Source organism: Bubalus bubalis, chromosome 5 (assembly GCF_019923935.1).
Source record: "Bubalus bubalis isolate 160015118507 breed Murrah chromosome 5, NDDB_SH_1, whole genome shotgun sequence".
Lineage (NCBI taxonomy): Eukaryota > Metazoa > Chordata > Mammalia > Artiodactyla > Bovidae > Bubalus > Bubalus bubalis.
In genome coordinates this window covers 117,690,809-117,832,903 of record NC_059161.1, presented here as the reverse complement: position 1 = coordinate 117,832,903, position 142,095 = coordinate 117,690,809, and the positions used below count along the sequence as shown (strand labels likewise).

Below are 142,095 nucleotides of genomic sequence, written 5' to 3'. Positions count from 1 at the left end.
TGCAATCCAGTGCAAGGGGGATCTACAGAGCATAGGTAAAAGGCTTTCATGCAGATTTCGGAGTCAGACTTCATGCAGACTTCAGAGTCAGTGCCTCTACCACTCATTTAGCCTCCCTGAGCCAAGAGGTCCTCACATGTAAAATGAGGATAATCCTAATGCCTGCTGTTTTCAGAGAGCTGATGGGCAGACTAAATGCCAAGATGCATGCTGGTCCCTGTTTGAAAGGCCCGTCCCCTGGACAATAGGTACTAGAATGCTTAGTAGCATCCTTTATGCTGCTGCTGCTGCTGCTAAGTCGCTTCAGTCATGTCTGACTCTGTGCGACCCCATAGACAGCAGCCCACCAGGCTCCGCCGTCCCTGGAATTCTCTAGGCAAGATCACTGGAGTGGGTTGCCATTTCCTTCTCCAATGCATGAAACTGAAAAGTGAAAGTGAAGTCGCTCAGTCGTGTCCGACCCTCAGCGACCCCATGGACTGCAGCCCATCAGGCTCCTCCGTCCATGGGGTTTTCCAGGCAAGAGTACTGGAGTAGGATGCCATCGCCTTCTCCGAGCATCCTTTATACTAGGTGCCTATTAACGCCTTTATTAAAACGGCAAATAACTGTAATGGATGTTGGTCAATGAAGACCTCCCTTGCTGGTTACTTGCTTCTGTCCCATTATTAGAGAAGGCGGAGACAAGGATAAAATTGTGTTGAATGAACACAGACAGGAGAGTGCTATCCAGGGGTCCTTTGAGGGCACCCCTGCCTGAGATCTCAGTGCATTTTACCACATTCGGGTTATAATGACCTGTTTGTGTGACTTCCCACTGATGTGAGCTCTGTTTTACCCATGGCCTATCTCCAGACTGCACCCAGGCCCCAGCACCACACAAAACCCCAATGCTGCCCTGTTGTCCCCCACTTCACCTCTTCTTTGAGCGGTCCTTCCACACCCGCCCAGACTTGGGCTTCCCCTTCGGGATTACAGGAACCTCCTCCTTCGGCTTCTTGGACGCTGGGGCCTGGGCCGAAGAACCTTCTCGCTTCTTTGGCGCGGGGCCTTCTCTCGCCGGGTCCCCAGCTGCAGGTGGCTTGTTCGGTTCATGCTGATCCCGTGGGGAGCCGGGCGACCGCGGTGTCAGCTCCTGCAGTGGTTTCGAGGGCTCGGGACCGGGTGCTTTCTGACCAGGGAAAGGCTCTAGTGAACCTGAGTCCTGCTGCAACTGATGTCGAGGGCATCCCGGGGTCGGCTCCTCCTTACTCTTGAGCAACTCCGAGTCCGCTTCTCCTTGGTTCTGGGAGAACTTTGGTGACTCCTCACTTGGCTTTGGCTGAAGTAGGTGGGATTCAGGACTCGATTCCGGCTGATTTTGGGGAAAATTCAGGCCTGGATCTCGGTGACCTTGGGGGGACCCTGAGTCCAGCTCTGGCTGCTTTCGAGGGGACCCCAAGGCTGGCCCGTTCCGCAGACTGGGTGATCCTGGGCTTGTCTCCGGCTGACGACTAGGAGATCCCAGGCCTGGTGGAGACCTAGGCTCCCCCGTTTCTTTTGGGTTCGACTCGAACTCCACAAGGGCCCGTCTCACCCGCAAAACTGAGGTGGGGTTCTCCGGGGATTCAGGCTTTAGGCCTTCCAGCCGCCGGCTGCGTCTCAGCGGCGTATCCATGGCTCCAGGACCAACTCCGAGCCCACGTGCAGCCTCCGGGACTACCGGCGCCGTCCTATGACGTCAGAAGTCGCCACGTCTGTGCCTGGCAAGAGAGGCTATTGCCGCAAAGGCCATGTTGGTGATGGGCGAAGAGGAGTGGGTGGAGTCCGGGGTTGGGCTGGGGTGGGGCCTGGGCTCACTAGGTGCATGCGCAAAGCGCATTGGCGCATTTACTTGAGATTGACGAGTCCCAGATAAAGACCCGCAGTTGCTTTTCCTAAGAACCCGGTCTCCTGGGTAAGAGAATGTGCAGGCGGAAAAAGGAAGCGAGGGACCCATTTTTGGAAGACAAGAGGATTGGGAAAACATCCAGGGAATCTGAAGGCAAGGCTGGATGGAAACTTTACCGCTAACTCACTCCTGTGCAATTGGACAGGGGTCCTCGATTTTCTCATTTGTACAAAATGTGGATGCTTTTGCACTAGTTTGGTCCTGTCGGGTACTCCTGACAGCCAGAGTGCGTGGTAGCTGGCGGATCCTGGAAGTGGGAAATTTCTTAAGTCCTGAATTGTGTGTTAAATGTAATACTTGACTTCCCTGGGTCCAGTGGTTAAGACTCAGAGTTTCCACTGCAGCGGGCACGAATTCCGTCCCTCATCCCTGAAGGGGAAACTAAGATCCCTCATGCTGAGTGGTGCTGCCCCCCAAAAAGAAAGTGTAATCCTTGCTTTCTCTTCTCCCATTCTGTGCTCAAGCATAAAATCTGCAGCTCTCCCTTTGCAACATTTTCAGCTTTACACATAGTGTTAAGGGACCAGTGAGAGATGTACCACCTTTGTTTGTCCTGTGGCACCCCCGGGTGCTCAGCCATGCTGCGTATCCTCTCCATTCTAGAAACAGAAGTTGGATCATCTCTGAGCTTTCTTTCAGCCAACATGGTTGTCCCTGCCCCACCGTGTGAGGCTGCCTCATTCCCTCCTTTGTGTGAGACCCAGATGGGGACTTTGAGTTACTCATAGCACTTGCCTTTCTTAGGAAGAGCATCTTGGAAATTGCCCAACCACATGCCTTCCAGCTCTTTTCCAGTGTATTTTTGGAATTGCCTGGGGATCCCTTCGGGCATCCAGACGTCTACCCTGCCCTGCTGTCCCAGCGACTTCTTTTAGAAACCATTAGTATTTAACCTAAGGAGTTATGAACAGGCCTGGGAAGTTGTCCAGAGTAGGGCTCTGCCTGCTCAGAGGCCAGGTAGACATCCAAGGGCTTCAGTGCTGGGCACAGCCCGCACCTGCTGAGTCACTGTGGACACGACACTGGAGCAGGAGTGAGAGTGTCAGATCGGGCCCCGGGTGTCTTGACGGCTGATGGAGAGGAGGTAAGGAGGATTAAAACCCAACAAGGTTCCTGGATGATCAAAAAGAGGAGTGAGGATCCCTTAAGACACCTCACCCCTTAGCTGGTGCCACACAGCTTTCAAAGTGCCTCCCAGTGAGGTTAGCTTGTTGAAATTACCTCCCATAAGGGTAGTATGATGGCATGGCTTCACCAGTATTCTTCCAAGTTGTCAGAAATAGTTGCACCCTTGCACTGAAATCCTGTGTCAGTCCCTGCCTTCTTGGCCACTCTCAGAGGCTCCACCCACAGGCTCAGCATCCCCCGTCCCCTTGCTGCTGGACTGAGGAAGGCCGTGCAGCAAGGCTTTTCCCCAGGCCAGCAGTGCAGCTCCCCACTGCAGAAACAGCTCAGTCCCTTCTTTGCCCAGCTCTTCCAACCCCCAATTCTCAGTTCCTTAAATTCCCTGCCCCAGCCTGGAGGCCTTAATGGTCTGCCACTGGGATCCACACCAGGGCTGTGTAGGAGACTGCATACCACCCCACCCTACCCCAGGGGCCCTTCCATTCTCCCTGCTTCCTGAGTTCCCATCCTGCAGAGCCCACTCTCAAATGCCAGTTGGAACCTATCCTGGTTCTGCTTAAACTTACTTCAGAGAGTGATCTCAGATCCCTGCCAGGGGGTTTAAGAGCAGGCAATGCTTTACAGACATCTTTCAGATCAGGTAAGGAGGCCCCTAACCAGTGGAGGCATCAAGTGAACTAAGGGCCCAGAACCCTCTCTTCCACCTGGGCTCAGTTTGTCGTTGTCAGCATAAGTGGTGTGCAGGGGTCCCGGGGACACTCCTGAATTTTTTCAGAAAAGCTTCATATGGCAGTCACTGTTGAGACTCTTCTCTTGTGCTCCCTGTCTTTCTGCTGCAGATAGACCAACCTCTTGATCTTGGGGGAAAGGATGCTGACAAGGGTGGGTCTTCTACAGACTCCCAGAGGCCCAAGCAGGATTGAGCCCCATTTCTTACGAAGAAACCTGGTCATTTATCCACCGTCTTTTGGTTTCTTCTGTGTCCCCACCTCAGTTTCCCACTCCCTTGTAGGTGCTTGCTGGGGTCATTTTCTGAATAGACTATTTGCATTTAAATCCTTGTCCCTGAGTTGGCTATGGAGAAACTCAACCAAAAACTCTGGGGCAAGCAATTATTGAGTCAGGCATTCTTTCAAGCACACTGTATGTACAAACCCATTTAGTCCTTATAACCACCCTGTGAGGCAGGTGCTGTTATTATTACTCCCATTTCACAGATAAAGAAGCTGAGGCACAGAGAGGCTGGAACACTTGTAAAGGTCACACAGCAGAGAAATGTGGAGGTGGGATCTACATGTGGGCTTCTGACTGCAGAGCCACAACTCTTAAGAGTGACTCTCCCTGTTATCCAGGTAAGGGAACCAAGGCACAGAAAAGCTACGGTGTTTGCCTAAAGACACATAACTCTACGTCAAGGAGCAAGGACTACAATTCCAGAACTGGCAAGCTTAGTTGCCTTGCAACTGCCCTTCCCGTGGGCCTCCCTCACTGGTTCCTCACACTGATCCTGGTTGGCTTACTGGGAGATGCTGGGTGTCAGGTAGCCCCACCACAGCTGAGGCCCTGTGCATACATGGGCAGGGCGGAGTGTGCTGAATTGGCAATACCCTGGCTTTTTATGTAACCTAAGATCTGCTGACTGAAGGAAACTGTGTACCCACAGATGATGGAAGATACGGGTCAAGTGTTCGTCTGGGAGCCATCAATCCTCCACCCAGCCATGGGCACTGTTGTTGGGAGGGTTTGAAATGGCAGGGACCTCTACCCACTGCTCAGCACCAAGATCGGAGATGGTGGGGGAATGGATCCTGGCAGTCACATCACCTAATGCACTCCCAGAGAACTTAGTGTCCGTCTCCCCTGGGTGCTCATTTAATCCCCTGGGGCCCTGGTGCAGGAGAGGGGTTGCAGCACTGGCTGGATGAGGGAAGGGGCAGGGAGGAACCTCCCCAGCTTACCCACAAGGAAATCCAAGGCTGGGAGAGGCTGTGATTTGGTACAAGGTGACCCAAAGATTCACTGCAAGGTGTGGGGTCAGGGCTCTAACTTGGGGTTTCCTGATTCTAAATCCAAGCCCCCACTCTCACATCCACTGTGCTCAGGATCAGGAAACCGGCTGAGGACTTGTAAGGAATTTCTTGGTCTCGGAGGGTGCATCTGGCGACTGGGACATGGCTGAGCATTGCGGGAGTGAGGACAGGACCTGGATGAGGAGGAGGCATCTCCAGACTTGGGCTGCCCCTGCTTGACCTTCACTGGGTCACATGGGTCCAGGATGCTTTCTCTTCTACTCAAGAGTTCTCAAGTATTCGAAGACATTTATCCTGTAGCTTCCTTAGACTTGCCTTTTGTCCTGACCAGACATCTGCTCTTCTAGTTGACTCTCCCACAACACAGTCAGTCCTTGGAGAAGACACTGGTTGTCTACAACCTTCCAGAATGTGATGTCCAGGGCTCCCGCAGGTACCCAGGGTTGACCGCCCCACAGAGAGCTGAGTGAACTTGTCCCCTCCCTGCTCCATGGTTCCTGTCACTACAGCCAGGCAGCCATCCCCTTTCTCAACAGGCATCTGCCAATTGAACCCCTCCATCTGGTTCCAGCTGCCGATCCCAGGATGCTGGACGTGAGCTGCTGGCCTTTCTGGACAAGTGCAGGACTTGTCGTTTGGCCTTGTTGTATTTTGCTTTGACCTTTTGGGAGACCCATCTCTCCTTCAGTGTTTGCCACCCCTCCTCCTTTGCGTGTGTGAACAGCTGCTCTGGGCACTGTGAATCGGGCTCTACTGAGAACCTGCAACGAGAGTGGGGTTATCACATCAGTTCTTATCACAGGCTCTTATCTTGGAGGTTTATCTTTTTTGTGTGTTCCCAGCAGCTTGTAGGGAGTTTCCAGTCCTCAACAGGAGGGGGCAGAGATTTCAGCAGAGGGACCAGGGGGAAAGAAGGGCAGGAGTGGCACCTGGGACCCTTGGGTATTGCTGGGGTACAGAGAAGCTGGCTGGATTGGTAAAGGACTCCTTTGCAAAGCTCTCGTGTACCGGCAAAGCTTATCTCCTGATCCCCTCTCAGCATCTGCAGGTTTTGCTGAAACAGGAAGGTGTGGACATGCTACCACGTGTGTGGTAGCAAGACCTCCTCCTGCTGGCCCCCCTCCACCCCCCAGGACAGCTTCCACAGCCTATTCCCCTGCTCTGGGCAGACCAAGCAAGGGTGGGGGTGGGCTGGGGAATGAATACCTGTGCCTGGTGGGAAGAAGGCACTCCAAGAAGAGGGGCATGGAAGCTCATGCCCCATCTCACCCTCACTCCACGGTGTCCAATAGCAATGCTTCTCAAACTCCGGTGAGCTTCAGAATCACACAGAGGACTTGCTGAAACCCAGGTTTCTGGGCCCTGACTCCAGACATGATGATTCAGTAGGTCTGGAGTAGGCCTGGGATTCTGCATTTCTACAAATCCCAGGCGATTCAGCTGTTGGTTTGTGGGCCACACTTGGAGGAGCTGTGTCCTGCAGGAGGAGTGAAAGCTTTCCTGCTTTACCTGGTTGGATGGCTCACAGCCTGAGTTCCCATCATCCTCCTATTTACTCACTCACCAAATATTGATTGAATGTTTACTCTGAGAGGAACTAAGAGTACAGCAGGGAGCAGGGCAGTCATGGTCCCTGCTTCAGTGGCACTTAGAGTGTCTTGGCGGCACAGATATTAAACACTTGAGTCTCAGAACTGCCCTTTGAAAAAGGCTGAGCAGGAATTGTCATTCCTGTTTCACACCCATGCCAGCTGGGAGGAAGATACCCCAAGAAGCGAGACACAGAAGCTCATGCCCCATCACAGGTGAGGAAATAGCATCACAGAGAGGTTATATGTCTTGCTGAAAGTCATGTGGATGTTAAGTGGCAGGACCTAAGCTCAGAACTTCTCAACTCAAAATCTGACTGCCATCCCCTGGCTGTGAGCCATCTCAGCTTCATGGGGCTGAGTTTAGATGGCTGAGCTACAGACCCTGGACACATAACAGCTGGGGGCTTCATCCTTATGAATGGAAGGCAAGCTTGACAGACAGGCAGGCACCCCTCCCCCACGCTCACACCCAACTCAGTTCCTGAGACCAGGATAACTACAGAGTTTCACAGTGAGTCACTTCCCCTCCCTTCCTCACTGTTAACTTATCCCTCTCCTCTCATTTCCTCTAATATTTGGTTTCTCTACAGCTCTGGTCCCTCCTCGATGCCATATCTTCTCCGGAGAGAGTTATCTCCCCCATCCAATATGGCAGTCTCGTCTCCAAGGCAACCCCTAGAGAACTTGCCTTGGTGACCAAGGAACAAATCATGAGGCCCCTTTTCTGAAGCACTGGCCAATGAGGTCCCAACTTGAGGATGGGCATCTGCTGGCCCTTTGGTGGGAGAATCTTCACTCTCTCTCCACCTCTGCACACTCTAGCGGTGAACAAAAATCAGCCCTGTATCAGACTGAGCAGCATTGAGGTTTTCCCTTAGTCACTAATCTTGCTTCTCTGTTCCTCTCACTCTGCATCCAGAAGTTCATGCTCCCAGAGCTCAGTGGACCAGCCAGGCTCATCCTTTCAGACCTCACACCCCCAAGGCTTGCTCTACTGAAGGATTGTTGTAGAAACATGTAGATCATTTCACCCTAAAGGCCCATTCCTATGCTTACAGATTTAAAAGCACAGTGTTTATGATAAATTTTTTTCTTTCAAAATTTTATTTATTTACTTAGCTGTGTGGTCCTTAGTTCCTACACTCGGGATCTTTAGTTGCGGCATGTGAACTCTTAGTTGTGGCATGTGGAATCTAGTTCCCTGATCAGGGATTGAATCTGGAGCCCCCTGCACTGGGAGCTCTGAGTCTTAGCCTCTGGACCACTAGGGAAGTCCCTATGCCAGATTTTAAGGATGTAAAAATTATAGCAACGTTGATCAGAAGACATTTTATTGCTATAGATTAAAAAATACAAAAATACACCTGTTCCATTAGCAGTTTAAAAGATAAAGATTCTGTCCAGAGTGGCTGCCCAGCATGGAGGGCGTTTGCAGGTATTATCTCATTTAATCTCAGGAAACCTCATGAGGAAATTAACCCCACCACCCTGGTTTTTAGAGGTGAAGGACCGTGTCCAGGGACAGGCAGTTGGGAAAAGGCAGAGAATGGATTGGAATCCATGACTCTGCCTCCCAAGGTGCCTTTGCCCACACCTCTTTGCCTCTTATGTTTTGAGCACTTGACCTAAATTTAAAAATTAACTCTTTCTTTAGCCTGGGCCTAATTTTTCATTCTTTAAAAATAAGTCCCAAGACAGAAATTTCAGGTCATTAAGAAATTGTAAGCCTTCCACACAGAGCAGGGCTGGACGACTAAAGGGTTATTTCACCGCTCTTTTGTTTTCTGTTCAAAATAAAATATTATATAACCCTCAGATGTTATCACTTTCTGCTTGAGTAGTTTCAGTTCTCTGCCTGTGGGATGACTCTGGGTAGATCTACATACCCCCCAGTTTTTTGGTTGTTGAAATTAGTCACAGAAGGTGTTTTAGAAGGCTGCAGTTTTAGAAGTTGGCTGCAATGGTATCTCCCATCCATGGGCTCTTCTTCCGATGTGACCTTGACACCTTTTCCCTTGAGTGGTAGGGTCTGTGCCCTGCCCCCTCTCCCCCAATCCCTGAACCTGGATAGACCTTTGTGATTGCCTTGGCAAAAAGATTATGGCAGAACTGTTGCTTTGTGACTTCTGAGCTTCGATCATAAGAATCCCATGTGCTTCTGCCTGACTTTTATGGGGTGCTTGCTCTTGGAACTTAGTCACCACACAGTGATGAAGCCAAAATCACCCCACATGAAGAGGCCACATGGAGAGTCCGGTGAAGGTGACCCAGCTGACAGCCCAGCTGAGGTCCCAGCTGACAACCCACATTGTCTGACAGGCATGAGCAAAAGTGCTTCCAGAGGATTCTAGCCACCACCTGTCAGGTCACTGCCCACTTTGAGTCTTCCCAGCAGAAGTCCCAGGAATCGTGGAGCAGAGACAACCTCTCCCCACTATGCCATGTCCAAGTTCTGTGCCACAGAATCTGTGAGCATGATAAAATGGTTGCTTTTGTTACACAGCAGTACTAACTGGAACAGGAGGTATTTTCTCATAAACAGGAGTCTGTCTCAAGAGAGAATGTCTTGTGGCCTTTTTTGCACCTTCTCCCAGGGTATGTATGATTGGCAAGGATGACACCCAGTTGAAGCCTCATGACTTCATTAGAGGCAGATTGAAGAGCAAGCCTTTCCTTGTTCTCTAGTCACAATATATTAATATATTTGACTTGCCTACTTGTTTATTTTTTATTTCCCACTGACTAGAATGTCAGTTTCCCTTGGACAGGATTTTTTTTTCTATCTTGTATGTTACTGTATTCTTAGAGCCCAGACTAGTAAATGCTTAGCAGTTAGCAGTTGCTCAATAAATAGTCGTTGAACAAATGAGTGAATGCATATGAAACATCAAGTGGACACATTGATGGACACAATCATTCTGAAAATGATTTCTCAAGGCAATTTCATTAACATTACCAGGTTCTAGTTATTATAACTAGGAAATTATTTTTTAGCTAATGGCAAGCTCATACTGAAGTGGAAATTTCCTGAGAATCATAGTAGAGAACAGACTAGATAAGAAGTAAGAATAATAGGGAAATTTGCCTGCTAGCTCAGATGGTAAAGAATCTGCCTGCAATGTGGGAGGCCCAGATTTGATACCTGGGTCTGGAAAATCCCCTGGAGAAGGGAATGGCAACCCATTCCAGTATTCTTGCCTGGAGAATCCCATGGACAGAGGAACTTGGTGGGTTTATATAGCCCATCCAGTTGCAAAGAGTCAGACACAACTGAGTGACTAACACACTCAAAAGAGTTAAGGGCTAATAGTTCATAGTTGAGAGTCCCAAGCTTTTCTTAGGAAAAGAGAATCATTAATTGTATGATGAGCAGTTGAGGGATTTCAGGTCTATGCTAAGAAGTTTGTGTGATTAATTTTTTCCTGGACACTCTCTAAAGGATCAATCTAGAATCAATTTAGAATCAATCTTAATAAGAATTGATTCAGGGGGTTCCCTGGAGGTCCAGTTAGGACTCTGTATTTTCACTGCCAAGGGGACAGGTTCAATCCCTGATTGAAGAACTAAGATCCTGAAAGTCGCATGGTATAGCCAAAGAAAAGAAAAAGAATCAATTTAGGCAATCTCTTTGTGCCTTCTGTGTGCTGGGCATCATGGAAACCACAGATAAATGTGAGATGGGGATGCTGTTGTCAAGCTATGTTGAGTCCAGCTGGAGAGGTAAGACAAACAGCCCAGAGAGGCATGCGAGGCCCAGTCACAAACCTGTAGGGTTTCACCCACTGAGGCTCCTGAGGGTGAGGGGATATCTAGGAGGACTTCCTGAGGCAGGCAGGTCCAGGGGGATTGAGAGACTGTCCAGGTGGGCAGCTTCCCCAGCTGACTCTGAGGAACACTGAAACATTACAGGGATTCATCAGAGATCTGCTTCTAGTTAACTCGGATTTCCACCTGTAAATCCTTACACAGTTGGTGGAAAGGAAATTACTGTCCCTTTTGCCCTAATATCCTTAGGTAGATAATTAAATACTTAAGTAGGTAATACCTTAAATAAGAAGAAAAACTTCTCCTCCCTAGCACCAGCCCACCTTCGTGGGGGTATTTTTATGATGCGCATAGCAAGATGCTGTATCCATTGGCCTGTTAGAGCCTGAGACCCGTCAGCTGACAGCCCCTGGAGTGGGCATTACTGGGAAGCCCAGATTCTGAAACTAAATAGTGCACAGCAATAGGCTTTTTACCAAGAACATATCTACAAGCCTTTAAAACGACTCCTAAAAAGCTGTTTGGTTGCAAAAGAAAACTCCAGGGAGAATAACAGTTTCAGAACAGTAAACCATGGACACCTGAAAACACCTGGCTGCTATATTTGGAAAAAGATTTGTTACTATCCCCCAGCAAGTCACCTCTGCAGTCTGGAATTGAGTGAGGAATGCTCTCCAGTTAGAGTGGTGGAAGAACCAAAAGAAAGACAACTCCAAATAACTAGAGTTCTATTTGGTGCACATAATACAACTGTATTTTGAACATAAAGAAAGAAGGGTTACAGTTGGGTTAGTTACTAATGGAAAAATGATTTCTTCATCGTAAACAAATATTGGAAGCTTATTAGTTCAAAGGGTACCAACCTTTTAACCTACCCTGGGTCTGTTCTTCCTAACCCAGGGATTAACCCATGTCTCCTGCATTTCAAGCAGATTCTTTACTGCTGAGCCATCTGGGAAGCCCATTTACCAGTGAGAGATCTTGGGTTTTCCAGAAGCTGTTACTATGCTAAGGTACTGCTACAAACATATATATTAGGGCTTCCCAGGTGGTGCAGTGGTAAAGAACTCTCCTGCTAAGCATGAGACATAGGTTCGATCCCTGGGTCAGAAGATCCCCTGGAGAAGGAAATGGCAAACCACTCCAGTATTATTGCTTGGGAAATCCCATAGACAGAGGAGCCTGGTGGTCTACAGTGCACAGGGTCGCTAGAGTCAAACACAACTTAGTGACTCAGTTCAGTTCAGTCACTCAGTCATGTCTGACTCTTTGTGACCCCATGAATCGCAGCACTCCAGGCCTCCCTGTCCATCACCAAATCCCAGAGTTCACTCAAACTCATGTCCATCGAGTTGGTGATGCCATCCAGCCATCTCATCCTCTGTCATCCCCTTCTCCTCCTGCCCCCAATCCCTCCCAGCATCAGGGTCTTTTCCAATGAGTCAACTCTTCGCAGGAGGTGGCCAAAGTATTGGAGTTTCAGCCTTACCATCAGTCCTTCCAAAGAGCACCCAGGACTGATCTCCTTTAGGATGGACTGGTTGGATCTCCTTGCAGTCCAACAGTCTCTCAAGAGTCTTCTCAAACACTACATTTCAAAAGCATCAATTCTCTGGCGCTGAGCTTTCTTCACAGTCCAACTCTCACATCCATACATGACCACAGGAAAAACCATAGCCTTGACTAGACGGACCTTTGTTGGCAAAGCAATGTCTCTGCTTTTGAATATGCTATCTAGGTTGGTCATAACTTTCCTTCCAAGGAGTAAGTGTCTTTTAATTCCATGGCTGAAATCACCATCTGCAGTGATTTTGGAGCCCCCCAAAATAAAGTCTGACACTGTTTCCACTGTTTCGCCATCTATTTCCCATGAAGTGGTGGGACCAGATGCCATGACCTTAGTTTTCTGAATGTTGAACTTTAAGCCAACTTTTTCACTCTCCTCTTTCACTTTCAACAAGAGGCTCTTTAGTTTCTCTTCACTTTCTGCTGTAAGGGTGGTGTCATCTGCATATCTGAGGTGATTGATATTTCTCCCAGCAATCTTGATTCCAGCTTGTGGTTCACCCAGCCCAGTGTTTCTCATGATGTACTCTGCATATAAGTTAAATAAGCAGGGTGACAATATACAGCCTTGACGTACTCCTTTTCCTATTTGGAACCAGTCTGTTGTTCCATGTCCAGTTCTAACTGTTGCTTCCTGGCCTGCATATAGGTTTGTCAAGAGGCAGGTCAGTTGGTCTGGTATTCCCATCTCTTTCAGAATTTTCTACAGTTTATTGTGATCCACACAGTCAAAGGCTTTGGCATAGTCAAAGGCTTTAGCATAGTCAATAAAGCAGAAATAGATGTTTTTCTGGAACTCTCTTACTTTTTCCATGATCCAGCAGATGTTGGCAATTTGATCTCTGGTTCCTCTGCCTTTTCTAAAACCAGCTTGAACATCTGGAAGTTCACAGTTCACGTATTGCTGAAGCCTGGCTTGAAGAATTTTGAGCATTACTTTACTAGCGTGTGAGATGAGTGCAATTGTGCGGTAGCTTGAGCATTCTTTGGCATTGCCTTTCTTTGGGATTGGAATGAAAACTGACCTTTTCCAGTCCTGTGGCCACTGCTGTTTTCCAAATTTGCTGGCATATTGAGTGCAGCACTTTCACAGCATCGTCTTCCAGGATTTGAAATAGCTCAACTGGAATTCCATCACCTCCACTAGCTTTGTTCGTAGTGATGCTTTCTAAGGCCCACTTGACTTCACATTCCAAGATGTCTGTCTCTAGGTGAGTGATCACACCATCGTGATTATCTGGGTCGTGAAGATCTTTTTTGTACAGTTCTTCTGTGTATTCTTGCCACCTCTTCTTAATATATTCTGCTTCTGTTAGGTCCATATCATTTTTGTCCTTTATCGAGCCCATCTTTGCATGAAATGTTCCCTTGGTATCTCTAATTTTCTTGAAGAGATTGCTAGTCTTTCCCATTCTGTTGTTTTCCTCTATTTCTTTGCATTGATCACTGAGGAAGGCTTTCTTATCTTTGCTTGCTATTATTTGCAACTCTGCATTCAGATGCTTATATCTTTCTTTTTCTCCTTTGCTTTTCATTTCTCTTCTTTTCACAGTTATTTATTTAGCTGTGACTATTTGCTTAACTTAGTGACTAAACAACAGCATTGTTGTTTAGAACTATCATTATCATATATCATTATATATATGTATATATATATATACACATATATGACTTATTTATTCCTTAACACACCCTATAAGTTGGGAACTATCATTATCCCAGTTAGTAGATGACGAAATGGGGGGCCAGAGAGGTTAAGTGACTTAAATAACTTGCCGAAGGTCACACAGCTAGAGGAAGGAAGAGCTGGAGTCAAACCTGAAAAGTTTGGTCCCTGGGTATGTGCTCTGAACCACCATATTATCAGTACATTATCTCCTGGGTGTCAATTTCTTTATCTGTGCTGTTGATGTAATAATAAAGGAACTTGTGGGGACGTGGTAAAGATTTGAGGTAATGTTCATCCTGGGCCTTGCAGGGTGCCTGGCACACCAGAATGGCTTGGTAAATGGAGGTTATGATGATCGCCATCACTATCGCTGCAACCGATACCTGAGTGCCCTGGGCCATCGTATGTTCACACAGATAAATCAGAAAGGAAACAGTCACCCAGGAGGAAGCAAGGCTGGGGAAGGGCTCTGGAAGCCTCTGGAACAGCCAGGTGTAAATTCAAACCTCCCTGTTTACTAATTGGGAGTCCTTGGGCAAATCACTTAACCTTAGTTAAGTTTCCAAAAGGGTCAAATGGGAGAAACAATATTTACATCCTAGGGTTACTGAGAAGGTTAAATGTTGAAATGTACTTAGCACTGTGCCAGGCACAGCAAAAGCTCGGGGAGGCAGGGCTGTTGATGTTATTATCCTTCCCAGGAAGATGATGTTTGTCTTTGCAGGGAAAAGAGGTGAGCCTCACCCCAGGGGACTACTGGGACTCAGCGGTGACATGAGGATGACCTCCTGAGGAATTAAGGCCCTGAAACCCCCACTCTCCACCATCACCAAACCACTTCCTCCACCCTCTCTCCAAGTTTCCACCCTCCCACTCCATCCCACTCATGCTTTCCAGAGTTTCCTGCAGCAGTCACCAGTGGTTCATATTTGTTTGTAGGACTCTCAGGAGTTGGGGTGGAATGGTGATTCCAAGGGGTGCTGTTTACATTATTTGTCTATGGGCATGATGACATCTGAGTTGTACAGTGTACAACCTGTGCATTCACACCTGGCAGTCATGGTGGGATGGAGGGCTCCCATGGAGTGCTTTCTCTTGTGGATTTCATTCTGCAGGATCAGGTATAAAAAGATCCCAAGAGTGGCAGGAGAATGTTCACCAGGAGGCTTGCATTCCTGGCCATTCTGGGAGTTGTAGGGAGGTTCAGTATCAATCCTCCATTAGCTAGTTTGCACAGATACAATTGTACAGAGCCACTGTATCAAAGGATATAACATACATAAAGCCCAGTTCTTAAACACTAGTAGACACACTAATAGACACTCAGTTAATATTTGCTGATTTAAAGCAATATTTCTCCAAGTGTGGTCCCTGGAGACCACAGCAGCATCACCTGGGAATTTGTTAGAATTGTAAATTATGAGGTCCCACCCCCACCCTGCTAAATTAGACATTTTGGAAATGGAGCCAGACAATCTGTGTTTTAACAACCCCTCTAGGTGATTCTGATGCCCATTCAAGCTTGAAAACCACTGACTTAAAGACATATCTGTTTCTCTTCTCAGTTTATCATAGTATTGGGCACAGAGGAGATTATCAATGGGTCATCAGTGAACTAGTGAAGGGCTAGATGGATGCTTACTGAGTGTGTGGAGTGAATGATGTCTGCCAAGTTCATCACACCAGGCACCACTGTATGTACCCAGCAATATGTCCAGCTGTCTGCTCATAGCTAACATTCACATAGCTCCTTGTAGACTATGAAATAATTATAGCTTATATTTTCCCCCAGTTTATTCTTTCAATCATGGATGCATTCACTCTTTCTGCAGTTTTTATGTAGTCTTCTTGACAATCCTGTGAAATGAACTACTTCTCAAGTTTAGAGAAACAGAGAGGAGAAGTGAATCACTGAAGGCCACACAGCTTGCAAGTACCAGAGCTGGTATACACCTGAGCGTTAGATGAGCTGGCTCTGGAGTCTGGTGGTCCATCACTCAGCTGTGTGTGCCGGGTAGGGGGTGCGGGCTGTCATTTACCTCTCCAAGCCTTAGTTCCTTCTCGTGTGAAGTGGGGAAAAGACCAGCACCTATGTCAGCAACCTCTGTATTTACAGGATGGCCTAAGATAGGGGGGAAAGACCTGTGATGGGGCCAGGCACACAGTCGGCGCTGGCACATGGTATCCTTGACTTTATCAATGACGTCATCAAATCCTTGGACCCATCAGAAGTTCCTGACATCAAACACACTCATTCACACATGCAGGTGTGCTTTTTAGACACAAAACAGGAGAACTGGAGGAACTTTCATTGTTGTTGTTGTTCAGCCACCAAGTCGTGTCTGACTCTGTGACCCTATGGACTGCAGCATACCAGGCCTCCCTGTCCCTCACCATCTCCCGGAGACAGTGAAATAATTTTGGGTCTGTTTTGTTGGATGATTTGTGGTGTGAATATTTAAAACAAGAACTAGCCTCCACCTCTTTGGCATAAATAGGGCTTCAGGGGAGCCTGCAGCTTCCCTTGGGAGGTCTGCTAAGAGGTAGGGCTACCCTGTGTCCTGGATGCCTCCTACATCATCCCTGGATGTGCAAGGGCCTCCCAATGTGTCTTCTCTAAGTGGCCAGGAGCCTTGCCTTTGGAATTAGGCAGACTTGGCTTCACAATTAGGCAGCCCAAGAAGAGGAAATCTATCACTACTTCCACGTTTCCCTCCTCTATTTGCCATGAGGTAATGGGACCGAAGAATTGATGCTTTTGAACTGTGGTGTTGGAGAAGACTTTTGAGAGTCCCTTGGACTGCAAGGAGATCCAACCAGTCCATTCTAAAGGAGATCAGTCCTGGGTGTTCTTTGGAAGGAATGATGCTAAAGCTGAAACTCCAGTACTTTGGCCACCTCATGTGAAAAGTTGACTCATTGGAAAAGACTCTGATGCTGGGAGGGATTGGGGGCAGGAGGAAAAGGGGACAACGGAAGATGAGATGGCTGGATGGCATCACCGACTCGATGGACGTGAGTTTGAGTGAACTCTGGGAGTTGGTGATGGACAGGGAGGCCTGGAGTGCTGCAATTCATGGGGTTGCAAAGAGTCAGACACGACTGAGCGACTGAACTGAACTGAACTGAACTGAATGGGACTGGATGCCCTGATCTTAGTTTGTTTGTTTGTTTTTTTCAATATTTAGTTTTAAGCCGGCTCTTTTCACCCTGTTAGTCACTCGGTTGTGTCTGACTCTTTGTGATCCTGTGGACTGTAGCCTGCTGGGCTCCTCTGTCCATGAAATTCTCCAGGCCAGAATACTGGAGTGGGTAGCCATTCCCTTCTCCAGGAGATCTTCCCAACCCAGGGGTCAAACCCAGGTCTCCTGCATTCAGGCAGACTCTACCCTCTAAGCCACCACAGAAGCCCCTGTGAAAGAACTGGGACTAGCCCTCAGGCTGCACACACGTCACCAGAGACATCTGTGGGTGCGCAGTAACTGAAAAGCACAGTAGCCACGTCAGTGCCTGGGGAGGCAGGAATACATAGGCAAGAATCTTCAGTGTTTTAGCAGCAGAACTTTTTAAAAGCAAAGTCTTCTGTAGATAAGACACATAAAGGACAAAACAGATAAAGATGACATTTTATTACCATAAGCTAAGGTGAAGTAAGGCGAAGTCACTCCTTTCGACCCCACGGACTGTAGCCTACCAGGCTCTTCCATCCAGGGGATTTTCCAGGCAAGAGTACTGGAGTGGGTTGCCATTTCCTTCTCCAGAGGATCTTCCCAGGGATCAAACCCAGATCTCTCGCATTGTAGGCAGATGCTTTACCATCTGAGCCACCAGAGAAGTCTTAAGTTTATTACCATAAACGTACCTTTATTTGTTTTGTCCTTTATCTTTCTCATCTACAGAAGACTTTCAGAAAGTTCCGTGGCTGACACATTTAAGATTCTTACCTATGTTTTCCTGCCTCCCCAGGCACTGACGTGGCTGCAGAAGCACTGACATGCTTCTCATTCAGTGTGCACACACAGAGGTCTGTAGTGGCGTGTGTGCAGCCTGAAGGCTAGGCCCTGTTCTTCCTCTATTTGCCTTCTAATCCTCGGACCGGTCATTTCCTTCAGCCTCAGTTTCCTCTTCTGCTTAAAGGGGAGGGGGGAAGTAGACCAGTTGATGTCTGAGGCCCTTTCTAGTGTGGACATTGAGATTCGTTGAGCAGGAGCTGGAGGATTAAGGCGGGGGCTGATGTTAGATCTGTTCAGGCACCTGATGACAAGAGAGAACCAAACAGAGCAGGAGTTGGGAGGCTGTCTTCGTAGAGGCAAAGGGAAGAATTTGCAGATGATTTGGGGCAACCAGTGTGCTAACATCCCAGTGCTGTCTTAGAGTCTCCACGTGTGCCGCTCTGGGATCACTTTCCCATCGTCTCCCTCCTGTTCTACACCCAGGATCCCAGGAGGATGACTCTAACAGCAGGCCCCCTATGGGCCAGCTTCCTGTTGGTTTCAGCCAACGAGAGATGCTGGAAGAAAATCTCAGGGAGAAGGGAGAGTGAAGCTGGGGTATTTATTCCCTCCTTCCCACCTTCCCTCCCAGGTCACCAAGGATTGGCTACATCCTCTGTTAAGGACAACAGCCCCCTAGCATTAATGGCCTAGGATATCACCTTTATCCCTTTTCCTAAACCCTGCCCTTGTCTTTGTAACACTCTTTTCTTTAAACCCTATTCCCATTTCCCATGTTGAGTGTGTCTTCTGTTGCTGTTGGGACCCATTGATGCAGGCTGTCCAGCAGCCTCACTTTTGGGATTTCCTCTCTCCCAGCCTCATTCATTGCTCTCCAAAGCTTACTTTTATTGAATTTATGTATCTATTTTACTGTGTCCCCTGCTCTCTTAATTTCTGTAAATTCTGTACACATTGCTATAGAGTGGGGCACCCCTCTGGCTCACGCTACAGTGGAACAGAGAAGAATGAAAATTCTACTCCATGTCCAATTTGAGTGCCTCATGCACATTCAGATGGAGTTTCCCAGCAAACAGAGATGCCAGCAAGATGACTGGAATGTTCTGAAGGGACTAGTACAGAAGATGACCAGGGAAGACAATTTCCAGGAGAGTGAAGACATCAATCTACAAATTCAGTAATGCTCCCAACTATACCTTGCACCCTCTAAGACACACTTTTTTTTATTTTTTAATACAGAATTTTAAAAGTTGTTGTTCAGTCACTAAGTCATGTACGACAACTCCTTGAGACCCCATGGACTGCAGCACTCCAGGCTTCCCTGTCCCTGACCATCTCCCGGAGTTGGCTCAGATTCATGTCTATTGAGTTGTGATACTATCTATCTCATCCTCTGCCACCCTCTTCTCCTTTTGCCTTCGATCTTTCCCAAACATTAGGGTCTTTTCCAATGAGTTGACTCTTCGCATCATGTGTACTTACTTATTTACTGGGATCATTGATCTTCCTTGAGGCATGTGAACGGTTAGTTGTGGCATATGGAATCTAGTTCCCTGACTAGGGATCACACCTGGGCCCCCTGCATTGGGAACATGGAGTCTTAGCCACTGGACAGCCAGGAAATTTCCCCTCTGGGGTGCCCGATTTATATCCAAACTAAGGCAGAGATTTGGTGAGACTTGTGTTGCCATTGCTGGTTGAACCCTATTGTCCTTACTGTCTGGTTTATTTTACAAACAGAGCAATTAAAGATGTCTCCATGCTGAAGGAGCATGTGGTCTGGTGGGGAAGATGCACATAGATGAGAGGACGGGCATCTGTGACCCTCAGAAGCACCTTCCTGTTTCACAGGCTTTGTCTGACCAGCAGGGTACTCATTTCAACTTTTTGGAAGTTACATGACTTTGGAAGGCGGAAGCCCTCTCCAGTTGCAGCCATTTATGTTGACTTATACCCACTTTCTTCACTCATTTATACAGTGTACCTGACCCCTGAAAGGCTCTGAGTTTTAGACCCTTAAAATGAACAGCAGGAATTTCCCTGGTGCTCCAGAGGTTAAGAATCCATGCTTCAGCTGCAGAGGGCACAGGTTTGATCCCTGGTTGGGGAAATAAGATCCTGCAAAGTGAGGGAAAAAATAAATAAAAATAAAATAACAGAAAAAAAAAAAACATGTATTCATATCAGTTAATTTAAAAAAGAGGGGTCACACTCTGAGAGCCAGTGTGTTATGAGGGAGAGGAGTGTGGGTAAGGGGGTTCCACAGAGGTGTATGAAGCGGGTGCACTCTGGGGCTGGGGGCTTTCCAGGCAGAAGAACCAGACAGACAGTGGAGTGGAGACACAGGACTCTGTGTGTCAGGGGAGGGGGACACAGATGTCCTGTGGTTGCAGTGTGGCAATTCTGGAAAGGAGAGGAGAAGAATGGTGGGGTCCTCTAGCAGCTGCAAAGACCACTCTGGAGGTATGTGTGTGTAACAGACTAATTTCCCAGGCTTCCTTCTGGGCCCCAGAAACCAGCTGCTCCCCTAAGGCCAGGGGCGTGCTCTCTGGAATCACAGGTGAGTGGGCCCCCAATGAGTCAGGCTGCCAGGGGACCCCCTGCTCCCATCTTCCTTCCTTCCTTCCCCTTCCTCAGAGCCTCCTAAGCCAAGTTCTCCCAGACAAGAGGGAAGGTCCAGCTCCTGGGAACTCCTCCAGAGGGATTTCTCAGGGATTTGGGGTAGAGGTACAGTTAATCTTCACTTCCAGGGTCTGTTTGTTCCCATTTCCTTGAACCCAGCTCTTGGAATTGTGGCAGCTTATGTCATGGCTACAGCCTGGTTATCATGTAGTTAACGTCTTCCACCTGGTGCGGGTTTCAGTATTTACAAGACAGCTCACAGGATATTGCTCAGAGTATTATCTATAGCCCTTAAGAAGGAACTAAATGTCCTTGACTATGCTTAATGACTCAACTATTATTATTTAGTCTTGTTGGACTGTTTTCCTTTGTTTCTGCATATTCTTGCCTCTCAGATTAAACTTATTCTTTGGCTAAAGGTTTTCCTCTTCATACTGTTCATGGGGGCTCTCAAGGCAAGGACACTGGAGTGGTTTGCCATTCCCACCTCCAGTGGACCATGTTTTGTCAGAATGCTTCACTATGACCAGTTCATCCTGGGTGGCCCTGCACAGCATGGCTTGTAGCTTCATTGACTTACACAAGCCCCTTCGCAATGACAAGGTAGTGATCCATAATGGACATGAATTTGAGCAAACTCCAGGAGACAGTGAAGGACAGGGAAGGCTGGCATGCTGCAGTCTGTGGGGTCGCCAAGAGTCGGACATGACGTAGCAACTGAACACCAACAACAAAGGCTGTCTGCAGACAAAAAGCAGCCTGAGAACACGTGAGACAAGGACCACAGGGTCCTGCTCTGTTTCCCCATCACCTTGTCCACAAGCTGATGCCCCAGAGTGAGCCCTGATGGAAGTGGATGTGCTGCTCCCTGGTTGGTCTGGTTTGACTTACCTGGACTTCAGGTAATTGATGGCATTTGAGGACAAGTCCCTACTCGACTTGGACCCTGCATGATTGTCTTAGCCTGCTCAGGCTGCTGTAATAGAGGACCATAGACTGGGTAACTCAACCAGCATATATTTATTTCTCCAGCTACTGCAGCCTGGAAATCTGACTTCAGGGTGTTAACATGTTAGGTTCTGGTGAGGGCCCCCTTACTGGTCTGCAGCCGGCTGCCTTCTCAATGTATCTTCACATAGTCAAGAACAGATAAAGAATGGGACTTCCCTGATGGTTAAGAATCTGCCTTCCAATGCAGGGGATGCAAGTTCAGTCTCTAGTCTGGAAATTAAGATTCAACGTGCCTCAGGGAAAATAAGCCTGCTTGCCACAACTAAAGAACCTGCGTGTGCCAACAAAAACTCAGTGCAGACTGCCCAAAAAAGAACAGAGGGAGTTGCAAGGTCTTTCCTGTCTCTTCTAAGGGCACTAATCCCATCATGAGGACACCACCCTCATGACCTAAGGACCCCCCAGAAACCCCATCTCCAATACCATCACATGGGGGATTAGAGTTTCAAATGTGAATTTGGGTGGAGACACAAACATTCAGTCCCTGTGCGTATTAGTCGCTCAATCATGTCTGACTCTTTTTGACCCCATGGACTGTAGCCCACCAGGCTTCCTTTGTCCATGGAATTCTTCAGGCAAGAATACTGGAGTGGGTTGCCATGCCCTTCTCCAGGGGATCTTCCTGACCCAGGGATCGAACCCAGGTCTCCTGCATTGCAGGCATATTCTTTACCATTTGAACCACCCAGGAAGATTTTATCTGACCTTCACTGACTTTGGGCATTAACATCTTTGTAAAGGGGACTTCCTACATGTGGAGGCCGTAATTCCCTCTGCCCTCCCTCCAGTGCCTTTGCCCACACCATTTCCCTCTGTCAGGACACAATTGCCCCGTGTGAGGCTCAGCAAGTTCTCCAGTCCTCCTGCAGCATGGCCCTGACTGCCCTGTCCCCTCTGTGTTTCCACCACACCCTGCCCTGTGTGTCCTAATTTCATATGTTGTCCTGTGTTTATTTCTCACTCCCCACAGCCATTCAAGAAGGGCTTTTCCGTCTGTTTCAAGGAGGTGAAGGGGCTGGACTTGGCAGTCAATCAAACAAAGGCTTGAGTCCCACTTCTGCCACCTAGGAGTTGCATTACACAACCTCTTGAGGCTGCAGTGATCTGTAAAATTGGGGCAACCCCAGACCTTTCCTTATAAGATCCTGGAAGGCTAAGAGATGGTGCTAACTAATTGGTCAGTCACCTCTGACATAAATAAACCGACAAACAGAGGGAGCACTGCAGAGTGGTCATCAGTTCAGGGTCTGGCATCTGACTGAGGATAATTTCTGGTTCTACCACCCCCTTGCTGTGTGACTTCAGTAAATTAAGTAACCTCTCTGTGTTTGAGTTTCCTCAACTGTAAACTCGTTTTTGTGAGGATTTCTTATAAAAGAACTAGGATGGTGGCTGGTGCAGTGAAAACACTCAATCAAGGTTAGTTGCTGGAGCAGAATAAAATTCCTTAACGTGTGGTTGTTTGCAGGTGATTCCTCTTCGCACCAGCCAAAGATAATTCTATGTCTACCCCTCTCTGCAACTTCTTTGTGTCTGTGTGTCTGGGATAACTTAGAAGGTGTCAGTTTGGTGAGGCTACTGTTGCTGGTTATTCAATCAAACACTAATCTGGGTGTGGCTGTGAAGGTATTGTGTGGCTGTGATTGAATCCACAGTCAGTTGACTGTTAGGTAAGGGAGATTTTCCTGGATAACCTGGGTGGGATCTGATCCAATCAGTTGAAAGGATTCCCTGGTGAAGAAGAAACTCCCCCGTGCATGGCAGATCCAAGCCTGGAAGATCCAGCATGTCCTTCCTGACTGTCCGCCCAGCCCCACAATCCTAGGAGCCAATTCTCTGCAACAAATCTCAATGTGTATCTCCCACCAGCTCTGTTTCTCCTGGCATGGGCCTGGCACTGAGCAGGCAGTTTGCTACTGGATGAATTCAGGGCAGCAGGATGCTAGGAAGGGAGCGGGGAGGCTCCCTTCCTAGGAAGTGATGGCAGCCCTCTGGAGGTGGTGGGGAGGCGAAGGCAAGGGATGAAGGCTGAGGCAGCACAAACCCTATGCCCGGGAAAGCCCTTCCTCTGTTCAGCACTGGGCAGTCTTCAGTCCTCCATTAACACAACCTCCAGAGAAAAGGCTGAGCCGCACCCCGTCCCTGTCTCTGCCCACCCCGTGTTTCACATCAGGTCCCTGTTACATTCTTCCTAACCCCTCTTGGTTTCCCTTCCAGCAGTTAGGTGTCTATTGGTGTGATTGTTTGATTACTACCTGTCTCCCCCACCAGAATCTAATCTCAAAGAGCTTGAGGACTGTGTAAAGGTTTGCTGGGGGTGGTCCTCTCCCCTCTCTAGAGGTAGAGCAGGTGAACTGTAGTCTTTACCTGTGGAAAGAGGGAGTGAATGAATGCGAGGCTGCCCTGCCTCCATCACCTGCCTTGAGGACAGGGGTGCAAAGTGGGAGTGTGGGGAAGGAGGAGGGGCATGACTTGGTGGTTTCTCCAGTTCTCCAGTAGGGGTGGGGTTAGCATTCGCAATTACCCTACAGACAGGAGACCATAGATTTGGGGAAAGATTAGGGTGGGGTGTCTGCAGTTAGTGATCAGCCTTGTTCCTGCCCTTAGGCTCCCAGGAAAGAGGATGAACAAGGCTGTGGAGCACCACGTGGTGAGCGGGGCTGGAATTTGCTCCCACATCTCGACAGCCACGCTGCCCGTCACACCTTTTCTTTCATCTTTTCATTGTTAGTTGCTCAGTCATGTCCAACTCTTTGCAACCCTGTGGACTATAGCCTGCCAGGCTCCTCTGTCCGTGGAATTCTTCAGGCAAGAATACTGCAGTGGGTAGCCAGCCATTCTTTTCTCCAGGGGATCTTCCCGATCCAGGGATCAAACCCCAAGTCTCCCTCATTGTAGAAAGATTCTTTACTGTCTGAGCCACCAGGGCCTTTTTGGCTTCTCAAAGACCATGTTTGTCTCAAACATTTGCATGGCTCTTGGCTGTCTGTGGTACTTCCATGGAGTCCAGTGACTTTTATCAATACTTCACTTTCTGTCCTAAAGCGAACTGCAACCTGCAGAAACTGCAGGTCAGAAGAGGAGGAAAAAGGTAAGTCGGTGACTGAAACCAGAGGTGACAACCAGAAGCAGCAACAGGGGAGGTGACAAAGCAGATAGGAGAATTTGAAGAACTTCAAATCCTGGGAATATTTGGTGCAAGGGCAAGTATTCTTTAGGGCATCCATGTACTTAGGAGTTTAATAAGACTGCACAGAGGATCCTATTCCAGGCAACTGAAAACCTGGGCTACAACCACTTGGGAAATGGTCTGTGTGGGAGGACAGAGCTCCCATGAGCTGCAAAGACTGACTTTGTTACGTAGCCAGGAATTGTAGCTGCCCACACCTGCAGGTCTCATCTGACCAGTGAAAGTGCAGGTCCCCGGGAGCAGGGGCCGTGCTAGAGCTGTGTTAGGGTAATGTCAGGAGGCAGCCCTTCAGTCTGGAGCCAGATTGTCTGTGTCCAAATCCCATCTCTGCCACTTGGTTTATTTTTTAAAAATTTAATTGAAGTATAGATGATTTACAATGCAGTGCTAATTTCTGCTGTACGGCAAAGTGACTCAGTTATACACATATGTATTCTATTAACTGTGGAAAATTCTGAAAGAGATGGGAATACCAGACCACCTGACCTGCCTCTTGAGAAATCTGTATGCAGGTCAGGAAGCAACAGTTAGAACTGGACATGGAACAACAGACTGGTTCCAAATAGGAAAAGGAGTACGTCAAGGCTGTATATTGTCACCCTACTTATTTAACTTATATGCAAAGTACATCGTGAGAAACGCTGGACTGGAAGAAACACACACTGGAATCAAGATTGCCGGGAGAAATATCAATAACCTCAGATATGCAGATGACACCACCCTTATGGCAGAAAGTGAAGAGGAACTAAAAAGCCTCTTGATGAAAGTGAAAGTGGAGAGTGAAAAAGTTGGCTTAAAGCTCAACATGCAGAAAATGAAGATCATGGCATTGGGTCCCATCACTTCATTGGAAATAGATGGGGAAACAGTGGAAACAGTGTCAGACTTTATTTTTTGGGGCTCCAAAATCACTGCAGATGGTGACTGCAGCCATGAAATTAAAAGACGCTTACTCCTTGGAAGGAAAGTTATGACCAACCTAGATAGCATATTCAAAAGCAGAGACCTTACTTTGCCAACAAAGGTGCATCTAGTCAAGGCTATGGTTTTTCCTGTGGTCATGTATGGATGTGAGAGTTGGACTGTGAAGAAAGCTGAGCACCACAGAATTCATGCTTTTGAACTGTGGTGTTGGAGAAGACTCTTGAGAGTCCCTTGGACTGCAAGGAGATCCAACCAGTCCATTCTGAAGGAGATCAGCCCTGGGATTTCTTTGGAGGGAATGATGCTGAAGCTGAAACTCCAGTACTTTGGCCACCTCATGTGAAGAGTTGACTCATTGGAAAAGACTCTGATGCTGGGAGGGATTGGGGGCAGGAGGAGAAGGGGACGACAGAGGACGAGATGGCTGGATCGCATCACTGACTCGATAGACATGAGTCTGAGTGAACTCCGGGAGTTGGTGATGGACAGGGAGGCCTGGTGTGCTGCGATTCATGGGGTCGCAAAGAGTCGGACACAACTGAGCAACTGAACTGAACTGAACTGATATGCTTTTCCATTGTGGTTTTTCACAGGATATTGAATACAGTCCCTATGCTATAGAGTATTGTTGTTTATCTATCCTCTGTGTAATAGTTTATGTCTCTAATCCCAAACTCTCACTCCATCCTTCCCCCACTCACCTCTCCCTTAGAAACCACAGTCCAACCACAGACTCTATGTCTTTGAGTCTGTTTCTGGTTCGTAGATAGGTTCACTTGTGTAGTATTTTAGATTTCACATATAAGCGATAGCATATGGTATTCGTCTTTCTCTTTTTGACTTACTTCACTTAATAGGATAATCTCTAGGTCCATCCGTGTTGCTGCAAATGTATAGCTGGTTGCCTTTGGACAACCTGCTTAACTTCTCCGATCCTGCATGAAATGGAGATGGCAACAGAACCTACATCGTAGATTGATGGGAGGATTAGATGACATCATCAATGGCCCAGAGTCATAGCCCAGTAAGGATTCAAAGAGTGAGCTCTGCATATCCATGTGGAGAGCGTCCAGGTGGAGGAAGAGCAAGGGGATGGCTCAGAGGCAGGGGTGTACAGGGATGTGTGTGAGACCACCAGGAAGCCAGGTGGCGGTACAGAGTAGGCAAGAGGCAGAGGGAAGCAGGTGAGGTCACAGAGGTGGAGCAGCAAGTGGCTGTTGTTGCGTTTTTGTTTTTTTTTTTCTCACCCTGTTTGTGTGATTTTTGTGGTTGGCTTCTTTTTATGGAAAGATACTGACTTCCTGTTTGTTGCAGATACAAATTACCTGGCCAACTTTATTGTATGTGAGAAAAAGGGCAATTTAAGGAAACAAACAGAATACAGTACAATAAAGCAAACTCATGAAGACTGTTCCTGGATGACTGAAATTTGGGAAATGAGAAAGGTCAGTCTCTTCCCACCCCCTACCTCATTCACTCAGCCCAAGTAGGTGCAGAATTTTGAGGCTGAAACTTCACGACAACCTCAGATGTCACAACTGGGATTCTGAACTTGTCTCTGATCTCAGAGCTTTCCAGCTGATCATCTCACCCGCCCGCCACCTTACTGTACAGATGGAGACACTGAAGCTGGGATGGGGAGAGGGAGGGGCAGGGAGACACATTGACTGTTTGGTGGGAAGAACTGGTCAGTTTCTGTCTGACTCAATGCCTCTGCTGCCGCCCACCCCTCCCCCACCCCCCCGGAATCCAGGGATTCAGATGCCCAAGTTCTTGCAGAGACCTCTCGGTAGGATGAGTTGAGGGAAGATGGTGCCTCCCTGGGTTCTCAGGGACCTTCTCTGGCTCCACCCTCAGCCCCATGTGGACAGGTTCCTGGTGCACCCATCACTGACTGGGTGAAGAGACTGATGAAGAGCGTGCCGGGGGCTGCTGGCCCAGAAGTCCACTCTTGGGGCTTACCAGGTGGGTGGGCAGTTGCCTACTGTGCTCTGGTCCAGCAGAAATGTTACAGCAGATGGGGGCCTGGAGATTCCTTCTGGGCTGAGGGGCTGGACTGGGTCCTTGACTTGGCTACCAGCATGGGGCAGACATTTCTAGCAATGACAGTGTTTGCCCCTTCCTGGTAACTGCCCCTTGGAACCAGTTCATATTAGTCAGGAAGATGGGGTGAATTTGGACAGTGCAGGGATCCCAGGGCCTCTTCACCTCCTCTCCTGCTCGTCCTGCAGGTCACCTTGAGTGACGTCCTCATAGGACGGTGGAGGCATCATCGACTGCTCCTTGAGCTCCAATGGTGAGTCAGGGACAAGAGGCGAGTCATCCTCCTGCCAAAGAGAGAAGCCGCTGTCCCTGATGCTCCAATATGAGGAGCATGTGGTGATCAACAAAGCCCTTCCTGATGGCTCACTTGTTGGAGCCTCAAGTTCCCATGAAGGTGGGGAAACTGACACAAACAAGGCCCTTCTAGCTCTCTGATGACTTAACAAGAAGACTTTCTGCCAGACAGCCAGGCGATGACTGAGACAACTTATTTACTTGGTGTGAGTAAAACTCAAATGTAAAGTCATGTCAGTGCTATGTAAAAACTCAGAACATCATGACCCTAACATGAAAACAATTGAAGTGTTGACCTTGCAGAATTACAGGGAATTTAGACCATATATTTCCTTTTTTTTTTTTTTTTTTACAGTGTTCCACAGTTAAGATTATAATGTGAACTTCTTTTTCCCTTCAAAGAAATGAGTCTAGGATATCACTTCTGGGGTGGGGAGAGACTAGTTTTTTATTTCTAGATCTTTTTGGTCCCAGCCTGCCATTCTGCCAGCTTCACAAGTACTCGAGGTCTTGGATCTGGGTGAAACATGCCTCGGACTGAGTCCTGGATTTCCTTACAGGTGTTTGACCTTGGAAAGTGACATGGCCTCTCTAAGTTTCGGTTTACTTATCTGTAGAATGGGGGGAAGGTTAGTGCCCACTTCAAAGGGCAGTTGACAAGATTATGTTAAACAAGTCGTGTTTCTCTCACATGCTTAACAGAGAGGGTACTTGGTATCTCCGAAGTGCTCAGTCCCTGTGATCCCCCCTTTGCTGGCTCCCACTACAGCCACACCCCACAACATACTATGGCTCCACCAGCCTTCCCTGGCAGGTCTCTGAGCCATTGCCCCTGCTGTTCCCTCTACTATGGGTCCCTCTCCCATCCCACCTGCAGGGCCAGATCCTGCCTGTCTCCACGGATCTCCCTCATAAGCTCTCCAAGGGCTTGAGAGCTGGGAGCACTGTGGCCTGCTGGTCTGAGCATCCGTGGCCTTTCCTCCCCGGTGGCCCCCATTTTTCACCTTGAATTGGTGCCCTCCCCCGTCCCGTGCCTTATCTCCCCTACTAGACTGTGGGTTGCCTCTGTGTGTGGCCCAGCTTACTGATGGTAAGCTCCCCTTACTGCCTGATGCTCCCCTCTCTTTGCCCTCTGTAGCCTCGTTCCCCATCTCCTGGAGGCCCTCACCTCTGCAGACAGGCGGGCATCCCTGTATGCCACGATAGCCATGAGCCCCGGCAGGAAGACCTCCACACAGGTGACACAGAGCAGGGCCAGCACTAGCCTCTGGATGTGGACCTGTGAGGGAGAGCGGGGAGGGAGAGGCAGGTGAGCCTCCGCTGGGTGTCTGCACCCATCACCTGGGCACGGGCAGCGGTCAGACCTGCCAGCAAGGACAGTGGGATTTCAGCTCCCAGGTGTGCCCAGTAGGCAGGACGTGGCTCTGCTCTATGCCCAGTACCAGGCACCCATGGGTCCTTGGTGCACAGTGTTTGAGGACTGAGGTTTTCTCGTGGGCCCCTGGTAGAATGGCAAGTGGACTTCAGCATCATCTCATCCAATCCCACTTAGATGGGGATATCTAAGCTCAGGGAGAAGCAGCATCGCTTATAGCAGGGGAGGGGAAGAACTGGGTTGAGGATCACCATACAGCTGGGATATCTCTTGGGACCACAAGCATCCAGTAGGGAATGTGTGCATGTGTGTGTCTGTGCATGCGTGTCCACATGTGTGCTCAACCTGTGTGAGCATGGTGGAGGGCGATAAGGAATAGTGAACCATCGTGGTCAGAACACTTGGAAACTGACCTTGAGGCCAGCAGCCACCCACATGGAACAACTGGCCCACCTTCTGCTTCAGGAGTGCGTGCGTGCGTGCTAAGTTGCTTCAATCGTGTCTGACTCTTTGCAACCCCGTGGACTGTAGCCCACCAGGCTCCTCTGTCCGTGGGATTCTCCAGGCAAGAATACTGCAATGCATCCTCAAGCCCTCCTCCTGGTTCAGGGGAGGCTGTGGCTAAAAAAGCACTGAGCTTGAAGTCTAGACCCCACTGAGTCCTCACTGCACCCCTGCCTTGCTATGTGATCTTGATCCACTAGTTTAGCTTCTCTGGACTTCAGTGTTCACTTCCATAAAATGGGGGTAACAAAGTGAGCTCGGCCAGCTCCGCAAGGCTGCTGTGAGGTTCAGTTATTGGGGTCACTGGGGCTATGCTATTTATAGAGCCTTGAACAAGAAATCAGCAGTCCTAGATTATGGTCCTGAATTTGCTGCCAACTTGCTACTTGACCTCAGGCAGGCCCCTCCCCCTCTCTGGGCTTCCGTTTCCTCAATGATTAAAGTGGGAGCCGTGAGTCCAGGCCCTGTTCAGCTCCTTGATGCCAACCAGCAAGAAGGCCAATATCATCTCTGTACCTTGGGGTGGGGGGATGGGCTGGCCACCCATGCTGGGCTCCAGATGAGGTTCTCTGAGAGCTAGAAACTTCCTCTGAGCCAAGCCCAAGGCAGGCTTTCCTGGGAGTCAGAGGACCCTTGGGGGTCGGGCACTCACAGTATCAGTGGGGTACGGTTTCCAGATGGGGAACTCAAATGGAGTCTCCAGAAAGAGGTCCTTGGCAATAACAAAGAGCCCAGCCAGCACACAGAGGAAGCTGATGGAGTTTGCTACCAGGCACGCCTTCTATAAGCAAAGAAGAAATAACAATCATTGTCCAAAGGCTACAGACGGGGTCTAAGTCCTCTTCCCTGGCCAGCCAGTAGCTCACTCTGGGACATTCAGGAAAACACTGCCCATCTCTGGGCCCGAGGCTCCTCACGCCAACATGGCTTTCTGAGCCAGCCGACCACCAAGGAGGCCCCCACCAGCCCTCATCTTATATGGTGGGGTCCCCAAGCTCTGGGTTCTAATGCCTGATGATCTGAGGTAGAGCTGACGTAGTCATAGCAATAAAGTGAAAAGTGAAAGTGAAGTCGCTCAGTCGTGTCTGACTCTTAGCAACCCCATGGACTGCAGCCCACCAGGCTCCTCAGTCCATGGGATTTTTCCAGGCAATAAATGGTGCGATAAATGTAATGTTTTTTGAATCATTGCAAAAACTCCCTGCCCAGCCCCCAGTCTGTGGAAAAAAAGATTGGGGACCACTGTTCCCATGGGATCACGAGAAGCAAAGGACTGCCGCTGGGTCCCTAGGTTTTGTAACAAAGAAGTATGTTCCATCTCCCTCTCAAAGCTGTCTCCAGTCATCTTGGCATCAGATATGCCAACTGATGATGCTTGCAATGCCGGAGACCTGGGTTCTATCCCTGGGCTGGGAAGATCCCCTAGAAAAGGGAACGGCTACCTTCTCCAGTATTCTGGCCCAGAGAATTCCTTGGACTGGATAGTCCACAGGGTTGCCAAGAATTGGACATGACATGTCCAATGAGCGACTTTCACTTTCATTTTCTCAGGCATCCAAATGCCCCCCTCCTCCACAGGAAAGGACAGGACGAACCCCGAAGGTCCCCTATCCTCTCTCACTCAAGTCTGCCTCCTCCCCCACCCACCATGGCTCCTGAAATGCCTCTGCTCATCCTTATCTTGGGTTATTTGTGCATTATTCCATGAGCCTCTTGCCAAGTGCAAACTCCTGTAACAGGGAAAGAGTATGAACATAAGGCTCTTCCAAGCCCTTGTGCTAGAATGGATTTCTCTGCAGTAGGTATTTCCCTAGGCTCAGGTGTAGGAAGTGGGGAGGCTTTTGGTTCTGCAAGGGGCCCAGCCCAGGAGGAAGAGCCAGGGCTTTGCCGAGCATCTCCTGCCTCTGCTCTGGGTAAATGGCACTATACCCTTCTGATGTGATCCCTGAAAGGGCAGAGGGCAGCTACCGCCAAGCCCAGGCTGGGGGGCCATGAGTGTGGACCCAGCCAGGGCTTGGGGGTGGAGGGTGGGCTGAGGCCATGACACAGGATTGGTGGGATGGTCCTTCCATCCCCTATCCACCTCCATCCACCCAGGCTTGTGAGGGTGCCCACTCTGCCTCCCTCGGCCACCCCAGGCTAGAAAGATGCTCAGACACCTGCTGCCCAAGCTTAGTGCATGGGAGAGGGAGACAGGAGGTCTAAGGAGCTGTGGGGACACAGAAGCCAGCCATGGCAGATCAGGGAAGACTATCTGGAAGAGGAGACATGTAAGCTGACCCTTGAAGAATGATCAGAAGGAAAGTCAAAGCCAGGAGAGAATGCCCAGTGGGGAGAGGGTAAGGTACTCTGGCAGAAAATAGCACAGAGCAGGCAAGAAACAGTTGTGTCTGGCTGGGCCCTAGAGGTGAGAGGTTGGTGGACTCCCAGCTGTGACCTGGCCTTCGGGACTCACAGACTTGCTGACATGGGAGGTAAGCCGAGGGCACAGGGGAGCCAAGGGGTGATTGCCAGAATAGTCACCCAGGCTGCTGGGTGAACAGGCTGGCTGACACCTCCAGGCCTGGCCTGATGGGACGGTGGCCAGACCTGGGGTGGAGGAAGGGCAGCAGGTGGAGAGAACGGCAGGGAGTCGGGGTGAGAGACAGACCCCCACGACAGGGGCTTTTCTGCTTGGACCCACTGTACCCGCTTCTGGCAAATCCTGGCAAACTGCCTCTGGAATCCCTACTACACATGATGCCCTTTGTGACATTAGCCCAGCCTTGGGATGGGAGAGAACAGTCTTAACCCTCCAACTTACCAGATAATTTTTCTGAAACGACTCCATTGTTATTGCCAAGATCCCGGAAATGAGGAACTGAGGAACAGATTTGAAACAGTCTTAAGGGAGAGGCTGGGGTTCCTTGAAACCCACAAATTCCCTTCCCACTATGATCTTAAAAAAAGACAACCTGTGGGGGCTGGTGGGATAGGGAACATCATTCCTCCAACAAAGGGAGCTCACCTGCCCCCACGTGGTCCATCCCAGGCCCCACTCCAGCCAGGCTACTCTTCTCTCCTGCTTTCCTAGTGTAGCAGCCCAGACCACCCCTCTGCAAGCAACTGAACTATGGCTTCCACTCCAAGCCTCGCTCCCTTCCTGGATCCTACAGTTTGGAGGATATTAGCTCTTGGTTCCAGGGTCTCTGGTATTTTTCTGAGATTATTCTTTCATATGTGTGCTGAGTGCCTTCTATGCACCCATCACTGGGAGCACAGGGATGGGTAGGCACTCATGTAGGGACAGTAGTTTCTATGCTGTGCACAGAAAGCTCAGGTGGGAGCTGTGGGGTCAGAGAACTGAAGCGGCAGCAGGCGAGGGGCCAGGACACGTGTCTAGGAGGGTGTCTGGGAGCTGGTACTAGGTGTGGAAGCAGGACTCCACTGTGACCCAGGATGGAAGAGGATGCCCTGGGGAGCCTCCAGGGAAGGTGTGGGCAGTGGTCTCCTCTCTCCTCCCACCCTGGCCAACAGCCTTGTGCCCTGCAGACTGGCCCTGACAGAGACTCTGGGCACCAGGGATGTGTGGCCAGATCCAAAGGCCTCCGAGGAAGCCTGGGGAAGGTGCAGCTGCCCCAGCTCACACTCACCCTCCTCTGTGCTGGATAAACTTGGTAATTAGAGGAGGGTGCCAAGATCTTCCCTGGTAGCCACCATTAAAGCATTAAAGCATTAAAGCCAGCATTAAAGCATCCACCTGCAATGCAGGAGACCTGGGTTCAATCCCTGGGTCAGGAAGACCCCTTGGAGGAGGAAATGGCAACCCACTCCAGTATTCTTGCCTGGAGAATCCCATGGACAGAGGAGCCTGGCAGACTACAGTCCACAGGGTAGTAAAGAGTCAGACATGACTGAAGCAACTCAGCAAGCATGCACACTGAGAGCCCGGGGGCTGCTCTCTTGGGCTGCAGGCCCGCAGGAGCCCCTGGGAAGAAGCTGCTTCCGGTGTGACTGAGAGAGTGGACGTGGAGCGTGGAGGCTGTGCAGGGGCCGAGGCTGCCTCGCTGCTATTCATTCACTGCCCCCAACCTTGCACCCCCTCCCAAAAGCCAGGTCCTCTGGGCCTGCCTGTGCATCCCCAAAGCCGGCCCATATTTTGACATCTACTCACAGAGGCAGCCCCCCAGAATGGATACCAACACTTCTGGACCACCAGGTGAAGGTTCTGGACAGCAGCCACCAGGTAACCTCCAATGAACAAGTACACCAGAGCGATGACCACATGGACGGCCTGGGCGAGACAGGGGCAGGGGACAGAGAGCCGCTGTCAGGGAACTGGCCCTAATGGAGTTGGTTGAGCTCCTGGACCAGCGAGCTGCACAGAGCTCACTTCCTGCCTTCTAAGGATCCTGGTGGGCCTGCAAGGAAGGACCACTTCTCGGGAAGGCAGGTGGGAGTCACATACCTGTCCTACCACTTGTGGCCATGGCAGTGTCTCTGGGGGCTGAGGTGGAGGGGATGGGAAAGAGGGGGAAGGAGAAGAAGCTTCTTCTACTGAGGCTTCTATGAGCCACACTGAGCCAGTGTCATGTGGATGTAGACTGCCTCTCCCATCCCTCCATGGAATTTTAAATCTTAGAATGAGTGTTAAGCACTGTCTCAATCCCCCTCCATCCTCAGGTCTCCTTGCATTACCACCCCCACCCCGGCACCATGTGCCCCCTCTACTCCATTCCCTCCCCGGACCACAGCACCGCACTGCAGGAAATGGACACTCACGCCCAGCTCCTTGAGAACGTGGCTACTCTTCCTGGGCTTCTCCTGGTGCCAGTTTGGAGGTGGGAGGTCAGGCTGGGTCACCTTCTGAGGTAGATCTGTCAGGTCAGGTGGGGTAGGGCTGAGGGCCTTCTCTGATGGGTGTCCTTCAGCTTCCGACCTGGGAGTAACTGTGGATGCTCCATCGACTGCTGCTGCCATGACTCCAGCTGAGGACCTGGCTGCTGGCCAAGGAGAAAGGCTAGGTCAAAACTGTCTTATTTCCTGGGCTTGTGCCTGGGTGCCTGTCCCGTCTGCCCTCTGGATCAGGACTTTCCAGAACAGCAGCTGGCATGAACTTGCTTTGACCTGGAATCCACTGGGTCCAGGAATGGGGAGAAGCTGACTCACAGCCTCTGCCCCTTCTAGGGCAGAAAGACGAGGACCAGACACACTTCCCCATCATTGCAAGACAGATGGACCCCCACCCAAACTGGATGACTGCAGTTTGGTCAAGAGCCCAGGGTGCAGGAGGCTTGGGCAAGTGGGGATATCTTTGTAACCAGACCCCCCATCCATTGGCTTCAGTTCAGTTCAGTTCAGTTGCTCAGTCATGTCCAACTCTTTGTGACCCCATGGACTGCAGCACGCCAGGCTTCCCTGTCCTTCACCAACTCCTGGAGCTTACTCAAACTCATGTCCATCGAGTTGGTGATGCCATCCAACCATCTCATCTTCTGTCGTCCCCTTTTCCTCCTGCCTTCAATCTTTCCCAGCATCTGGGTCTTTCCCAATGAGTTGGCTCTTTGCATCAGGTGGCCCGAGTATTGGAGTTTCAGCTTCAGCATCAATCCTTCCAATGAATATTCAGGACTGATTTCCTTTAGGATGGACTGTTTTGATTTCCTTGCAGTCCAAGGGACTCTCAAGAATCTTAAGCATAAGTTCTTCGGTGCTCAGCTTTCTTTATAGTCCAACTCTCACATCCATATATGACTACTGGAAAAACCATAGCTTTGACTAGATGGACCTTTGTTAGCAAAGTAATGCCTTTGCTTTTTAATATGCTATCTAGATTGGTCATAACTTTTCTTCCAAGGAGCAAGCGTCTTTTAATTTCCACTGGATTAGGATGAGCCAAAACAAGGCAGATGGGAACCAAATAATTGTCCTACCACCTGAGGTGATGGTGGTGGCTCTTGGGTGTGGGGCATTAGGGAATGGAAGGGAAGGAAACTTCTGCTGAGGGCTTACAAGGAGCCAGCAGGGAGCCAGGAAGCCATTTAGCAATGACAATAAATCAACATTTACTAGAGTTTTCTCTGTTGCAAGCACCAGGATGAGCATTTTATATGCATTACCTGATTGTATCCTCATCTCAACCCTATGGGTTGTCCTTCCTTCCATTTTGCAGATAGGACTCAGGTTAAGCTGCCTGACGAAGGTCACACAGCCAGTGAATGACTGGACTGGGACTCAGAGCTTGGCAGACTGGCTCCAGAGTTTGGGGGCCTCCATCTTTTATGCACAGTTGCCTTAATAAATAAAAATGAATGCTCTGGATGTTTTAACAGGCATGAGAAAGGGGTTGGGGGAAAACTTTGCAGGAGGCTGAAAGTGCCACTTGCTGAGGGGCTGGATGACTCTATTGTGGGGCAATAGAGGGCCTGGGGGCTTCCTGGTGACTCCGTGAGAAACAAGTTGGTGGGGGGAGCTGGGTTTGGGTTGTTTCCATTCTTTCTAGTTAAAAAATAAGGTGGGGGAGGTCACATTCCTCTTGATATTAATTCTGTGTGAATTCAGGAGATCCTGCTTGGGCATCCATATTTTGCTGTTTTCGTATCAAGGAGTTAGGGATGCAGGAAGAGGGAAAGAAGCTGGGAGGCTCAAGTAGCCCAGGTGACTAGATCCTGGACTGCGAGTCCTTTAGAGCCAAAGGGCTGGATGGGGCCCCAGGGTTGATGAGCACCAGCTCCATGGAGGCACCATGCGGGAAGGCATTTTTGCATGCTGACCTCCCTCGATTCTCAGGAAGCTGATTAACTCTATTCCATAGAAAAGGAAGGAGGTTTAGAGAGGTCAAGTGCTTTGGCCAAAGTCACACAAGCAAGGAAGTGCCTGGGATTAGGACTGTGTGTATTGGTCCGACTCCAGCACTCTGTGCCCAGGCTGCTGGGATGTGTGAGCAGTATCTCCACCGGCCTGTGGTGACAACCCCTGGTTTAGTGGGGATGGTTGAGGAGGCTGGGCCCCCCTCCTGGCTGGGCTCCAGAAGCAGAGCCCAGAGACATGTGGTGGCATGACTCTGTTCTGGGACCTGGGCCAGCTCTGCAAGGGAATCCACCCCTATGTCAGTCTCCAGAGCCCCTCTGGCACAGAGAGCTGGACCCAGGGGTATGGTTGGTGGCAGAGGCCAGTATCATCATCCACTGACTGTAACCAGATTTCTCCCCTGCACCTGGACACGCAGAACCTAGACCTGAGCCTCGGTGCCACTGGGAAGCACAAAAGAAGGAAGACTTCTTGGAGGAGGCATCTTGGATGAGACAGGTTGTTCAGGGAGATAGTGAGTGTCCCATCACTGGAAGGGTGCTTCTACTTGGCTTTCATTTTTCGGGAATCCAGAGTAACCTTTCTCAAAGTACATTCCATGGAACACTGGTCCTAATGGATCAGTAGCAAAAGGGTTCCATGATGAAATAAGTTTGGGAAACCCTGGATATCTATCTTCATTCCACTCTTTAGCATGTTAAAGGCTCTGAGAATTCCTGCAATGGAATAACTTTACTGTAATATTTACGGCATTTCCCAAACTTAAAAGGCCATGATAAATGAACATTTTTTTTCTCATAGTCCAATGATTTTACACACTTGGTACTCTGTGGGGAATATTTATGGGCAAGTGGCCCTAAACTTATAAACTTTAAATTCTGGTCTTCTTTGTGGCTCAGATGGTAAAGAATCTACATGCAATGTGGGAGAACCAGGTTCGAACCCTGGAGAAGGAAATAGCCACCCAATCCACTATTTTTGTCTGGAGAATTCCATGGACAGAGGAGCCTGGTAGGTTATAGTCCACAGGGTTGCAAAGAGTTGGACGTGACTGAGCGACTAACACTTACACTTCCGCCCTCTTTTCGATTTTCTCATGTGCATATCATGGTGGAGGCAGGGACTGGACTGTGGTCTCTAGGGTCACTTCCAACTCAGTAATTTTCTCATGAGGCAGAAGGAACTTTAAACAGCAGGAGGGGAGAGAGGTACAAAGGGCAGGTGTAGATAACCAAAGTCTCTTGTTTGTGAAGCTGAGATCCTGCTCTCTAAGAAGGATGTGGACTCTGGGTCCTCAGGAGGCAGGTGCCCTGTTGTCCTGTCCACTGCACCACCAGAACCTGGCATAGGCTGTTCTGGGGTGGAGGTGGCTGGGAGGGGAGATGGCTGGAGACTGTCGTGGGAAGTGGGAGGGACATATTTAGCCTTGACCCCTCTCCAGTCCCCTCAGCCGGCTTAGGACTCCCAGGTCCAGCCAGCCTGACACCCCAGGGAACCAACCAGGGCCCAAATGTATCTCCTTTGTACCTTCAGCTCCCAGGGGCAGGGCAGGCAAGGACAGTGGGAGGCAGGACCCTCCAGCACCACCCTCTTCCCAAAGAATGGTCCAGATCATGCTGCTGCTGCTGCTGCTAAGTCACTTCAGTCATGTCTGACTCTGTGAGACCCCAAAAACAGGAGCCCACCAGGCCCCCCTGTCCCTGGGATTCTCCAGGCAAGAATACTGGAGTGGGTTGCCATTTCCTTATCCAATGCATGAAAGTGAAAAGTGAAAGTGAAGTCACTCAGTTGTGTCGGACTCTTAGCGACCCCATGGACTGCAACCTACCAGGCTCCTCCGTCCATGGGATTTTCCAGGCAAGAGTACTGGAGTGGGTTGCCATTGCCTTCTCCAGGTCCAGATCATGAGCGCTAGACAAACCTGGCTCTGTTCCCATGAACCTTGACCTTGGGCAAGTCAAATGAGATGATAACATTTCAGCATCTTAGTCTCCTCATTGTTATGTAAGGATAGCTGGTGCCTATCCTGGGGGTGGGGGTGGGGGTGGGGTGGGGCTGTGAGGGCTAAGCAAGGTAACATGTGTAACATGCAGGGCCTGATGCTGGCCGGCATCACCTCTGCCTACTGCGTGCCTAGAATACTGCCATTGGGCTCCACTTTGTCCTGACTGGTTCTCTGTTAAGATCTGAGACACCCTGGTCTCATTATCAGGAGGGGTGATCGTGGGGGGAGACAGCATGAGAGCTCTGGGCTCTGGGGGTCGGGGAGAGGGATATGGGGAGGGAAGGAGAGCACCACGAATATAGAGCTAGTGCTCGAAGATTTATCTCCAGAGTCCTGAGCTTAACACCACAGGGACCCAGGCAGCAGTGAGTAAGATCTGGCCATGGGTGTCTATGATCAAGCAGGCAGTGAAAACCTGTATTGTGGAGGCCTAGAAGACAAGGCAAGCTTCTCAGGCTGTGTGTGTGTGTGTGTGTGTGTGTGTGTGTGTGTTTGCATGCATGCCAAGCAGAGACAAGCAGGGTTGAGAGACACAGCACAGAGACACACCATGTGACCGAGGGGATGATGAGAGGGCCAGGGACACTTGCAGAGGATCAGGGTTCAGCGGATGCCAGTTAGAAATTGGCCACAAACTCACCAAAGCCAGCCTCCCTGCAGGGCGTCAGAACAAGGTGCTGGTGCAAAGGGGTTCACTGTCAGGAGCTAGGATCCCTCAGAAGCCTCTGCTCTGAGATGGAGTCACACCTGGATTCCAGCTCTGGCCCTGAGGGGTCCTGGGCACCTCCCTTCCCTCTCTGGGGCTCTGTGTCCTCAGCATTGTCTCCGTGTGTGAGTTTCTGGGATTGGAATGGAAACGACCAAGGCTCCTCCCAGTTCCTGTGGTCTGTGACTGGCAGCAGGATGGGGCTTCGGGTGGTAAATTCCTCCCCAGGGAGAGATCCTGTTGGTTCTCCCTCCTTCCCAGATGCTCTTTACTGGGGTGGGGATGCCCATTTCCAGCTTCCATAATTGTTGACTGCTAATAGCATATTGAAAAGCAGAGATATTACTTTGCCAACAAAGGTCCATCTAGTCAAGGCTATGGTTTTTCCAGTGGTCATGTATGGATGTGAGAGTTGGACTGTGAAGAAAGCTGAGTGTCAAAGAATTGATGCTTTTGAACTGTGGTGTTGGAGAAGACTCTTGAGAGTCCCTTGGACTGCAAGGAGATCCAACCAGTCCATCCTAAAGGAGATCAGTCCTGGGTGTTCATTGGAAGGACTGATGCTGAAGCTGAAACTCCAATATTTTGGGCACCTCATGTGAAGAGTTGACTCATTGGAAAAGACCCTGAGGCTGGGAAGGATTGGGGGCAGAAGGAGAAGGGGACAATAGAGGATGAGATGGCTGGATGGCATCACCGACTCGATGGACATGAGTCTGAGTGAACTCTGGGAGTTGGTGATGGACAGGGAGGCCTGGCGTGCTGTGATTCATGGGGTCGCAAAGAGTCGGACACGACTGAGCGACTGAACTGAACTGAAGGGCTCACAGCTGCCCCCTTTAAATTTTAAGTTTAAATGACACTCCAGGGACTTCACTGGTGGTCCAGTAGTTTAGAATCCACCTTGTAATGCAGGGGATGCAGGTTTGGTCCTTGGTTGGGGAACTAGGTTCCCACATATTTTGGAGCAACTAAGGCTGCATGTCTGGAGTCCATGTGCCCTAACTACTGAGCTCACTTACCACAACTATAAAGTCCACGCACCACAGTGAACAATCCCGTATGAACACCCAACACAGTCAAATAAGTAAATACAGATATACATATGCATACACACACACACACACACACACACACACACACACATATACATGTATAGGGGCTTCCCAAGTGGCTCAGTGGTAAAGAACCTGCCTGCCAATGCAGGAGACAGAAGAGACTCGGGTTTGATTCCTGGGTCAGGAAAATCCCCTGGAGGAAGAAATGGCAACCTCCTCTCCAGTGTTCTTGCCTGGAGAATCCCATGGACAGAGCTTTAGTACATGGGGTCGCAAACAGTCAGACACAACTGAGCCAGTAGACAATATATATATAATATTAAGAATCTTTTATATATAATCTTTATATATATATATAAAATATTCTTAATCACACACACAAAGACATTCCCTCCCCCCACCCTGCAGCCAGACTGGCTGGCATGGGGTAGAAAAGGCTTACTCCCTGGCCTGATGGTGAGACCCAGTCTGTGCTTCTGAATCGACACCAGCGGGATCCGCAGAAACCACCTCTGTCCTTGGCTTATTTCCCCTGCCCTGTCCTGCTTCCCCTACTCTTCTCCTGAGACTCAGTTCAGTTTAGTTCAGTCACTTAGTAGTGTCCAACTCTTTGTGCCCCATTGACTGCAGCACGCCAGGCCTCCCTGTCCATCACCAACCCCTGGAGTTTTCTTGAACTCCTGAGACTACTCCCTCATAAGCCAGTTATGCCAAATCCTCGTCTCAGGCTCCACTTCTAGATAACCTGATGGGAGACCCTCTTTCCTTCTTTACACTGTGGGGTCCACTTACCTAGCCCGGGACCTCTGCTCTGAGCTCCAGCCAGGTTGTGCCCTCTGGATCTGCCTCAGTCCCACGGAGACAGCGCCAGAAGATCAGAACATCTTTACAACGTTAGACTTTGGATATTTTCTGTCCTGGCCCCACCTCCTGCTTCATGGCCCAGATGAGCTGTCAAGTCCTTCCCATCCCCCAGACCCAGGCAAGTGAATCTCTCAGCAACTTCACATGTCTTTCCTTATAGTTGTAAATTTCCTTTGGAAAGTAAAATGTTGACGATTGTGCAGGTCAGAAGACTTTTTTAAAAGTCTTTTTAAAAAGTATTTATTGATTAATTTGGCTGCCCTGGGTCTTAGTTGCAATATGGGGAATCTAGTTGCAGCATGTGGGATCTAGTTCTCTGACCAGGGATGGAACCCAGGGACCCTGCATTGGGAGTGTGGAGTCTTAGTCACTGGACAACCAGAGACATCCCTAAAAGACTTTTTAATTCTGGAAAATTTCAGTAATTCACAAAAGTAGAGAGAATGGCCCTGTCAATTCCCATGACAATTGTCAGCTCTCTGAATCTTCTTTCTCTATTCCCACTCCTTCCCAGTGGTAAACAAAGCTCAGATATCCTACCGTTTTATTTGGAAATATTTTTGGCATGTGTGCGTGCTAAATCACACAGAGAAGTGATGCAGAGCCAAGTGGCCACCCTGGATCACTGAGTCACTTCAGTCATGTCTGACTCTTTGTGACCCCAAGGACAGTTGCCCCTCAGGCTTCTCTGTCCATGAGAATTCTCCAGGGAAGAATACTGGAATGGGTTGCCATTTCTTCCACCAGGGGTTCTCCCTGACCCAGGGATTGAATCTCCATCTCTTGCATTGCAGGCAGATTCTTTACCACTGAGCCACTGGGAAGCCTCAAACATTTTAGTATTTAAAATATAGTGAAAGTCACTCAGTTGTGTCCAACTCTTTGCGATCCCATGGACTGTATAGTCCATGGACTTCTCCAGGCCAGAATACTGGAGCGGGTACCTGTTACCTTCTTCAGGGGATCTTCCCGATCCAGGGATTGAATCCATGTCTCCCACATTACTGGCGGATTCTTTACCAGCTGAGCCACTGGGGAAGCCCATTTAAAAGATAAGGACTCTAAAAATAAGTATGACCACATGTCACAACTGAAAAGTTAAAACCGGTGAAGACCTGCAGCTGCAAGGGGCCTGTTTCTGGGTGATGCGCTTGCCCTGCAGCCGTGCAGAGCTCTGTGCTAGGTTAGATGGCAGCCCTCTTGGAGGAAAAGTTCAACAGTGGGAGGCAGGAAAACCTCTTTTTCCCCCAGTTCTTGCTACTTACTGCATATCGAATATCTACTCAGTGTTCAAAGTTCTCTGACTGTCTCGTCAACATCTTGTGACCTTTGATTTGCTTGACTCAGGATCCAGACCCATAAGTTGCATTAGGCTGGAGGGTGGAGCTGCCTCACTCTGCCTGGCACCCCGTCCCCATGCTGCCCCCAGCTTGGTGGCCGCATTCTGGGAGGTGAGCAGACCCTTGACCAGGTGGTTCTGGTGAAGGAGGTATGGGCAGGCTTTGACCATCCTCAGCTCCCAACTTTTAGTGTCAGTTGCTTCAGTCATGTCTGACTCTTTGTGACCCCATAGACTGTAGCCCGCTGGGCTTCTCTGTCCGTGGGATTTCCCAGGCAAGAATACTGATACTGGAGTGGGTTGCCACTTCCTTCTCCAGGGGATCTTCCCAACTGAAGGATAGAACCTGGGTCTTCTGTATTGCAGGCAGGTTCTTTACTGTCTGAACCACCAGGGAAGCCTTGTTTGACAACTCTCAGCTCCCACCCTAGGCTCCTCTTTTTCCCTCTGGCTTCTCTCTCTGTGCTGTTAATGCCAGGTGGGAGAGGGGGTGGGGGCAGAGAGTGATGCAGAGCCAAGTGGCACCCTGGATAGTCACCTACACTACACTTGCTGACTTCAGAGCTGACTCTGGGCCCCAGACTGCCTGAGTTCAAATCTCTCTTCTGTTACCGAGTCCAAGATCTCTCTGCTCACTGTGACAGGCCAATAAATCTGAGAAATGAGGGGTTGAGGCAAGGAAGAAACTTTATTTGGAAAGCCAACTGTCTGAGAAGATGGTAGGCTAGCTCGCCTAGCTAGATGGCAGGTAGACTCAAAATAACCATCTTATTGGGGTTTGGATGCCAGGTTCTTTTATAGATCAGATGCACCCACTCAACATGCACAACTTTAGTTCATGGGATGAAGTTTTTCCAGAACCTGTGGCTTTTCACTGGGCTAGAGGCTTCTGTTTCACCACTTTTACTTATGTACAACATATAACACACACACACACACACACACACAAACCACCTCACACCCTTATTCATTAACTGATCCACTCATTTATAAACCATTTAACAAGCACTTGCCACCGGCCAGGCACTGTGCCATGTGCTAGGGGGCCAGGGCTGAACAAGACACTGCCGTCTTTGAGGAGCTGGGAGGTTGTGGTCCATAGAATAATGGCCCCGAAGATGTCCACGCCTCAGTTGCTGGAAGCTGTGAATATATCACCTTCCACAGTAAAAGGGATTTGCAGAGGAATTAAGTTAAGGGCCTTTGAGAAGGGGTGGTTATCCTGGCTTGTCTGGTGGGTCCCATGTAATCACAGGTGTGTGTGCTAAGTCGCTTCAGTGGTGTCTGATTGTCAGTCTTTGTAATCCTTTGGACGGTAGCCCAGCACGCTCCTCTGTCCTTGGGGATTATCCAGGCAAGAATACTGGAGTAGGTTGCCATTTCCTCCTCCAGCGGATCTTCCCCAACCCAGGGATCGAACCTGCATCTCTTATGTCTCCTGCCCTGGAGGCAGGTTCTTTACCAATAACACTATCTGGGAAGCCCTTGTAATCCCAAGGGTCCTTATAAGAGGGATGCAAGAGAATCAGGGTCAGTGAGAAAGATTGGCAGGGCTATGCTGCTGGCTTTAAAGATGGAGGAGGGGGTCAGAAGCCAAGGAATGCATCAGCCCCTCAAGGCTAGAAAATGAGAGGAAATGAATTCCTCTCCAGAGCCTCCCCAAGAAATTCAGCCCTGCCAGTAAACTTGCAGACTTCCTGACCTCCAGGAAGTGGGAAAGTATTAGTTGCTCAGTTGTGTCCGACTCTTTGTGACCTCATGGACTGTAGCCCATCAGGTTACTCTGTCCATGGCATTCTCCAGGCAAGAATACTGGAGTGGGTTGCCATTCCCTTCTCTAGAGGATCTTCCGGACCCAGGATTTGAACCTGAGTCTCCTGCATTACAGGCCCTGTGATGGGCTCTCAGCACACCTGCATATTTCGGGTCCTGTCCTTGCCCCTCCGGACTATCATCTGTCTCCCTGATCGTCTTCACCATTGCATTCTATCAGTTTCCTGTCCACTATAGTGATTGGTCCCTACAGTAGTAGGAACCTGATGGGATGCAGTGGCGATGATGACCAGGGAGACAGGTGATAGTCTGGAGGGTGGGGATGGGACCCTAGATATGCAGGTGAGAGCCCAGGATGAGCCAGTAAGGCTTCCTGGAGGAAGTGGTGTCTACACCAATTTCTTAAGGAGGGTTGAAGCTAAGTGGGACAAATAGGAGAGTGGGGGGCAGGCAGGAAACAGAGGGGTGTCAGAGAGGTTCAGTATGGCTGCTGGGTGAAGTGTAAGAGGCAGGCAGAGTCAAGGCTGCAGAAGTGAGTGGGCTGGTTCTATAAAACTTCCAAGAGCATCTTAGACTTTAGCCTGAGGGTGAGGAGAGCTCCTACTGACTTTCAGTTCAGTTCAGCTCAGTCGCTCAGTCGTGTCCGACTCTTTGCGACCCCATGAATCGCAGCACGCCAGGCCTCCCTGTCCATCACCAACTCCCGGAGTTCACCCAGACTTACGTCCATCGAGTCAGTGATGCCATTCAGCCATCTCATCCTCTGTCGTCCCCTTCTCCTCCTGCCCCCAATCCCTCCCAGGATCAGAGTCTTTTCCAATGAGTCAACTCTTCACATGAGGTGGCCAGAGTACTGGAGTTTTAGGCAGAGCAATAACGCTTTTGTACTTAAAATCTCTCGGGCTGTATCTAGTTCAGATATGGGCTGACCTAGCTTGGGTCTGAGGACAGAGGTTAGGGTTCTGATGCCATGATGCAGGTGAAAGATGATGGTGGTTCACAGGTGCTGGGAAGGAAGATGGATGGGGACTGAGTTGAGAAAGCTAGAACAACGAGAATCAGTGGGACAGGATTACACCTGGGGCTGAGGCAGAGGAGAAACTAAGAATGATTCTCAAATTTTGTTTTGGGAAGCCTCCAAGTCTGTAGCAACATTGATTGACAAATGGTGTGAGTTTCACTGTAGTGGAAAGTGAAAATAGATGCTGAAGCTCTCAGAGGAGAGCTCTGGGTAGAAGACAGGGATTTAGGAATGGTCAGGATGGGGATAGATGAGATCAGGGATCTTGCTGATGTCTGTCATCCTCAGAGCCTGGATACACAGCCAATAAGCACCTACTGAATAAACCATGAAATGAAGTGAGAGCAGTGAATAAGATCACCCAGGGGATGTGTAGAGTTCATAGAAATGAGTCCAGTGCATAGAGGAGTGACCCCATGGACTACAGCCAGCCAGGGCCCTCTATCCATGGAATTCTCCAGGCAAGAATACTGGAGTGGATAGCTATTCCCTTCTCCAGGGGATCTTCTCGATCCGGGAAGATTTTTAATGGACATATCACGATTTGCTTACCTATTCTGTTGTGGGTGAACATTTGAGATGTTTCAAGGTTTTGCCTTTTATGAGTAGAGCTGGCATAAGAAACTCGTGTACATGTCTGGTTTGATAGATATATTCACTCACTTCTGTTGGGTGTACATCCGACAACAGAATTGTTAGGTTATACTGTATACTTTAACATATCCTGTGAAACACTTTTTTCCCCCAAAGTGGTGGTATCAACACATACTCCCACCAGCAATCTATAAGATGAGCTCCCCAAATTCATCAACATCTCAGTAGTCAGTCTTTTAAAATTTCAGCCATTTTGGCATGTTGGGCTAGCTCTTTGTGGTTTTTGCTTTGTATTTTTCCAGTGGCTAAAGATGTTGAACACACTTATTGGTCATTTTGAGATCTTTTTCTGCAGATTGCCTGTGCAGGTTCCTTGTCCATTTTAAATTAAGTTGCCTCCTTTTTTCTTATTTAATTTTAGGAGCTATTTATATATTTTGTATTCAAGTCCTCTGTCAGATATTATGTGTTTTAAAATCTCTTTTCATGCTTTAGAGCACTTTCATACTTATTTTTTAATAAATAGAAGTTCTTAATTTTATTATACACTAATCTCTAAATCTTTTCTTTTATGATTAGTTTGTGTGTGTGTGTGTGTGTGTGTCCAATTTGAAAAATCCTTGCCTATCCCAAAGTACTGAAGATAGTTTCTTCTTCCTTTTTTTTTTTAAAAGAAACTCCTTTTACATTGTAAAATTTAGGTCTGTGACCCATCTTGACTTAATTTTTATGTATGGTATGCGATGTAGGAATTGTGTTTCATTTTTTCCCTATAGCCAAATCCAATTGCTTCAGCATAATTTATTGAAAAGAATATCTTTGTCACTGAGTTGCAGTGGCGCCTTTGTCATAAATCAAGTGAACTATCTAGGTGAGGGTCTGTTTCTGAACTCCACTGATCTAATTGTCTAGTCACTAAAAACTATACTGTCTTGGTTATAAGTCCTCCATCTTTGTTTTTCTTTATGGTTTTCTTGAATATTTTAGATCCTTATGAATATTTTAGAATTTCCTTATGAACTTTAGAATTAGCTTGTCAATTTCTCCCCAAATAAAACTGTTGGAATTTTGAATGGGAATGTATGAGGTCTACAGGAAAATTTGGAGATAAATGGCATTCTAACAAAATTTTGAGCTTTCCAATCCGTGAACATAGTATGGCTCTTCATTTATTTAGATCATCATTAATGTCTCTTTAGTAGTTTTCAGGGAGAAAGCAATGGCACCCCACTCCAGCACTCTTGCTTGGAAAATCCCATGGATGGAGGAGCCTGTTAGGCTGCAATCCATGGGGTCGCTAAGAGTCGGACACAACTGAGCGACTTCACTTTCACTTTTCACTTTCATGCATTGGAGAAAGAAATGGCAACCCACTCCAGTGTTATTGCCTGGAGAATCCCAGGGATGGGGGAGCCTGGTGGGCTGCTGTCTATGGGTCCCACAGAGTCAGACACAACTGAAGTGACTTAGCATAGCATAGTAGTTTTCAGAATTCTTCTGCTTCATTGGTAATTATGTCTCCAGCTCCCATTTCCTCTCAGTGGCAGGACTTAATATTGCCAGTTAAGGTAACTCAGTCACTTCTCCTGACTTCCAGTCCAGAAGCATGATCTTCCTTGCTGGTTTTGCATGGTGGTCACTGTCTCCACCCTCATTTACTGTTATGCTTCAGTCTCATACAACCCACATTGCACGTCAGCCCTCTTAGCCTTTTGTGTTTTCCCCTGGGGGACACGGGAAGCTTTTTGATGCTTTTATTCATACCCACATGGGAGTGTAGGGCTCCATGTCATGTCACCAGGCACGCCCTTGGCCATCTCAACTCCACATTCTGGCTCCATGCTGTCTGGACATGGGGCATCTCTAGGGGCCTTGCCGTCTCCTCATGTTATGGCCTGGGATGTGAAGAAGCATCAGTTCTTTTATTCCTCCTAATTGATCTGTGGGTTTTGGCCATCTCTGTGGAACTTAGTCAACAGGACACAGAGATGGTAAAATCCCAGCCTGGGGCTAAGCCTTCTCTTCCTCCTCTTTCTCCCTCCTCTCTCCAAATGTCTCCCCTCAATTCAGAAAAGTCTCTAATCTCCTCTATGTGTGGCAGGAAAACCATTCTTAAATATACCAACACATTTCTCCCAACTTTATACTGTGGGGTCTTCAACTCTCAGCTCTACGTCCTTAAGTTCTGCTCTTGATTTTGAAGCCAAATTCTGTTGTGATCCCCACCCAACTCTGCACATGCATGACCCCAGGATGGAGGGACTCCTTAAAAGGGGCCCTCCTTACCCCACTTTCATCGCCACTCTGTGACTCATTAGCACATAGCCACCTAGCTGACTACTTCCTCTGGGAAGACCTCATGGAAGAAGAAACATTAAAATAGGGTTTTGAAGACGGAGCAGAAGTTTGTTAAATGAAGAAGCGGGATGCTGAGAAATGCAGTCCTGCCCCAGTCTCTGGGATGAAGAAACAGGAGGAGGGAGGGGAAGGAGTTGGTGGAATGCACTTGGGTTTGGACTGTGCAGAGCCGTATGGGAAGAGCACAGACCCTGAGGTCAGATGAAGCTGGGTTCAGATTCTGGCACTGACTTTTACTAGCTTGGTGGCCCCGTGCACATGATTTAACCTCTTCAGTTTTCCTGTCTTCAGTGGTAGAGTGGGGACATGAATGCCTGCTTAGTTAGGCTCAGGTGGGGAGAGAATAAGGGTAAGAATCACACCACACAGAGCCCAGCATCCAGAGATGCCCTTTTGCTGTGACGGTAAGACAGTTCCCCAAGTCTCCTGATCAATATGGGACAACCCTTTAAAGCCCCTAAAGTTAAAAACAAAACAGTCATTGCTATGAGACCAGATCAAGTTGTAAGCACAGTTTATTTCCCTCTGTGGTATGAGAGACAAGCCACCTGCCAGGGCCTCTAAATACCAGGTGGAACTGTCCCCTGGCCTGGAGACCCAGCCCAACTCATCATACCTTCAGAGGTGGCTTTCTCCTCAGGCTGCGGGCGGGGGGTGAGAGAGGGAGCACTGAGAGGCCAGGGGAGGTCCTGACCCTCCCAGGGGAGGGGGCCCCCACAGCTGCCGCCTGCGGATGCTGACCAGGGTGCCATGGGCTGGTCTCAGGTCTCCCTTGCAACTCCTCCAGCCCTGGAGGGTGTGCAGGGCTGAGGCAATAGGGCCTCCAAACAGTTCTGCAGGCAGTTGGGGTCAGGGGACATGCCTGACTTAGACTTTAGACTTCTGGGAGCCCATGGGGAGCTGTAAGTGTCTTAAATGTCATCTGGTTCAACACTTTCTTTTCCGGGAGGGAAAACTGAGGCCTGAAGACATGGCAGCAGATTATAGAGCTGGTCCTGGGGCCTGGTGACCAGAGGCCAAACCACCGCCGTTTGGCTCTGTGACCTCTGCAGCTGGACTCAGTTCTCCCTTCTGGAGGATTCTGGGCTCTCTGAGCTTAATGACTGTCCCAAGGCCTGAGGGCCAGGGCGGCCCTTGAACCCATGTCCCAGCGAAGCCAGGGTTTCCAAAATGCGTAGAGAGAAATCCAGGGCGGCATCAGGAGGCATTTTCTGATGAAGGGCGGGGCCCAGGGAGCAGAGGGACACATACCCTTGACATCAACTAGCTTTTTTAGGAAATAAACCACTGAGGGAAATGTGTGGGACAGACATCCCCAGGGACTCCACTCGGTACCACAACATGAGAGGACTGGGGTGGCGGGCTGCCACCAGATAAACAAGGCGAGGGTGGGGAGAGGCTCGGCCGGGGATGGCGGGGTCGGGCGGGTGGAGGAATGTGGGGAGGGGGGAAAGGGGGACGGGGGAAAGTGAGGCAGGCTGGGCTCCAACCCCCAGAGCGATCGTCTACTCTGAAGATTCCTTGGGTATATATGCCACATTATCGTAGGCGGGGGGAGGAGAGGCTGCAGGGCTGGGGATGTTGAAGTCTGTGCTGAAGGCATTCGGCAGGAAAATCACAGGCTGCAAAGCAAAAGAGAACAAACCCCGGCAATCCTGGTGGCTCCGGCACCTCCAGGGAGCTGTTGCAATAGTGCTCTCTTGTGGGTATTGTGAGAACAGCGCCCTAGTAGTGAACGCTCCAAGGATGAATTGGCCCCACTCATCAGTTCAACTAAATTTCCAAAAAGTATTTGCTGAGGTCAACTATCATCTGGGCATTGGAGGTACAGCAGCGAAACCGACAGGAGTCTCATTTCTCTAGGAACTAAGGTTCTGGATTTCTTTGTCTCTGGACAGCCCTACACTGGTTCAAGGCTTGGATACCACAGCGCCGGCATCCCTGCAGCCTCTTTGTGGCAGCTTCCCTGCCTCCAACCCCTACCTCTCCACCCCGCTCCCTGCCCCCACAGTGGGCAAACCCTCTAGATTCATTTCCCTGAGCCCCACTCTACTCACCCTCCCCTCTGAGCGTACAGGCCTCTGCTCAGACTTTCAACAGCTCCACACCTCGTTTTGCACACACCCACTTCCCAAGGGGGACCCCGACCCCGCCCCCGCCCGCACTATGGCCTGCATGTTTGTTTCCGCGGAGGCTGACATCCAACTGGTTCCCTTGCCATGGAGGCCCTTCCTCCATCCCCTCTCTGTCTACACTGTCCTCCAGTTTGGGGGAGACGGAGGTCAATGCCCACCCGAGTCATGCTGCCCTTCCTGATGCCCACGTCTCTTGACCCGTGAACTTCTGGAGGGTCCCACTCATCCCCGAGAACGATCTCCCTCGTCCCCAGAGCCCGCCTTCCAGGGCTCCTCGTCCAGGCGCAAAGAGCAGCAGGTCCCTTGATGCTGGCGCGCCCCCGTGGCCACCCACGAGGAAAACCTTCCCGCGGAAACTCCTCTGAGTTCCCGGATGTATGAGTGGGGCGCTCTTTGCAGGGCGGGGGCGGGGGGGGCGCGGTGTGAGGCACTCACCGCGTGAGCTTGGGCGCGAGTGGCTTGGCACCCAAAGTGGGTGGCAATGACTGCAATGAAGAACTCCAGTATGGTGAAGATGGTAAGCACGGCCAAATAGCCCCTGCCCACATCCTGGGGACCAAAACCCACAGTCAAGGCCAGCCAAGAATTCTAGAACAGAGGAGGAAAGGGGGCCCAGAGCAGTGAGAATAATGTGCCCCAGATCATACAGTCAGTTGATGACAGAGCTGGAGCGGGTCCCCCTGCTGTGTGACATGTACTCTCCCTTGAACTCAAGATTGCTTCTCTGCGACCCGCCCCCTCCCCCAAACTATGCCCACCCTTGACGTAGGGTCCTGGGGTCCATATACACCTGGGGGTCTCTTGGAATTGGCAGGCTCTGCTGATGCCCAGGGCCCTACAACCTCCCTTCCCCCCACCCGTGCCGCCTCCTGGATGGGCTGTTGCTCTTCTTCAAGTTTTCCCACTCCTGGGGACGTCGGACAACACACCCAGTTAGTGACACCAAAATCCATGAGCAGAATGGCCGTCCCTGCAAAGGCCGCCATGGTGCTGAGAATGTTGGTCCCCAGACTGCTCCTCACCTGCAGGGGAAGAGATGGAGGGGAGGCGGGAGGAGGGGAGAGGTGGAGGTGGGAGGGGGAGGAGGGACAGGAGGCCACAGCTCTGCCCCTGGAGCCTCCCACAGCAGGTCCTCACACCCATGCCCATACCTGCGTCCTCCCTGACCTCCTTTCCTCCTGTCCTTCCCCAGGGACCTCAGGCGAATGGCCCTGTTGACCACCCCCTCCCCCCCTTACCTTGCATCCTCTTCTTAGAAGCTGCTGGAAAAGGGGCCCGACCTCCTTCATGGCCTCCCTAAGTGGGGCCTGCAGAGGCTCCTTGCCCACCCATTACTATGCTCCACCCCTCAGGCCGAGCATCTTGAAGGTGAAGCTACCCCATGGGCAGGGATCGGGGGAGGCCCTCTGCTATGGACACTGAGGTTGGGAGAGGTGTTGGGGTCAGTTCCACGTGGGCCCAGGCAGTGGCTGGCAGAGCAAGCACTGCAGACACCTGCGGGGCACCAGTTAGGGGAGATGCAGGGGCTGTGAGCCTGAGGTCTGGGGAGCGAAGGTCCAGGCCTCGTCCTCATCCGGAGGCTCTGGACTTGGGACAAGTGGACCCCTGGGTGGTCCAAGTGATGGCTCAGGGGTCACCCTCTCCATGCTGCTGGAATCTGATGCTCTTTTGACCCACTAGCTGAAGCCTTCCGGTTAAACAGCCCTAGCCTTAAAGTGGGGACCACTCATGGGTGGGCTGGGGACTGCAGGATTTGCTCAGGTTCAAAGACCCCAACTCCTCTTTTTTTGGATGACAGGGAGGTGGTCGTTGAGATCAGAGCAGCCTTACACATAATCAATTAACTGATGATAATCCTGCAAACTTCTGTTGAGCACCTGGTGCCTGCCAGATGCTGTCCAAGGTGCTGTGAGCACGGGACAGAGTGAATCAGCCCTCTCTCCCCGCCCCCATCCAGACTTTATAGCCTGGGGGTGAGGGGTATAGGTTTGATCTGAGGGTTCCCTGTGTCCTGTCCTGTCCTATTACAATCCATTCTCCACCCAGCAGCTCTCAGGAGTGTAAATAGAGCACTGATTCTCCTGCTCCCTGGTGGCTCAGACAGTAAAAGATCTGCCTGTAATGCAGGAGACCCAGCTTTAATTCCTAGGTGGGGTAGATCCCATGGAGAAGGGAATGGCAACCCACTCCAGTATTCTTGCCTGGAGAATTCAATGAACGGAGGAGTCTTGTGGGCTGCAGTCCATGGGGTTACAAAGAGTAGGGCGCAACTGAGCAACAAGCATTTTCACTTCTCCTGCCCACACCCTGGGCTCCAACCAGGGTGCCCTCCCACTGCCCTTAAACTTGACCCAACCACGAGTGTCTCCCCACCTTTCCCTCTTGGCTTAGTTCCTCCCATTCAGCCCCTGGTTTGCTGTAATCTGAAGTCCTGGCCCCTTCTCATCCTCAGGTCTGGATACTGGTCTCCAGGCTCCTGTGTGGCTGCTGCCCTCTGAACAATGGCTCAGCGACACCTGCTCAGGGTCTGCAGACTCTCCCAGCTGAGCAGAATCCCTCATATTATCCCTGGGCTTTGTTCAGCACTTTTCACTCTGTAAAGACCTTATCTGTGTTTTTTGTTTTGTTTTAGGTGGGGGTGGGGGGTTTCTTACCAGACATTAGAATGTAAGCTCCATGAGGGCAGGGACTTGACTCTGGTGCGATGCTCAACACTCTCCTATCCAAAGCCTCCATCGCTCCCTGCCCGCCCCCCGCCCCCAATCACCCGCAGAAGGCATGGAGCTGTCTGAGATGTCGACCCAGTGCATCTCTAACTTCTCTGCACTTCCCTTCCAAGACTTTTGCCCTGGTCAAGTGGAGTCACACATAGTTTCCATGGTGACCCTGCCCACAGTCCCTCCTTACATCCTCACGCTGTTCCTTCAGGATTTCTCAATCCTACATGCCCACCAAGGCCCAGCTCAGCCATCTCCTATTCAGGAGGGCTTTTTGCCTCATCCCTTTCTCTGGGCCATGAGCACTTCATCTGTGGACCCTCACTTTCTGCCTCTTAGGGTATTCTGAAAGTGTGTCTTGGTTTCGTCTCTCCTGTAGGTAGGGCAGGGACTGTGTCTGGCTGTCTGGGTGTTGTCCCATGCCTGGCCTCCAGCAGCCCCCTATGGAGTGCTTGCTGAAGGAGCATCTTTGGAGGCAGAGCAGAGTGGAGCCTGGCTGTGGTTCCACCCTCACCCCGGGTCTCCCATTCAGACTTACCAGGCAACTGGTGTGGTTCTTCTCGGCTGCCACTGAGAGGGACCCCGAGATGATGAACTGTGTGGGGAAGTGGGTATCCTAGTGAGGCTTCAGCCAGGACACTGGGCAGGGCACACCATGCCTGGCACTGTCAAGGCCATGGGTATCAGGGAGAGGCCAGCAGCCTCCTGGATGCCACCTTCTTGGCCTCCTGGCCAGGCACTTGGGATCGCTCTGTGAGGGTGTCCCATGGTTACTAGGGGCCCCTGTCCAGGGAACTAGGGCCATGGCTTGCAAGATGAATGTTTTCATTGACATTGTGTCATCGATAGGGAAGGCATTGCTCCTTCAGACATTCACTCATCAGACATTTCCTGAGCAGCAGGCATGTGGCAAGATCCTAGCAGAGTTGAATAAGACAGACAAGATCTCTGCCCTCATGAGGCTTCTATTCTAATTTGGGAAGATGGACACTTAGCAAATAAACAATCAAGAACGCTTAGAAGTTTGAAGGAAGGAAGCCGGGTAACTACAGGTGTTTGGTGTCCTTAGCCCCTGCCTTCATCTCCTTCATTCCATCCTCTTTTGGGGGGAGCAGGCTAAGCTCTATTCTGGGAGCTTTCCACACACGGGAGTGGGGTCTCGGTCAGGTCATGATTAGGGTTTGTGGTTGAGAGTTAGATTTAGGCTCAGGCCCGCACCCAGGAGCAGCTGTGCCCAGGAGAATGTGGTGGAGGGTGAGCCTGGGCACAGCCCCCCGCCCAGATGGCCCAGGCACTCACGCAGGCTCCACCCCAGAAGGGGACGCCGCCTTCGATGAAGAGCATCCCCACGTGGCCGCGGCGGACCATGAGCAGCACGCCGCCAAAGCCCAGGTGGATAAGGCCGATGAGAATCTGGACGGTCTGCGGGGAGCGGACGGCGGCTCAGCCAGGAGGGCGCGGCGGGCTCCACACTGCCTCCTGCCGGCCGCAGAGGAGAGCGTGCAGGGCCCTGCAATCCCGCTTTGAACCCTCAGCAACTCGTAAATCAACTCGTATTCCCTTCTTTTAAGGAGACATCATTATAACAACTGTGAAAGACACGGTATTTTAAGATGGAAAGCCAGTTCCCCACAGCTTTCAGGACCCACCCTTCTGTTTCCATGTCTCCACGGGTTTGCCTTTTGTTCTGACCAGGTCTCAAGCATACTGTGTTGCTACTTGGTTTCTTAGCCCTCGTGTCAATGGCTCAGCATTCCCTGCGCTGTCTGCCTCACCGCTTCCTTCCTTGTGCCCCTGCAGCCTGCACAGATATCTCCTTGGGTGTTTTTCTCACCGGAGTGTCATCGGTGCATGCCAGTCACGTGCTGGAGCTCCTGCCTACCAGCTGGACTCTGGACTTAGGTTTTATATTGATTAATCAATTAATTAAAGGAGTGGTTTCCCAGCACCCCACTGATTCATTCTCAGAAGAGGATGGTTTTCCCAAGGATGAGAGCAATGTGGGCTTCTGGTTCATGCTGCCACGTTTCTTTCTAAGTGGTTTTTGTTTTTGTTTTTGTTTTCTGTTTTGTTCGTTTGTTTTAAAGTATTTATTTATTTGGCTGTTTTGGGTCTTGGTTGAGGCATGCAGGATCCTTCATCACGCAGCATGGATTCTCTAGTTGGAGCATGCAGGCTGCAAAGTGCACAAGCCTCAGTCGTTGTGGCAGGCAGGCTGTGGGATCTTACTTCCCTGACCAGGAATTGATCCCTCGTCCACTTGCCTTGCAAGGCAGATTCTTAACCACTGGACCACCAGGGAAGTCCCTGTTTTCCGAATGGTTTTGGTAACAACTGAATCTGAGTGGAAAGGGACATTGACAGCTGCTGAACTCAGCCTCTGTCTAATCCAGGTGGTGATGGTGGTTCAGTCACTAAGTCGTATCCAACTCTTGCCACCCCATATACTAAAGCCTGCAAGGCTCCTCTGTCCATGGAATTCTCCAGGCAAGAATACTGGAGTGGGTTGCCATTTCCTTCTCCAGGGGATCTTCCCAACCCAGGAATCAAACCTGGGTCTCCTGCATTGCAGGCATATTCTTTACCGATGGAGCTACAAGGGAAGATCCTAATCCAGGAAACCTATCCATCTCCTGACTTCTAAATGGACTCCCTTAGTGATGAGGTGCTCACTGTGGTCCATTTATGGGCAGTTCAGGCTGTAGAATCTATCTTAGGATCATGTGCTATATATATGTATGTCTTCCTAATACGAGAGCCAAGCATTTGTACATTTATAAAGGTGTGACCCCTTGAATCCTCTCTTTCCTTCTCTCTTTGGTCACATGTCTTCCATCTTTTTTGTGCCCTTTATGGGATCACGTTCCAGCTGCCAAGGCTGCTCTCCTCCTCTGGTCCTTCCCCTGCTACTGATCAACACTGCTACTTCAGTTACTCCTCATAAGACACCGGCTGCCACTTACCAAATGCTGGTCTGCACTAAGCGATATGCTGGGTGTTTTACAGACATTATCTCTTTTAACCCTAATGTGATGAGGTAGGTATCCTAAAATTATTATCCTGATTTCAGAAATGAGGAAGTTGAGGAAAATGAGGTTCAGAGATATTCAGTAATTTGTGCGAGGTCTCCCAGCTAGGATGTGGCAGGCCAACTAACTCTAAAGCCAGTATTCTTCCTGGCTGACACTCCCTAGAACCTATATATAGTTTCTCCTTTTTATATTTTTCAGCAATTTGCATTTGTCTCAGCAAAGCCCTTTGCGGGTCATTGTTTCTCAGAGTCTGGTCTGAGATTTCCAGTCTCTAGCAATGGATCCACCATCTTTGTCCACTGCTTCTAGTCCATTCCTGCCCCAGCTCGTGCAGCCTTTAGGCTTCTAAGTTCCAGCGTATTCAAACCCGAGCCTTGGGCCAGCGACTTAGTGTTGATGAGCCTAAGCTCCCTAATCTGTCCAATGGGAACTATGATCCCTGTCTCACAAGTGGTGATGAGACCCTAAGGAGACAATGAGCGCAAATTCCTTGGCCCAGTGTGTGCACCTCTCGGGGGCACTCAGTAAATGAGAGTTGTCATCTTTGTGGTCATCACCAGCATCATCATCAATTAAACTATGTTTTCATCTTCCACTAGGACAAACTGAGGCCAAGGGACAAGCTGCAGACACTCCGCATATAATATATAGATAAATATGTATATCTATCTATCTGTCTATTTACTGTCCCTCCAAGAGATCAATATCTCAAGGCCAAGGGCTGAGTTTGGACTGTCAGCCCTGCAGGAGCCAAGAGCTGGCCCTGGCTACCACTTCAGCTTCATTTCATCTCCCTCCTTCCTCTGCTTATTACCTTCCAGCCATGCCCACCTTCTATTTTGTCTTTGAACAAGCCATCTCAGGGCCTCTGCACTTGCTGTTTCCTCTACCTGATGAGCCAGTCTCTGTCCCCTCACTTGGCTGGCTTCAGCCCAGCATCTAGATTATTAGCTACAATGTCATCTCCCCAGACAGACCTCTCTGTCCATCTTTGCTAGTGTTGCCCCTCCTCCATGGTCATTTTTGACCTCACTGCCTTATTTGGAGTTATCTCAGTCATTTGTTCACTGGTTTACTCTCTGTCAGCTCTGCAGAATGGTCCTTGTCCGCCTGGTGCATGGCTGTGTCCTGAAGTCCTCACTAAGCATCTACCAATTGCTGCCCTGGTGGCTCAGACAGTAAAGAATCCACCTGCAATGCAGGAGACCTGGGTTTGATCCCTGGATTGGGAAGATCCCCTGGAGGAGGGCATGGCAGCCCACTCCAGTATTCTTGACTGGAGAATCCCCATGGATAGAGGAGCCTGCAGTCCATAGGGTCGCAAACAGTCAGACACGACTGAGCGACTAAGAGCAGCACATTATCTCCAAGGTGCATGAGTGCTCCGTCCTTGCCCAGCACCTATCCCCCACGTGGTCAGAGAGGCTGTTCTTACCCCCAGAGCCTTGGGCTCTCCGGTCAGGAATGTCTCCCCGGGCCGCAGGTCCGGTGGTTGGGTGACCCGTGGTGTCTGCGCCCCCAGCGGCGGCTCCTCGTACTGCATGATCCCTGGAGGCTGGCACAGGGAGGTGGGCAGGATGGCTGGGGGCGAGCGGAGGCCGCTGGCGTTGCTGGGTGGGATGACGACAAACACCCCATTGCTGGAGGGAGCCGTGGACATCGTGCTCAGAGAGCCTGGGAGACAGAGGCTCCAGGAATAATAATGATAGTGATGATGGTTACACATTTGCATAAGAGATTATCAGTTTATTAACAACCTGCCTTCCTACCCCTGTTCACTGCAGTCCCCAGAGGCTGGCACCAAAATCTCTGCTCAGTGAAGAAGGGAAGCTTCCCTCAGGGAAGAAAAGGGACGTCAGAGGTCAAGGTGAAGCAAGGCCAAGGCTTGAATCCAGTCTTTTTGACCCTAGAAACCACATTCTCCATCTCTGCTATTATTACATGGAAAGGACCTTTAGGAGGAACATGCATTTAAATTGCCTTCTTTGCCCAGAGAGGGCAAGTGACTTACTCAAGGACACACAGCTAGTGCAAGCTGGAGCTGAGCATCTCTGCACAGGGGACTGGAGCTCACCCACCACTTCCTGTCCCTTAGCGCAGGGCTAATGAGCTTGTGTAAATAATCCCCCTGGGTGATTTCCTGCTGTGGGAGCCTTCTTCTTGGCCACCTAAGCAATCACCATTATCCTAGACAAACCACGCATGGATTATGGAAACTTTATGCATAGCTGGCCTGAGCAAATGCTTTGGGGAAACCCACCCAACTGTCAGGAGAGGGACCAGCAGAGGGATGAACCTACAAGATTATACAATGAAATGAAGAACAGGCATCCTTCTCATTGGCATTAATTGGTTCAGCACATGACTTTGCAGATAGAAGCTGGGACTTGAATCCTGGCCCCTCTGGGTATCGGGAAACCTGGAGGCAAGATGGCCACCTGCCCCAGTCTCAGTTTCCTTATCTGTAAAGTGGGGATAATAACACTGAGAGAGAATCTCATAGGGTTTGGTGTGAACTAAAATAACACACAACCTTGAGAAAAGCCATCCTTCAGAGTCTAACCGTGACTAGGGATCAGGCACAGGGTCCATGCCCTCAAGGAGCCTTGTGTCTGGTGGGAGGAGCAAGAGAAGCTTGTAATTCAGCCCAACAGATGATGGCAGCATTGACTGAGCCCCCTTTGTCAGAGTGAAGGGATCAATCCTGCACTCCACTCTTTGGAATACTAGTTCTAAAATGCTTGGAATAAAAGTTAATTTAAAATATACAACTATACTCCAATATAAATTAATAAAAAAATAAATAAAATACTTGGAGTCCACAGAGGAGTGAATTACCAATCAATGGGGCCTGAGTCTGCCAACTTTCTACTTTCTCATGCAAGTTCATTTAAAGAAATCACTCACGTTCTCACCATCACCTGGAAAGGATATTTAGCACCAGAGAGGGAGGAAGGGCATAATTTTAGAATAAAAGAACAAAACCTTTAGGTGGAACACATTTAACTCGGTGCTGCTTTGCCTGTAGAGTCGTCATTTCATCAGGGACAAGGCTCACTGGTGGCTCAGATGGTAAAGAACCCTCCTGCAACACGGGAGACACGGGTTTGACCCCTGATTCGGCAAGATCCCCTGGAGAAGGGAATGGCAACCCATTCCAGTATTTTCGCCTGGAGAATTCCATGGACAGAGGAGCCTGGCAGGCTACAGTCCATGGGGTCGCAAAGAGTCGGACACAACTGAGTGACTAACACTTTCAACATAGGTGAAAACCGTGCCTGGGGCCCATGGCAATTTGGAGCGTATCTGAACACTCTCTGGGGTCCCAAGAAGTAGCACCATGACCTACACCCTTCCTGGGCTCTCCGAGGGGGGCCAGAGCGGCCTCAGAAGGGAGCACAAGCATAATTAACGACATCTCTCCCAAGGTGGGTGGTGAGAAACCTGCTTAAACTGAGACCTCACTCCCCCTTAGATGAAAAGAAAACACCTACAAAAATAGGCTCTCAGCTGATGTCGCGGGTTAAGAGGCAATGAAAGTGTCACAGAGCTGCTGAGACTTGAAATCTCTCTCTACTCACCCCTCTGAAGCTGCCATCAGCACAGCCGCACCATCAGGCCAGGGACCACCGTCCTGTTGGGTTCCAGAGGCCACCTGGCCCATGCCCCTAGCTATGTGCCACCCAAAAAGAGACTCTATTTTCCTTGTGAATGAATGTGAATGAATCAGTCACCTTTCCATAAACCCTGATGCACATGTGTCAGGGACAGGCAGGTGGAAAAGAGGCAAAGTCATGATCCCCTGTATCCAAGAGCCAGATACCCACCAGGGGAACGGCTGCCTGGGACACAGGAAATACCCAGACATCAACAAGGCATGATATGAGTGGCGTCACAGCCTTCTGCAGTTTGTGGAGTCCTCATGTGTATGGGAACCAAGGACCCTTATAACAGCCCCTGAGGTCAGTGTTAATCAGCCCATTTTGCAGACCAGTAAACTGAGGGTCAGAGCTTCCCTGGTGGCTCAGTCAGTAAAGAATCCACCTGCAATGCAGGAGACCCAGGTTCAATCCCTTTGTCCAGAAGATCCCCTGGAGGAGGGCATGGCAACCCACTTCAGTATTCTTGCCTGGAGAATCCCATGGACAGGGGAGCCTGGCGAGCTACAGTCCATGGTGTTGCAAGAGTCAGACACAACTTAGTGACTAAGCCATCACCAAACTGAGGGTCAGAAATTGTGCAAGTGGCTCAGGCCATGGGCCTTGAAATTGGACATAATTGTCAGAGATGTTAAAACAAAAGTTTCAGCTGAGTTCAGATACTGGAGTGAGCTGTGCCACAGACGACCCGGTAGAACTTGTCAAAAAGCAGGTGGTCGTGAACCTCCTGGGTGACTTTGCCACCTTTGCCTATATGGCTGGGAATGGAGACTGACAGTGGATTTTGGAGAGATTATTTAGAGTGATCTGAGTCTAAATACAGGGGAAGGGAAGTTTTTCTGTTCACCTTGAGACAAAAGGGAGGGGCTGGCTTTATGGACGCTTGGAGAAATTGATATGCACTCCTGCATTTTGGACCTCCTGTGATTCTGAGTTGAGGGAGAGGTTTTGACGGGAGATACACAGGAGAGAGAACCACGCCCCCCCAGTGATGAGGGGGCACATCCAGAGATCCGGTAAAACACCTCTGCAGAGAAACCAGCTCAAACACTGCCAGCCTCAAAGGAGGGCCGTGGGTGCTTGCAAGAGCAGCAGCTAGTTCCCCTGACCCTTCATATCCTCCCTCTGTCATCTGGCCCTGGAGAAACTGCAGTCAACCAGCAACCAGCTGGGGGTAGGGGAAGCTGGTGGGAAAGCGAGGGGGAGGGCGGTCCTCCAGGTCCTCTTCTTACCTGCCGTGTGCTGGGCTGAGAATCCTGGTGCGCTAAACCTCCTTGTGACCCAACAGGAGATCAGACCCTCCAGTGACCAAATCGGGGCTGTTTGCCTCATGTGAGAGCAGCCAGAAGAGCACAGTGACCATCCCAGTTTCAATCTCACATAGTTGCTGTGAGTTTTAAAAGAAGCAGTGCCTGCCTTGCGCCCAGCACAGTGCCTGGCATGTAGGGGGCAACCAGTGCTTCTAGTCTCTGTTGCTAGTAACATCCTTATGAAGTAGGTACTATTACCATTTTGCCAATGAAGAAATTGAGCTCAGAGATATTAAGTGATAATAATCGCCATCCAGTGAATTATTCTTTGTGAGCCTCAGTTTCTCCATCTGTAAAATGGGTCCCTAAAAATCCCTTTTGGTGCTCAAGCCCTGCTCCTGTGGAAGCTGGGGTAAGGTGAACTGTCTTCTCCCTGTGGGCTTCTCTCCAGGACCTTCATGGGCAGGCAAAGACATGGATAGCTCAGGAGAGAGGGCTTATTACCTGTTGTTTTGAACATAAGCAAGGTGACCTGCCCAGGGTCACATGGTCAGGATAAGGGATGGAGCTCGGATGTAAACCTAGGTCTTCTCACTCCACCTCCTGCCCTTTCCCGGTTCCCTGAGGCCCCTCTGATGTGGGGGCCACACTGTTGGGACACAGAGCTGCACAGAGAGCCCCAGGACACTGACCCCACTGGCTTCCCTCCCCGGAGCCAAGGTGCCCTGGTCCTACACTGGTTCATGGACCCACAGCCTCTGACTGGGCCAACTCCACCTCTCAGCTGCCTGGACTTGTGAGTGTCTCTGAGCATCGACTTTACTCACGAGGCGCCAGAAGCAGTTTTGTTCATTCACAGTGACAGCAGCTGGGAAGGGGAGGTGTTACCAGCTGGAGGAGAGAGGCTCATGATGAAAGGCAAAGAGCACCTCTGGAAGGGGAGGCACTGCACATCTGGGAGGGGGTAGCTTTCCCGAGTGGCTGAGATCTCAGGCCCCAGGGGGAAGAATCCAGTCTACTCCTCTGCCGGCTCTATCAGCTGCAGGCCCTGGGGCAAGTTGCCTAACCTCTTTGGGTCTCCCAGTGTCCCCATCTGTCAAGTGGGTGACTGTGATGTTGGTGGGAGATGCTCGAGTCTTCCAAGGATGCCCCATCTACTCCCATTCCCCCCCACCCCCACCCCCTGGGCCCCACCTCTGTATCCACAGGTAGAAATTGGTCCCTTCTCTCTAAGTCTGAGCCTGTGGTGTCAGGCTGGCAGGAAGCTACTGGGCTTCTCCAATCCCAGCCCATTCAGGACGGGTCAGGCCTGCTCTGCTGTCCCAGAGATGATGCTGTCAGATGCACACACATGTTGGAGGAGGGCGGGCCTCCCCCCACCCCTACTGCCTGGCCCTTCTGAAGGTTTCCACTATGCTCTGCTGCCTGCTCTGCATCAAGAGCCTGGAGGACAGCCCCTTCCCCTTGCTGGGCCTGTGTTTCCTTATCTATAAAAGAGAGGCGAGATAATATTTACCCCTAAGCCCCTTGCCAGCTCAGAATCTGCCAGGTCCTTCTCTTTCCTTGGAGAAGGGAGGGACAGGGTTGGAATCACCTTTCAGCTTGCCTGAGGGGAAGGGTGGGGGTTGGGGTAAGGAGGGGAGGGTAGAGTAAGGAAGGGGAAGGTGGGGGAGGGTGGGGAAAGCTGAGAGGAGGATTCTGGTTCCCTGAGATGACGGTTGGGGGCCCAGGGTCTCGGGATACCCGAGTCTTCTCAGTGTTTTTGAGGAGAGAAGACCCACGCCCTTTCTTTAGCCCAACACCTGGCCATGGTCCCGAGCTGAGGGTCCCCATCAGAGGGAGGCCAGGAATTCAGAGGCCTGGGAGCTGTCCTGCCCACTTAGTGCCGGGTGGGGAAGGACCGGGGTCACCACCGTCTCTGCCCAGTGGTCTCCTTCTCTCTACTTGCCTGGCGTCTGGCATGCCACTGCCCCAGGTCCTCTGTCACACCTCATGTCTCCTGTCTCCCCCAGGTTCCTGTCTCACCCCACGTTCCCTGTCTCGTCCCAGGTCCCCTGTCTCACCCCAGGTCCCCTGTCTCACCCCACGTCCCCTGTCTCGTCCCAGGTCCCCTGTCTCACCCCAGGTCCCCTGTCTCACCCCACGTTCCCTGTCTCGTCCCAGGTCCCCCGTCTCACCCCAGGTCTCCCGTCTCACCCCAGGGCCCCTATCTTGCCCCAGGTCCCTGTCTCATCCCATGTCCCCTGTCTCGCCCCAGGTCCCCTATCTTGCCCCAGGTCCCTGTCTCGTCCCAGGTCCCCTGTCTCGCCCCAGGTCCCCTATCTTGCCCCAGGTCCCTGTCTCATCCCAGCTACTGGGCTTCTCCAATCCCAGCCCATTCAGGACGGGTCAGGCCTGCTCTGCTGTCCCAGAGATGATGCTGTCAGATGCACACACATGTTGGAGGAGATGTGTGCATCTGAGGACCTTGCCCCAGGTCCCTGTCTCGTCCCAGGTCCCCTGTCTCGTCCCAGGTCCCCTGTCTCACCCCAGGTTCCCTGTCTCGTCCCAGGTCCCCTGTCTCGCCCCAGGTCCCCTGTCACACCCCACCTCCCCTGTCTCATCCCAGGTCCCTGTCTCGTCCCAGGTCCCCTGTCTCACCCCAGGTCCCCTGTCACACCCCACCTCCCCTGTCTCATCCCAGGCCCCTATCTTGCCCCAGGTCCCTGTCTCGCCCCAGGTCCCCTGTCTCACCCCACCTCCTGTGTCTCGCCCCAGGTCCCCATCTCGCCCCAGGTCCCCTGACTCACCTCAGGTCCCCTGACTCGCCCCAGGTCCCCTGTCACACCCCATGTCCCCTGTCTTGCCCCAGGGACCAGCCTGGGCCTTGCTCCTGGAAAGGCAGGTGTACTCACCCAGCTGTCACCGCCGCCTTGCCCGCTGCTGCCTGCTCCCCACTGCCTCTTCTCTCCGGCTGCCCCTCCTGAGTTCACACATGCTTGTGTGAAAGCCTTGCTATTCGTGTGGGGCTTGGAAATCCTCTGCTGTGAGCTGCCGCCTCTGGGAAGTTCTCAAGTCCCTCCCGGCTCTGTGGCCTCACCCATCCTGCCTGACCCACCCAGGGGCCCAGGAAGCTGCTGCTGGGAGCATGGGCTCCCGGGAGCAGGGCCCCTGCGGGCATCGGCTCCTTCCCTGGATGTTCAGAGGGCGACTAGGCCCGGAGGGGCCAATGGCCTGCTGGGGTCCCACTGTGAGTGTCAGAACCAGGACCTGGTCCACAGGGGTCCCCATCAGCCTCCACCCTCTTGCTGCTCAGGATGGGGGAAGACTGAGAGTTACCCGGAGGAGGTGGCCTGACTTCTTCCAGCTGAACTTGTCTGATGTCGGCGGAGAGGGGCCAGGTAGTCAGTCCCCCCCTTACCCATGGCAGAGCGCAGAGTGTGTGATTGTAGGAGTGAGTGTGAGCAGGTATGAGTACATGTGTGTGAGGGCATGGGCACAGAGAATTTGTGTGAGTGTACCTGAGCTTGTGAAAGCGTGTGTGTGTATGAGTGCATGCATGTGAACATGTGTAGGCATGCATACGTGCCGGTGTGTGAGTGTGGGTATATGTGAGTGTCTGTGAGCATGTGACCATGTGTGCAGCTGTGGCTGTGGTGTGTGTGTATATGGGGCTGTGAACTTGTGTGGGGGTGCTTGAATGTGTTAGCATGTGTGACCGTGAGTGTGCATGTCCACAGAGTGGTTGTGAGTGTGCATGTCCACAGAGTGGTATTCGAGTGGTGTGGGTGCAGAGGATTTGTGCACCAGTTTCTAGATTCAAGTTCTCATCAAAATAGCCCCTGTGACCTCTGGGCACAGTCAGGGAGATGGTGTCAGGGTGGACTGGAAGGGCATGGCCCTGGCCGGCTCTCAGCTCAACCAGGGATAGGACAGTCTGATTGCAGAAATGGGCCTGGTTCTCTTTCCCTCTGTGTATCCACACCTCCTTCAGCTACAACAGGAGTCTAGTTCCCCAAACCCTTGGACCCGGGCTGCCTTGGGTGCAGCAGAAGTGGCCGGTGCCAGCGCTGACCTGAGGCCTCAGGAGGTGCCACCTGCTTCTGTTCTCTTCAGGAAAATAGCACCTGCCCCGCAGCATGTCCTGGCCAGCCTGCAGGAGGACGAGAGCCAAGCCAGCCCAGGAGCAGAGCCAAGCCAGCCCAGCTGTGCCCGCAGAGGCCCCAGAGTGTGAGAGAGCACGGCCAAGGTCAGCAGGGCCATCAGCTGACCCTGAGCTGAACACAAACACATGGGTGAGCCTAGATCAGAGCAGGAGTCCTGCCCAGACAACCCAGTGGCCGGTGAGCAAAAATAAACGCTTTTGGAGGAATGCCACGGAGATTCCATGGTTGATTGTCTTGTGGTCCTTCTCTGGCAATAGGTGAATGAAGACGTGTTCTCCTGTGGCGGCCCCCTCATCTCTCACATCAGCAACTCCATAGGCCAGGGACCAAAGAAGCTGTGCTGACCCTTTAAGAACCGGGAGCAGCCAGAAAAATGGAAGCATCCAGACTCTAAGCCCAGCATTAAGCCCTACCCAGTCCTTTCCTACAGCTGGTGACCCGTTTTCCTTCATTATTTGGGCACTGTGTGCAGCCACCATCTCTAGCTGATTGACTCCTTGTTTTTCCTTCTGGGAATGCTTGATTCTTTCCTGTCATTTACTATTTTCAGAATAATGGGAGTGCCCTAACTGCCTCCACAGGTGATAAAAGATATTTTTTTAGTATCTCTATGAAGGCTCATGTTCCAACACATCACAGGCATTGTTGTTGCTATTACTATTTTTGCTATTGCTATTATTCTTGAAGTTCAAATTGTTCCTTTTTAAGCCAGTGGGATCCCCTTCAAACTGGCTTTGTGTCCTTCTGAGATGTCCCTTGTGGAACAGTTTCTGAGTCTCAGTTTCCTCACAGGCTTCAAATATCTACCTGTATTATTGTTGGGAGATGAAATATTTGTTTCATGAAATACAGCTGCTGTATACATGTTACTGATGGTCCTGCCCCTTACCCTCCCAGCTCTCCCTCCCACCCTCTGACTTTTTATATTAGAATGACCTCTGGAACCACACCATAAGGGCTACACAGTGGTCGCAGGGCCTTCTGATGATCAGTGACACAAATGTGTCATCCAGGGCTTGTGGCTGGGACGCTTAAGGCCATTAGGTATGATGGGATGGGAGTTTCGCACTCCTCACTCTTTCTTTTGCTCCCTCTTCCTTACTCCTAGTAGAAAGAGATGCTTGAGCAGAATCACGTATTGCAGTTACGCTAGGAGCAGTTGTCACATTAGCAAGAAAGAGGTTGGTTGGTCCCTTGTTGACACATCGATTGGAAGTAACTCTGGAGGTCTGTAAGGAGCCACTGCCACCTTCCATCATTTTTAAAAACTTAATTAATTAAATGTTTTATGTATTGATATGGCCATGCTGGGTCTGTGTCACAGCATGCAGGATCTTTTCATTGCAGCATCCCGGGTCTTTTAGCTGCGGCGTATGGGATTCTGACTAAGGGTTGAACCTGGGCCCCGTGCATCAGGAGCTCAGAGTCTTAGCCATTGGACCCTCAGGGAAGTCCCACTTTGGGGTCTGCTGTCAGGCTGGAGTCAGGACTCTGGAGGGGGAAGTGAGATGAGGGGACTCCCCAGCAGCTGACTCTCCACGGGCTGAAAGCACGCGCCAGGACACTACTAGTCCATAGGGCACTTTGTGCAAATGGGGAAGGTACCTCTTCATTAAGATAAGGTGTTTTAAGTTAGTGTGTATATACCACTGAGCCACCTGACTAGCTCTCTCTCGCGGGTACAGGTGAGTCACGTTTCCAGAGCCCCAGACAGCAGCACGTGGGTCCATACACTCTTCTACTCATTCACCCATGAGTGCTGAGGCGTCTACACTTCAGCTGCAGCATCCACACTCTCCACTGCTCCCCTTGCTCCTTGGGGCAACTGTGTCAGAGTCAGAGCTTTGGGGAGGGGGCCAAAGTTGGACCTCCAAGGGTTCTGTGACTGAGGCACCAATTTAGAACAGCAGACCCGGGATCAATCCCTGGGTCGGGAAGATCCCCTGGAGAAGAAATAGCAACCCACTGCAATATTCCTGCCTGGAGAATCCCATGGACAGAGGAGCCTGGTGGCTACAGTCCATGGCGTCACAGAGTCGGACACGACTGAGTGGCTAACACTGAACAGTGCACCTCCACCAGGAGTCACAGTAAAAGTGCACCCTGCACTTCACCAAGGTTGAAGGATGCCGTGTCCCAGGAAATGATTTATGAATTAAAAAAAAAGACATCAATAAATGAAAGTGAGGAGTAAAGAAGGGAGAAGGTGACTGTTCATTCTGGACCAGCAACAGTGCTGGGCATGGGCTTCTGTAAGTTTCCAGGAGAAGGAAAGCGTCAACTGAAATGGCTCCTCCTCGTCACTGAAACAGACTGTCTATTTCTGGGCAAAATCAGCTACATCTTCCTACGAGGGTACAGGGGGCACCGTCACTGTGGTGTTGGTGGGGGAGGTGGGGTTGGCAGAGCTGGTGATGACGTTGACATAGCCAGTGGTACCGTTAGTAGCGTTGAAGGGGCCGGTGGGAGTGTTGGCTGGGTTGGCAATGACTATGGTCGGAACCTCTGTCCTGTTCTGAAAGACAAAAGGATATGAGGCCATCAACTTCCCCTGTGGTCAGTTGCAAAAATGGCCACAAATTCTTCCCCTTCCTGTTGCCATGCCCTTGGGTAGACCCTCCCTCACTGATGCTGGTCTTAGTCATGGAACTTCCCTGGGTCAATGGACCAACAGTGAAAATGTGAAGCATCAGAGATCTGAGAAATGTTTGCAAATCCAGGCTTGCTCTCTCACTGTTCTTCTAAATGCTGAGGCTGCCATGTAAAGAAGACTGGGCTGGCCCACTGGGTGATGAGAGAAAAGTAGGCCAGTTGGCCCTGTTGGTAGGTGGCATGCCAACTGCCAGACATACAATCGAGAGCATTCAAGACAATCCAGTTAGCAGGCAACTCACCAACCGACTGTAGACTCACGGCGAGTCCAGCAGAGGTCAGCTGAGCTGGCCCAAACCAGAAGAACTACCCAGCAGACCCAGAGAATCATCAACTACAGAAGCAGCTATGTTTAAGGGGCTAAGTCTATGGGATTGTTTGATATGTAGCAAAAGCTGATGTACAGAGAAATCGGTAGCTAGAAGCAGGATAACAAAATCTAACATGTGCCTTGGATTTGGGACTGGATGGCCAGTGAGGCTGGAGAAGTAGCCAGGAAACTGGCATAACAGGCTAGATGTATAATTACCCACGGTATGTAGTGGTGAAGGACTGTCGCATTTTGGAAGACAGAAAATGCACCTGAAAACTTTTGCCTCTTGCTTACGGAGACCAGGGTTTCCTGCATTGCAGGCAGATTCTTTACCTTCTGAGCCACTAGGGAAGCCCTGATAAAGGAGATCACCGGGCATTATATGGGAATGTCAGTTGCTTGCTCCTAGCTGCATATGGTAAAGTACCATAAGGAAGAGATCATATAAAGACTGATTCATTTCACAAGTAATATTTAGAGGGGAAAAAAAGAGGGCCTGGGACCTGAAAAATTAGAAAATAAAATTGTCTCTTATTTCCAGGTTCCTCACAGATAAATGACATTTGAAGTAAAAGTAGGCCTGAGAACAAAGATCAAACCAAGATGTCTCTATACAACTCTTTGTTAAGATCTACAAAAGGTTTAAGGCAGTGACTAGCAGACCCTTTCAGCTAGACAGAGAAGCTTCTAAGAATTTTAAGGGCATGGTCCCACAGAAACTTAATCCCAAAATAGATACTCTAAAAGAGAGAGGAATGTCTGGAACATAATCTCAGGTGTGATTTTTGTCAAACAGTAAGAACCATAATCTGATAAAACATTCTCACTGTTTTAAAGGAAACTGTGTCAGCAAACAGACCATCGTCTTGGATTAACTTGGAGCTGCTCAAACTGCAAAAGGGCCTTTGGGTCCTACTTTCTTCATACAGGAGGCAGTCTGAGAGAGCTATTCTTCTTCCTCAAGATGAAAAAGGTGGACCATTTCATATGGAAAATGGGTCACTTCTTATGGAAAAGAAAAAATGTTTTCAAGCGTGGAGCCAAGAGTTCAGAGGATGGAGTCAAGGTTGCAGAGAGCCTAGATGGAAGCACTAGAGAACCGTGATCTGGGCAGACTCTCCCGGGGAGTAGAATTGGCCTCTCATCAAGGCACACTCCCCGGCCCTGGGATGGGCTAATAGCCAGCTGGCCCTAGGGTGTCAGGATTGTTACGGAGCCGTGACTGCCCTGTCTTCCTCTTATCAAACAGGAGGGCACATTGAATCCCTGAATCTGGGGTTGGCCAGGTGACTTACTTTGGCCAAAGAGACATTAAAGAATGTGACATGGGCAGGCACTTAAAAGTCTGTGCCTGTGGGGCTGGCTGCGTCTCACTGCTCTTGGAATCCAGCTACCCTAAGAAGCTCAGGCTAACCTCCTAGAGGAAGTGACACCACTTGGAGCAGAGATGGACTTTTCCTCGAAGATTCTGGTTGGTCAGCTGGTGCCAACCTGGCAGCTGCTACACCTGTCTGAATGTGATACCATGCAGGGCTCTATGGGGCTCCTGGGCACAAGGCCTTTCTGTGTCCCTCATCTCTTTGATTATAGGAAACAGCCTTCATTCAGGTCCCCTGACCTTTCCTGAGTTCCAATGGGCAGATTCAAACAGTTGTTAATTAGGGAGGGGACAGGAGGAGATGCAAGACCAGGGAGAAATAAAACAGTCAAGAGCAGCCTTGGGCAGGGTCCTATTTCCCCATCAGTGGATACGCACAATATCTTTGAGCTATTTTACAGATATTGAAACCCCCACCAGGTGAGAGAAGTTAATGATTAACAGTAATGTACCGTCCACAAGCATGTAGACCCCAGACCAGTTGGACCTGAAGGTTGATGGTGCTGGCTTCTACTTACCTGACCACCAACCCATCAGAAGAACGTCCACAAGCCGATCACATCCTCTTTCATCAATTATGATAAAACTTCCCACTATCTTCCCCAAGTTGGGACACAACAGTTTTGATGAGGGCATTAGGCCAATGTGACCATCACCCCCCGCCAACCCTTTGCCTGGCACAATAATAAAGCTATTCTTTTCTACTTCACCCACAACTCTGTCTCTGAGATTCAATTCAGCACCAGTGTATAGAGAAGCTGAGCTTTTGGTATCAAGTGGGTCCATCTGAGGCCAGCAGAAGACCCACTGGTCACACAGAGACTCAGAATTATGAGCTAAAGAAATGGTTGCTGTTTTAAGCTGCTGAGTTTTCCAGCAGTTTCTTTTGCAGCAAAACTCCACAGATACACCCTCTTTGTGATGGACTGAATATTTGTACGTTGGAATCTTAACCCTCAATCTGATGGTATCCAAAGGTGGGGCCTTTGGGAGGTAATTAGGTCATGAGGGGGCTTCCCAGGTGGCACTGGTGGTAAAGAGCCCACCAGCCAATGCAGGAGACACAGGAGATGTGGGTTCAATCCCTGGGTCTGGAAGATCCCCTGGAGGAGGGCATGGCAACCCACTCCAGTTTTCCTGCCTGGAGAATCCCACGGACAGAGGAGCTTGGCGAGCTACTATCAATGGAGTTGCAAAGAGTCAGACACAACTGAAGCAACTTAGCATGCTCGCAGGTCATGAGAGGGGAGCGGTCATGAATGGGTTTAGTGCCCTTAGAGAGACAGATGCCAGAGAGCTCTCCCTGTCTTTCTGTAAAATAGGGAAGCTATAATAAGAAGACAGCCATCCGAAAGCTAGGAAGAGAGTTCTCACCACAACCTGACCATCCAGGTACCCCGATCTGAGACTCCTAGACTGTGAGAAATAATTATAAGCCATGCAGCCTGTGGTATATTTGTTATAACATTCTCAACCAACTAAGATGTCCTCTCAGGCCCCACTTCTCCCAATGTCCGGTCACCTCTGCTACCCCCAGAACACTCTCTAATTCCTGGAGCAGGGCCCAACACTCACCACAAACTGGTTCCAACATGTAGCCTGGCACCCAAAATGCGAGACCACACAAGTGAGGCAGAACTCCAGCAGGACGAAGGGGAGGAGACCACCGGAAATTGTCTTCACGTTAATCTAGGGGCAGAGAGGAATGGGAAGGGTTTTGTCACAGAGGTGACTGTCCTGTGACCATCCATGCCTGTAGGGCTCATCTTAGGCAAGCACCACATGCCTCAGCTGGAGAGCCCCAGACCCTCTGGCATGTACTCCATGAGCAGTTGCTATGGGTGCCCCTCTCACATGCCCCCATGGTACCTTTGAGGGCATGACAGCCAGACTTCCAACTACTGGCACCTGCGTTTCTTTGCCTTGGAGCTTTCTCTGGCCCTTGGAGCCCACTTTGCTCTTCATACAACAAGTTTAAAATTCCGGGAGGATTTCAGATCAGCGGTCTATCAATGACTGACAGGGGCTAGTGGATAAATACCCTAGATTCTCACCCCTGGGCTGGGAGGGCGTGACTGAAGCATGTGTCTGCACTGCTTTCCCAGGTGAGTTCTCAGTGTTGGATGAGGTCACCTGGGGGAAGTCCTCTGGCAGGTGGACCCAGGCAATTGGAGGTCTTCACCCCTCCCCTTGGAATGCACTTCTGCAGTGGGAGTCATTTTTGAGGATGCAGCCTTGAGAGTAGGTGGTGTTAAGACCATCTGGACTGGATGCAATTGCGTTTGTAGGATTCTGATGGGCAGTGCAGAGGTCAACTCATCTTGCAGTGGCCCAAGACAAGCCTCATACATCAGTTCCTTGTCTTATTAGACCTGCCACCTGCCAGTCTGGCATGGCTGCCTCTTTGGTCAGTCTCCCCCTGCCCTCCAGGGCCACCCCTGGACTGGTTTAGGAACCAACACTCAGGGTAAGTGGCTTGATTACATCATATCTTTACTGGTCCCTTCTCTTCCCCACCCCATTTCTCATCACCCTGCTGGCACTTGCTTCCTCCCCCAAATAAGCTACTTGTCTCAGAGTCAGTTCTGGGACTTCCCTGGTGTTCCAGTGGTAAAGAATCTGCCTGCCAATGCAGGGGACATGGGTTTGATCCCAGGTCTGGGAAGATTCCACATGCTTTGGGGTAACTAAGCCCGTGTGCCACAACTACCGAGCTTGCCCTCTGGAGCCCACATGCCACAACTATCAAAGCCCTTGAGCCCTAGAACCTGTGTTCTGCAGCAAGAGAAGTCACTGCAATGAGAAGTCCACGCTCTGCAACTAGAGAGTAGCCCCTGCTGACTGCAATTAGAGAAAACCTGCACAGAGCAATGAGACCCAGTGCAGCCAATAAAAAAAAAAAAGTCAGCTATGGGAGGAACCCAAAGTGAGACCCACCTCACAAGCACCCTGGCACATGTGTGGCATTTGATGCCCCCAGGAGTAGTTTTCAATCAGTGATGGTGGGAATTGGTGGGCGAGTACCCCAGGCCCCTCACCCAGGACAGGATGTAACTCTGAGGCAGTGTCCTCTCTGTCTGCTAGAGTCCCAGCAGGATTAAGCTCCGGCAGTGACTTGCTTGGTGACACCCTTTATCTGTGCCTTCCTTTCCTTGCTCATCTTATTCTCTCCCCTACCAGTATTTCCTAAGGGAACTTCTGAAATAAATGACTTGCTCCTGAATCCCTGATTCAGCATCTGCTTCTGGGGGCCCCAGATAAGAGGAGAACCTGGGGACAGCACCTTCTGTTCTTGCCACCAGCTGTCCCTCCCTCAACAGCTTCCTGGGGGCAGGTGGCCTTGAGGTCTGACTGTGGCTACTGCCCCACCTGCTTGCCTTGGCGTTTGCTGCCTCCAAGCAGGAACAGAACAGGTTCAAGGAGGGGCCACCTGGCTCCAGCTATCTGAGTCTCAGATAAAATGGGATCTATCTCACCTGCCTCAGAAGTCAGGGGTTTTGGTGAGGGTTACACATTTTAGGATGCTTTCAAACTGTGGTGCTGGAGAAGACTCTTGAGGGTCCCTTGGGTAGCAAGGAGATCAAACCCATTAATCCTAAAGGAAGTCAACCCTGAATATTCATTGGAAGGACTGATGCTGAAGCTGAAGCTCCAATACTTTAGCGACCCGATGCAAAGAGCTGACTCATTGGAAAAGACCATGATCCTGCGAAGGATTGAGGGCAGGAGGAGAAGGGGACGACAGAGGGTGAGCTGGTTGGATGGCATCACCAACTCAATGGACATGAGTCTGAACAAGCTCCAGGAGATAGTGAAGGATGGGAAAGCCTGGCGTGCTGCAGTCCATGGGGTTGCAAAGAGTAGGATATGTCTGAGCGACTGAACAACAACAAATAACACATTTTAGGACCTAGGTAGGGCTGTCATACTAGGGTGGAATTTGGCTGTGATTCCTTCCTGCTCTGGAACAGCCTCATAAACAAGCCTCCCCGGTCTTTCGGAAGCCTGGGATGCTGATAGTCTGGATCCTCACCGTCAGGCTAAAGTACAGATCCATGATGAGAAGCAAGACCCCAGCCAGGGAAACGATAGCGCTGACCACGTTCATGCCAATGCTGCCATGCACCTGGAAGGAGCAGGGGGAGAGGCACCGGTGAGTTGAGTCTGAAGCCGGGCTTGTGGGGACTCTCAGGGAGCAGGATGAAAGGGGATCCTGGGCAGGAAAGAGGTAGGTTGTGGAGAAACCAGCTTATCCTAAGCTCACTGAGGTGAGATTATTCTTTATTCAATAGGCAGAGTCCATCTGGGCCAGGGGCTGTATTTGTTTGGGGAAATACCTCCATAAGTAGCTGCTGGTGCAGGAAATGAGATTCAAAAGCCAGATTGGGAGGAAAGGTGGCAAGGATGCGGAGTGCGGAGCTGCTCTGTGGAAGAAATGAGCAGGGATGGGGGTGATGGTGGCAGGGGCCATGAATTGGGATTAGAGGATTGCCTTGAGAGAAGGGAGAGGAAAGTTCCAGTCCTGCTGGAGGGAGCTGGAGTCTGGGCTGGCAGGATTGGCTAGGGAGGGTTTTCAGAACCAGAAAGTCTAGTACTCCATTTTAAGGGATCTTCTGCCCAGTGTCGGGATGCTGAAATCCTCCAATCACTCATGATGCCCCCTGCTCAACTGCCTCCCCTGGAGGATGGCTCATGGGGATGGAGATGGGGAGGGAAAGACTGTGTCCACCTGTGGGCGGAGGCTGGGAAGGCTGGCAAGCAGAGTAGAGATGGAAGTAGACACTTCATCTGGAAGTCAATCATCAGAACCAAGGGGGACTGGGAGCCCCAGAGGAATTGGTAGGCATCTTGGAGAGGTCATTAGATTTCCCAGAAGATGTAGGACAAGAGTTCGATCCACTTTTGTTCATCGATTAAGGAGCACTGTGAGCTTGGCTGAAGTTGGGGGCCCTGGGGAAGGGGCTCTTAATCCCATTGAAGGGGATGGAGTAAGGCAGACTGAGGGGCAGCAGACATTCACCTTGCAGACAAAGGACTGACCATTGGAAACCCTCCACGGGACAACCCAGCCCCCTAGCTAACCCATGGCTTTCCCATTGAAAAGGCAGAAGAGACAAGAAGCCCTGTGGAGTACATGGAGAGGGGCAGGAAGGACCTGGAGCCAGGGATGAGAGGAGGGCCCTTAGAAGCTCTACATTTATCCCTAAGCTTCTTAGAGGCCGCAACAAAAACAAAACATTCATAGGTGTATCTCTGGCTGTTGAGACAAAGGATGACATTCTGATGGTGCAAGGGGTCCTGTGTCCTATGGTTTGAACTCTGACCTGTTCAAGGCACACACTCCCCTCATTTTTCTAGGTCTAGCCAAAGGGGAGGGCAGGGGGTGCCTTACAGAGGTGGCTGAAATGTGCACACATTTCCACTTGGCCTCTACCTGACCTTCTGCTTAATTCAGAGCACCCCAAGGTCGTGGTGCTGTGACTACTTGGCCATTTGCCAAAATGCCAAGTGTTTGAGTAGTTAAATGCAATAGGTGAAGGCACAGCGGTGGGATCAGAGGGCTCTGGGTTTAAACCCCGGCTTGGCCACATTCCCGCTGTGTGATCTTAAGTCCAGTCACCCGACCTTTCTGTGACTCGGTTTCCTCTTCTACAGAATGAGGATCACAGAACTTTGTAGGCCTGTGGGGACTGAATGAAGTAAGGTATGTAAGAGCGCTGAACCCTGGGGCCAGGACCAGGCCACTCTGGGAGGCTACTTGGAGGCCCCTGGAGAGTCACATTCTAACATTCTAACATTGAAGGATGATGAAAGATGGAATTACAACTCACCATGCAAGAACTGCAGTCCTTTTCAGCCTCCACTGAGAGCGATCCAGAGATGATAAACTACGCCAGACAAAAAGGAGTAAGAGCAGTTGTACAGTGTGTTGAAAAGACCACAGTCCATTCAGAGGTGTAGCTCTGAGTCTTTAAGGCCTACATGCCTTGTTTCTTAAGATGGGCATGTCTGTTTACCTCCTCTCAACATTTTCACTATCCCAATGGTTAGATGCCACAATACCCGAACTCTCTGTGTCTAGGTTAAAATCTTTTCCCCTAAAAGCCTAAATTTTGTTTCAGGATACTAGACATCTTATTTTTGTGTCTGGTCCCCATTGGGCCCACTGCCTGGGCACAGGCATCGCCCAAACTCATGGATCATCTGGCCTCCCGCCACCCTATTCTCGACTGTGATCTTGGAAAAGCAGGGACAGGGTAGTAGGGTGAGCAGAGCCTTGGGGCTGGGAGACGGGAGACCTAGGCTTCTGCTCCACTCTTGCTCCTAACTCACCTTGCTGTGACCCTAGGCAAGTTGCTGCTCCAGCCCGGGGGTCCTAACTGGCCCTAGATGCTGCGAGGCAGGTGACGGATGTGTGAACCCAGAGGCAGGAAGAATTTGGTCCAGTTATGAGAGCCCTGAACTGAGGGGGCCTGGGCTCCATCAGGACTTTCTTCCAACCTTTCCTGGCTGTGAGCCTGTAGTCATCTTGCCTAACCTCTCTGAGCCCCCGTCTTCTCATCTGGCAAATGGACATGAACAAACAAACCCTGCTCCTTCTATCTACAAGAGGGTCATGTGATTCTGTAGTTGTTTGGTTGCTAAGTAGTGTCTGATTCTTTGCGACCCCATAGACTGCAGCGTGACTCCCCTGTCCTTCACTCTCTCCTGGAGTTTGCTCAAGTTCCATATCCATTGAGTCGATGATGCTGTCTAACCATCTCATCCTCTGCTGCCCCCTTCTCCATTTGCCTTCAATCTTTCCCAGCAACAGGGCATGGGAGAATAAGGGTGGAGTTATAAATGATTTACATATTTACATTTACACCAAATGAGAACCCCGAGAGGGTGGAATAATTAAAGCACGTGATTAGTTTGTGAGTAGCTGAAAGTTCCTTAGAGGCAGGGGGCGAGTTGCTGGAGCACGGGGTCTGGGCCGGGTCCTTAATCCTGTCCTGCACCTACAGTCTTAGGTGGCTGACTCTGGGCTCCCAGAGCCCTAATATTGGGAGTGCATTCCAGGCTCTTTCTTCCTTCACTCCCCCATCCCGGTCTGGTAACTCAGAACCCAGATGGAAGCCACAGGGCCTTGTACTCACGAATATTCCTCCCCAGACCAGGTACCCTGATATTGCGGAATAAGATTTTTCATCATACAGTGAAGGATTGATGGCAGTGAAGATGTGAGTCAGGCCGATGAGAATCTGGATGGCCTGCAGGGAGGACAAGGCATCGTGAGAAAGAGCAGAGCTGGGGGCCTGGGGGACTGTAGCTCCCTCAGTAGCCCAGACTGTACCCCAGAATCCCTGAGCATGACTGCTGTTGGGGCCAAAATCTCTCGGGGTGGGGTCCATGTCAAGGTGGTGTTTTGAAGCTCCACAGATGATGGCAATGTACACTCAGAATTGCGAGCCATGGACATAAACGGAAGATGGAGGGGTAGGGGATAGAACAGATCAGGATGGCTTTCCCTTTGGACTCTGCACCTGCAGGCTTGCCGAGAAGTTGCCTGGGCGGGGGCTTTGGCAGCATACCAGACGGGCTTGAATCCTGGCTCTGGCATGGCCTCAGGCAAGCACTCTCCCTGTGTCTCTCCCTAAGACGTATCTGGCTTGCGGGGTTGCTGTAGACAGGGGTCCCCAACCTCCAGAATCTAATGCCTAATGATCTGAGGTGGAGCTGATGTAACAATAACAGAAATCAAGAGTACAATAAACATAATGCTCTTGAAATATAATGCTCATCCTGAAACCATTCCCCCTACCCTGCTGCTGCTGCTGCTGCTGCTGCTGCTAAGTCGCTTCAGTCGTGTCTGACTCTGTGCGACCCCATAGAGGGCAGCCCACCAGGTCCTCTGTCCATGGGATTTTCCAGGCAAGAGTACTGGAGTGGGCTGCCATTGCTTTCTACATTCCCCCCACCCCGCCTGTGGAAAAATTGTCTTTCAGGAAACCGGTCCCTGGTGCCAAAAAAGGTTAGGAACCACTGGTTGCAGAGATTAGAAAGAGGGCCCTATGGAGACTTCCCTGGCAATAGAGTGGTTAAGACTCTGCCTTTCAATGCAGGAGGCACGGGTTCAATCCCTAGTTAGGGAACTAAGATACCATGTGTCACAAGGCATGGCCACATTTTTTTCTTTTTTTTTTTTTAAGTGCCCATAAAGCTTATAGATAGGTCCTGCCACTTGGGAGGTGTTTGCAAGCCCTCCACCCACACCTTTCCTAGGCCCCACCCCTGTGTATTCCCTGCTGTGGGATCCTCAGTGCCTGCAAGCCTGTGCTGTTCCTCCTTCCCACCTGCTTTTCTTCCACTTCTGTCTGAAAGGTAGTGGCTTCACCCTCATCCTACTGAAATCCCATCTTTCTTTCAACGACCAAATACATCCTTTTACTGACATCCCCACATTCAGGACAAAATACCTCCTGTTTGGGGATCCTGCAGCACTTGCTATACCTGAAGATTTAGTGTGACATTTGACTTCTTCAGGCCTCAGGTTGCTCAGGGGTCAAGTGATCAGTGTTGAACAGATGCGTCAGCTCTCATGCTCAGTGAATCTAGAGCTTAGTGTACAGATCTGGGTTTCATGTCAACTGCTTCATCAAATAACATGCTTGATCTCATCTGTGTGCCCACTTTATCTTAAGATAAAGGCATAGCTTCTCCCAAATGAACTGTAGTTCACTAAAGGGAGTCCATGTTTTTGACCTTTCTCTATGTTTGATCAGGTTCCCCAGGCATTTGCTGTAACTTAAAATAATTCTTTCAAAAGACTTTAAAGTAATTGGAACCCAAAGTTAACAAGCATTTGTCCAGTATTAATTAATAATGAAAATAATCATAACATGAACTTATAACTACTATGTAATATCATATAATATCTTCACCTATTGAAGGTTTTGCACACACATTTATAATCTCATTTCCTGCCTGTGACCAGGATTTCTATTCCTGATACTGTTGTTCAAAGAAAACTTCCCATACTGAGGTTTGGGGAAGTCATTCTGGTTTATACACATTATGCTAACTAAAACAGCCTATTTGTGGCCTATCAAACCTCCACTGTACATTTGCTTTAATTATTAAAGAAAAGGGCATATTGACCAGAAGTAAAGAATGTCTATGTTAAATAAATATTAGGAATTTCTCTGCTGGTCCAGTGGTTACGGCTCTACGCTTTCATTGATGAGGGTGAGTTCAATCCCTGGTCAGGGACTAAGACCCTGAAAGCTATGCACCTTGATCCCCCCTAAAAAAAATTCACCTGGGAAATTTTGGGACTTCTGTGGTGGTCTAGTAGCTAAGACTCTGTGCTCCCAATGCAAGGAGCCATCTGATCCCTCGTCAGGGAACTAGATACCACATGCCACAACTAAAAAAAGATCTAACAAGCTGCAACTAAGACCTGGCACAGCCCAAAAAAAAAGACAATGAGATATGAAATGCCTCCCTTCCTGGGATGCCAACGCTGGTGCTCCTTCAATGATAAGCCTCCCTTTCCAGGTGCATTGGCTCAGATGGTAAAGAATCTGCCTGCCAATGCAGGACATGTGGGTTAGATCCCTGGGTCCAGAAGATCTGCTAGAAAAAGGAATGGCAACCCATGCCAGTATTCTTGCCTGGAGAATTCCATGGACAGAGGAGCCTGGCAGGCTACAGTCCATAAGGTTGTAAAGAGTCAGACACGACTGAGAAGCTAACACTTACCCCCAGGTGCGAAGGCCACACTGACTCCCTGTGTACATGTTGATCTGTTTTTTTGTTTTTTGAAACCTTAAAGAATTTTACACTTGATCCAATGAGATATAAAACTGTGCTGACCACCCTACTTCTCCAGAGCAGTTTCTCAGAGTTATCTGAGAGGCTGTCTTCTGGGCTACACACTTCAGTTTGGCTCAAATAAAACCTTTTTCTATTCCTATTATAGATTGCTTATTTTTACTGGCAGTGTTTTATAGAAGTTAATCCAAGATTTGATTTGGATAAGTTTTGGAGGCAAACAATCCCTTGCTCTTGGTACAGTACACTGGTTTGTCTGTCCCTGAAGGATCGACAGACAGAGGTAGGCTGGGGTGTGTGTGAGCCTGTCCTATTCTGCCCCCAGCAGGTGGTTGGGTCCTCTCAGGAGATCCGGCCAGTTTGTACTCTTCGAGAACCAGGGCAATTTATGCATGTCCTGTGGCAATTACCAGAAGGTACTGTAGTTACAACAGCCCCTCTTAGGTCATCAAGGATGGTTTCTGGACAAAAACAAGGGAGAGACTGGCCTCTGTGGAGTCGTCCTGACCCAACCTCCAGAAGCTGCCACCTACCTTTGTGTCCTCTGCCCTCTAAATCCATTCCCTCCCTTATCCAAGTGCACTCACTACAGCCGGGCTCATGAAGGGACCCAAACTGGAGAGAAAGAGAGATCACACTCACCCCCAGTGTCCTGACCTCGTCCTTTATGAATTTCTTGGGATCGAATGTAAAAAATGATCCAAATGGCATGTTCCATTGGAACTGGTTGGAGGTATACATCGGCCCAGGGGCACATGTGGGGGGATTCTGAGGGCCTCCAGGCTGGGTTTGGAGGTCTGTGGTTCCCAGTGAGTACTGGATCTCCCCAGGTGGGGTCTGCAAACCGGCCACTGCTGTCGGATGCTGAAGCGCAGTGGGCGGATCCTGTGTGGCGTTCACTTCCGCTGGATTCTGGATCACCACGCGTGGCGTCTGTAAGTTCGCTCTTCCTGCATCACTCTCGGTCGCTCTGGATGTTAAGTAAGTGGCCATGCCCACAGGCTGCCCCTTGCTCCCAGGAGCCACAGGATTCCTGGCTTGGATCATGTACACATTACCTGGTGCCATAACACCAGACACAGTGTTGGCTCCAACTCCCTGCTCCATCATGATGCTCAAGTGCTGCAAAACAAGTAAGAAGGTGCATTTTCCCTCCTCTGAGAAAATTAATGTGTGCTGCATCTGACCCCATCCTTATCTTTAGCTTCATCTTCATTAAAATAAAAATCACCAAAAATAAAAACATCGAAATCATCTAGCGTGATATTATACAGAATGATCTTCTTCCCTTCCTTGTAGTCTGTGTTCTTTGGGACATGTTGGTTTTTGTTTTTTGGGGGGGTTTGGATTTGCAAGACTAGGTTACCTGGGGCCCCTTTATCCCTGTAGACTCTTGTTTTCAGCTGAGGCAGTGGCTTTGTTTAGAATCCTGAGGTCAATGTTTCAATCTGCCTGCCTTAAGTATCTGAGTGATTGGATCGCCATCCTCTCCCCTGCCCTGGCCACAGCTGACGGCCTAGGGGTGGACAAGGGACCCCAGCTGGGCCTAGAACTTTCCAATCTTGGGAATGTGGAATTGGACCCAAGAACCATTTCGGATTGAGGGGGTTATACAGAGCTGGAGAGGGTCACAATTGTGTCATGTGTAGGGGTAGTAGAGAAAGTCAGTTAGAATGAAAAGAATGAAGCTGATATAGCAGGGCTGAGGGGTGGGGAGAAATAGATGAAGAAGCAGGTGGTGGGAGAGGGACAGAAATAGAGAGACAAAGAGAAGGAAATACCTTGGATCCTGATGATTTTTTACTTTTTATCCAGGTTCTCATTATCCCCAGCTGTACTCTCAGCCCTTTAAAATCTGTAGCTAATTTATAACTAGTTATGGGTTTAATCTAATGAAGCTAATTTGTGTATGACTTTTCCCTAGTGGCTTAGACAGTAAAGAATCTGCCTGCAATGCAGGAGACCCAGTTCAGTTCCTGGGTTGGGAAGATCCCCTGAGGAAGGGAATGGCTTACCCACTCCAGTATTCTTATCTGGAGAATTCCATAGACAGAGGAGCCTGGTGGGCTATAGTCCTTGGGGTTGCAAAGAGTCAGATATGACTGAGCAACTAACACTTTCACTTCATTTTTCAACATTAATTGGTTTTGGAGCAGGAAACCGGACTATCTCTTGCTACCTGTCTTCCCAGGAGGGACCATGGACAGTCATCCTTTACATCTCATGAGTCATGTCCCAGTTGGTGTTGTGGTTAGGACCATGTAGGAGTTTTGCTTATTTTTATTTATCTGGGTTTAAACCATTATGGGCCAAGGTACTGGGTATTATGATAGTGGCCACACCCTTAACAGCATGTAGTTACAACTGAGTCCTGAGCATTAGCAACGGTTGTGAAGGGAAGGGCTTGAAGTGAAACTTGGATCTCATCATGATTTGACCCCTGATAAGCTGAGTGCGTGCTGAGTCTCCAGTCATTTCTGACTCTTTGCGACTCTATGGACTGTAGCCTGTCAGGCTCCTCTGTCCATAGGATTCTCTAGGCAAGAATACTGGAGTAGGTTGCCATGCTCTCCTCCAAGGGAATCTTCCTGACCCAAGGATCAAACCCATGTCTCTTATGTCTCCTGCATTGGGAGGCAGGTTCTTTACCACTAGCGCCACCTGGGAAGCCCCGATAAGCTGAGAGGCTTGGAGAATTTCTTCATTATCTGTGCTCATGAGCAAGTACGCCATGGGTGGCGGCGGATAAGTAGCTTCAGACTCTGAAGACACAGCTGGAAAGGTTTCCCATTCAGGTGAGAGAAAAGGTCCCTTGTATCATTAATGTTGATATTAACTGTTAAGTGCTGCAGCTGCTGATTTTGTCTCTCCCCCTAAATGATACACTCCCTGCTGGCAGGAAACTGAATTCTACAGTTCCTAGATTCCAGATAGCATCACCGACTCAATGGGCATAAATTGAGCAAACTGGGAGACAGGGGAGGACAGAGGAGCCTAGCCTACTAGGATTGCAATGAGTCACACATGACTGAACAAAAACAACAGATTCCAGAAGTCTGCTATCAGGGAGTTTTCTGCCCAATAGAAAGTGCCTCTAAGTCGCACTTACAAAATGAATTCCATCACATCCCACCCCACCATGATCCTAATTGCTTCCAGAGGGAGAGAAACACTCCAAACTATCAATGACCAACCTGGGTTTGGCTGGCTAATTAATTGGCACTATTTAATATTAATAAGCTAAAAAATAAACTCAAAGGCAAGACAGCATCAGGGCTAAGAATTCAGACATCCTTGGGTCCTTTTCCCAGTCCCTTCATTTACTAGTTACATGACCTTGATCAAGTTGCATGAGTTCTTTAGGCTTCAGTTTCCTTATCTCTGACAGATAGATCATAATAACATCTTTCTCAGAGGGTGTTGTCAGGGTTAAGTGAGAAACTTTCCCGCACAGAGCCTGGCACAGAGGACATACTTAGCATCTGTGTGTTATGAGTAGACACCATCCTCGGTCTTCCCTGATGGTTCAGCAGTAAAGAATACACCTGCAATGCAGGAGACTCAGATTTGATTCTTGGGTTGGGAAGATCCCCTGGAGGAGGAAATGGCAACCCATTCCATTCTTGTCTGGAAAATCCCATAGACAGAGGAGCCTGACAGGGCTTGTAAGAGTCAGACATGACTTAGTGATTTAAACCACCATACCACCACCAGAGACCATTCTTGGAGAAGGGCCTTTGTTTTGAACATTTTTCTTAATTGATCTCAAACTCATTTCCAGTACCTACAGCCATGGATCTAAAGTGTGGTCTCTGGACAGGTGAGACTGTTTCACTTGGGAACTTATTAGAAATGTAGATTCTCGGTCCTCTGCCTCAGTTCAGTTCAGTCAGTTCAGTCACTCAGTCATGTCCAACTCTTTGTGACTCCCATGGACTGCAGCACTCTAGGCTTCCCTGTCCATCACCAACTCCCAGAGCCTGCTCAAACTCATGTCCATTGAGTTGTTGAAGCCATCCAACCATCTCATTTTCTGTCATCCCCTTCTCTTCCTGCCTTCAATCTTTCCCAGCATCAGGGTCTTTTCCAGTGAGTCAGCTCCTCACATCAGGTGGCCAAAGCATTGGAGCTTCAGCTTCAGCATCAGTCCTTCCAATGAATATTCAAGACTGATTTCCTTTAGGATTGACTGGTTTGATCTTGCAGTCCAAGGGACTCTCAAGAGTCTTCTTCAACACCACAGTTCAAAAAGCATCAGTTCTTCGGTGCTCAGCTTTCTTTATGGTCCAACTCTCACATCCATACATGACTACTGATCCTCTGCCTAGACCTACTAAATAAGAAGGGCTTCCCTGGTGACTCAGATGGTAAAGCGTCTGCCTGCAATTTGGGAGACCCGGGTTGAATCCCTGGGTCAGGAAGATCCTCTGGAGAAGAAAATGGCAACCCACTCCAGTACTCTTGCCTGGAAAATTCCATGGATGGAGGAGCCTGGTAGGCTACAGTTTATGGGTTCGCAAAGAGTCAGACACGACTGAGCAATTTCACTTTCACTAAATAAGAACCCCCCAAGTGTGGGGACCAGCTGTCTGTTTAAAAAAATTTTTTTTTAATTGTGGTAAAAGATATATAATATAAAACATACTATTTTAACCATTTTAAGCATATTTAATTGTACAGTTCAGTGGCACTAAGTACATTCACATTGGGGTGTACATACACCCCAATATTCATTGCAGCACTTATTACAGTAGCCAGGACATGGAAGCAACCTAAATGTCCGTCAACAGCTGAATGGATAAAGCAGATGTAGTACATATATACAATTGAATATTACTCAGCCATAAAAAGAATGAAATTGTGCCATTTGCAGCCATCTGTTTTAACTTACTCTCCAGGTGACTCTGAGGCTGGTGAAGTTTGAGAACCATGGTGGTATATGCATCATGGTTCTTGGTTTAATTCCTTTCTCTTGGACCCTAACAGGTAAAAATATAAACTATATAGAACTCCAAGAAATTCCCCAAATTTTTCTTATTTTAAAATCTAGGGACTTCCCTGGTGGTCCAGTGGTTAAGAATCCACCTTGCAATGCAAGGACGAGGGTTTGAGTCCTGGTTGGGGAACTAAGATCTCATATGTCCTCGAGCAGCTAAGACAGTGGGCTGTCTGATGCAGCCAAGTTAATATTAAAAAAAAAAATAATAACTAATTTAAAAAATCTAGCTGGTCTCTCCAGTTCTCCCATAAAAGCAACAGCTTTCACTGGTCTGTCAACTGACAGTTCAGTTACTCGCTGTGTCTCCTCATTTTTTTTTTTCCTTTTAAAAAGTATTTGTTCTTTTTCTTTTTTCTCCCACTATTCTTGATCCTACCTGCATCCCTGCAAACAGGGAGATGGAGTCTTTGAAAGTGAAATAATTTGCTTGTGGATAAATGGATTTGAGACTTGAATTTATTCTTTCTGACTGCTATCTTCTTTTCACTATTTTTTTTTTTAATTTTTCAAAAAGAATGCTCTCTCTGCCAGGTGACATAGGAGTGGCAGAATATTTGGCAGTGTCAACTGAGATGGACATATGCAGCATGTGCCACTTCTGCCTTGACCTTGATTTACCCCTTGCTTTCTCGGAGGAACTTCAGGTTTCCCGTAAGGGTGGTTTATAATAACTCCAACAAGCATCAGTGTTTAGACTCCACAGCCCTGTAGGCATCAGGCAATTCCTCTAGCTATATATCACTGCTGTGAGCATTTTGCAGACAAAGTAACTGAGGTTAAGTAACTCAGGTCATGAACACACAGCTAGGAAATGCCAAAGCTGAGATTTAAACTCTGGTCTGTCTGCCTTCAATTTTCATAATGGATACCATACAGAATGCTACAGTCTGCTACATGATATGAGAGAATGGATTATATTTCTCTCCCTTTTTCAGAACAGACTTTCTTCTTACAGGTGTGATAAATAATACAACTACAAACCTGGCGACTGGCAGAGGCAGCTGGATCCTGTGATAGACTCTCCTGAGACCCCTTTATTCCCCCTGCTGTCAGGAACAAAGGAGGGGGTTCTCTAGGAGCCTTTCCATCAGTTCTAGATCCGTCCTATACCTGATCACACTTTAATTACAGCTGGACTCAGGGAGGGGAGAAATGGAGATGTCCTGTGGGATTTCCCACCTTCTATCTTAAGATATCTGGGTTCACACAGAGATATGAACTATCTCTGAAACCTGTTCTGTTTCTTCACTTACCTCCTTAGCTGGCCAGACTCTGCATCTCCAAGGTTAGGTGGTTGCAAATTCTGTCTCTATGGACTGTGCTGGCTTATCTTAAATGCTTTTATAAAAAGGTATATGCATTATATACAGATCCCTGACTTATGGCGTTTCCCCAGAGACCCTACTCAGGGCCCGTCTAGGCCCCATGTCTCCCCTAGTATGGCCCAGTTTCTGTGAGGACCAAGGAGAGGAAGTCATAGATGTCTTACCTGGTCGACCCGGCGAGCCTTTCAATGCTCCTTCTTCTGATCCTGTGGGCCTCTGAAACCTGGCCTAGAAATTTCTGATAAAAGAAAATTTGGTTTCTCTTTGAAGCTCCAAAGTCTTGTTTGCAATTTCACTTTCAGTCAAACAATGAATCCATTCTCTGGCTTCCAAGTTCAGCTCATTTGACCTTCAGAATATTTATGGCCTTGATTGTGTAGGAATGGGGTTCCATGGGCCTTTGAGAAGTGGGCTGCTAAGATCTCATAAGCCAATAGATTTATAAGCAATTGAGGAAGTAATTAACAAGTATTTACTGAGTGTCTTCTGTGTGTCAGATGGCATGTTACATGCTGAGGTACATAGATTTCTAGAAGTTTATGACTTGGCAAGATAGAATCTAACCATTGTCAGATAATCATAGTACAGGCATACCTTGTTTCATTGTGATTGCCAGATGTTGCTTTTTTTTTTTTAATCAATTGAAGGTTTGTGGTAACCCTACATTGAGCAAGTCTGTAGCACTATTTTCTCAGCTGCATTATTTTAAAATTATGGTATATTCCTTTAGACATAATGGTATTGCACACTTAATAGACTATGGTGCAGCATAAACACAACTTTTAGTTGCACTGGGAAATCAAAAAATTCAGTAGGATATTTACTTTTTGGAAGGGGTCTGGAACTGAACCCACAACATCTCTGAGTTGTGCCTGTACAAGTTATGGCTGGAAACAAACAAAGAACCAGGCCATCAGTGATAGAGTAGGTGGAAGACATGTCAAAGATTTGGGCTGGTCTCTGGAGGTTTGTGAGTGGCTGGACATTGAATAGGACATCCAACCAAGAGTGGACTTTGAAAGGAGGGTCAGGTTAAAGCTGCACAAAAGGCACAGTCTATTCCAGAAGAGTGTGAACCAGAGGCACAGGTGCATGTTAAAAGGTGTCAGGAAAATCAAAACTACAGTGAGGTACCACCTCACACTGGTCATAATGGCCATCATCAAAAAATCTACAAACAATAAATGCTGGAGTGGGTGTAGAGAAAAGGAAACCCTCATTCACAGTTGGTGGGAATGCAGATTGATACAACCACTATGAAGAACAGTATGGAGGCTCCTTAAAACAGCATGGCAGTTCTAAAAACAGAACTGCCTTGTGACCCAGCAATCCCACTGCTGGGCATACCCCAGTGTTCATAGCAGCACTATATAATTATCCAGGAAAGCAACCTAAACATCCACCAACAGAAGAATGGATAAAGAAGATGCAGTACATATACACAATGGAATATTACTCAGCCATAAAAAAGCATGAAATGAAGTCATTTGTAGAGACATAGATGGACCTGGAGAATCCACACAGAGTGAAGAGTCATACAGAGTGAAGTAAATCAGAAAGAGTAAAGCAAATATCCGGTATTAACACATATATGTAAAATTTAGAAAAGTGGTATAGGTGATCTCATTTGCAAAGCAGAAATAGAGACATAGATGTAGAGAACAAATGTATGGACACCAAGGGGAAAGGGGGAGGGATGGGAGGAATTGGGAGACTGGGATTGATACATATATACCTTTGATCCTATGGAGAGCAAACAAGTCAATCCTAAAGGAAATCAGTCCTGAACATTCATTGGAAGGACTGATGTTGAAGCTGAAGCTCCAATACTTTGGCCACCTGATGTGAGCAACCCACTCACTGTAGCAGAAAATTCTACTCCAAAATATGCCTCTTTGGCATAATAATTACAGTTGGTTGAACCTTGAACAACACAGGGCCTAGAAGAACCAACACTCCACATAATTGAAAATTGGATATAATTTAGAGTAAACCCTCTGTATCTGAGGTTCCACATCTGTGGATTTAACCAACCTTGGGTTGTGCAGTACTACAATGAAATAGGTCAGCAGATAAGTGGACCTGTGCAGTTCAAACCCATGTTGTTCAAGGGTCAACTGTGTTTTGGACTGATTATTTTGAGGAAGAGCAGACATAGGAAAATCTCTGAAAACAGAAGTTACCTTTTTGTAAGAGAAACATACCTTTATAAAGGAAGACTTCATTTGTAAGGATGCCTTCCTCACTGTCCCAGGAAGGAAAGGATGACAAAATCACAAGAAACTCTTTCCTGCAGAGAAGGCATGCCTTAAATCTGTGTGACAAAGCATCCTCTTGTTTACCTCCCATAATCAGCCTCCTCACATCTTCCTCTCTTTTCTCTGGAGCAGAAGATGGGATTTAAGCCTGAATTTTGAGTCAACTCTGAGTGTTACTCATTTTCCACTACATATCTTCTATGTACACAGTTTAGTTCAGTTCAGTTGCTCAGTTGTGTCCGACTCTTTGTGACCCCATGAACCGCAGCACGCCAGGCCTCCCTGTCCATCACCAACTCCCGGAGTTTACCCAAACTCATGCCCATTGAGTTGCTGATGCCATCCAACCATCTAGTCCTCTGTCGTCCCCTTCTCCTCCTGCCCTCAATCTTTCCCAGCATCAGGGTCTTTTCAAATGAGTCAGCTCTTCGCATGAGGTGGCCAAAGTATTGGAGTTTCAGCTTCAACATGAGTCCTTCCAATGAACACCCAGGACTGATCTCCTTTAGAGTGGACTGGTTGGATCTCCTTGCAGTCCAAGGGACTCTCAAGAGTCTTCTCCAACACCACAGTTCAGAAGCATCAATTCTTCGGCGTTCAGCTTTCTTTATAGTCCAACTCTCACATCCATACATGACCACTGGAAAAAACATAGCCTTGACTAGACGGACCTTTGTTGGCAAAGTAATGTCTCTGCCTTTTAATATGCTGTCTAGGTTGGTCATAACTTTCCTTCCAAGGAGTAAGCATCTTTTAATTTCATGGCTTCAATCACCATCTGCAGTGATTTTGGAGCCCCAAAAAATAAAGTCAGCCACTGTTTCCATTGTTTCCCCATCTATTTGCCATGAAGTGATGAGCCAGTTTATGTGATAAACTTCTGTTTTTCTCTTGTTAATCTGTCTTTTATTTCAGGGGCCCCAGCTGAGAATTTAGAAGAGTAGAAAAGGAAAATTATTTTTTTTCTCCTCTAAAATATCCACCCTGGTGATTCATTGGAAGACTGATGCTGACGGTCCAATACTTAGGCCACCTGATGTGAAGAGCTGACTCACTGGAAGACACCCTGATGCTGGGAAAGATTGAAGGCAGGAGGAGAAGGGGATGACAGAGGATGAGATGGTTGGATGGCATCACCGAATCAATGGACATGGTGAAGATGGGAGATGGGAGATGGTGAAGGACTGGGAGATGATGAAGGACAGGGAAGCGTGGCATGCTGCAGTCCATGGGGTCCTAAAGAGTCAGACATAACTGAACAACTGAACAACAGCAAACTCTTCAAGACCCATCCTGAAACCTGTCTTCCATGAAGACTTCCTTACACTTTCCAGTGAAAATAAATCTCCTTGAGACTCAAATGTCTCAAATGTCAACTGCCTGGGGATGGGTTCTGATTATTGCAGCCTTGTAGGATCAACTTTTCCTTTAGGTTCCTATCGTTGGGGCTGCTGGGAGGAGGGTAAGAGGAATTCCATCTTAAAGACTGTCACCCATCTTAAGGCAGGATGAGAACTGGGCCTGAACCCTGTTAACCATCATTAAAGAAAAAACAGGAAACCCCCTCCTAACAGATGGCAAACAAAGAGTGGAAGTAAAAGTCAGGTTATCTCAGTTAGATTAACAACAGTGCCTGCACCTGTGTGTTGTAATTGTTAATTCTTCCACCTCTGTACATTGTAAAACTAATTACTAACCTGTAACCAGTCATGTAGCTGCTCCTGCTGCTGCTACGTTGCTTCAGTCATGTCCAACTCTGTGCAACCCCACAGATGGCAGCCTACCAGGTGCCCCCATCCCTGAGATTCTCCAGGCAAGAACACTGGAGTGGGTTGCCATTTCCTTCTCCAATGCAGGAAAGTGAAAAGTGAAAGTGAAGCTGCTCAGTCGTGTCCAACTCGTAGCGACCCCATGGACTGCAGCCCACCAGGCTCCTCCATCCATGGGATTTTTCAGGCAAGAGTACTGGAGTGGGGTGCCATTGCCTTCTCCGAGTAATGTAGCAGAGGGTATAAAACCGAGTCCTCCGAAATCATCGGGGTCCTTGTTGGGAACCAATTCCCCTTGGACCCACTGGTGTAATAAACTGTGCTCCACTGTCTTGAGTGTCCTCTGAGGTGTGTTTTGTGATTCTGGATTCTACAAGACTACGGACTAGCTAAAGCCCCATTATACATATTGTGGTCTCACTCCCAAAAACTTGGAGGATTTGGGTTGTGGATTATGCTTTTCTTAGTCACCTCTTGCCTCAACTTCATGCTTTATACATTTCTGATCTAGGTCATACCTCCCTTTTCCAGCTGTTTCTCCAACCTGAAAGAATTCAGTCATGAAACACAGCTCTTTGTTATAGGTTGAACTAGATCTCTTTCTGCAACATCCCCCTGCCCAAATATGTTAGAGTCACTTGGACATGAAGAAGATCAAACCAGTCAATCCATAAGGAAATCAATCCTGAATACTCATTGGAAGCACTGATACTGAAGCGCCAATACGTCAGCCACCTGACACAAAGAGCCGACTCATTGGAAAAGCCCCTGAGGCTGGAAAAGATTGAAGGCAAAAGGAGAAGGGGGTGACAGCAGATGAGATGGTTAGATGGCATCATTGACTCAATGGACATGACTTTGAACCAACTCCAGGAGATAGTGAAGGACAAGGGAACCTCGCATGCTGCAGTCCACGGGGCCACAAAGAGTTGGACACAACTTAGCAACTGAACAACGACAACAACCTCCAATACCTCACCAGTCAGTTCAATCGCTCAGTACCTCATAATGCAACCTTATTTGGAGGCAGGTTCATTACAGATGGGCTTCCCTTGTGGCTCAGCTGGTAAAGAATCCGCCTGCAATGCGGGAGACCTGGGTTCGATCCCTGGGTCGGGAAGATCCCTTGGAGAAGGGAAAGGCTACCCACTCCAGTATTCTGGCTGAAGAATTCCATGGACTGTATAGTCCATGGGGTCTCAAAGAGTCAGACACGACTTGGTGACTTTCACTTTCACTTTGACTTTCCTGGTGGCTCAGATGATAAAGTGTCTGTCTACAATGCGGGAGACCCGGGTTCGATCCCTGGGTGGGGAAGATCTCCTGGAAAAGAAAATGGCAACCCACTCCAGTATTCTTGCCTGGAAAATCTCATGGATGGAGGAGCCTGGTGGGCTGCAGTCCATGGGGTCGCAAAGAGTCAGACACAACTGAGTGACTTCATTTTCACTTTCATTACGGAAGTAATCAAGTTAGAATTAGGTCTTTGAGATGGTCTTTAATCCAGTAGGACTGGTATCCTCATAAAAAGAGCAAATTTGGACAGAGGCATATGTACACACAGGGAGAACATGATGGGAACATGAAAGCAGAGACTAGGGTGATACATCTACAAGCCAGGAATCCTATAGATTGCCAGCAAACCACCAGAAGCTAGGCAAGAAGCATGGACCTGGCCATCTATCATATCCTCAGAAAGAACTAACCTAATTGCAGGTGATACACTTCTGTTTAAGCCACCCAGTTTGTGATACTTTGTTACAAGCAGTTTGGAAAACAAATGGACCGTGATTTTCTTTAATCTTTAGTTGCAGGAAAAAGTTCCATGTGGCAGAAATGTACCAAAATTGGGGGTAGGGAATAGAGCTTGGTAGCAGGGGCAGTGCAGCAAAGCAGAGCAACTAATTTAACCTTGGGTAGTAGGTGTCTCTGATCTTAGTCCCTAACCCTTTCCCAGCACAGAGAATTCAAAGCAGGTTTTCTCTAGCACCCTGGACATGCTCCACATTTCCAGGACCCCCTCACTTCTTCTCTCACTTTTCTTTTCTGTCTGTTCCTGGGCTTCCTCATGGCCCCTTTGTGTTGCCCCCAGAATAGATTCTTCCCACATGATGAGGCAGCCTGTTTCAGCCTCCCCAGCTTGGCCAGGCCCTTGAGTGGAAGGAGGGACTCACTTCTCATACCTCTGAAGATCCAAAGATAGTTGAGTTGCTCCTTAAGAAAATTTGCTGTCACTGAACAAAAAGAAATGTTTGCTTTCTCGACACTGTTCTGTACCAAACTCCCGTAACATCATAATTCCACAGCATCATTTTATTTGAACCTCTCTGTGGCCTTGGTCTTCGGAGAAGGCAATGGCAACCCACTCCAGTACTGTTGCCTGGGAAATCCCATGGATGGAGGAGCCTGGTAGGCTACAGCCCATGGGGTCGCTAAGAGTCGGACACGACTGAGCGACTTCACTTTCACTTTTCACTTTCATGCATTGGAGAAGGAAATGGCAACCCATTCCAGTGTTCTTGCCTGGAGAATCCCAGGGACAGAGGAGCCAGGTGGGCTTCCGTCTATGGGGTCACACAGAGTCGGACACGACTGACGCGACTTAGCAGCAGCAGTGGCCTTGGTCTTAGTTATCCCTGTGTTACTGTTATCTCTATATAGGTCTACCCTTCCTGATGAGGCTCCGAGTTCCTAAGGGGTTGGATCTGATTCTTATCTGCAGAGGCTGCGGCTTGGTGTCTGATGAATGAGTGCATATATGCCTGAAGGTGGCAAATCAAAGGCAGGAGTCCAGACATGCTGGAGGATTGAGATCGAACATCTTAAAAAGCAAGCCTTTGATCAGGGCCGTGAATGCCGCTGTCAGAAGTCTAATCTTATCCTGGAGGTGCTGGCAAAGAACTTGGCTGAATTATGTTCCTGACCTGGTGTTTTGTGGAAGGCAGAACTTGAAAGCAATGAAACTAGATTTGGTTTGGTTGAGGAAATTTCCAAACCAATTGTAAGGAGATTAGTTTAGATGGACAATCTCAATGGAAATTAGGTGCTATTCATCAAGACAATAGTCAGATGTCCAAACAGAAGAGCCAAGATCTGTTGTCCATGACAAAACATCAATGGAAGAATGATCCGGAAGGCATTTTGGAGATCTGCTGCCTCCCCCTCTGCCCCAACTGCAAAGGCCCTGAGTGCAATACGGCAGGACAATTTTAAAGGCTTATCCTAAGCCGGTGTTACCATTGCAATTTGGAAGCAAATAACACAGGTGATTTTACAGGCTCACATCTGGAATCTCATCCATGGCTGATTTAGATGAGACTTTGGACTTAGACTTTTAAATTGATGGTGGAATGTGTTAAGACTTTTGGAGCTATTGAAACTGAGCAGGACTTGAGAGATTACCTGAGACCAAGGAAGTGCAAGCCCTGAACACACGCTAATCTTATCAGCAACCCCACCCTTGAACTATTGCTATAAAACCTCCCTGGTGGGAACACATAGTGTTTGAGGGACATGAGCCCACTGTGTCCCGTTTTGCCTGGCAAAGCAATAAAGCTATTCTTTTTTACTTCAACCAAAACTCTGTCTCCAAGATTCAATTTGGCATCAGTGCACAGAGGCCAAGCTTTTGGTTTCAGATTTAGCCATGTGGAGTCATTGGGACTTTGATAAGAATGATTCTAGTGAGGTGTAAAAACATGATTACAATGAGTTCAGAATCGATGGGAGGGACTTCCCTGATGGTCCAGTGGTCAAGACTGTACTTCCATTGCAAGAGGCATGAGTTTGATCCCTGGTCAGGGAACTAAGATCCTGCATGCCTTGAGGGGTAGCAAAAAAAAAAAAAAAAAAAAAAGGCAATGGGAGAGTAATTTGAGACAACAAGCAGAAATTAGTTTGAGGAGATCATCTCTGTAAAGAGGAGTAGAGGAACAGGGCAGCATCTCCAGGTGGTTCTGGGGTCAGAAGAGGGTTTCATTTTGCAGTGGGAAGAAAGTATAATATGTTTGGGTGCTCTTGGGGATAATTCAGTAGATTGTGAAAAACTAGGAAATGGGAAAGTGTAGATGAGGGGGTGGAATCAGGTGCCAGGTAGAAGGAGCCTGGATATTTCCTCTATAGTAACTGGACAGAAGGCAGTCTATGGTGACAGAAAGGTCTAGTGTTTGGTCAGAGCTTGTAATTCTCTTCTGACTACATTTGATTTCTCAGGAAAACAGGAAGCAAGCTCCTTAGGTGAGAATTGGGGAGGGAGGTACGTGGGTTTGCAGAGAGAGGAAAAGATAAAACATAGTTGGGACTTCCCTGGTGGTCCAGTAGTTAAGACTCCATGCTTCCAATGCAGGGGCCACAGGTCTGATCCCTGGTCAGGGAACTAAGATCCCACACACCAGACTGTGTGGTCAAAAAGAAAAAAACATGATATAGTTACATAGAAATTGAGAAACAGTATAGATTAGTGAAATGAAACAGAACTGCTAGATGGCTATTTAGGAAGGAAATAGACAGCTGGTTGGGTTAAATCAGGGTTGAGATTTTGTAAGATAGCACACTGAGGTGAGAGCCGAACCAGGGAGTTGATAGTGATTTTGTTGATAGTTAATTTGGTGATTTTACCGTGGAGTGTAAGAGTCATGGAGGCAGGGAGTCGGGGGGCAGTGAAGAGATGGGAGATTGATGGATTGTAGGTCCAGTTGGAGTTGAGAACTGTAGGACTTAGGAGGAGAAGTAGGATATGTGGAGGCTGGGGAAACCCAGGTTATGGAGGAGGTGCAGCTATGGAAATGCCAAGGTTGAGTTGTGACCTTGACAGTGAGTGATTGAAGTGGGGTGGAAGCAGGGATTACTGAGGGAAAGGACTAGTTTCTTTATATTTGGTGAAAAAAGAGGCAGAAAGAAGTGACTCTCATAGGCATATTTCTGTTCTGCTTTCCTGCACCTTTCTCTGCCCTACTGATATTTTGCCCTTCCTTGTGTGGGGCTGATGGTTGGTGGAGGAAACTCCCTTTATTGTCTTGCCATTTGTTTACCAATCTGGTTTATTTCCTGGTTTAGTTCAGTAGAGTTCAGCTGCTCAGTCCTGTCCGACTCTTTGTGACCCCATGAATTGCAGCATGCCAGGCTTCCCCATCCATCATCAACTCCCGGAGTTCACTCACGTCCTTTGAGTCAGTGATGCCATCCAGTCATCTCATTTTCTGTCGTCCCCTTCTCCTCCTGCCCCCAATCCCTCTCAGCATCAGAGTCTTTTTCAATGAGTCAACTCTTTGCATGAGGTGGCCAAAGTACTGGAGTTTCAGCTTTAGCATCATTCCTTCCAAAGAACACCCAGGACTGATTGCCTTTAGGATGGACTGGTTGGATCTCCTTGCAGTCCAAGGGACTCTCAAGAGTCTTCTCCAACACCACAATTCAAAAGCATCACTTCTTCGGCGCTCAGCCTTCTTCACAGTCCAACTCTCACATCCATACATGACCACAGGAAAAACCATAGCCTTGACTAGACTGACCTTTGTTGGCAAAGTAATGTCTCTGCTTTTGAATATGCTATCTAGGTTGGTCATAACTTTCCTTCCAAGGAGTAAGCGTCTTTTAATTTCATGGCTGCAATCACCATCTGCAGTGATTTTGAAGCCCCAAAAAATAAAGTCTGACTCTGTTTCCACTGTTTCCCCATCTATTTCCCATGAAGTGATGGGACCAGATGCCATGATCTTCGTTTTCTGAATGTTGAGCTTTAAGCCAACTTTTTCACTCTCCTCTTTCACTTTCATCTAGAGGCTTTTTAGTTCCTCTTCACTTTCTGCCATATCTGAGGTTATTGATATTTCTCCCAGCAATCTTGATTCCAGCTTGTGCTTCTTCCAGCCCAGCGTTTCTCATGATGTACTCTGCATATAAGTTAAATAAGCAGGGTGACAATATACAGCCTCGACGTACTCCTTTTCCTATTTGGACCCAGTCTGTTGTTCCATGTCCAGTTCTAACTGTTGCTTCCTGACCTGCATACAGATTTCTCAAGAGGCAGATCAGGTGGTTTGGTATTCCCATCTCTTTCAGAATTTTCCAATTTATTGTGATCCACACAGTCAAAAGCTTTGGCATAGTCAATAAAGCAAAATAGATGTTTTGCTGGAACTTTCTAGCTTTTTTTATGATCCAGTGGATGCTGGCAATTTGATCTCTGGTTCCTCTGCCTTTTCTAAAACCAGCTTGAACATCTGGAAGTTCATAGTTCATGTATTGCTGAAGCCTGGCTTAGAGAATTTTGAGCAATAGACTTGAGCAAATTATACTTTCTGAGCCCCAGATTTTCATATTTCTTTTTCTTAAAATGTAGATAATGCCACTCTGTATCGTTTGATTAGGAAATGAAATAATAAAGGTGAAAAGGTATTGAGAATAACTTAGTAGATATTGACTCAATAAACATTTTTTTTCCAGAAGATTGAGTCCATTCAATGGATATTAGTGAGTATCTATATCCCTGTGTGCTATTCAACAGTGGAAGTTGGGGGGTATTCTCTGATGGCAAAATGACTTCTGGCAGCCATTGGACTGGCCCAGGGATTAGTCCTTTACAGGGTTTTATTAGCCTTTTTCCTGGGCAAAGTCTGATCTTGCTGTTCCTGCCTTAATTGTCCTCTGCATCTGTCCAGCCTCTTTCTGATGACTCCTGTTTCCTGAGTTAACTTTACAACATGTGAAAATGTACTTATGTGTAGCCTGGCTAGAAAGAGAGCAGAAGTATCGAGGGGAAGGTAAGGGACCTGGGCTTTTCAACAGCTTAGATGGGAAATAGATAGGTGGGACTGAATCTCATTTAGTCTCTGATTGTTCAGCCCTAAAGGGGAAGGGTCATCATTTTGTCTCCCAGGTAAGTGCTTGGGGAATGTCTTATCTGGGTTTCCACTTAGACATAGTTCACTCTTTAGAAGAGCTTCTCAGAAGAGGTGTCTCAGAATGGTGCTGGCTGCCTTTGGAGACACCATCATAATATATACCACTATACAAGGTGCTCAAGATTAGAAGGAATATTTGAAGATATTGTTGAAAAGAGGTTCTCAAATTTTGAGTGGGCATCAGAATTGCCTGGCAGGCTTGTTAAAACACAGATTGCTGTATTTCTAATTAAGTAAGTCTGGGGTGGGGCCAAAGAATTTGCATGTCTAACAGGCTCCTGGGTGATGCTGTAAATATGGGGGTAATTATAGGGGATATTCAAGCATCAGATAAAAGTTATCTTTAAATTTGGGGCCACCTCTGAAATGCTGGGTTGGGAAGATCCCTGGGAGAAGGGAATGGCTACCCACCCCAGTATTCTTCCCTGGAGAATTTCATGGACAGAGGAGCCTGGTGGGTTAGTCTATGGGGTTGAAAAGAGTCAAGACATGATTCAGCGACTAACACTTTCACTTCCTGAAATGCGATGTTCCTATAAATTCTTGAGTGTCATATTACTGAAATCTTAGTTTTTCTCCTGAAACCTTTTATTACTCTAGCCTTTTCCATCTGAGTAAATGGCTGTTCACCCAGTTACTTGAGGCAGAAACCTTGGTATTGTCCTTAATTTCCCCTTCTTCCTCTGCTCCCTGACAGCAGGGAGATGTTTGAGAACACCTGATCTTTAGGAACAACTGTTCTAACCCATTGGCATGGAAACTTTTGGAAGCCAGTGGCCATTGTGGATAACAGTATTTAAATTAATGTGTGCGTCTAGAAGTTATGAATGTACAGCCATTTCATACAGGAATTTGTCCCTGTCCTTTTATACATAAAGATGTACTAGCCTCATAACTTTTTAAGCTATCATAAGACAAGGTTGATTATTGAGCTCTATTGCATCGGTTATAACAGCAAAGAAAAGGGATTGATCATTTTAGTGGATAACTCACTCTTTCCAAAGATCTTCCCCACACAGTAGGCTTTCTTACTGCACTAAAAATTTTGCTTCCTCAACTTGCCTTGTTCTCTGCTTTCCTCATTCCTTTTATTATTTTTAATTAAAAAAAAAATTGGAGTATAGTTGATGTACAATGTTGTGTTAGTTTCAGGTATACAGCAAAGTAAACCAGTTATACATACACACATATTCATTCTTTTTACAGATTCTTTTCTCAGATAGGTTATTGAGAGTATTGAGTAGAGCTCCCTGTGCTATACAGCAGGTCCTTGCTGGTTATCTATCTATTTATATGTAGCAATGTGTGAATGTTCATCCCAAGCTCCTGATTTATCTCTCCCTGCCACCTTTCTCCTTTGGCTACCAAAAGTTTGTTTTTGATATCTGTAAGTCTGTTTCTGTTTTGTAAATAAATTCATTTGTATCAATTTCTCTGACTTCTTCACTTAGTATGATCATTTTTAGGTCCATACATGTTGCTGCAATCAATGCTTTCCACATTCCTTTTTGATTCACTGCCAGACTAAATCAGATCCCTGTCTGTTCTCTTGCTTCTTATCCCCACATTTCTTCTCCAAGTCAGAGAAAATTGCTTGTATATTGTCCTCTCTCCTGAGGCCAGAATTTCCTTGAGGTCAAGGGCAGTTGTGTTCCGCAGTGTTCACCCTCCTTTTGCTTTGACTAGAGCCTTAAACATATCAAATCCTCAGTGCATTTTTATTAAATGAATGAATAATTGAAAGAATGAAGGTAGGGTTGTCTAGACAGGTGTGGCACAAAGGCACCCATGCATGCATGCCCTAGGGAGGACCTTTTCTTGTTAAAATGCATTTTAAATTCCTGTCTACTCTTTGAAAGAACAGAACAACTACCAGGCTGAATGGAATGAAGTCCAGGAATGCACACCATTGGAGAGATATTTCCTTTAGATTGTCAGGGAAGGAAGAATCTGGTTTCAGAAGCCCAAACAGGGGAGGTATTCTTTTTGGTTCCAGTGAAAAATGCTTCTAGAACATTTGGGTTTGCTTATTTGTCACCCGGGACCTCAGAATAATTTGGTGGCGAGTTCTCTGGTTCTGGGATGATTGCTGGGTTTGTCACATAGACATTTGGGATGACCACGCCCACCTGGAAAACACAGGCAAACAGGAAGTGTACCAGTGATGAAGCAAGAAGGACTGGGCATGCCTTTAGGTACCAAGGGAGCCCTCCTGTTCCTGGGCAGGAAGGGGAGTAGGATGAACCCTCTAGTCTCCACCCTCTTTGGGATCTCTTCCCATCCTCCGAGGAGCCTCTGGGACTTACATTGTTGGTTTGGTAGCAGTTCAGCTGGCAGCCAAAGTGGGCAGATAGACTTGCAATGAACACCTCCAGGAGGCAGAAGATGAGCAGCAAACCAGAAATGGCCATTCCAGGGACCTGGAACCAGAATGGACCAGGGGACCTGAGTGCACATCTGGGAGTCTGAGCTCTGACTCTGCAGTGGCCATCTCTATGGCTTTGATAAAGTCCCCTAACCTCATCTCAGCTTCGTGGGGAAAATACCTCACTGGGTTTTTGTGAAGGCCAAGTGTGTTTGTGAAACAAATTTTATCTTAACACTTACTAGCAATGCTGCCCTAAAAGAGAGGACAGTCACTGTCTAGGGAAACCCCTTGACACCTTGCTTCAGCTGTCAGGGACCTGAGGGTATGGTCTGGAGTCAGACAGTGAAACAGTGGAACTGTTCTGTGTAGGAAGTGAATAGAAATTTGGGAGTATGGACAAGCCACAGAGAGAAGCAATATGGGTAGAGGAGAAAGATGGGACTGAGCAAGGTGGTGGGAAGGTGGCAGCTGCAGAAAAAGGCATCTCATGAAAAGATGACACTTCACAAAACAGGAATATCTAATCTTCAGGAATCAGTAGTTTCCTAGGTTCTGATGTAAACCTCTACCATTTCTCTGAACTTTTAGAGAAAGTCAGCTACTGAGGTCATTCTCTTGGCTGTGATAGTGCCACTTTGTAGAGGGAAGTAATTGGGGCTGTCTTAGGCTTGGGAAAAAAGAGTGAGTGAAAGGCCCCCAAATTTGAACTAGTTCAGCAAAAATAGATTTCACCTAAGGACCTAGGAAATCCAAGCCCCCTCCTTGCTATTCTCCAAGATTACCCAGGAGAATGGGGTCTCCCACTGTGCCTGGGGAGAGAGTTTGAGTAGAATCTATTTTCATCTCAAAGAACAGGGCTGAATGACCCCAACTGCCATATGGATTCCAATCACACGAAATACTAAATATGAAAGTAAGTGCACAGTACATGGTAGTAGGTATCAAATATATGTTATTGATTATAATTTTAAAATGACACAGGTGAGAGTCAGCTGCTCAGAGAATTCTCCCTTTTGGAGAGGCCCCGTCTTTCCTTCTTTCCTTTGCCTCCCTCTCAATTGAGCAAGTATTTACTAAACATCTGTTTGATACAAAGGGCTCAGAGAAGCATCCCAAGAGGCACAGTTGAATAAGGGAGACAGATACGGATGTGGATAATTACAATCCACATCAGACAGAGTAAGAGCTATGAAAGAGTGGGGGAAAAGGTGCCTCGAGGGTACTGAGGAGAGTGAGAGATGGAATTCACCCTATGTGAGTTAGAGAGGGTGGGGGCAGAAAAGGGTGGTCCAAGCAACTGGAAAGATGGGATGATGAGATCTTAGTCAAAGAATCACAGTTTCAGGAAGGAAGTGTTTTCAAATGTTTCTGGTCCTTTCTAAAGTTGTTTTAAAAACAATTCTTTTACAAAGAAAACCCTTCATGGAAAAGGGGTCCTTCAAGCAGCTTAGATGGATTTCCCAGGTGGTGGTTCAGTGGTAAAGAATCTGCCAGTGCCTGCCAATGAAGGAGACGCAAGAGACATGAGTTTGATCCCTGGGTTGGGAAGATTCTCCAGGAGAAGGAAATGGCAATCCACTCCAATATTCTTGCCTGGGAAATCCCATGGAGACAGGAGCCTGGTGGGCTATAGTTCATGGAGTCACAAAGAGTCGGACATGACTGAGCTACTGAGCACACACACAGAGAGTTTAGACATGTATCATTTGATGGGCATTAATTAATGCTTGTCGAGCTCCTGGAGCACCCCATCCCTTGGGTCATCATTTCCAAAGATAAGATGAAGTCCAGCTCTTCTTGTTCAGATGCCAGGCCTGAGGTCTGAGGGTAGGATGGGCAACTGGGGTGGGAGGAGTTCTCCTTCTGAGATCAGACATGGGCAGAACCAAGATTAGAAGCCAAGTTTTCTGACTTGAAGTTCCTGCAGCCTCCACTCCAGGGCATTGGCAGTGCTGCGTGGTTTAGTCTTTCCTGAGCCTCTTCCCCTCCCACCCATCCCCACTCCCTCAGCTCTTCAACCTGCACCTGCCTCATTTCTTACAATGAGCACTCCATGCCTCCTATTTCCCAGAAGAAAAGACACAAGCATTCTTCAGTGCCTGCCTCTCAGGGTGATGGGTGGGGGGTGGGGGGGGGGGAGGAGCAAGAGGTCCGGGGGAGCAAGGGATTGGAAGGGAAGTGAGCAGCAGGGCACACAGAGTTGGAAACAGGTCTCTGGGAAGCAATAAATACCTGGCCGAGGAATTTAGACTTTAATCCTAAAGCAACTGGGAGCCATAAAGTGTTTCCAGAAGGGGAGAAACTCAAGATACTTTTGATAAAAGACATGGGCATGGTCGATAGGTTATCTGGGGAGAGGCTTTTCTCACAAATCTTGGAGACAAAAGTCTTGGGAAGGACTTCTGATCAAAACAAATAACAATGGTTTCTATTTACCGAGTATAGGCCATGCCAGGCACATTTACTTCATTTGACAAATGGTTATGAACTGTCAATCATGTTCCAGACATGGGCCTGGGTATTTGCGACAGAACAGTGAATGAAACAGAAAAATGTCCCTGCCCTTATGAAGCTTATATTCTAGTGGGAGGAGACAGTAAGCATGAAATATGCTGCTGCTACTGCTGCTAAGTCGCTTCAGTCGTGTCTGACTCTGTGCGACCCCATAGACGGCAGCCCACCAGGCTACCCCATCTCTGGGATTCTCCAGGCAAGAACACTGGAGTGGGTTGCCATTTCCTTCTCCAATGCATGAAAGTGAAAAGTGAAAGTAAAGTCGCTCAGTCCTGTCCGACTCTTAGCGACCCCATGGACTGCAGCCTACCAGGCTCCTCCGTCCATGGGATTTTCCAGGCAAGAGTACTGGAGTGGGGTGCCATTGCCTTCTCCAAAGCATGAAATATAACAGACAAGTAAATTGCAGAGTTCGTCAGATGATGGTTAAGGCTACTGGGAAGTAAATTGGGGATGTGGGGGAGAAGGATCCTGGGATAGTGTAGGTGATGCTTTTAAGTGCAGTGGTTCTGTCATTCAGGTGGGTCTCTTTGAGAAAGTGGTTACTAAGAAACAGCCTGAAGGACCAAGGGGGCTGGGGGAATAGCCGAGGGAACTCTCCAAGCTTGAAGATGGAAACATGCCTGGTGTGTTTGTGGAAACATCAAGGAGGTCAGTGTGGTTCAAGTGGGGAGAGCCAGAGGGTGGGGTCAGGGGCCACAGAGGCCAGCATCTTTAGGCTCCTATAAGGACGTTGGCCTTTTTTTTGGTGTGTGTGAGTAAAATGGGAGCAGTGGCAGGTTTTGAGCAGAGAAGTATACATCTCAGAAAGGCTCACTCTCACTCTAGTTGCTGTCCTTACAGCTGTAAGGAGACAAGGGAGGAGCAGGGAGAGCAGTTAGTGAAACAGGCTGAGATCTGGGACCCTCTGAAGCAATGCTGCAATGCTTGTACCTGGACGCACCTCTTCTTGAACAACAAAATACAAAGAAACTGCTGCTGCTGCTAAGTCGCTTCAGTCGTGTCCAACTCTGTGCGACCCCATAGAAAGCAGCCCACTAGGCTCCTCTGTCCCTGGGATTCTCCAGGCAAGAATACTGGAGTGGGTTACCATTTTCTTCTCCAATGCATGAAAGTGAAAAGTGAAAGTGAAGTCACTCAGTTGTGCCTGACTCTTAGCGACCCCATGGACTGCAGCCTACCAGGCTCCTCTGTCCATGGGATTTTCCTGGCAAGAGTACTGGAGTGGGTTGCCATTGCCTTCTCCAACAAAGAAACTACATGGGACTAAAAATAACTGTGTGCATATTCAGTTGGGGCAAAATTATGGACAAAAGATACAAACCAAAAATCCCAACTGCCACTTCTGGAGAGCCTGGAGCAAAACCAGGGTGTTAGGAGCAAAAGCAGCATACTGCGCATGTTCAAGGCACACACATCACCTGGGGGGTGGGCAAAACACCAAAGCCACCCCTCTGGCCCAACCCCTGGACACACTCCTGTTGTTGTTTAGTCGCTAAGTCATGTCTGACTCTTTTGCGATCCCATGGACTGTAGCCCACTAAGCTTCTCTGTTCATGAGATTTTCCAGCCAAAAGTACTGGAGTGGGTTGCATTTCCTTCTCCAGGGCATTTTTCCAAACCAGGGATGGAACCCATATCTCCTGCACTGGCAGGTGGGTTCTTTACCTCTGAGCCACTTGGGAAGTCCTATGCTCATCTTATGCAAGGAGCAAGCTCACCCTGCCCGCCCACCCCCACCCCCCCCCACCATCCCGCCCTCCCAGGTAGTGAGCAAGCAGGGTAACCTGTTGTTTGTCCTCGCTCACCCCCTGCTGCAACAGGGGCCCCTATAAAGCCTTGCTTGAATTTCTTGTCTGACCTCTAGTCAATTTCAATTGACTGGGGAAGGCCAAGAGCCCTAGGTGTTATCATTAGGAAGCTGAGAGGTGATGGTGACTCTGGCCAGAGAGGAACTGGAGGAACTGGTGAAAATGGTTGGATGCTGGATGCATTTTAAAGGTAGAGCCAACAGGATTCCCTGAGGAACTGGCAGGGAGGCGTGAGAGAAAGAGAGGGTCAATGATTACTCCAAGGTTTATCCTGAGTGACTGGAAAGATGCAGTTGTCATCAACTGGGATAAGGAAATCCAAGGGAAGGCCTGGGAAGTAAAATCTGGAGAAGAGAGTTGGATACATTCATTTCAAAATGTTGTGTGGACAGTTGATCACAAGAGACTGGAGTATGGGAGAGAGATTTGGGTTGGTGCTCTTTACTCTGTAGAAGGTATTTGTGGTTAACATCAGATGAGATTGCCAAGGTAGTGCAAGCAGGAGGAAAAAAGAGGACCAAGGACAGCCTAGGAGACTGGGAAAAAGCAGAACCAGCAAAGGAGAGGGAGGAGAGAGTAGAGGAGGACCAGCTGCAGGGTGCAGCCTGGACACCGTGAGACATCCATCACAGAGGAGTCCTGACTGGGGACTTAGAGCATAGGAAGTTTTTGGAGAAGTGAAGCAGAAAGTCTGATTAGAATCGGCTCCAGAGCAAATGTAAGTGGAGAGAGAGTTGGAGACAGTGAGGGCAAACAAATCTTTTTAGGATTTTTCTGCAAAGAGGACCGGAGAGATAGAGTGGTATCTGGCCCGAGAGAAGGTTGGTTGGTTTTTTACAATGGAGGGAACAAAAGCATCTTCATATGCTGATGGGAAAGCTCCAGTCAAAGGGGAGAATGGCTGATATAGAAGACAGGCCATGAGGAGGGGGAGGAGATGAACTCTGCTGTACAGATGGAGAGGTTGAATTTACACGAGACTCATCTATAGCTGGTTTCTTGTATACAGCAACCATGAGCCCTGTGTGGCTGTTGAACACTTCAGATGTGGCTAGGCTGCAAGTGCAAAATACACCATGGATTTCAAACACTTCATATCTCAAATATGAAATATAAAGATAATTTTTTACATGAATTACATGTTGAAATGACATTTTAATCTATTGGATTAAATAAAACATATCATTAAAATTAATTTCATTTATTCCCCCCTTTCAGGATGATGACTAGAAAATTCAAAATCATATTCATGGCTCATGTCCTATTTCTATTGGATGGCACTGGTGTAGCGCACAGGTTGGCAAATTATGGCTGCATCCTGCCTGTTGCCTATTTTTGTCAATAAAGTTTTATCAGCACATAATCAAGCTCATTTGTTTCTGTATTTTCTATGGCTGCGCTCCCACTACAAGATAGGGTGGAGTAGTTGCAATAAAGACCAGATGGCCTACAAAGACTTAGATATTTACTCTCTCACCCTTTACAGAAAATCTTTACTGACTCCTTGTCCCTAGTGATGGGGAGGAAGGCAAAAAAGTGAGTAGAGGCAGGTTGGCAGGTACATATGCATTAAATGTATAATTACATAAATTAAATTATAAATTAAAAAATTTCCTAACAGTGTCATATGGTAGATACTGTTTTACAAAAGTAGAAACTAAGAATGATCAGAGACTTTAAACTCTGTTTCAATTCTTACTGCACTTGGAGGAGAGGGTTGATTGCTGGGCCCTTTCTTCTTTTTGTTATTGGAATATAATTGCTTTACAATGCTATGTTAGTTTCTGCTGTACAACAAAGTGAATCAGCTGTAAACATACACATATCCCCTCCTTCTTGGGCATCCCTCCCCCGACACCTCAGCCTTCTAGCTCATCACAGAGCACTGAACTGAGCTCTCTGCTATACCACAGGTTTCCACTAGCTAACTATTTTATACACGGTAGTGTATTGCTATCGGGAAGTCCAGTGTATTTATAGCAAACTGGTCTCCTAATTCATTTCACCCTCCCTTTCCTGCCCAGTGCCCACACATCCATTCTCTACATCTGCTTCTGTATGCCTGCCCTGGGAACTAGATTGATATGTACCATTTTTCTAGATTCCACATATATGTGTTAATATATGATATGCATTTTTCTCTTTCTGATTTACTTTACTCTGTAAGACAGACTCTAGGTCCATCCATATCTCTACAAATGACTCAATTTCATTCTTTTTCACCGCTGAGTAATATTCTGTGTAAACGCACCGTGTCTTCTTTATTCATCCATCTGTCAGTGGACGCTTAGGTTGTTTTCATGTCCTGGTTATTGTAAACAGTGCTACAATGAACATTGGGATACATGTGTCTTTTTAAACAGAGCTGGAGGAATCAGGCTTCTTGACTTCAGACTATACTGCAAAGCTACAGTAATCAAGACAGTATGGCACTGGCACAAAAAACAGAAATATAGATCAATGGTATAGGACAGAAAGCCCAGAGATAAACCTACATACCTATGGTCACCTATTCTATTACAAAAGAAGCAAGAACATACAATGGAGACAAGAGAGTCTCTTCAATAAGTGGTGCTTGGAAAACCGGATAGCAGTATATAAAAGAATGAAATTAGAACACTACCTAACACCATACACAAAAATCAACTCAAAATGGATTAAAGGCCTAAACGTAGGCTGGACACTATAAAGCTTTTAGAGGAAAGCATAGGAAAAACACTCTTTGACGTAAATTACAGCAAGATCTTTTTTGACACACCTCCTAGAGGAATGAAAATAAAAACAAAAATAAGCAAATGGGACCTAATTAAACTTTAAAAGTTTGCATCGCAAAGGAAACTGTAAATAAGCCAAAAAGACAACCTTCAGAATGGGAGAAAATATTTGCAAGTGAAGTAATGGTCAAAGGATTAATCTCAAAAATATACAAACAGCTCATGCAGCTTAATGAAAAAAAAAAATGAACAACCCAATCAAAAAATGGTAGAAGACCTAAATAGATATTTCTCCAAAGAAGACTCACAGATGGTCAAGAGGCACTTGAAAAGATGTTCAACATCATTAATTATTAGAGAAATGCAAATCGAAACTACCATCAGGTATCACCTCCCACCATTCAGAATGACCATCATCAAAAAATCTACAAATAAATGCTAGAGAGGGTATGGAGAAAAGGGAATCCTTTTGCACTGTTGGTAGGAATATAAATAGGTACGGAAGGTCCTTAAAAAACTAAAAATAGAACAACCATATGACCCAGCAATCCCACCATTGGGCATATATCCTGGGAAAACCATATTTCAAAAACATACATGTCAGGCCCTTTCCAACAATTTCTAAACCGAACTAAGGTGGAACCGAGGGGGGCAATGGTCAGGAGGGATACTCACCTTGCCCCAGGTGGGAAAGTAAGGATCATACACAGGGTAGATGTAGGGAGTGTTGATAATTAACTCTACGATGAAGAGTGTGATTCCAACCAAGGAGAAGACTGCACTGACGATGTTAAAGCCCACGCTGCTATTCAGCTGAAAAAGATACAAAAGGTCAGAGTGGGAGAGGAAAACCATTGTAACTGAGAGGAGCAGCAACTCAACAAATATTTCCTAACAGGATTTCCCAGAATCTTAGTTCTGCCGCAAACAAGGCAGTGTTTTGTGCAGAAAGGAGTGTGGCTGGGGTTTCCCTGGTGGCTCAGTGGTAAAAGAGTCCACCTGCCAATGCAAGAGATATGGGTTCCATCCCTGGTCTGGGAAGATCCCACATGTCACAGAGCAACTAAGCCCATGCACCACAACTACTGAAGCCTGTGAGCCTCGAGCCTGGTGCTCTGCAACAAGAGAACCCACTGCAGTGAGAAGCCCTCCCGCTGCAACTAGGGGAAAAGCCCTTGTCAGGTAACAAAGACCCAGGGAAACCGAAAGTAAATAAATATTTTAAAAGTTTTTTAATTTAATGTTTTTAACAGAAAGTTCTGGGGCTAAATTAACTTTGAAACAAAGTTAAGTTAAACAAAATTAAACAGGTCTTTGCTGCAGAGCCTTTAACAAGGATTATGGATCTTCCGGGGCGGGGGCGAGGGGCTGGTGGTGCGAATACATGGAAGTCTCTCCAAGTTTACCTACCCATCTTCACAGAGTATGTCATTGGACAAGTGTCCCCAAGAATAATCTTTGGGAAACACTCATCCTTTTATCCCATAGGAGATGGGCAGGAAGATCAACCTCTGGTGTCTTGGAATGTGACAGGCTCTGGTGGCCCATGATTCTGGGCCACATGCAGAAAGTTGTTGTTGTCTAGTCGCTTCAGTCATGTCTGACTCTTTGTGACTCCATGGACTGTAGCCCCCCAGGGTCCTCTGTCCATGGGAATTCCCAGGCAAGAATACTGGAGTGAGTTGCCCTTTCCTTCTCCAGGGAATCTTTCTGACCCAGGAATCGAACCCATGTCTTCTGCTTTGATAGGCAAATTCTTTACTGTTGAGCCACTTAGGGAAGCCCAGGTGCAAATAGACATGCCCATAATTTTGAGCTTTCCTTTGGAGATTTTCAAATAGATTTCCTCTCATGTAGGGACCTGGCTATCGTGAAGCCTCTTAGGCTAGATAACCTGCTTGTACGAGGAACCACGGTACTTTCTGGGCATACTGCTAGGGGACCATGAAGCCTTGTCCATGCTGATTTACAGAGCTCCTTTGGCTGGATTCCTTAGAGAGGCAGGTGCCTGATCCTCCTTGGCTGTCCTGAAGAAACGGGGGCCCGCTCTGTATGCTGCTCAGCTGTGGGGGAGCCCTGAGCTCCTGAGAGCTCTGTGCCTCCTCCTGTAAGAACGTCCTTGGGAAGCTATTCTTTCTCTCCACTCTCTGATGCCCTAACTAAGGTGGCTGTGTTGCCCTCCCCTCCCCTAAGTCCTCTAGACATTTTCCTTTTTGGAATTCTGGCCAGGTTCATGTGGCCCTGTGATTATGTGTGAGCAAGTGTCAGAAGAATTGATGCTTTTGAACTGTGGTGCTGGAGAAGACTCTTGAGAGTCCCTTGGACTGCAAGGAGATCAAACCCATCAATCCTAAAGAAAATCAACTCTGAATAGTCATTGGAAGGACTGATACTGAAGCTGAAACTCCAATACTTTGGCCAAAAAGCCAACTAATTGGAAAAAAAACCCTGATGCTGAGAAAGACTGAGGGCAGGAGAAGGGGCAGCAGAGGATGAGATGGTTGGATGGCATCATCAACTCAAGGGACATGAGTCTGAGCAAACTCCGGGAGATAGTGAAGGATAGGGAAGCCTGGCATGCTGCAGTCCATGGGGATCACAAAGAGTTGGACACAACTGAGTGACTGAACAACAATGTGTCAGAGCCCCATGTCTGGTTATGAGTAGGTGCGTGGATGAGGGAAGGAGTAATCTTTTCCCCCTGGTGTGTCTTTCCTATAGGTCCCCAGCTGGGAGAGTCAATCCCAGGATGTGACTTACCAGACAAGATCGTGAGTGCTTTTCTGCCAACACTGAGAGGGATCCTGAAATGATGAACTGGCACAGAAGAGAGGTGGTTTAGAAAGAGGTCAGGGGTTAGGGTCCCTGTCTTCAGGATTCCATTATTCTGTTTACACACATATTCTCTCATACACACTATGTTCCTCTGCTGAGACCCTAGCTCAACATGAGGGGAAAGAATGAATGAATGGATGAATGAGTGCCTGTTTTGCACCACATCACAGGGCAGTGAAGTGGGATCCAGCAGATTAGTTGTAAATTCTGGCTTGAAACTCATGTGATCTTGGGTAAGTTACTCATTTCTCAAATATTTATTTCTTCATTTGAAAAGGGGGAAAAGGACATGTCTTCCTAAGTATCATTGTCACTAGAAAATTTATGCCCCTCATCTGGCATTTAGTGTATCTTGCACATAGTAGATCCTATACAGAGTCAATGTTGTTTATTTCTTTTTCTTTTACCTTTCCACATGCAATATCTTGTTGGTTTCCTACCCATATCTCAGGATTCATTTGGGCACGGGGGCTTGGGATGGGGAGAAGGAAAGGCTACCAGCTGTACTGCTTTGAGATGTTTTAACCCAACCTCAGTCCTTGCCTGTCTGCACACCTAGGTGAGTAACTTTTAGCGACTCAGAAAAGTGTCACATGTCTACAAAACTGATATACTCTGCATATAAGTTAAATAACCTTCTGCTACTGCTGCTAAGTCGCTTCAGTCGTGTCTGACTCTGTGCGACCCCAAAGATGGCAGCCCACCAGGCTCCCCTGTCCCTGGGATTCTCCAGGCAAGAACACTGGAGTGGGTTGCCATTTCCTTCTCCAAAATAACCTTCAAGGGAGTCACAAATCATTCTGAGAATCTGATGAAAGCTATGGACTTTGACAGAAAACACCCCCCAAGTATTTTACCAGAATGGGGACTCAGAAACCCTTCAGTGGACTCTAAGCTGAGTCCCCATTTTTTTAATGGCTTATTGACCCTTAAGCATGGGTGGGAATCCTTTTCTCCTGGAGTTCAGGCTGTGGGTCTACATTGAATAACACTTGAGGGCTGTTCCCAATATATTTTTTTATACATGGTGCTTTTGTGGGTATTAGAAAATGGTAGCTCCTCTGGGTTGATAAACTAGAAAAATATTCCCTGCCCTCTGGGGTGGGTGGATTAGGAAAGTGGCCTTTCTGGGTGAATGCTGTCTTGCATTATCTTGTAACCCTTGGTGTTATGGATGAATTATGTCCCCTCAAAATATATCTTTTGAAGCCCTAACGTACAGTACCTCTGAATGTGACTGTCTTTGGAGACAGGGCCTTTAAATAGATGATTAAGGGGGATTTTCATGGTCCCCAGTGGTTAGGAATCTGCCTTGCAATGCAAAGGATGTGGGTTCAATACGTGGTCAGGGAACTAAGATCCCATCTGCCACAGGGCAACTAAGCCCATGCACACAACTACTGAGCCTGCATACTGACACTAAGTTGCAGCACAGCCAAATAAATAAATGAAAAATCAACCAAACAACAACCAAAAAATTTGACTTAAAAAAGAGCTGACTAAGGTTAAAGGGGATCATCAGGGTTGGACTTGGACCTAAACCAATATGACTTATGTTCTTATGAAACGAGGAGGTTAGTGAGAGTGTTAATGGCCTTGGTAGGGAGGCCAGAGGTCCCCAAGGAGCAGGAGGAAATAAAATTACAAGTGGCAGACATTTTTTTTCTTTTCTCTTCTAATCGTGTGTTGTCATGGTGATATCTGGTTCTGTCTGAACTTAACTTTATCTCAAACCTTGGGCTAACCAATGTGTTTTTCTCATGGAAATCTCTTCCTTAAGCTATGCTAATGAACTACGTATTTGCTTAGAAGTCTGCCTTTCTTCACGATTCATGTCAATTGTTTTATGGCTGGGGATGACTCACCTTGTGCTAATGCTATCTCAATATACATGTTGTGGGTGAGGGGCCTAGTGCAACTCTCAGTTTTGAGATGTTCCCTTTCTCTAATTAGTAGCTTGCTAATAGGTATATAATTCCTTGCTAAAAACTAACAAGGGGGCACTCTTTCTGTCCCCTTCTGATGTCTATGTCAGAAGCTTTCTCTATCTCTTTTATACTTTAATAAAACTTTATTACACAAAAAGCTCTGAGCGATCAAGCCTTGTCACTCACCCCATATCAAATTCCTGTTCTTCGGAGGCCAAAAATCCCAGCATTGTTCACAGCTCGGCTTGTAGCAGCAACCTTTCATTAGCATATCCACACACACACACACACATTTTCATTAGGGTACGCGCACACACACACACACACACCCCCCCATGCAAAGACTCAGGGGAAGAGATAGATGTTTACTAGCCAAGGTGAGAGGCCTCAGCAGAAACCAAACCTGCTGGCACTTTGATCTCAGATCTCTGCCCTCTAGAACTGTGAGATACCACATTTCTGTTGTGTAAGTTACCCAGTCAGTGGTACTCGTCAGGGCAGCCCAAGCAAAGTAGTTCGTTTGGTGAACAAGACCTGAGCTGGGTTTCCATCCAGCCTGCCCCTTTGGCCAGGAACCTGCAGGGCACAACTTGACAAGGTGGCCCAGAGTGTGCTGGCACTTTCTGAGAACTTGGTTGCGAGGTGACTCGTATTACTCACCCAGATGCCTCCCCAGAAGGGAAAGCCTCCGTAGAATGAAACAGCAGTATAGTTCCCCACGAGGACAGTCCCCATGACGGAACCGAGGCCGAGGTGAATCAGGCCGATCAGGATCTGGATGGCCTGTCAGGAGAGCCACAAATGGAAGCCTTTGTTTCTGAGTCTGGATTCTGCCCCCTTTTTATTTTAATAAATCTTTTGTTTCCCTGGTCTAAAACATGATATGGAAAAATATAAAATTGAAATAAAAACTGCCCACCATTCCCCCTCACTCAGAGAAAACAATGGTTTACATTTTGTTGGATAAACTTCCATTATTCTTTTCAGATATATACATGGATAATTCACAATGTCTGTATAGATTTAACATTTCATCATGAACATGTCCCTGTAGAATTAAATATCCTTCAAACTTGTATTTTTTTAAGGGCTGCCCAGATTCTGTCATGTGGATGTTCCTTGGAGTCATTGGAGCAGAGAGCTTGTACAGGTAAGACTGTTTCTATTTTTTTCATATTATAAATAACACTGTGATGAACATCTTTGTAGATAAATCTTCATGCTCATCACTTATGTCTTTAGGATATTGTTATGGATTGAACTGTGACTACCTCTCCCTCATCAAATTTGTGTGCTGACATTCTGATCCCCAGCACCTCATATTATAGCTTTGTTTGGAAATACTGTCACTGCAGATAAAACTAGGTCATATAAGGTGTACTGGAATAGGCTGAACCCCTAATCCTGTATGTGCCTGCGAGCTTAGTCGTGTCTGACTCTTTATGACCCCGTAGCCTGTAGCCCACCAGGTTCCTCTGTCCATGGGCTTCTCCAGGCAAGAATACTGGAATGGGTTTACATTTACTTCTCCAGGGGATCTTCCTGATCCATGGATCAAAGTTGCATCTCCTGCATTTTCTGCATTGGCAGGCAGATTCTTTACCATGGCGCCACCTAGGAAACCCTTAATCTTATATGACTGCTGTCCTTTTTAAATTTTTTGGCCATGCCACATGACGCGCAGGATCTTAGTTCCTCGGCTATCAAACCCATACCCCTTGCAGTGGAAGTGCTGAGCACTAACCACTGGATCACCAGGGACGTCCCTGACTGCTGTCCTTTGAAAGAGAACGCCATGTGGAGAGACACATTCATGAACACAAGAAAACGCCATGGGTGTCAGGATTGAAGTTATGCTGCCACAAGCCAAGGAACTATTACTAGGAGAGAGGCCTGGAACAGACCCTTCCCTAGTGGCTCCTCCTCTGAAGGACCTAACCTTCAGAGATAGCATGGCCCTGTGGACAATTTGATTGTGTTTGGCCTCCAGAACTGTGAGAATAAAATTCTGTTGTTTGAAGCCACCCAGTTTATGGCACTTTGTGATGGCAGCCCTTGGAAACTCATGCAGGTATGTTCTCACACAAATACTATACATACTAATGGTATATAGATGACAAACATGGCAGCAGATATGAATATATTATTTTCTTAAATTTGCACAATAACAAATTATATGCAATGTCTGTCTCTGTTTTGTTTTTGTTTTTTTTTCCATTAATGTCACATCTTGGGGTTATATCCACATTGTTGCCCAGAGAGCTTACTTGTTCTTTTTAAAGCTTCACTACATTTCATTCTTTGGAGGTATGATACATGGCTTTAACCAGGATTTTGTTGATGGATATTTTGGTTGTTTCCATTCTTTTGTGATCACCGGCTGTGCTGCCATGGGTAAGCTCATACCTGTCACATTTCTTGCATGTGCAGGTATAGCTGCAGGACAAAGTCTCAGAAATGGAACGATTGGGTATTTTGTAAATGTGGCAGATACAAATTGGCCTACAGATTGTGTTTATTGACATTCCCATGAATGTGAATGGGGGGTGGGGCTAGGATTTGAGCTCCAGACAGTCTGGATCAGAATCCAGATGCTGCAGTGAAATGGGCCTCTCCTTGAACTACCCAGGACAACCTCTTAGGGGGAAAGTTGTTGGGATCTCTTATTTTGTTAGTTCTCTAATGTGATTTTTTTCTTCTTGGGCAGATATTCCATTCAAGCTCTTTTAGATTTCACCTCATGGTCTGCTGAACCCACTTTCTTCCAGAGACTACATGGATCAACACAGGTGCCAACTTACTGCCTTTTTTCCCCCTTGCTTTTCTTCCTCTTTCTTAAAATGCCTGAGTCAAAAAATACAAAGCCCTGCACAGAGGCCCTAGTGATGCTGCACAGCTGAGCTTTCTTATAGATCTGAGTTTGGTGAGGCCGGGTCGGCTCCAACCCCACTTACTAGATTTGGAGTGTCTGTATTTCCAAAACTCCCCCCTCCTCCAGCTCCAGGCATGTGACCCCCTTCCTGCAGAGTGAAGTTTCACTTACCCCTAAGGCTTTGCCTTCTTTTAGGGTTCTCTCGATGGGTTGCTGACTCACAGATGGTGGGTTCCCGTGAATTACATGGACTTGGGACTGGTTTGGATATATGGGCACCTGAGACACACCCCCAGGGAACACTGTATACCCATTTGGGGGAGTCACCACAAGCACAGAGTTGGCCATGGGGCCTGCTGAAGTTGTTGGATTCATGCTGCTGAGAAACAAGCACAATAAAATAAGTAACAAGGGCCTACTGTATAGCACAGGGAACTGTACTCAGAGTCTTGTAATAACCTATAATGAAAAAGAATCTGAAAAAGTATACACACACACAGGTTACTGGTGAATTCTGGTCTGGTTTAAAATTTTCTTTTCTTTTTCTACTTTTTTTGGAGCAGACCCCCCAAAGCTGGTCAATAAACCCTGCCACATGCTGCACCCCACACCCAGGTTCATTCAAATCTCATTTGGCAGCAAACCTTATCACTGCCCCTCAGTTATCCATAGAAACTATTAGATCAAGGGTACTCACTTTGCTCTGCCAGCGGCGAAGTCTCTCTCACTTCCTTCTGTCTATTCCCAGTTCTTTGCTGTAGGTAGCTTGTTTTTCCTTAGAGAGTGAACACACTGGGTTGGGTTTGGGGATGTGTTTAAAAAGATCCAAAGTCCACTTTGCTTTCCTCCCAGATACAGACTTGGTTACCAGTTACGCAGAGCTCGGCTTCCACACCCATATTTACTTCCTGATTTGGTCAAAGAACCACTTAATTGCAATTCAGTATTAACTGGAGAAGGAAGAGTTGTGTGTGGTGCGCTAGGAAACACAGGAAGGAACTGGGTGTACAGTGGTCACATCCCAGCTGTAACGCAAGACAGAGCAACGTAAAGAATCCAGTAGAGAAACAAGAGACCCTCGTAGGAGAATGAAGGAGAAACTGATTCACTGGATATGAAGAGATTAGGAAATACTTCAAACAAAAAGTGGAATTTGAAATCAATAAACTGCATGAGAAAAAGGGAACCACAGCCTGTAAAATAAGAATTGCAATGAACTTAAGTCATAAGCTCTACATCAGAGTCTGCAGAAAAGCAGAAAATACCCAAGAGTGGGCAGGCATATTGGTGCATCCATGATGAACATCATGTGAATTACACAGGCAAAGTGTACAAAAACTGTCGTACTAGACTTTGAGGATTGATTGCCGGGAGCCAGCACGGGCGTCCCTACCCATGACAAGGTCATGTGGGAGGGTTCTGGTGGGCAAGGCGAGCCAGAACTCGAGGGGTGCCCCTCTGGGCCTGCCTGAACGTCTACCCCAAAACCAGAATCTGTTTTACTATTTTACGACTTTCACCAACTCTTCTGACATTAACGGGGGGCTATCCCCGACCAACTTTCTCTGTAAGAAAATCCACTTAAAACTCTAGTTAATAAGTCTCCTGGATGTAATAGGAGTGTTTCAATTCAAACCCCTCTGATGACTTTCTAGCTTGCCTGACAGGTTTATTTAGATTCACAGCCTCCCAACCACAAGAGGCACGAGAAGCTTAAGATATTCTAACAATGCAGAGCTTCTCAGAGAATAGAACTAGTAGAGGATTTCTTTGTTGAGCTAATGCTTGCTGCCAAGTTTCCATATCCCTTACCTACTGTGTCCCTGGGAGTGTATTGTTTAATATAGTTGGTATATAGAAATGTAAGTAATAGCTTTAATGTTTGTAACCTTGGACCCTTGAGTTAATTCTTTTCTTGTTATAGCCCACCACACTTTTGCCCTCTAGGAAGGCAACTTTATCTAATGCTTTTGGAGGGTGGCGCCTGATTTTAGAATAATCACCTTTAGAGAAAAATAAGTTTTCTGAAGAAAGGGTCATAAAATGTTAACAGGCCTCCTGGCCAGAAGATGATGTAAATCATCTAAACTTTGGCATATGATAAGTTTGCAGAAAGAAAGCCTGGCTTCGATAAGGATCAAGGACTGCTGACCTTGCATGACTCTACCCACTTCCCCCATTATCCTCTATGCACAACTTAATGTATAAAAACTACTTTGGAAAATAAAGTTCGGGCCTTGCTCACCAAAGCTCGGTCTTCCCGTGTTGTTCTCTTTCCTTTTCCTTTTCAGGCTGGTCTCCCTGGAGCGCAGGGGCTCTCTGCGTTCACTTTCCTGCCTGGGCTTCTAAGACCCACTCGAGAAGGTGCCTAAGGTGGGGCACATTCCGTGATTCAAGAGGGCGCCTGTGGCCTACGTGAACAGAGCAAGTCCCGTGCTGGGGCTTTATTGGCTTTCTGCATAAACCAAGGAATATCAGCCTCTTTTCTCTCCTCTATTTTCTTAACTGCAAAATTCTTTCCTTGTCTCTTTATCTATTCTTTTAATCGCTGACGCCGTCCTCCAGAGGGAATCCTTGGGTCCTACCGGGGCTGGACCCCGGTAAGTGGTGCCTGAACCAGGCTCCCAGTAAGGTCAGCCCTCAATTGTGCAGTTTTCGGACAGCTAGGACCCCACTCAAGAGTGCCCAGGACCCCTATAAGATAGGTAGGGTAAAGAAGGGTGTGAAGTAGTGAAATCTTTTCGAAGAGAAAAGTAGAAAAGATAGTAGATTTTCTGACATGGGTAACACTGAAACTAAAGAACGGCAACTCTTTATACAAGTAATCTTGAAACTGTTAAAGAGGGTACAAAATAAATAAAAATATTCTCAAAAAAAAAAAAAGGAGGGAGACTGTGCTCTACCTCCAGAGGATAGAGAAAGATCTAAAGATAGAAAAAGAGCTAAAGAGTGAAAAGGAGCGAGGAATGGAGGAGAAAGAAATCAGGGAATGCAGCAAGATAGAGAAAAGAAGAAAGGAAGTTAGAAAAAGATACAGAGAGAAAGATAGGGAAGAGGGAAAAAAAAGTTAGGGAAAGAGAAAGAGGTTAAAGGGAAAGAAACGAAAGAAAGAGAAGGGTAGCGAGAAAGAAGGGGGAGAGAAAAGTGAGAAAGGCAGGGAGAGAGAGACAGTAAGAAGGGAGAATGAAAGAGGGAAACAGGAAGGAAATGATAGAAAGTGAAAGAGAAGAGGAAGGAAAGAAGATAGAGTGAGGGAAAGAAAACTTGAGAAAGATTGAAAGAGAAGGAAGAAAAAAATAAACAGAGGAGACAGGAGAGGACTTACAGGACGCTGCCGCCGGGCGCCCTGGCAAGCCCCCTCCCGCTCTGCGCAAACCTTTAAAAACTTACCACCACTTTCTGATTTAAGGCGATCGCTGCCTCCGTTTGCGCCTCCCAGGGCCCAGGAATTCCCCACTTTGCCCCCAAAGCCTTCCAAAGCGTAGCCTAAGCCTGAGGAAGATAAAAAGTTTTTTGAACAAAGGAGCTTTTAAAGCAGACACTTACACAAGATGCAGAGCATGCTCCTTGGAAAAAACCCCCTCAGGGGGGGGTCTCACCCAGGCTAGGAGAAAATCAAGCGGAACCGGTAAGGGCATTTAGCAACAATATTAACCCCTGACGTGCCGGGTTACTCCTATTCCAATGGGAGTGGCTGGCCCCCTACCTGAGGGCATTGTAGGATTTGTGCTGGGGCGTAGCCCGCTTTCTTTTCCAAAAAAAAAAAAAAAAAATTCGGTGGTGCCTGGTGTAGTAGATTCTGATTATATTGAAAAATTAAAGTGTTTGATCTCTCCGCCTACCAAAAACTGTGCAAATTAATAAAGGTCAAAGAGTAATACAGCTTTTGCTTTTACCTTATTATCAGACAAAAAAAAACGACTTCTCAAGCTAGGGGCCACAGAGCATTTGGATCTAGTGATCTAGCCTTTTGGGTGCAGGAAATTACAGCTCCAAGGCCTTTAAAAGATCTTTTAATTCAAGGGAATAAAATGTCAGGACTGGGTTACGAGCAGTTATTTAGGCTTTTCAACATTTACAAGACCACACCTTCAATCTTTTGACTGACTCCCAATATACTATAGGGTTGTTTCCTCTTATAGAGACTGCTAATATTCCAGAAAATAAAATTACTATCTTCTTGTTATCTGATTTACAAAAAAGAGATTAAACACAGAGATAAAAAATATTTTGTGGGACATATTAGAGCCCATTCTGGCTTGCCCGAATGCTTTGGCAGATGCACTGACTAAAGTAATTGCTTTAAACTTACATAAAAAGATTGATAAGGCCAAAAATTCTCACAAAATTCACCATCAAAATGCAGCTGGTTTAAGGTATAAATTTCATATCCCGGCCAGATGTGTTGCTAACTGGTGGGAGAGGGTATATTTGTATTTTTCTACAGGACGCAGATTCTCCGATTTGAATCCTGTGTAAACCAAGGAATATCAGCCTCTTTTCCCTCCTCTATTTTCTTAACTGCAAAATTCTTTCCTTATCTCTTTATCTATTCTTTTAATCGCCAATGTCGTCCTCCCCAGGGAATCCCTGGATCCTATGGGGCTGGACCCCAGTAGAGGATCGTGATGGAATAGTCCATGACACACTCATCTTTGTATTCCTACTGACATATAATAGGCACTAAGCAAATGCTTGCTGAGTGAACAGATGAAACTGATCAGATGGCCAGAATTTGGTAAAATGGTCAATGTAAGAACATTATCACAGGCAGAGGGAACGGAGGAGGGCAAAGGCATGAAGAGAGAAGATGTAGGACATATTTTGGGTATGGCAAGGTTTATATATTCAAAGTTATGATTTTTCCAGTAATCATCTATGGATGTGAGAATTGGACCATAAAAAAGCCCGAGCATCAAAGAATAGGTGCTTTTGAATTGTGGTGCTGGAGAAGACTCTTGAGAGTCCCCTGGACTACACAGAGATCCAAACCAGTAAATCCTAAAGGAAATCAACCTTTAATATTCATTGGAAGGACTGATGTGCTGTGCTGTGCTTAGTCGCTTAGTTGTGTCCAACTCTGTGATCCCGTGGACTGTAGCCCTCCAGGCTCCTCCACGGGGATTCCAGGCAAGAATACTTAAGTAGGTTGCCCTGCCCTCCTCCAGGGGATATTCTCAACCCAGGGATCAAACCCAGGTCTCTGACATTGCAGGCAGATTCTTTACCAGCTGAGCTACCTGAGCAGCCCCTAAGAAGGACTGATGCTGAAGCTCCAATACTTTGACCACCTAATGCAAAGAACTGACTCACTGGAAAAGACCCTGATGTTGGGAAATACTGAGGGCAAAAGGAGAAGGGGGAAGCAGAGGATGAGACGGTTAGATAGTATCGCTGACTCAATGGACGTGAATTTGAGCAAACTCTGGGAGAAAGTGAAGGACAGGGAAGTCTGGCATGCTACAGTCCATGGAATTGCAAAACTTGGACATGACTCGGTGACTGAACAAGAACAAAAATAGAGGCTAAGGCAATCAACTAAAACATGCGGAAGGAATCAATGTGCAAACAAAGCCTGCACCTGGAGGAAGAATAATACTCAGTTAAGCTGGTAAAAAAAGACAGAGGCCAACTTCTTGACATCATTCTTTCTGATGTACATTGCATAATGATTGGCTAGTCATGAAGTTTTTCCAAAGTCTCAGAATTTCTCTTGGGTTTTGTTTCTTTGAAATTGTTTTAAAAATATATGATATATTAACAGCAGGCATTTTTTTAAAATTTGAAGTGTCACCAACTTTTTTTCCTGTTTAAATGGCAAGTACACTCACTAATTTCAACAATTTCCTGTCATTACACAAGATTTCCTCATGAGATGTAAAAGCTAAAACCACATAAATCCAAACAAAACAAACCATTACTCTATGAAATCATTTCAGGAAGATTGGTTAGTGTAACTCTTTTAATACTTATTACTTGTTACACAAAAGACTACTTTACCTGTTCAAATTATTTATTATAGTCATCAAAACGTTGAATATATGGTATTATATAACCCAACAATTATATATATATATATATATATATATATATATATATATACACTTTCCCAGGTAGTAAAGAACCCACCTGCCAATGTAGGAGATATAAGAGCCGTGGGTTCAATCCCTGGGTCGGGAAGATCCCCTGGAGAAGACCATGGCAACCCACTCCAGTATTCTTGCCTAGAGAATTCCATGGACAGAGGAGCCTGGTGGCCCACAGTCCATGGGGTTGCACAGAGTTGGACATGACTGAAGAGACTTAATATATATATATATATATATATATATATATATATGAAATGAAACTGTAAGTCCACATGCAAACATATACAGAAATGTTAAAAACAGTCAAAAAGTGGCAACCACTGAAATGTCCTTAATTTGATAAAAGGATAAACAAAAATGGTATAGACATCCCTGGATATCACTCTACAACAAGAAAAAATAATGAAGTACTTAATACCTGCTACAACACAAATGGACTAAGCTAAGTGAAAGAAGCCACACACGAGTCCACATATTCTGAGATTTCATGTCTATGGTATATCCAAAAAAGGAGAATCCATAGAGATAGAGAGTGGATTAGTGGTTTTCTATGGCTCAAAGCAGGTGCAGTAGTGGGTGACTGCTATGAGTATAAAGATTGGGGATAAAAAAAAAAGATTCTAAAATTAGATAGTAGTGAAGGCTACAGAACTCTGAACAGTCTAAAAGCCATTGCCTTGTACACTTAACTTCTTTCGTTTAAAACTTTTAAATTATATGTTGGAATATAGATGACTAACAATGTGTGTTAGTTTCAGGTATACAGCAAAGTGGTTCAGTTATGCATATACATATATCTATTCTTTTTCTAATTCTTTTCCCGTTTAGGTTATTATGCCTTGTATACTTTGTGCTGTGCTGTGCTTAGTCGTCTAGTCATGTCTGATTCTTTGCAACCCCATGGATTGTAGCTCACCTGGCACCTCTGTCGGTGGGGATTCTCCAGGCAAGAATACTGGAGTGGGTTGCCATGCCTTCCTCCAGGGAATCTTCCCAACCCAGGAATCAAACCCAGGTCTCCTGCATTGCAGGCAGATTTTTAACTGTCTGAGCTACCAGGGAAGCCCCTTGTATACTTTAAATGGCTCAGTTATATGGTATGTGAATTATATCTCAAAACAAAGCACTTAATTAGCTGGGAGATTACCAAGACATGAATAACTCTAACCAACTGTACCCTGGAGCTCATGAATGCTGAAGGGAAAAAGAAACTATGAGAATAACAGCCACCTCAGAAATTATAAACAAGAGCCTGTACAAGTGAAGCCAGAGAATAGAAGGACCAAAACATAGAATGAAATCACAGAACAAGAGAAAGATCAGACAGAAATACTTCAAAATATATTTTGATCTTCAGCATCTCTGTTCTGGGAGTTGAGAACTCATTGCTACTCTTGTTCTCTAGTTAGGGGAAGGTAACGAATGGGTTATCTTCCCTTAGTGACCTAGAGAGAACTGAGTATCCCCCAAAAATGCAGTCTCTACATTGATCCCACTCATTCTGGGCCTGCTGATGGCTTATGCAAACTTTTGTACATTACTGTATCACTCGGGATCCTGGGAAGAAAACAGAAGTCAGTCTTAAAGTGTTTAACTAAAGGAAGATTAATGAAGAAACTGTTAACAGAACTATGAGCAGAGTCATGGGAACGGAAAGTGATGTTGACACATTTGGGAACCAATGTTGGAGGGAAGCTATCACTTCCCCTAAGCCTTAAGAGGCAAGGTGCAGGAACCATGTAACCACAGCAGTAAGAGTTCCAGCTCTGTAGCTGAGGAAGTGTGATGCCTCATAACTGAGGCCTTACATAGAAGAACCCAGTTACTGTCAAAACTGTGACCAGAAAAAGGGACTTGTTTTCTCCTGACTTCCAGTTTGATTCAATGAACACCACCCGAAGGATAAAACCAAGGCATGAGATGTTGCAATCCATGTTGGGCTAGCCTCCCAGGGTCCAGAGCAGGGCACCTGCTTCCTGAATCTCCCCTCCCCACTTTTCCATTGTGTCCCTGGGGGCTGATCTTTACATGGATTTCCTCAACAGGCACCCTTCCCCTCCTACTCCAGCTGGTTACAAATAGCAAGACACCCTATTAGGAGATTGCAGGAGAGAAAGGGCAAGTTTCTTAATTCTCTCACTTTCCCCCTCTGTGATGTTTCAATGGCTGGTGGGCTCCTTGACCAAAGGTCGAAGTGGCTTCTCTGCTTAGCTCTGTCTCCTGAGGAACCACTGCTTGCTTCATCAGGCTTGGAAGATTATGATTTGCTTCTGTTCTTAAACAACTTGCGATATTATTCTATCACTCACATTTTGCAAAAAGCCCCGGTATTAACTATCCCTCAAATGATCCGATTTGAACATTCCTTCTTAGTCTGATCAGTTACCTGACTGTTCTAAGAATAGAAAATGGATCCACGGTTAGAACAGTTTGAACAGGCAAGTGGAGACTTGTCTCTCTCTCTCTGGTCTTCCTGATCCTGCCCCAAATGGAAGCAAACATGATCCCGATGACTTTGGTTTTCATCTCAAGGAAGAATCTGGAGTCCTACTTATTCAAATTAATACAGGGGTTCCAATAAGTCCATGACAGCTATCCTCTCCTGGACAAGGCCTGGTTCATGAAAAGTTTAGAGCAACTGTAGTGTCATTTTTTTTTTCTACCTAATGAATATATTTTTTTCTACTTTCTCTTTGGAAAAAAGAGGGCATATAACCTCCAACTCACTCAACAATTATTTTTCCATTATTAGAGCACATTTTTTTTTTCCCTGTTGTGGAAAAGCCCTTGGGGAATAAGAGCTAGGAGTGGGGAATCCATGAGCCTGCTAGGATACCAGTCAAGGCTTCAGTCTTTTTGATTTGAAGCATTGTACCTGTAGGACCAGCATGTTTTGCAAGAAAGAAACACTGAGGAAAATCAAAGTGTACAGAGGTAAATCAGTTTAATTTATGTATTTCTAGAATTCTCAACTTTAAACGCCTAGATTCTCCTTTCCCCCAAATAAATGCAAGAATGTCTAATGCTGAAACAATACAGTTGTATAAAGTGTCAGTTCCTCAAGTTCAAGACATTTCTGAACAATGAAGAGGAAAGTATTTCCTTCAGAAGGTTTCCTCTAAATTGAATTGACAGTCTGTCCTTGGAGGGCAGGAAAGAATAAAGACTGTAAAGTCTCTTGAAATAGTGGAGTTCTATTTTGATCTGTTTCAAGAAACTATTTAGCCCTTATATACAAATACAAGGTAAAGATTTTCAAAAGCTCCTAAGAAGAAAAACAATAAGAAGTTATACAAGAAAAATCTCTCCATGCCTAGGTAAAATTAAAATGTAGGCTCCACAGTCACTATTTACAAAGAAAGCCAAATAATGAATTATATTCTGTAAGTTGTATAAGTATGAGTGAGTGAGTGAAGTCGCTCAGTCATGTCCGACTCTTTGCAACCCCGTGGACTCCTCCATCCATGGGATTCTCTAGGCAAGAATACTGGAGTGGGTTGCCATTTCCTTTTCTAGGGGATCTTCCCAACCCAGGGATCAAACAACCCACATTGAAGGCAGACGCTTTAACCTCTGAGCCACCAGGGAAGCCCAATGTATAAATATATTAGATATTAAAAATTAGTTGCCATATAACTGAATTTTATGATGACTTTCTATTTGGAAAAAAATATTTCTCAAGTGAAAAAACTAAATAACAAAACTGTGTTTAAAAATATTCAGTTCAGTTCAGTTCAGTCACTCAGTCGTGTCCGACTCTTTGTGACCCCATGAATTGCAGCACGCCAGGCTTCCCTGTCCATCACCAACTCCTGGAGTTCACTCAGACTCATGTCCATCAAGTCAGTGATGCCATCCAACCATCTCATCCTCTGTCGTCCCCTTATCCTCCTGCCCCCAATCCCTCCCAGCATCAGAGTCTTTTCCAATGAGTCAACTCTTTGCATGACATGACCAAAGTACTGGAGTTTCAGCTTTAGCATCATTCCTTCCAAAGAAATCCCAGGACTGATCTCCTTTAGAATGGACTGGTTGGATCTCCTTGCAGTCCAAGGGACTCTCAAGAGTCTTCTCCAACACCACAGTTCAAAAGCATCAATTCTTCGGTGCTCAGCTTTCTTCACAGTCCAACTCTCACATCCATATATGACCACAGGAAAAACCATAGCCTTGACTAGACTGACCTTTGTTGGCAAAGTAATGTCTCTGCTTTTGAATATGCTATCTAGGTTGGTCATAACTTTCCTTCCAAGGAGTAAGCATCTTTTAATTTCATGGCTGCAATCACCATCTGCCGTGATTTTCGAGCCCAGAAAAATAATGTCAGCCACTGTTTCCACTGTTTTCCCATCTATTTCCCATGAAGTGATGGGACCTGATGCCATGATCTTAGTTTTCTGAATGTTGAGCTTTAAGCCAACCTTTTCACTCTCCTCTTTCACTTTCATCAAGAGGCTCTTTAGTTCTTCTTTACTTTCTGCCATAAGGGGGGTGTCATCTGCATATCTGAGGTTATTGATATTTCTCCTGGCAATCTTGATTCCAGCGCGTGCTTCTTCCAGCCCAGCATTTCTCATGATGTACTCTGCTGCTGCTGCTGCTAAGTCGCTTCAGTCGTATCCAACTCTGTGTGACCCCATAGACGGCAGCCCACCAGGCTCCCCCATCCCTGGGATTCTCCAGGCAAGAACACTGGAGTGGGTTGCCATTTCCTTCTCCAATGCGGGAAAGTGAAAAGTGAAAGTGAAGTCGCTCAGTCGTGTCCAACTCTTAGCGACCCCATGGACTACAGCCTACCAGACTCCTCCATCCATGGGATTTTCTAGGCAAGAGTACTGGAGTGGGGTGCCATTGCCTTCTCTGGATGTACTCTGCATATAAGTTAAATAAGCAGGGTGACAATATACAGCCTTGACATACTCCTTTTCCTATTTGGAACCAGTCTGTTGTTCCATGTCCAGTCTTAACTGTTGCTTCCTGACCTGCATATAGGTTTCTCAAGAGGCAGGTCAGGTGGTTTGGTATTCCCATCTCTTTCAGAATTTTCCACAGTTTATTGTGGTCCACACAGTCAAAGGCTTTGGCATAGTCAATAAAACAGAAACAGATGTTTTTTCTGGAACTCTCTTGCTTTTTCGATGATCCAGCAGATGTTGGCAATTTGATCTCTGGTTCCTCTGCCTTTTCTAAAACCAGCTTAAAAATATTATACTTGGAAATAGTAAAATGAGATAATGTATAAATACTAGATGAGATAAAATTTTAAATAGGATTCAGTTTATTGAAGTATAATCCCCTTATAACAGTTTTTCTTTTTTTTTTTTTTAGGGAGAAAAAGAGACAATTTAACATTGTGTGTAATGGCCTCACATTCTATGCTAGCTGCACCACAAAAACAAGTAATTGACAACAGGCTAACAATTAGTAGTCATAAAAATGTGAATAGAAGAAGGCAAAAACATACAGGTGACTGCAGCATACTATTTCTCTCTTTTTTTGTTGTTGTTACTGAATGTGGTTTTACAACATGAAATTAAATCTCAAATATTGGGTTTTATAGCCCACTTTATTTTTCCTATTCTTGAACACAATGATGGACTTTCTCTTGTGTGTGAATTCCTAAAGATAGTTTTAATTTAGAATGCTTTCCTTCCAGGAGATTAACTCCTTTGTATATGTGTACAAGAAACTTCTAATGTTAATTGTTAGGTAGTCTCTAGCGAATGCAGATACTTCTGTGGCTTCTACCAGCTCAGTCTATATTTAATGCTTTCTTCATAGTTTGACATTTATGTGATGATTTAATTATAGCTGGGAAACGCAGTGTTTACACTATGGAGGGGAAATTATTGCATAACTAGTATGATGCACAACTCTTCTTTCAAAGTCTGTGTACACTGTATCAAAAATACTGGTTAGAAAATGAATTTAGATAAGGCGATGGGAGATTGAGCACTGTACATAAAACAGTGATATTTGGGAGAAAACATAATTTATTCAGTCTTGCCCTCTCACTTTACACATGAAGTAATTGACACTTGCTTACCACCTATAGCTGCTGCTGCTGCTGCTAAGTCGCTTCAGTCGTGTCCGACGCTGTGTGACCCCATAGACGGCAGCCCACCAGGCTCCTCCGTCCATGGGATTTTCCAGGTAAGAGTACTGGAGTGGGTTGCCATTGCCTTCTCCACCACCTATAGCTACTTAGTGTCAAAACAAGGGTTGTTCTGCTATCTTCCAGCCCAGCATAGATAGTAGCTTCACTGTAATATAAAGGGCAAAAATATATATAATAAAATATCTATTTCATCGGGTACAATTTCAGGCCTGAATATATTAATTATACGTCTGTACTTTTTTATAATAATGAGTTTGTATTTGAGGGAAATAAGAAAATCGGAAGCCATCTGTACAAGAAACACACACACACACATACAAGTGTGTGCAAGCGAGAGCAGAGGTATGAGAAAGAATTACTACTGTAAGTAATAAAAGAACAGAATAAAGTAATAAAGAACAGATTTATTACTCTAAGATAGGAAAAAGAAGGGTCACATGTTAATCTTTAAAATGTAGGCAGACCATGTCAAGGCCAATTACAAAATGCTGAAATAGAGAAAATGAAGAATATTTTCATAGTTAACCAGGGCAAATACAGCGTTAATTTCCTGTGATGTGATATGGGTTAGGGAACTGGAAAATACCCTGGAGAATGTATGCACTATGTGTATTAGTCACTCAGATGTGTCTGACTCTTTGTGAACCCATGGACTGTAGCATACCAGGCTTCTCTATCCGTGAAATTTTCCAGGCAAGAATACTGGAGTAGGTTGCCATTCCCTTCTCCAGGGGATCTTCCCAACCCAGGGATTGAACCCAGGTCTCCTGTATTGCAGGTGGTTTCTTTACCAACTGAACCACCAAGGAAGACATATGCTCATGTGGTGATCTCGACATAATCTTAGGTGCTATCATTGTTACAAGGCAATGGGGTAATCCAGGATTGGTTGGAAGGATGGTTATAAAAGCAGCTTGGCAGAAGCTACATGGTGAATCCATGGGGATAGGATCAGAGTAAGATAGAAAAAACCCAGCAAACCCCCAAATATATAACTTCAATGTGTAATGTTCACAACAGAGATTTTTTTTAATTGATGTGCTATAAAATGTTAAAATATGCATATTGGAGAGACTGCCTTTTCTCCATTGTTCATTCTTGCCTCCTTTGTCATAGATTAAAAGACCATAAGTGGGTGGATTTATTTCTGAATTACCCTCTTCCATTGATCTATGTGTCTGTTTTTGTGCCAGTACCATACTGTTTTGATTACTGTAGCTTTGTAAAAATAATCTGAAGTCAAGGAGCATGATTCCTCCAGCTCTGTTCTTTCACGATTGTTTTCACTTTTCAGGGTCTTTGGTGTTTCCATACAAAATTTAAAATTATTTGATCTAGTTCTGTGAAAAATGCCATTGGTATTTTGATAAGGATTGCATCGCATAAGAATTATTTTTAAAATAATCTTTGCTACATTTTTAATTAAATGAGCTTCCTGTATTTCACATATTTACTGCAATTTAATGATGATTTTATGTTAAAGGTATCTTAGATCCCTTCTGTTACATAATTGCATGAGATAGTTACAAATGTAGGTTTCAGTGGGATGGTTGGTGCCAGGGCCTCTATTTGTAGTATGGGTACCAAGGGAATCCCTGAAACATGACTCTTCATGGTCAGGCGACTAACCCCATGTCAGGATATGTCCATTTTCTATGAAGATTTTCTGGGTACATGAAGGCTTCTACTGGCCATAACAGAGAGATGCTCAATTCTGAGCAGTTCTCTTAGGCATTGGTGGCATTGAGGCATTGGTGGCCTCATCTTCCTACTGATCCTCAGCTGGCAGCATTTAAGCTGAAGGCTTTGCTATCCATTGCTCTCCATGCTGCAATCCGCAGAAAGCCTGAAGCTTCCTGTCTCATCTCTCTCCAGTGTCCCAGGGTGGGTCCTGCAGGCAGTGATGGGATCCTTCTTTTCTACCTCTCGCAAATTCTAAACTCCAGGTTCACAGGCCCCGGTCACACAGTCATGCCTTCTCTTAACATTGTAGCTCTTTCTCCAGATGTTTTGTGGCAGCCCAGAAAATCCTACCTGGGTCTCAAAGATTGTATCAGTGGTGAATGCAATTCATGCTGTAGACACCCACAAACCTGACTGCTGCATCTCCTCTCCCTCACCCTCAGCAGTAGATACACTCAAATGCCACACTCTTGCTGGGTGATGCTAGGTAAGAAGAAAACCTCTCTTCATAAATCTGACAGCTTCCAGGGTCGGGGGCGGGGGGAGGTTATATGGTGCCCACTATAGAGAAAAGTCACCTGTATTAGTCTTCTAAGGCTCCTGTAACAAAGTGTTGCAAATTGGGTGGTTTAGAACAACACAAATTTATTGTCTTGTTCTTCTGAAGGTCAGAAGTCCCAAATCAAGGTCACCTCCCTCTGAAATCTATTCAAGGACCCTTCTTTACCTCTTCCTTACTCCTGCTGATTTTCCAGTAATCTTTGGTATTGCCATTTCATAGCTCATGGATGTATCACTCCAACCCTCTGTCTTCATATGATGTCTTCCCTGTGTGTCATCACATAAACTTGCCTATGTGTATGTCTATCTCAGTGTTCAAATTTCCCCTCTTTATAAGGACACCAGTCATAGTTTATAAAAGGCCCACCCTAATAACCTCATTTGAACTTGATTACTTCCATAAAGACCATATTTTCAAATATGGTCCCATGATCAGGTGCTGGGGATTAGGACTCTACCATAGCTTTTCTGGAGGCTTCCCTAGTGGATCCCCTGGAGAAGGAAATAGCAACCTGCTCCAGCATTCATGCCTGGAGAATCCCATGGACAGAAGAACCTGGCGAGCCCCAGTCCATGGGTCACAGAGAGTTGGACACGCCTGAGTGACTAACACACACTTCACTTCCTTGGTGAATCAGATGGTAAACAATCTGCCTGAAATGCAGGAGACCGGGGTTCGATTACTAGGCCGGGAAGATCCCCTGGAGAAGGGAATGGCCACCCACTCTCGTATTCTTGCCTGGAGAATTCCACAGATGGAGGAGCCTGGTGGGCTACAGTCCATGGGGTCGCAAAGAGTCAGACACAATTGAGCGACCAATGCTTTCACTTTTCACTTTCTTCTTCATCGCTTTTCTGAGAGATGCAATTCAGCCCATAGTAGCACCTCTTAGCAAGTTCTCAATTGATCTTTTGGGCTTAGAATATTGAGTATATCTTCTGCTTTCAGAAGTGGACTCCAATCACCAATTCTTGGAAAATGGGAAGAACTCCACATAGCCTTTAACATCATCATGCTACAGCTATAATAAGGACTAATAAATGACGAAAAATAATAATTTACTGAGGGATTACCATAAACTAGGCACTGTTGTAAATCCTTTTTTGATGATGTATTGTCATTAATCCTTGTATCTGCTCTGTAGGCTAGGAACTATATTTCTGTTCTGTAAGTGTGTTAGTTAGTCATGTCTGACTCTTTGTGATGCCATGGACTGTAGCCTGCCAGGCTCCTCTATCCATCAACTTCTTCAGAAAAGACGACTGGAGTGGGTTGCCATTCCCTTCTCCAGGGGATCTTCCCAACCCAGAGACTGAACCCACGTTTCCTGCATTGCAGGCAGATTCTTTACCATCTGAGCCACCATGGGTGAGGAATAAAAACATAGGGTCTTGCTATTGCTGCATCGACATCCTGCCTGTTTCCAAAGTTAGAGCCTCCTTCTTTCAGATGAAGGAGTCCCTTCACTCAGGCGAATCTCTTCCAATGTGAGATAAAGTGGGCATTCAACATTACTTTCCTATATTCCCCAGACTGACTCCATTTTTCCATGTCAACTCAGATTGGCTTTTATGAAAGGAACAGTCAACTTGTGATCAAATTGCATTCTTTATTGAAGAGGTAGGAAAAAAGAGTACTGGAAAAGACTTCATTAGAATGCATTTTCCATGAGGTTTCTTTAAAAAAAGTTATGGAGTTCTTCACTAATTCAAAATTAATCTTTTCTTGCCTGGAGTCACACTGGTTCTTTGCAAATTACAAAGACACAGAAGATTCAGACAGTGTGTAACCTGGGTGAGTTGAGTGATAGCAGATTCCTCATTATTATACTATAAAATAATAGCCTTATCCTTAGCCACTGAGTCAAAACAAGATAAAACAATAGCAATAACAAACAAGTAAACCTATGCGACCAGTTTAAACCATACAAAGAGAACAGCATCTACTCTGTCCTGGGGCAGGTTCAAGGACACATCGGACCTATGGCCCATGAGAAACTGGTGGTTTCAATGGATTACAAACAAACATGTTAAACTAAATTGTGACTCTTTGCAAAACAGCTTTCACCTTCAACTGGACTCTTGTGGGTCACAAGATTCCTTCTGGATACTCTACTTCATGTTCTGGGTCAGAAAGAGAAAGAGAAATATCCTTCTGGAATGGACAGCTATCTGGCTCAGATTACAGGATATGGGGGAATCACTATAGTTGCAGAAGGCATTCTGATGCTTCTCGCCCCAGTAAAACTTTGGTGTTTTTGCATTTTAAGTTTGTAGCAGAATATTGTTACATTAACACAGACCCAAAAAACTGAAAACAATGAACATTCTGAACAATTTTATATTCAAGTGAAATACAGATCAGCATTTAAAGCTAAGCTCAATGGTTATTGAGGAGCATTGGAATTAGAAATAAAGCATAAGCAGTTTATGTAACTAATCTACTACTCTTGTATCTAACTACTAATTTTAGCTATTGAGCAACATTGAGTGTGAACCTAACTAATATATGAAACATTGATACAATTCCTAAATATCTTTCAAGTTTACCCTCTTTAATTCTCTACAGTTCAAAATTAGGAATTCATCATTTGGCTCTAATGTGGCCTCTGTTGCAGCAGTCATCTAATTATCCTTCTCTCTAGGCTTGTTCTTCTTCAATTCTATCTCTATTCTTCAGGTGAGTGACTTCTTCAAAATCATGCTCCTACACCTTTATCTAAATTCATCATGGCAATTCCATCCCCTTTGCTATTATTCAGTTCAGAGAGGAGCTGGACTAAAGTAACTGGGCCAGTGTGAGGTAAAGAAAAGCTTCCCTTTGGCTTGTGAGAGAGAGAAATCGTTTTCTCCTGCTGGATGTGAACCAGGAAGTATGCATCTTACAACTTTAGAATTAAGATTCCAGAGGAAGACAGAAAGAATCTGGATCACTGATACTTGTCACTGAGCTGTTGAATCAATTGATCCAGAAGTCCCTTACTTGGGAACTTGCTGTTATAAGACATGTTTTCTGATCAATTAAGCAGTTTGAGTTAGGAGAGCTGTAATTTGCTGCAGAAAATACTGTCATGGAAATAATGATATAATCATAAAGTTTAATAAAGAAACACTGCTGTGTAAAACCCTTCAATAGCATGCTGTTACTTACAGACTAAATTCCAAACTCTTTGGTAAGCTGGTTTAGCTGTATTAGAAATTGGTCTCGATTTGCTTCTCTGCCTTCATTTTCCAGTTATCTCCTCTACACACTTATCCTGTGCATGCATGTGTGTTCGGTCATGTCTGACTCCTTGTGACCTCATAGACTGTAACTCGCCAGGCTCCTCTGTCCATGGGATTCTCCAAGCAAGAATACTGAAGTGGGTTGCCATGCCCTCCTCCAGGACATCTTCCCAACCCAGTGATCTAACCTGCATCTCTTGCATTTCCTGCATTGCAGGTAGATTCTTTACCACTGAGCCACCCTGGAAGCCCACATTATCCTCCAGGAATCCCACAAATATCTATTCTTCTGGATCCAGGCAGGGTTTTAAGTTGCCTTATTAATATGCAGTTTTTTGGAGGGATTAATGATTGATTTTTATTTTGAAAGAATTTAGAGGTAAGGAGATAAGACTATCAGCCATTACAACTATTAATATTTCCTTCAATCACTCTTCAGTGATTGTTTCTTTTATTCTATTAATGCAGTATACAATTAATATATTGATTGACTTTTTCAATTTAAAAAATTGTGCTAAAATATATGTAATATTTAACATCTTAATTTAAAAATCGATGTAAATTGTTTTAAAAGTGGTTTTAAATATGTACATTATATTGTACAACCATCACCACTATATATCTCCATAGTTTTTTTCATTTTGTAAAACTGAAACTCTAAATCCATTAAACAGTAATGTCACATTGGCTGTTCTCCAGTCTCTAGCAACTATCCTTTCACTTTCTTCCTTATAATTTTGATTATTCTAAGCATCTCTTATCACTTCATGGGAAATAGATGGGGAAACAGTGGAAACAGTGTCAGACTTTGTTTTTTTGGGCTCCAAAATCACTGCAGACGGTGACTGCAGCCATGAAATTAAAAGACACTTACTCCTTGGAAGAAAAATTATGACCAACCTAGATAGCATATTCAAAAGCAGAGACATTACTTTGCCAACAAAGGTTCGTCTAGTCAAGGCTATGGTTTTTCCTGTGGTCATGTATGGATGTGAGAGTTGGGCTGTGAAGAAGGCTGAGCGCCGAAGAATTGATGCTTTTGAACTGTGGTGTTGAAGAAGACTCTTGAGAGTCCCTTGGACTGCAAGGAGACCCAACCAGTCCATTCTGAAGGAGATCAGCTCTGGCATTTCTTTGGAAGGAATGATGCTAAAGCTGAAACTCCAGTACTTTGGTCACGTCATGCAAAGAGTTGACTCATTGGAAAAGACTCTGATGCTGGGAGGGATTGGGGGCAGGAGGAGAAGGGGACAACAGAGGATGAGATGGCTGGATGGCATCACCGACTCGATGAACGTGAGTTTAAGTGAACTGGGGAGTTGGTTATGAACAGGGAGGCCTGGTGTGCTGCAATTCACGGGGTTGCGAAGAGTCAGATACGACTGAGTGGCTGAACTGAACTGAACTGATCCAGAAGTAGAATTGCTATTACATATGATAATTCTATTTTTATTTTTTGAGTAATCACTGTATTGTTTTCCATAAAGGTTGTACCATTTCACATCCTCAGTAACAGCATACAAGGGATTCAATTTTTTCACATCCTCACCAACAATTATTTTCTGCTTAAAAAATATATTAGCCATTCTAATGGGTGTGAGATACTATCTCATTGTGTATTTTTTCAGCTCTTATTTATTATTGCTTTTGTTGCACTGGTCTTCACTTCCTTAACTGCTTTCAAAAAATAAAATTTTCAGTCTTTGCTGAGAAGCTGTGTGTGCACATGAGCATGTGTGTGTATGTGTGTTGGGGGATAAGTCTTTAAAGCTCTGGGACACAGTTGGCAGCTCTGCCTTAGCCATTGCTCCTTGCTTGCAGACAGCCATAGGTCAACCAGAGCTGGAAGACTAGGGCATTTTTATTTTCCCTCGGCAAAATAAAAGTGTTAAAATGGAAAAGCACTTTATAGCCAAGAATGCTAACCATCATCTATGACTTCAACAAGTCATAATCATTTTGCAATAGTAACATCAAAAGATTATTTTGATCACTGTAATAGATACAGCACAATGAAAAAGTTTGAAATAGTGTGAGAATTAACCAAAACGTGACACAGAGGCATGAAGTGAGCAACTACCGTTGAAAAAATGACAACAGTAGACTTGCTTTATGCAGGGTTGCCACAAACCTTCAATCTGTATTTTTAAAAAATGCAGTACTGGGAAGCAGAATAAAGTGAAGTGCATTGTATTTAACTCTAAGACAATACAGTCCCAGTTTGGGCTTGTCTTGTGTCCCCTGAGTAATGCACAGAGTCTAAACCAGTGTACCACCAGGTAAGTTCCACCTAATATGTTTAAAAATACTGTCTGTTAAAATTGCTGTTAGCCTCGGAAATATAAAAAGAAAGGGAAGCTAGAATTTACTGATTGCTTACTCTGCCAAGTACTTTTCTAAATTCTGTACAAATATTAATTTATACAGACTACTCAATAAGACAGGTACTCTGAAATGGTTAAAAATCCTAGAACTATACAACCTCCCAAGACTGAATCATGAAGAAATAGAAAACCTTGACAGATTAGTAATGAGCAAGGATATTGAACAAGAAATCAAAAATCTAACAAGAAAAAAACATTCAAGACCACACAGCCACACTAGTGACTCTACCAAACATTTAAAGAATACCAATTCTTCAAAAAAACTTAAGAAGACAGAACACTTTGAAATTCATTCTATAAGGCCAGTATTCACTCTGTTGCCAGAGCCAGATAAGGACACTGTGAGAAAGAAAATTTCAGCAAATATTAGGAAACAAAATTCAATAGCACACTAAAAGAATCACACACCATGATAAAGTGGGATTTATCCCTAGGATGCAAGGGTAGGATAACATATACATCTCATTAATAAAATGAAGGACAAAACACACCTGAAGTGAAGAAGGAAAAAAAAAAAAACATTAGATAAACTTCAAGGCTGTTTAGCGATAATGAAACTGAAGCTGTTAGTTGCTCAGTCATGTCTGACTCTTTGCGACCCCATGGACTGTAGCTCATCAAGCTCCTCTGTCCCTGGGATTCTCCAGACAAGAATACTGGAGTGGGTTGGCATTTCCTTCTCTAGGGGATCTTCCCAACCCAGGGATCGAACCCGGTTCTCCCGCATTGCAGGCAGATTTTTTACCATTTGAGGCACCAGGAAGGAATGTATCTCAATGTAATAAAGACTATATATGACAAATACACAGTAAGCATCATATTAGTGAAAAGTTGAACACTTTTGCTAAGTGAGGCATAAAATATGGGTGCCTTCTCTTGTCAATTCTATTTAACATAAGAAGCTCTAATCAGAGACATTAGGCAAGAAAAAGAAAGAAAATATGTCCAAATAGAAAGAAGTGAAATAGTCTCTGTTGGTAAGTGATATGATCTTATGCGTAGAAAACCCTAAAGAAACTGTTTGAACTGATAAATGAATTCAATAAAGTTGTAGGATTCAAAATTAACATATAAAAATCAGCTGTGTTTCTGTATACTAACAGAAACTATCTGAAAATGAAACAAAGAAAACCATCCCATTTAAAGTAGCATCAAAAAATACTTAAGAATCAATTTAACCAAGAAGGTGGAAGATTTGTACATTGAAAATTGCAAGACAGTGATGAAAGAAATTGAAGAAGACACAAATAAAAGATATCATGTGTTCATGGAATAGAAGAACTAATATTGTTATAATTTCCATAATGTGCAAAGACATCTATAGATTCAATCCAATTCCTATCAAAATTCCAGTGGCATTTTTCACAGAAATAAAAAATTTCTAAAATTTATATGAGACAATGAAATTCTCTGAACAGCTAAAACAATATTAAACAAGAAAAGCAAAGCTGGAGGCATCACACTTCCTGATATCAAACTATATCACAAAGCTATAGTAATTAAAATATTATGGTCAAAAGAGTCGGATACGACAGAGTGACTAACACTTTCACATGCAACATTTAGAGTTAACAGGTTAGATATACAGCATGGATGGATTTTAAAAATATGGTGCTGAGTAACTTAGAGCGTTACAAATACTTACAAATAGCTGTGAAAAGAAGGGAAGTGAAAAGTAAAGGAAAAAAGAAAAGATATACCCATTTGAATGCAGAGTTCCAAGGAATAGCAAGGAGAGATAAGAAAGCCTTCCTCAGCGATCAGTGCAAAGAAATAGAGGAAAACAATAGAATGCGAAAGACTAGAGATCTATTCAAGAAAATGAGAGATACCAAGGGAACATTTCATGCAAAGATGGGCTCAATAAAGGACAGAAATGGTATGGACCTAACAGAAGCAGAAGATATTAAGAAGAGGTGGCAAGAATACACAGAAGAACTGTACAAAAAAGATCTTCATGACCCAGACAATCATGATGCTGTGATCACTCACCTAGAGCCAGACATCATGGATGTGAAGTCAAGTGGGCCTTAGGAAGCATCACTATGAACAAAGCCAGTGGAGGTGATGGAATTCCAGTTGAGCTATTTCAAATCCTGGAAGATGATGCTATGAAAGTGTTGCACTCAATATGTCTGCAAATTTGGAAAACTCAGCAGTGGCCACAGGACTGGGAAAGGTCAGTTTTCACTGCAATCCCAAAGAAAAGCAATACCAAAGAATGCTCAAATTACCACGCAATTGCACTCATCTCACACGCCAGTAAAGTGATGCTTAAAATTCTCCAAGCCAGGCTTCAGCAATATGTGAACCATGAACTTCCAGATGTTCAAGCTGGTTTTAGAAAAGGTAGAGGAACCAGAGATCAAATTGCCAACATCTGCTGGATCATAAAAAAAGCAAGAGAATTCGAGAAAAACATCTATTTCTGCTTTAATGACTATGCTAAAGCCTTCGACTGTGTGGATCACAATAAACTGTGGAAAATTCTGAAAGAAATGGGAATACCAGACCACCTGACCTGCCTCTTGAGAAACCTATATGCAAGTCAGGAAGGAACAGTTAGAACTGGACATGGAACAACAGACTGGTTCCAAATAGGAAAAGGAGTACGTCAAGGCTGTATATTGTCACCCTACTTATTTAACTTACATGCAGAGTACATCAGGAGAAACGCTGGGCTGGAAGAAGCACAAGCTGGAATCAAGATTGCCAGGAGAAATATCAATAACCTCACATATGCAATAGACACCCCCCTTATGTCAGAAAGTGAAGAAGAACTAAAGAGCCTCTTGATGAAAGTGAAAGAGGAGAGTGAAATAGTTGGCTTAAAGCTCAACATTCAGAAAACGAAGATCATGGCATCAGGTCCCATCACTTCATGGGAAATAGATGGGGAAACAGTGGAAACAGTGGCTGACTTTATTTTTCTGGGCTCGAAAATCACGGCAGATGGTGATTGCAGCCATGAAATTAAAAGATGCATACACCTTGGAAGGAAAGTTATGATCAACCTAGACAGTATATTCAAAAGCAGAGACATTACTTTGTCAACAAAGTTCCATCTAGTCAAGGCTATGGTTTTTCCAGTGATCATGTATGGATGGAAGAGTTGGACTATAAAGAAAGCTGAGCGCCGAAGAATTGATGCTTTTGAACTGTGGTGTTGGAGAAGACTCTTGAGAGTCCCTTGGACTGCAAGGAGATCCAACCAGTCCATCCTAAAGGAGATCAGTCCTGGGTGTTCATTGGAAGGACTAATGTTGAAGGTGAAACTCCAATACTTTGGCCAACTGATGCAAAGAACTGACTCATTGGAAAAGACCCTGATGCTGGGAAAGGTTGAGGGCAGGAGGATAAGGGGACGACAGAGGATGAGATGGTTGGATGGCATCACCGTACTCAGTGGACATGGGTTTGGGTGGACTCTGGGAGTTGGTGATGGACAGGGGGGCCTGGTGTGCTGCGGTTCATGGGGTCGCAAAGAGTCGGACATGACTGAGCGACTGAACTGAACTGAACTGAACTTAGAGAGTAGTACACATTTGTGCACAAACACACACTATACCATCTACATGATTTACATATATACACACAAAAGAACACTATGCATTTAAAAAATATTTACAAACAAACAAAATACATACTAAATAGCAGGGAATGCTTCCTTGTGAAGGGAAATAACTGAGAATTGAGTATAGAGATAAAAGAAAATACATAACAAAAACAGGGTAGGAAATTAACAGCGATAGTGAGGTAATTACAATCTTTTATAAGGTTCATATTGTGATAAAGCTATATGATGCCCTTATTTGTGGTTAGTAGAGTATCTGGCATGACACTTTGGGAGCTGGACCTTTTGGAAAACTAAGGGCTATTGTTGCCCTAATGGTCTGGGAGAAAGTGATGAGAATGAAGACAGAACACGCAATCTGATGTAATGGGTCAGGGGACTGCAGCCTGTTTTGGACTGAGGTTCAGAGTCCTCTCTGAGTCAAGCTTTTATCCCTAATTACATATTACAAGACTTTCTTTGATCTTATCTTTCCCAAGACACTACACTGACATAGTCCAGATCTCCTTGTTTTTACCCTAGTCCATTCCCTTCTGGGCTAGTCTCGGGAACAAATGCGTAGGCAGCGTTCATGCCTGACGCAAACCCAGTGTTCCGAGGTCCACGCTTTCAAGATTCCAGTCATACTCCCTTCTGGGTCTGGCCTTGGGTTTTGTAACAAGGCTATTATTATAAGAAAAACATGAAAGATAATCATTAACATAGTTTCTTAATATATGCTGTTTTTACAGGTGCTATTTCTGTGGAATTTCTCAAGGTTGTGAAAGTACATTATTAGGAATTCCCATTACATCTCCCCCTTTTTGTCTTTGCAGGAGTAAATACATTGACCAAGCAACTTGTTTGTTCGTCACTTCTCAGATGGTTTCTCTCATGCATCTGAGGACTAGACACAAAACAGTCAAAAATATACATCCTGATATTATGATACCAAGCAATCCTCCTCTTAAAGTTTTAATCTACATCATGGGGTTAAGTTTATGTAGGCTTTTCTCAATTTCTTCAAATAAATCAGTTTCTGGGAGTAGCTGTAAGTGAGCATTCTGCATATTAGAAATAGCAGCCTGTAATTGGAAACTATCCAAGAATAGATTATTATGAACGTGTCTTCTCAAATGTTTAGATAATTGAGCCCAAGTATATGCACTTTGATTGTATTTACGAGGTGTGACACAAGATGAAGAGATATTCCAATCACACAAGATGAATTTATAATTTAAAATTTTGTACTTCGTCCCCTGGTAGGAGAACTGCATTTTCTAAATCAACCAATTGTTCATTAATTTCTTGGTCTATGTGGGTTTGATTTCCCCAGGCAGAACTTGTATTTTGGTGCCATTGCTCTACAAATGTAGTCATTTGTATAGTTTGATGAAGTGGCACTCCAGCTACTGCTGTGGTCATGGCTATATCAATAAGTCCCGTAATAGCGGCTAGAAGGAGTCCAATAAACCTTTTGAAACCTTGCAGTACTTTCTTTATAAACTCTAAAAAAGCATGTGTTTCAGGGGAGTCTTCCCAAGGTCTGGTTTGATTTACTGGAAGCCATATTCCCAATCTCCTTCTTAGTATAACAAATGAGTGATTAGAATTATAAAGTGAAGAATTTAGGCAGATATATAATTTGCAATCCTGGCAAGAAAGTTCTTGTACACTTTCCTTGATAGAAATTGTTCCTTTCAAGAGTACATAAGGATCCCTCACATAAGCTTGGATATAAAATATCCAGTCTGTTTTGGTATTAAATGTCAATGAATAATTGGTTTAATCGGAATAATATCTATCCCAAATTTGGATTCGTTAAGACTTAAAGCCAATTTCCAAATCCCTCCTTGCCCTCTTCCTTGATCTAATTGTGGGGAGGGGGGTGACATGCCACTACCATGCCATATAATTGGATGATCTGAATGAGTGGTAATATTAGTATGGTTAAAGGCTTTATGTACCTGCCAATGCAGCCTTCTGTGAGGATTGCAGGACTGATTTTGATAAGAGCAATTGAACATTGCATACCCCTTAGGGGACCAGTCCCATACAATTCCATAGGACCCATTAATAAATTATTCCCTCAGTCCCATCGCAATTATCCCACTGAATTCGATCTTGTTTTTCAGTCCACAGCTTGCAATGCTCACATAAAGGTCTGTCTGACTTGGTGTCATTATTGGGTTCTGAGTCATTATAAGCAAAACTCAGACCGGAGAAAAGATGTAGCTGAACCTTAGTATGATTTAAAGGATTAGTGGACAGTCAGGCTTGCATAGATAATTTAAGACATTCTGTAGCTGGTCCTACACAAGTTGGCCAGGATTCATACCCATAAGTAACATTGAAGGGCGTCCCTTCCTCTTGTTTAAAAAGAGGAAGGCATGTATCTTCAGGTCCTGGTATCCAGGAAGAATCATTAACATAAACAGGGATCATAGAATCCCCCCAATCAAAGGGTTTTAGTAATGGGGGGTTAGGTATACATGCCCGATAAGTATTTTTAGATTTAGTTGTTTCTAAGGGTATACACACTATGGTGGTGATAAGAGCAAACATGGAAACAGCCAGATTGTTAGGAGTGACAGCTTTCCCTTCATTTTCCAAGATCTCCTCTGATTTCTGTGTTAATCTTTTAATTTGTCCACAAGTGGGGATCTTGTTCTGATGCGTCGACGGGATGGGAATCATTATCTTTGTCTGTTTCAGACTCAGGCCTTCAAAACTCATTACGGGGGGCTCTATGTCTCACGTGAAGAGTCTCTTCTGTGGGAGCTTGCACATGATACGGTTTTAGAAGGCACAAGGGAATCCAAAAGGGTGTTTCTGAATTACCTGGCGAAACCCCTTCCCCAGGTTATCAGATTCCCCCTATGCCGTGAGCGTGATACTGGATCAGACCACCAAACAGGCAGTTTGGGGTGAATTTGTTGTTGTTGTTGTTCCTTTGTAAAATGTCATTCTGCCGCAGTGAAATCATTATCTGGATGCAAAAAACTAAAAGTAAATACTACTTTATATAATTTTGCTGTGGGGGAAGTGACATTCCATCTCCCCCTTTTTGTTTTTGTAACGTCTCTTTAAGAGATTTGTTAGTTTGTTCTACAATAGCTTGTCCTTGGGGATTATACGGGATTACCTGTGTGATGCTTTATAGACCAAGCCTTGAAAAAATCCCTAAAAGCAGAACTAGTGTAAGTCGGGCCATTGTCTGTTTTTATAATTTGTGGGAGGCCCATAGTAGCAAAGCAGCTATGCAAATGTGAAATAACATTTCGTAGATTCTCCAGAGCAAGTGGTTGCCCATATAAACTTAATATCAACTGTGACATGCACATAAGAAAGCTTTCCAAAGGATGGAATGTGAGTTACATCCATCTGCCAAATCTGATTTGGCTTCAGGCCACAGGGATTACCTCCCAAGGCTTCTGTTGGAGACGTGGTTATTGCAACCCTCTGGCATGTAGGACAAGTCCACACCATCTCTTTAGCTTGAGCCCAAGTGATATGAAACTTGGTTTTTAAACATTTTGAATTACAACGTGTCAGATTATGAAAGGCTGATGCCACTGTAAAGGCTGGAAATAAAAGGATATCAGCTTGAGCATTTCCTTCTGTTAAGAGCCCTGGTGAATTAGTATGAGTCCGAATATGAGTAATGTAGAATGGAAACTGTTGGTGTCTGCTGCTGCTGCTAAGTCGCTTCAGTCATATCCGACTCTGCACAACCCCATAGACGGCAGTCCACCATGCTCCGCCTTCCCTGGGATTCTCCAGGCAAAAACACTGGAGTGGGTTGCCATTTCCTTCTCCAATGCATGAAAGTGAAAAGTGAAAGTGAAGTCGCTCAGTCATGTCTGACTCTTTGCAACCCCATGGATTGCAGCCTACCAGGCTCCTCCGTCCATGGGATTTTTCCAGGCAAGAGTACTGGAGTGGGTTGCCATTGCCTTCTCTGGTTGGTGTCTAATCACCTGTTGTAAATCTGTAAAAAAGTGTATATCATGTGGATGAGATCAGTTCAGTCAGTTCAGTCAATCAGACGTGTCTGACTCTTCGAGACCCCATGGACTGCAGCGTGCCTGGCCTCCCTCTCTATCACTAACTCCAGGAGTTTACTCAAACTCATGTCCACTGAGTTGGTGATGCCATCCAACCATCTCATCCTCTGTTGTCCCCTTTTCCTGCCTTCAATCTTTCCCAGCATCAGGATCTTTTCAAATGAGTCAGTTCTTCACATCAAGTGGCCAAAGTATTGGAGTTTCAGCTTCAACATCAATCCTTCCAATGAATATTCAGGACTGATCTCCTTTAGGATGGACTGGTTAGATCTCCTTACAGTCCAAAGGACTCTGAAGAGTCTTCTCCAACACCACAGTTCAAAAGCATCAATTCATCGGTGCTCAGCTTTCTTTATAGTCCAACTCACATCCATACATGACTACTGGAAAAACCATAGCCTTGACTAGATGGACATTTTTTGGCAAAGTAATATCTCTGCTTTTTAATATGCTGTCTAGTTTGGTCGTAACTTTTCTTCCAAGGAGCAGCATCTTTTAGTTTCATGGCTGCAATCACTATCTGTGGTGATTTTGGAGCCCAAGAAAATAAACTCTGTCCATGTCTCCTCTGTTTCCCCATCTATTTGCCATGAAGTGATGGGACCTGATGCCATGATCTTAGCTTTCTGAATGTTGAGTTTTAGGCCAACTTTTTCATTCTCTTCTTTTACTTTCATCAAGAGGCTTTTTAGTTCCTCTTCACTTTCTGCCATAAGGGTGGTGTCATTTGCATATCTGAGGTTATTGATATTTCTCCCAGCAATCTTGATTCCAGCTTGTGCTTCCTCCAGCCCAGCATTTTGCATGATGTACTCTGCATGTAAGTTAAATAAGCAGGGTGACAAATGCAGCCTTGACACACTCCTTTCCCAATTTGGAACCAGTCTGTTGTTCCATGTCCAGTTCTAACTGTTGCTTCTTGA

The 142,095-nt window shown here is 46.8% G+C and overlaps 5 protein-coding genes across 13 annotated transcripts in view; all 5 read right to left on the bottom strand.

Annotated features, from left to right (window-relative positions):
• The window catches only part of CCDC86 (coiled-coil domain containing 86), an 8,757-nt gene extending 6,992 nt beyond the window's left edge, over positions 1-1,765 (bottom strand). Inside the window, exon 1 of the mRNA XM_006061701.4 lies at positions 918-1,765. Within this exon, the coding sequence (XP_006061763.2) occupies positions 918-1,657 (740 nt within the window). The 5' untranslated portion in view covers positions 1,658-1,765. The remainder of the gene's footprint in view (positions 1-917) is intronic.
• A 25,311-nt stretch (positions 1,766-27,076) lies between these two features.
• MS4A10 (membrane spanning 4-domains A10) lies at positions 27,077-34,552 on the bottom strand. Its single transcript, XM_044943968.2, has 7 exons — positions 34,355-34,552; positions 33,747-33,866; positions 32,397-32,453; positions 30,246-30,374; positions 28,883-28,993; positions 28,273-28,325; positions 27,077-27,897 (listed from the first exon to the last, which is right to left on the bottom strand). The coding sequence occupies exons 1-7, from the start codon at positions 34,550-34,552 to the stop codon at positions 27,582-27,584; spliced, it is 984 nt and encodes a 327-aa protein (XP_044799903.2). The 3' UTR covers positions 27,077-27,581.
• A 14,045-nt stretch (positions 34,553-48,597) lies between these two features.
• On the bottom strand, positions 48,598-67,068 carry MS4A15 (membrane spanning 4-domains A15). Of its 3 annotated transcripts, none has more exons than XM_044943580.2 (7): positions 63,788-67,068; positions 57,420-57,672; positions 54,252-54,374; positions 53,491-53,547; positions 51,165-51,257; positions 50,671-50,784; positions 48,598-49,722 (listed from the first exon to the last, which is right to left on the bottom strand). In XM_044943580.2, exons 2-7 carry the CDS (start codon positions 57,642-57,644, stop codon positions 49,606-49,608), a joined length of 729 nt encoding a protein of 242 aa, XP_044799515.2. In that variant the 5' UTR covers positions 57,645-57,672; positions 63,788-67,068; the 3' UTR covers positions 48,598-49,605. The 3 variants fall into 3 exon arrangements, with proteins under 3 accessions (XP_044799515.2, XP_025142221.2, XP_025142219.2); XM_025286436.3 differs by lacking the exon at positions 63,788-67,068 and adding an exon at positions 58,285-59,100; XM_025286434.3 differs by lacking the exon at positions 63,788-67,068 and having other exon boundaries at positions 57,420-59,100.
• Positions 67,069-67,174: 106 nt separating this feature from the next.
• Positions 67,175-88,053, bottom strand: MS4A18 (membrane spanning 4-domains A18). Of its 2 annotated transcripts, XM_025286432.2 has the most exons (8): positions 87,726-88,053; positions 85,686-85,759; positions 79,840-80,319; positions 76,521-76,634; positions 75,213-75,269; positions 73,415-73,507; positions 70,957-71,070; positions 67,175-67,553 (listed from the first exon to the last, which is right to left on the bottom strand). In XM_025286432.2, exons 3-8 carry the CDS (start codon positions 80,305-80,307, stop codon positions 67,386-67,388), a joined length of 1,014 nt encoding a protein of 337 aa, XP_025142217.1. In that variant the 5' UTR covers positions 80,308-80,319; positions 85,686-85,759; positions 87,726-88,053; the 3' UTR covers positions 67,175-67,385. The 2 variants fall into 2 exon arrangements, with proteins under 2 accessions (XP_025142217.1, XP_044799514.1); XM_044943579.1 differs by lacking the exons at positions 76,521-76,634; positions 87,726-88,053 and having other exon boundaries at positions 85,686-86,683.
• Positions 88,054-98,149: 10,096 nt separating this feature from the next.
• MS4A8 (membrane spanning 4-domains A8) lies at positions 98,150-117,031 on the bottom strand. Of its 6 annotated transcripts, none has more exons than XM_006061693.4 (8): positions 116,883-117,031; positions 114,190-114,267; positions 113,664-113,868; positions 111,281-111,403; positions 108,618-108,674; positions 106,533-106,670; positions 98,757-98,870; positions 98,150-98,579 (listed from the first exon to the last, which is right to left on the bottom strand). In XM_006061693.4, the coding sequence occupies exons 3-8, from the start codon at positions 113,865-113,867 to the stop codon at positions 98,478-98,480; spliced, it is 738 nt and encodes a 245-aa protein (XP_006061755.1). In that variant the 5' UTR covers position 113,868; positions 114,190-114,267; positions 116,883-117,031; the 3' UTR covers positions 98,150-98,477. The 6 variants fall into 6 exon arrangements, with proteins under 6 accessions (XP_006061755.1, XP_006061753.1, XP_025142213.1 ...); XM_006061691.4 differs by having other exon boundaries at positions 113,664-113,871; positions 116,883-117,030; XM_025286428.2 differs by lacking the exon at positions 116,883-117,031 and adding an exon at positions 115,738-115,866 and having other exon boundaries at positions 113,664-113,871.
• Positions 117,032-142,095: the final 25,064 nt, after the last annotated feature.

Coding starts and splice junctions, on each gene's coding strand:
- MS4A10 (XM_044943968.2), bottom strand. CDS start 34,552: ATGGCAGCAGCAGTCGATGGAGCATCCACAGTTACTCCCAGGTCGGAA. Junction 30,375..32,396: donor CGTTTCAGAAAAATTATCTG/GTAAGTTGGAGG, acceptor CTTTGCTTATAG/AAGGCGTGCCTGGTAGCAAA. Junction 28,994..30,245: donor AACCGTACCCCACTGATACT/GTGAGTGCCCGA, acceptor TCTCCCTCACAG/GTCCACATCCAGAGGCTAGT.
- MS4A15 (XM_025286434.3), bottom strand. CDS start 57,716: ATGCAAATGTGTAACCATCATCACTATCATTATTATTCCTGGAGCCTC. Junction 54,375..57,419: donor GAGAGCCCAAGGCTCTGGGG/GTAAGAACAGCC, acceptor CGCTCCCCGCAG/ACCGTCCAGATTCTCATCGG. Junction 50,785..51,164: donor ATTTTGGTGTCACTAACTGG/GTGTGTTGTCCG, acceptor TTTGGTCCCCAG/GATGTGGGCAGGGGCTATTT.
- MS4A18 (XM_025286432.2), bottom strand. CDS start 80,307: ATGATGGAGCAGGGAGTTGGAGCCAACACTGTGTCTGGTGTTATGGCA. Junction 76,635..79,839: donor ACGAGGTCAGGACACTGGGG/GTGAGTGTGATC, acceptor TCCTCCCTGCAG/GCCATCCAGATTCTCATCGG. Junction 71,071..73,414: donor ATCTGTACTTTAGCCTGACG/GTGAGGATCCAG, acceptor CTCTGCCCCTAG/ATTAACGTGAAGACAATTTC.
- MS4A8 (XM_006061693.4), bottom strand. CDS start 113,867: ATGAATCCAACAACTTCAGCAGGCCCCATGGCCAACTCTGTGCTTGTG. Junction 111,404..113,663: donor AAGAAGGCAAAGCCTTAGGG/GTAAGTGAAACT, acceptor CTCTCCTGACAG/GCCATCCAGATCCTGATCGG. Junction 98,580..98,756: donor ACTGCTACCAAACCAACAAT/GTAAGTCCCAGA, acceptor TGTGTTTTCCAG/GTGGGCGTGGTCATCCCAAA.